This window comes from Spermophilus citellus (assembly GCF_964194105.1).
Source record: "Spermophilus citellus genome assembly, chromosome: X".
Taxonomy (NCBI): Eukaryota; Metazoa; Chordata; class Mammalia; order Rodentia; family Sciuridae; genus Spermophilus; species Spermophilus citellus.
This window is the reverse complement of record NC_138190.1, coordinates 147,341,766-147,463,661: the sequence shown is the minus strand read 5'-3', so window position 1 is coordinate 147,463,661 and position 121,896 is coordinate 147,341,766. Positions and strand designations below refer to the sequence as shown.

The following is a 121,896-nucleotide window of genomic DNA, read 5'->3' as shown; positions in this document are numbered from 1 at the left end:
CAGGACATCCTAACAGCTTTGGCTGCTGCTCGACAGCCTCTGAATTGTGGTGGGGAGATGAAGGCAAACAACAGAGGAAACTCTGGTGCAGCTGAAGTCACATATTACCCAGGAAACCGCAGGTAAGAAGGCAGCACATGGAATCTCAAACTGGGAATGGCAGTATATGAAACCAGGGCTACTGTGGTCTACAATTCAATGCACATTTTGTTCTCTTATGAGGGAAATACATTTAAGAAACTGTCACTTCTACAGTGATCCTCACCTATTTATGTGTAGGAAACTTAATATCAGATGGTTGCTATTTCTTTTCACTTAAAATTTATAATCCACTTCAATGATTCAAAAAGGAGCACATGTGTATATATACTCATTGTTTAAAAGGAAAGTAGTTAACTGGGATTTGTGAATTAGGAATGAAGAAAGGTGTTAGCTGGCTTTAAGGAGAGCAAAGGTCAAGAGTTTCAACAATGGTTTTAGAACAAGCCTAAATATAAGGTACAGAGGCCAGTCTTCTAAGACAGAATCAACAGCTATTTTAGTTCATCAACATGCATTTCACAGCCACAATGATGTGTCTGGCACTGATTCCAAATGTATCCAGCAGCTCGCTGGGTCTCCCGCTCCGAGGCACTCCCATCACTGCCAGCTGATGAACCAGGATGTCAGGCTCCATGGAGACAGCTGCAGAGACAGCTTCCCCAATGCCACCTGGGGAAGCAAGAGATATTAGGAACTTTTCTGGAGGTAGCTAGTGAGCCTTAAAGCTACAAAATATACAGACCTTTGAACTTGCTGGCTCCCATGGGGAAATATTTTTCCTAGTCACTGAATCACATAGTCTTCTCCAACTGGCCTAAGGAGTTCTCATCTTAAATTCCAAGACTCTAGTTTGCTCTCACCCCCACATATAACAGGGTCTACTCTCAACTTAGGCTCCATGGATGTGGGAGCAGATTCACAAAACTGTGAAGGATGTCAAAACCACTAAGATGAACCAATGAACTGTGCAGGTTCATTGTGCAGACAAGCAGGCCTGAGGCTATTAGCTGGCAAGATTGACCCTCAGCTGGTGCAAGCAGCTTGCACTGCTGGGATTTCTCTGCTGATAGCAGTGGTCCCTCTGTCTGGACTATTTGTAAGAACAACATGGACTAAGCAAGCACCCACTTTTCTGCCAGGAATTGGAAATTTGTTATGTGCCTGGCAGAGGGTGTCAATGTGAGCAGCCCTCAATAGAAATGCAGGGCTCTGAGTCTCTAAGAGGCATACCTGTGCAGATATAGCACACATGAGAAGTGTTTTTCTCTGTCTCATGGCAGAGAGTGAGGTAGACTTCTCCAGTCTTCAACCAAGGTTCCTATACTAGTGGAACCCACCACATGCCCTTCTCCTGTGATAAACCTCAACCAGGAGGGCAACTGGGTGCCACATGCAGGGAGTGCTTCCAGAGAATCATCCATCAGGATGTGGTCCTGGGAGCCATCATGAGAACATATGAAGCTCCTCATCAGATCACATCATGTGGGTTAACCTTCTCAAGTCCAAGTGTCACTCAGCCCTCTCTCCCTCCCTACCACATGCTCTTTCCCTGCATTTGCTTTATTCTTTGAAAGGTACTATTTTGGGAGATGGCAAGTAAACTACTAATCATTCAAAACTCAAAAGAAACTGTAAATAAAGCTTTCTGTGACTGCTCCCTGTTCAGTACTGAGTCAGCCACTCCTCTGTGTTGCCAACAACCCACCTTGGTGACTGGACAGTGTGCTGGGGACACACAAGTGCATTATGGGCTGGGTGAGAAGATCCCTACATTAATACACTTGCAAAGAACAATAATAAAGGTATGTTGTGAACTAGGGATATGGCTCAAAGATAGAATGCATGTCCAGTATGTGTGAGGCCTTGGGTTCAATCCCAAAACTATAAAAAAAAGTGTTATCTTTGGCTGAGTAGTAGATGGGTACTGATGCCCAAGAGCATGGGACATCTCCAATCAAGGAAACAAAAAACACTTATTGCCAAAATAAACTTTCAAACACATTCATGATGCCTGCACACACCTTCTGGGTAGTGATCCTCCACTGTGATAATCCGGCCGCCTGTGGCTCTTGCATTGGAAATGATGGTGGCAACATCCAGGGGTTTAATGGTAAACAGATCAATGACACGGATAAAAATATCTGAAGAAAGTAATACCAGCTTGATGTAAGAAGCAGACTTCGAATACAGAATATGCAGGCACAAAAATAAACCTGTTGGGGCACATGAGGTAGGCAAAGTCCTGCCTCTTCCAAGGATGAACTTCAATGTTCAGAAACAACCAACTGACCTTGTTTAGAGAGATCATCAGCAGCCACTAAGGCTTCATGCAGAGTAATTCCAGCTCCAATAACCGTGACTTTGTCATTGACACTTTGGCGGACAACCTGGTATAGCACCAACAAAACAAAGTACTGTGGTTACTACATCTAATTATGAATGCAATGCATTCCACTATTGTCATGTATGTAATAAATAAATAAATAAATAAATAATAAAGCACATCTCAAATCAGAGGGCACTTTGCTACACTGCTATTCCCCAATGCCAATAATTTCACTCCTTAATAATTCACTAGAAAAAAGGCTGAATCAGATGCATTTAAAATCCTGACATACTCTTTTTTTTTTGCAAATTTGTCTTCTCTTGACTTACAATACAAATTATTAAGTTCTTATATAATGCATAAATAAAATGATTCTTTGATGCCTAGCATGTACAGGCCCTGGGTTTGATCACCAGTACCCCTAGCCCAAACCACATATATACATATGTACATACACATCTATGTCCACTTTGTAAAACCCAACCATTTAATTACCCATGCCCATGCATGTTACCATATACATACATACTTTAAAGTTTCATCCTTCACCATTAGAAAATTTATTTCTTTTTCTCAGGACCAAGAAAATTTTAGGGAAAAAAAAAGACAAAAGAGATATAAGAAAGATCCTTCAGCTGGGTGCAGTGGTGTATGCCTATAATTCCAGTGGCTCAAGAGGCTGAGGCAGGAGGATCATGAGTTCAAAGCCAGCCTCAGCAATGGCAAGGCCCTAAGCAACTCAGTGAGACCATGTCTCTAAATAAAATGCAAAATAGGGCTGGGGATGTGGCTCAGTGGGTGACTGCCCGAGTCCAATCCCCAGTATCTCTAAATGGAAAAAAAGGAGAGAGAGCAATGGCATTTTAAATTGTGTATTCTACTAAAGTATGATCTCAATTGTGTAAAATATATACATATGCCTAGGAAGAAAGCAGGAAGGAAACATGCCAAAATGCCCATAATACTCTGTAGGTAGCAAGTAGAGTCACAAACTTTCTCCACAGTCTTTTCTAATTTTCCCCATATGCAGCTTGGACAGGTAGGTACAGCAGGAAGTGGACAATTTGGTGGAGAGGCCCAGAGAGGCTGAGCTCACGCTTGGGCCCGAATCCTGGTCTGGTGCTCAGGACCTGTGAAGCCTTGGGCAAGGTGCTTACTTTCTCTAATCCTCATCTACAATAAGGGCTGATAATCTGAGTTTCCCAAGGATTTTATGCAAAGTGCCCAGTAATGTCAAGCTTTAATCATGAGGCCTACAGATAAAGCTATATTCCATGCACAAAATAAACCACAGGGTCAAAGAATCTCCCCCAGCAAAATGGTTCATTTTTTTTTCAAACCTGGCTTTAGATCTATAAAATCTGAACCTAGCAGATATATATTACTCATTTGGACTGGTTTTTCTTGATTTTGTTTAATTTGAGGCTGTGATAAATTACAGTCAACAAACTCAAGTGCCTTTGAGTTGTTATAAGAGTTCAACAAAAAGACTACATTTGGAAAAGAGAAAAGTGCAGGTCAAACTAAACTGTCAGAAGGCTCCTTTCTAAGGAAAATCAGGCAAAGGTCACGAGTGACTTTTTTTTTTTTTAAAGACATATCAACTGATGAAGAGACACAATTTATTTATTTAGAGAGAGTGAGAGAGGAGAGAGAGAGAGAGAGAGAATTTTTAATATTTATTTTTTAGTTCTCGGCAGACACAACATCTTTGTTGGTATGTGGTGCTGAGGATCGAACCCGGACCGCACGCATGCCAGGCGAGCGCGCTACCGCTTGAGCCACATCCCCAGCCCCCACGAGTGACTTTTTAAAAAAAAAATTTTCAGTTGTAGTTGGACATAATACCTTCATTTTATTTATTTATTTTTATGTGGTGCTTAGGATCGAACGCAGGGCCTCACACATGCTAGGTGAGTGCTCTACCACTGAGTCACAACCCTAGCCCCGTCACAATTGACTTTTTAAAAACAAAAGAAAAAGAAAAAAATTGTTGTTTGTGAGGATGCCTAGGGCAAGGTTTATAACAGTTCTCTTTACATAAATACATAAATATGATACTGGATAACACTGCAGAACTTGAGCCTTACCTTAGCCTGTCCAATCTTAAAGGTTTCTTGAGGGGTATAAAGAACCGCAGTTTCTGGCCGGCTGGTTCGAATGAAACACATTCCCTATGGCATAATGCAATCCAGAAACATAATTTATAAAATCAAGCTATAAATTCCCATAAACCATCAGGAAGTGGGAAAGAGGAAGACTAAGTGTCTACTAACAATCAAACACATACATTTTGAAGCAAGGGACAAACATGTACAACCACCAGTGAACTGGATTGTTCTACTGGGCCAGGCAATAGCCCAAGTAGGACCCTGGCAGATGCCCTTAGTGACAAGCTTTCCAAACTGTCCCTTTTATTAACTTAGAAAAGATTTCCCAAATTCTCATTGACTTGTTCTGTCTCCACCGAACATAAACTCAGGACAGAGGCACTAATTCATGTTGACTAGAAAGCCCAGAATGCAATGTTAAAAATTAAGTTTTGCCACAATATAGCTTGTAATACTTCATTGTTAGAAAGACCTTAAACGTATGAATGTAAAATGACTCACCTTTTCCCAATAAAATGTGTAAATAGAGTTTTACTATCAACTTGCATACATAAACATTTAGGAGCATAATAAAACCTCAAATGTCTAGTTAAAGTATTTGCTAACTTACATTAATATATAAAGGATGCATTACAAACTAAAACATCAGCCAGGAAACATTGTGGGGAGCCACTCTGAATGACCCATGCCTTCCATTCTGAAGCAAGAGGCTCCAACCGATTACTACATTTTGTGATAACTTGGGCATTGTCCCAGCTCAGGAAGTCGAAGGCATGTCTACAGATGTAGGTGTCACCCCTTGGGTTGAATTACACTCACCTATCCCTTGTAACCCTGCCCCTTCTTGCCTTTTTTGGATAGAACTTTCTAAGACTAAGGGTCCCCCAATAAAAGCCCACTTCCGAACGTGCTTGCTCTCTCTCACCAGCCCCTGGTGACTTTCTCTTGCTCTCCCAGTTGGGGAACTTGAGGCCACGAGCGGAGAAGCTGTCCTGAAGCTTGTTTAAAGGTAAAGTGTGTGTCTGTGTTTTATTTGGTGTCCCTGGAAATTTACATGAGCGACTTTAAGTTCAGCTGCCCACACGGGTTGGGGAAAGCAAAACATTGCTTTTGTTGGGCTTGGGATGTGGCTCAAGTGGTAGCGCTCGTCTGGCATGCATGGAGGCACTGGGTTCAATCCTCAGCACCACATAAAAGAAAATAAAGATGTTGTGTCCACCTAAAACTAAAAAATAAATATTAAAAAAACATTGCTTTCGTTCATTCATGTTATAAAGCAGCTTTATTTTGTGTGTCTTGAGATATAACCTAGCTAGAGGAAAAATGCACAAATGCTAAGTGTAGCCCCCTTGAACCTTGGCAAAGGGCACACACCATGTAACTAGCACCCAGCATGTCCATCAGCTCAGAGTTCTTTCATGTCTCCTTCCAGTCATTCCCCTCATCCTGAGGGGCAACCTCTACTCTCATTTCCACCACAGCCTTGTTTTGCCTCTTGTGAACTTTCTAGAAATGGAATCAGATAACAAGTATGAAATCATAAAACAATCTCCAAGATACAGTAAATAGGGGCTGAGGATGTAGCTCAATGGTAGCACACTTGCCTAGCATGTGCAAGGCCCTGGATTCCATTCAACACCAAGAAAACCAAAAACCAAAAACAAACAAACAACAACAATAAAAAAAAACAATAAAAATTCCACAACCCAAAACAAGTAAAAAAGTAAGTCCAGAATAATATGTATGATGTGAGCCCACTTCAAAAAAATCATAGAAATGTCTATGCATATGTGTTGTGAATGTTCAGAAAGGAAATTCATGCACTCTGTCCTGAGTGTGCCAATGTTACCTGTGCAGAGGCATAGGTGAGGTACAGGGCCAGAGGTGCTGAGGGAGTCTGGTAAACATCATGGACAGGTTGGAAAAATACTTATATTCCCTAAGCTCCCTTACAGCTAGGGTCTAGACAGGAATTTAACTCTACCATCTAATGTTATTGTACAAGACCTCCCAAGGGGAGCATATGTGGCTTTCTGAGCTGTTTCCAACAGTGAGCCAGAGCTGGGCATCCTGGGGTTTGTCTGCACTAGTACCTATTGTCCACTCTCTAGTTTTCTAGATTTTAAGAGGGCAGTGGTGGCAGAAGCAGTGGCTTCTTTATCCCTGGCTGAGGCAACTGGGTGTGCCTTGTTTTTGTTGTTTTGAGTCAGGGTCTTGCCGTTTCCTAGGCTGGTCTCAAACTCAAGGGATCCTCCCACTCCAGGTCTTGAGTAGAACTATAATGGAACTACAGATGTGCACCACTGCACCCAGCTTGGGTATATCTAAGTCCCATAGGCCTAGCAGTGGCCTCAGAGTGGCAGCTACACTGGTGGGTGAATAATCCACAGTTTGGGATGCCACCTGGATTCCACTCCTATGATTTCATAAGCATGCTTTGTTAAACCTCTTACCCATTTAGAATACCCAAAGTGCTTCCCATTTCTTGCCCTTAGCCTTGACTCGGATAGGCAGACAAGCTCTGTTCGGCATCCTTTCATATAATTTTTTAAAGTTCTTTATTTATTTTTATGTGGTATTGAGGATCGAACCCAGTGCCTCACATATGCCAGACAAGTGCTCTACCACTAAGCCACAACCCCAGCCCCTTTCATATGGTTTGAATCTGTTATAATGCCAGTGTGTCTGTGCACATAATTACCTGTTGCTGTAAAGATCATTCTTTAAAAATAATACTATCACCACTGAGCTACATCCTCAGCCCCTATTTACTATATCTTGGAGATTGTTTTATGATTTCATACTTGTTATCTGATTCCATTTCTAGAAAGTTCACAAGAGGCAAAATAAGGCTGTGGTGGAAATGAGAGTAGAGGTTGCCCCTCAGAGACATGAAAAATGGGGAAAATTCCATCAATACCAAACTTGGAGCAGAGCTTTTTTTTTTCTGGTGCTGGGGATTGAACCCAGGGCCTGGTGCATGTGAGGCAAGCACTCTATCAAATAAGCTATATCCCCAGCCCCTTAGAGCATTTTCTGTCTTAACCAGTATCCCATTAAACATACCTTGGTATTGGCTGCTAAATAAATAGCATGTTCTGTGGAGACAGCATCACTTGGATAAAAAATAGTGCAGTTGGGAACTGCTCGGAACATGGCCAGATCTTCCAGGGCCATCTGGGAGGGGCCATCTTCACCTGAGAAAACCATAGCCCAACAAAAATATGAGCACAACACCTCTAATAAGCTACCCTCTTCCTGCTTACCTGCTCTTGAGAAGGAACAATTCTCATTGCCACAGGGTGCCCCAAACAATTGAAGAGCTCACCAAAATGGTCCAACTTTGATATCGCTGTAACTCATTATAATTTATACTGAGATTTCACATGTCTATCTCCCTTGAGATCTAGATGAATCAAGTTGGGTTAGGCTCCCAATTGACCTTTCAGAATGACTGATCTCTGTTACTTGATACTAATACTGTCTAAGTTGACATGATGCTCTCTTCCCTGAGTCTTGGTGGCCTGAATTGGCCTGAGTCTCTAATCATTCCTATTCTACTTAGGAAGGTCCCCTCACGTTTTGCCCCTCCTTCTCTGCTCTTCTACCTTCTCCCCCTTAAGACACTGGGTTTTGTGGATTGGAGTATCTGACTCATTTCTCTAGGCTTTCCAAGTAGTTGAACGTCACACACCTTTGGGGACACCTCGGGGTGCTATTACAACTTAGTGTGCCTTAGAATGTATTTGGAAACAGTTCCTGGTCAGAAATTCTGTTGAAAGAGAAACTGCAATGTATGAAGTTTCAGTCTAGCTCTTCCCAGCAAGGAAGATGACACCACTGTGCACATTGCCTTGCCTGGGACAATGGCCTACCCCCAGAAGTCCAGATCCTCTCTGGGTTGGACTTAAGAGCCACTTCTCCCTGTAGCTGACTTGATTTTCAAACTTACACATAACCCAAGCCTGGGAAAAGACTCTGGGACTCTATTCCAGGCCTCTAGCCCTGCCTACCTTTCAATGCTGCTGTGCCTCAGCAGCTTTGGTTCTCTGCTCCCTCCCTGGACAAGTATCTGCACCTGCAACCACCTGCCCAGCTGTGACTCCTAGCTCTATCCAGAGCCTTCTTAATCCAATCTAACTAACCTAGGGAGTTACTTAGATGGCTCCCCAGTGTGCTTCTTCAGCATTATAGCAGCAAATGTAAGCATTAAATCTGCCTAGATGACCTGTCCCACCAAGCAGGTCAGGTTAATTATCTTTCCATCATTTCCACCATTCATGAACATGACTCCCTGCCCTCTCCTAAGTGAGACTTGCTTTCAGATTTTCATACAGCTGCAGACCCTTCCATCTGTTGGGAACGTTTTCTTTTTTCTCCAGGCTCTCTCAGGTTCACCCTTGGTTTTCCACCCTACTGCTAACTCCCACCCTATTTCAACCCTCTTGTGGGCTTCCCTACTTCCTGTTGTGTCCTTCTGTTCCTCCATGGAAGGTTATTGCTCCAGAAATGATTTCCGTCAGTCTATTTCCCTGCCTTTTATTCCTTAAGGGCTCCCACTGCCCAAAGCACAAAGGTACTTTGGTGATCTCAGCCCCACTTCCATCTGAGTGGTATCCAGACAGAATCTTCTTCTCTTTCCTCTGCCCACATTTCTCATCCCAGTAAAGATGGTGACCAGGCAAAGTGCAGAAAAGAATTCTGGGACTCTGTGCTGTCCTTATTTATATGCAGTAAGACATCCAAGAGGCCTCAGGATACTTATTTCTCAATGACTGAGAATGAGCATTTTACAGTAACACCAAGAGATTCGCCTCAAAGTTTACCTAACTATTTGAAGCATTTAAAGCACAATAGAGCTTTTAAATTTTTTTTTTGAGAGAGAGAGAGAGAGAGAGAGAGAGAGAGAGAGAGAGAGAGAGAGAGAGAGAATTTTAATATTTATTTTTTTTAGTTTTCGGCGGACACAACATCTTTGTTTGTATGTGGTGCTGAGGATCGAACCCGGGCCGCACGCATGCCAGGTGGGCGCGCTACCGCTTGAGCCACATCCTCAGCCCCTTAAAATTTTTTTAGTTGAGGATGGACAGGATACCTTTATTTAATTTACTTATTTTTATGTGGTGCTGGGGATCGAATCCAGGGCTTCACACATGTGAGGCAAGCGCTCTACCACTGAGCCAAAACCCCAGCCTGCACAATAGAGTTTTTAAAAAAGAAGTCCTGAGTTGGGCCTGGTGGCAAATGCCTGTTATCCTAGAAACTCCGGAGGCTAAGGCAGAAGGATCACAAATTGGAGGCCAGCCTGAACAATGTAGTGAGACCTGTCTCAAAATAAAAAATAAAAAGGGCTAGGGATGTAGCTCAGCAGTAAAGTATTCCTGGGTTCAATCCTCAGCACCCAAACCCAAACCAAACCAAACAAATAACAAGTCCCGAAGAGTCAAACTTCAGGGAACCATAAAAGAATGCAAGATTTAAGCAATCATGTGCTAAGGTTTCTCTGAAAAGGAAGAAGAAAGCTATCAAAATAATGGCATTCAGAACTCATACCAACGGATACCCCACAGTGAGAACCAATAAGGTTGATGTTGATTTGAGCGATGGCTCCCATGCGGATCTGATCAAATGCTCGGGTCAAAAAGGCAGCAAAAGTGCTAGCAAAAGCAATGGTCCGACCACGGGTGGCACAGCCCAGTGCCACGCTCACCTGCAACACAGAGAACATGAATTAGAACATCCTTGGACCCTTTTTTCCCACCTAATTTAGATAGCAAAGTCCCTATGATAACTCCTATTCTGGATATTTAAGACTGCGCTGCAGTCCTAGCATGTTTCTTTTCTGTTCTCTTCTTTCTCAAACCTTTTGTATCCTCATTCCCTGCCTTTCATGCTCTTATGGGACTCTTATCTTGATACCTTCTGAGGAATGAGAAATGAAGAGATGAAGTGTTTCACATCTGCCCCATCCCTGCCCACCTGGCTCACCCAGTGTCATGGTCCTACCTCTCCTTGAGAAGGGCCTGCCTACTGGTTATCCTAGATCCCTTTCTTCTCTTGCATTCTCAAGTGTCTCCAAGTACACAACGATCCTCCCATGCCATTCAATCCGTTTTTCCTTTTCTCTTGTATCATCTTATTGCCAGTCAATACCCGCCAGTACCTTCCATTGCCACTCTCCTATTCTGCCTTATCCTCCCTCCAGAGACTGTCCCACATCTATGTACTTCACAGAAAACTTCATAGAAAGTCATCTATTTTTATTGTCCCCACCGTCTCATCTCCCATTTTCTCCATAGCCTACTTCATCTAGGTTGCCAGCCCCATAAGTGACCTTGAGGCTGCCAAATGTGAGTGGTCTCCTGACCTCAGCTGGCATCTCACTTGGCCTCTCAGAAGCATTTGGCTCAAGAAGTCACCCTTCTTTTCTCAAAGCATGTTCTGCTGGAGGTTTCCATGAGGTTGTAATGGGACCAGTCCTGCTGCTTCGTTGGACTGTGCACCTCTTGTTACTCTGATACGCACATTTTAATAACCCCTAATTTATTCCTTACTGTCTCTGCAACTCCAGGCTCATGTATCCCAGTAGACTTCAAATTGGAATACAAACATCTCCAGGAGTAAATAAGGACTTACCAAGGTGGGTGTCACTGGTTTCAAAGGCAGGCAAGCAAGATCTTTGACTGTGTAGCAACTGGGTTACATTCATCTGCTAGAGAAACAGCTGGTGGCTCCTTTTATACTGTCTCTCTAAAAATCACCTACCAACAACCTAACCCCCAAAAGGCATGTTCTCACCCACTTCAATCTTATAGAGAGCAACACTTGGAGTATTAAACCTCCAACTGAATTAAAGAGGATACTTGGAAATAATTATGCTGGCACTAATAAAGCAAAGAATGTAAATAATCAGATGACAAATCCTTTCACAAGTCAAGTGGTTTTCAATTCTTTTTAACAAAACAGAATGAGATTGCAATGGAACTATCAACTATACAAATAATTTTTACAAACAACTTTTTTGAGACAGGGTCTCCCTATCTTATCTAGATTAGCCTGGAACTGGACTGGTGACATTCCTGTCTCAGTTTTCCAAGTAGTTGGGATTACAGTTGTGTATCACTGGGCCTGGCTACAAACAACTTTAAATGAAAGATCATTATGTAATTTTTTTTGGTTTGTAATGGAGAAGGAACTGAATGACATTCCTAATCAAATTTGTTTATGTGAATAAGGGTTCTTAGCACTCACATGATTAAAATGAAAAAAAGTTAATAGAATTTCTTCTAAGTCTTATTCAATTATATTTATCCACTGGTATATTAACAAATAGTAACAACCATAACTCAATCCAGAAGAAAAAAATTCTAATGCTTAGAGGCCTATTCATAAAAGAAAAATTTTAAAAAGCTATCAATCTGTATTTTTGTTCCAGAGAACAAGACAATCAATAAAAGGCTTTTGGGCTGGGATTGTAGCTCAATGGTAGAGTGCCTGCCTCGCATGTGTGAGTGAGGCACTGGGTTCAATCCCCAGCACCACGTAAAAATAAATAAATAAATAAATAAATAAATAAATAAATAAATACAGATATTGTGTCCATCTACAACTAAAAAAATATTTTTAAAAATAAAAGGCTTTTAGGAATAAAGATATTGGGGGAAAGTAATGCAAATAAAAATTCAAGTAGAAAAAGTGATTTAATTTCTAAAGAAAAATATCTTGGAGTAACCTTTAACTGGATAACTTGACTACTGAAATATCACAAATTTTAATAAACAATTATATAATTTCCAACTATTTAATTTATGATTGAAAATTCAGATGTTAGGGCTGGGGTTGTGGCTTAGCAGAAGAACACTTGCCTAGCATGTACAAGGTTCTGGGTTGGAACCTCAGCACCAATAAATAAAATAAAGGTATTGTGTCCAACTACAACTAAAAAAATATTTTAAAAAACTCAGATGTTAGGCCAGACACAGTTGTGTTATGCCCGTAGACCCATCTGGTCGGGAGACGGTGGCAGGAGAATCACTTGAGCCCGGGGAATTCAAGGCTAGCCTGTGAACCTAGTGAAACCCCATCTCAAAAGAAAAAAAAATTCAGGTGGCTGGGGTTGTGGCTCAGTGGTAAGAGTGCTCACCTAGCATGCATGAGACACTGGGTTAAATCCTCAGCACCACATAAAAATAAAATAAAGGTATTGTGTCCACCTAAAACTAAAAAATAAATATTAAAAAAATTCAGGGTGGGCACACTTGTAATCCCAGTGACCTGGAAGGCTACGGCAGGAGGATCACAAGTTCAAAGCCACCCTCAGCAATTTATTGAGGCCCTATGTAAAATAGTGAGGCCCTGTATCAAAATAAAATATAAAAAGGCTGGGTATGTGATTCAGTGGTTAAGCATCCCTGGGACTGATTCCTGGTACCAAAAAAAAAATCAGATATTAACTTTAAAACTTGACAGAGGGATATGTAGCTTAGAAAAATGCATTCAGTGTATTGGCACCAAACCAGACTGATAGACCAGTGGTATAGAATAGAGGACAGAGACTAACCTACAAAATTAAAATCATCTTGTATTAGACAAAGGTGCCAAAAACATGCACTGGAGAAAAAATAGCCTCCTCAACAAATGGTGCTGGGAAAACTGGAAATCCGTATGCAACAAAATGAAATTAAATTCCTAGCTCTCACCATGCACAAAACTCAAAGTGGATCAAGGACCTAGGAATTAAACCAGAGACTCTGTGTCTAACAGAAGAAAAATTAGGCCCTAATCTCCATCATGTGGGACTAGGCCTCAACTTCCTTAATAAGACTCGTATAGCACAAGAATTAAAATCAAGAATCAATAAATGGGATGGATTCAAACTAAAAAGTTTCTTCTCAGCAAAAGAAACAATCTATGAGGTGAATAGAGAGCCTACATCTTGGGAGCAAATTTTTACCACACACACATCAGATAGAGCTCTAATCTCTAGAGTATATAAAGAACTCAAAAAGCTAAGCACCAAAATAACAAATAACCCCATCAATAAATGGACCAAAGACCTGAACAGACACTTCTCAGAAGATGATACACAATCAATCAGCAAATATATGAAAAAGTGTTCATCGTCTCTAGCAATTAGAGAAATGCAAATCAAAGCTACTTTAAGATATCATCTCACTCCTGTCAGAATGGCAGCTATTATGGAGACAAACAATAATAAGTATAGGCGAAGATGTGGAGAAAAAGGCACATTCACACACTGCTGGTGGGACTGCAAATCGGTGCAGCCAATCTGGAAAGCAGTATAAAAATTCCTTGGAAAAGTGGGAATGGAACTACCATTTGACACAATACCCAAAGGACTTAAAACAGCATACCACAGGGTCACAGCCACATCAACGTTTATAGCAGCATAATTCACAATAGCTAAACTGTGGAGCCAACCTAGAGGCCCTTCAGTAGATTAATGGATAAAGCAAATGTGCCATATGTATACAATAGAATATTACTCAGCAATAAAAGAGAATAAAATCATGGCATTTGCAGGTAAATGGATGGAGTTGGAGAAGATAATGCTAAGTGAAGTTAGCCAATCCAAAAAAAATGCTCAGTGTTTTCTCTGATATAAAGAGACTGACTCATAGTGGGGTAGGGAGGGGGAGCATAGGAGCAATAGATGAACTCTACATAGGGCAGAGGAGTGGGAGGGGAAGGGAGAGGGCATGGGATTATTAATGATGGTGGAATGTGATGATCATTATTATCCAAAGTACATGTATGAAGACACGAATTGGTGCAAACACACTTCATATACAACCAGAGGTACGAAAAACTGTGCTCTGTATGTGTAATATGAATTGTAATGCATTGCACTGTCATTTATTTAAAAAAAAAAACAATAAAAAAGAAAGTGCATTCAGTGACTACAGAGCAAACATGTCTGAAGATACCACTTTCTGCCCCCACCTCTAGGGCCCAAAGAGAGCTCCTATCCCCTCCTCACCCAGTCTTGTCCATCTCAAGAGGTGACACCACTCTCTCCTAGGAACTCCTGGCCTCTTGCATGCTGCTGATCTCTTGTCAGGGAAGGCTCATGAGTCCACTTCTCTCCCATGAGGACCACAGCTATTACACAGCCATGTTCCAGTTTCTTCCCCACCCTTAGCTCCAACAACCTCTCCATCACGTTGCACAGTCTTGAAAAACACACCCTGTCCCTTTTCTGCTTAAGCTTTCCTATGGCTTCCCAGAAAACTGCAAGAAAACCAGGGTTGCTGAAAGTGGCTGACAATACCCTATGATTTGGTCCTTGAAGACCAAATCTGAGACAATTTCCTTCTATGCTCCCAATGCCACTCTGGCCTTCCCTCCATTCCTTAAGCATTTCAGACTTTGGCCTGCCTCACATCTATCTAGCCAGACCCTCTGCTGGGAATGTTATCCCTTGCATCTGTACACAACTGATTCCCTGTCACCTGAGTTCCAGCTTGAATGTCACCTCTCTTGAGAGGCTGTCCCTGATCAACCCTCACTCTCAACATAACCACATCATGGTACTAAATACTACCTCTGGCCTCCTCTTTTCTGTTTTCTCCCAACTGTGAGTTTGTATCATTAGGCACAGAGCACAGTGATTAGCTGAAGGAATCAATGAGGCAGGGACAATCTTTTTGACAGGAGGTTTGACACAGAAAATTAAGGACAATATTTTTTTCATTCAAAATGAAAACAACTTGGGGCTGGGGATGTGGCTCAAGCGGTAGCGCGCTCGCCTGGCATGCGTGCGGCCCGGGTTCGATCCTCAGCACCACATACCAACAAAGATGTTGTGTCCGCCGAGAACTAAAAAAAATAAATATTAAAAAAAAATTCTCTCTCTCTCTCTCTCTCTCTCCTCTCTCACTCTCTCTTAAAAAAAATGAAAACAACTTAATGAGACCCATGAACAAATATACATATTCTTACAATTGTGATGACTTTATTTACTAAACAGAGATGCTTGAACTCTGGCACTGATAGGGCCAGGGAATGACTGTAAAGGAATGAGTAGGCCAAAAAAGCATGAGGACCATGAAAAGCTGATTGTGAATGCTAGGACTCCTGCTTGGCTCCAGCCAAATGGCATCAGGGAGGCACACCAGCCCATGGTGGCAGCTCTTTCCATTTGTGAAAAGACTCTAGTAAGTCTACATAAAAATATTCTGATTTTTAAATGCTGGAAACTCCTTTTTTTCTCCCCCCTGTACCGGGGAATGAACCCAGGGATGCTTAACTTTTAAGCCACAGCCACAGCCCTTTTTATATTTTATTTTGAGATTAGGATCTCACCAAATTTCTTTTTTAGGGCCTCTTTAAGTTGCTGAGGCTGGCTTTGAACTTGTGATGTTCCTGCCTCAGTCTCTTGAGCCATTGGGATTATAGGCCTGTGCCACCATGCCCAGCAGCAACTAATTCTTAAAGCATGATTTTATAAGGCCCTGGGCCTCAGTAGGAAGGGAGAAACCACATTCTTGTTGGCACTTCAATGTATTTGCCTCTGAGTAGCTAAAGGATTGCCTACTTATTGGGGCTAGCCTGGATAGAAAAAGATAATAGGAAGCTCAAGATGCTTTAGGCCAGGTGTGCTTGAACTGCTGCTGTCTACCTACCTGGACAGGATGTCCAGAGGGTGCTGGGCAATCTACCATGCCTCTCTTAGCAGTCCTGGAGGCCACCTCTTAACTATATCTGGCTACTTGCCTCCTATTTCTCGGGGGACTTTGTCTCTAGTCTGTAGCTTTTATAAATGGAAAGAAAAACAGTAATGCAGGGTGGATCTTCTGTGTCCAGTGGGCCACTGATGGTCAATGAGAAGCCCCAAGAGGGTGACACAGCACACTCACCATGTTTTGCTCAGCAATAAAACACTCGATGAATCGTTCAGGGTGTTCTTTCTTGAATATCTCAGAGAAGGTGGAGTTCTTGGTGTCACCATCCAGCACAATGACTCTGTTGTTTGCATGGCCCAGCTTAGCTAGAGCCAAACCACATGCTTTTCGAGTAGCCACCTAGAAGAAAGTCAAGTGGCATGATTTCTTGGAATGCACTTAGAAGGCAGGCACAATTTTGTAGAATGACAAATTGTTATCTTGATGAAGAAATTAAATAATCTCTTTTTATTTCACATACTCTTAAGCCCCACTTGCCGTATAGGAAAACACTCCACAACTCAACAGGAAGATTCTGACATTGTAGTTTTTTACTTCATTCTTCAATTAACTTTGCTACATTAATTAGTTTACTGTCTAAAAATTCACAGATGGCATTTTATTTGAAATATCTGAATTAACTACATTTATTGTCCCATTCAGATAGTTTATTAAAAATTTTAAATTCATTTTCTAAAATGTGGATGCCTCTGTTGCTTTTTAATTATAAAACTGATAATACTAATTGCAAATTAATTGCAAGCTATAAAATATCAACTTTAGAATCATGACACCAATAATAAAAAATTCCATTAGGATATAGTTTGAGATTGAACTGAATTTATAAATTAATTTAGGGGAGAACTAGCATCTTTACAATATGGACTTTTTATATTAAAAAATAAGGTAAAACAAAAACAAACAAAAAACCCCTGAACAAGGCTGGCAATATAGCTCTGTTGGTAGAGTACTTGGCCTTGCATGCACAAGGTCCTGGGATCAATCCCCAGCACCACAAAAAACAAAAAACCAAGCTGGGTGGTGCACGCCTGTAATCCCAGCGGCTAGGGAAGCTGAGGCAAGAGGATTGTGAGTTCAAAGCCAGCCTCAGCAAAAGCAAGGCACTAAGCAACTCAGTGAGACCCTGTCTCTAAATAAAATACAAAACAGGGCTGCGGATGTGGCTCAGTGGTCGAGTGTCCAAGTTTAACCCCCAGTACAAAACAAACAAACCCCCAAACAAAACAAAAACAAGGATCCAGGCACAGTAATGTATGCCCCTAATCCCAGGGACTCTAAAGGCTGAGGTAGGAGGATCACAAGTTTTAGGCCAGCCTCCAACTTAGCAAGGCCCTGTATCAAAATTTAAAATTAAAAAGGGCTGAAGGTGTAGCTCAAGGGAAAGCACCTAATCCTCAGTATGACCAAACCAAACCAAAAACCAAAACAAGGCTTGACAATCCCTGAAACTGTTTTTTTTTTTTTTTTTGCACCAGGGATTGAAACCAGAGGGACTTAACCACTGACCCACATGCCCAAAGCTTTCTATTTTTTGTTCTGAGACACAGTCTTGCTTAGTTGTGCAGAGCCAACTTTGAATTTGTGATGCTCCTGCTTCAGCTTCCCAAGTTGCTGGGATTACAAGTGTGCGCCACTGCACCTGGATCCTCAAACTGTTAAGTGCAGAATTACCATATGACTTAGCAATTCTACTCCTAGGTATATTCCCAAGATAAAATGTAAACCTATACAAAAACTTGGACACAAATGTCCAAAGAAACATTATTCCCAATACTCAAAAGTTAGAAACAACCAAATGTCTATCAATGGATGAATGAATAAACAACATGTGGTATACCTATAAATGGAATGTTATTCAGTCATAAAAAGAAACAAAGTACTGCAGCATGAATGAGCTTCAAAAACACTATGCTAAGTCAAAGAGACCAGACGCAGAAAATCATATATGGCTGGGGATGCTGCTCAGTGGATGAGTGCCCCTGAGTTCAAAAACTCCCCCTCAGAAAATGTGGTGCTATGGACGTAGGTCTAGCATGCATGAGACCCTGGGTTAGAGCCCCAGCACCACAAAAAAAGCAATGTGTACACACACTATCAAATTCAAAAGCTATAACAAGATATCAAATGAAGAGGCTATATTCCTTTTGTTCTTGTCCCTCAGCTACCTGGTTCCCCTTTCCAGATGTAAATGGCAATAAGGCTTTCATGAGGGCTGGGATGTGGCTCAAGTGGTAGCGTGCTTGCCTAGCATGCATAAGGCACTGGGTTCGATTGTCAGCACCACATAAAAATAAAATAAAAAAGATATTGTGTCCACCTAAAACTAAAAAATAAATTAAAAAAAAATAAGGCTTTCATGAGGCCTGTTTAAAGAAATGGTCTAAGCACAAATACCTGATGGGCATTTCTTACAAAGGCACATGATCTTCTTTTAGGCTTCTAGTTGCACAAGCATATTAATACAGATTTTGTATATCTAAATTTATTTTTGGCCATTTTACTATTATAAAGGGATCATCTTCTTACCATCATACCTAATAACCAGTTATAATTAAGGTAAAGTATCTTCACACCAATTTATGCCATTATACATGTACTCTTTTTTTGGCATTACAATTCTTAATGCACATATATACCACAATTTTTCATATCATCTCTGTTTGTACATAAGGTATGTTGGCACCAAATTCAAATCTTCATACATGTATTTTGTATAATGAACATATTTTATATACAGAGATACAAAAAATTGTGCTGTATATGTGTAATTAGGATTGTAATGCATTTTACTGTTGTCGTGTATTTAAAAAATAAATAAATTTTAAAAAATAATTAAGGTAAAAAGGAATTGATTCTTGTATGTTAGTTTTGCTACAAGCTCTCTCACTGGTCTTTGTTCTTAATTTTAACCATTTCTGGTTCTCTTGGGTTTTCCAGACATATAACTCTATCATCTGCAAATAATATGAAACTTACCTTCTCCTTGTTGGTACTGATTATTTTATTCTTTCATTTAACCACAGTGACTAACATTTCCAGAGTGGGGCTAAATCTCTTTGCAAGATTATTAAAAATGTTTTTACCATTAGGTACACAAAAGGGGCTCCAGGGCTAGGATTGTGGCTCAGTGTTAGATCACTTGCCTTGCATGTGAAAGGAACTGGGTTTGAAACTCAACATCACATAAAAATAAATAAGATATTGTGTCCACATACAACTAAAAAAATTTAAAAAATAAAAAGGGGCTCCAGATTTACAATATATTTATCTAGAACTGAACCTAGTCTTGCACTATACTGAAGAGCAACATCTCCAGCCCTAAGCAATTTTTCAAACAGGAATGAATGCTGAAATTTTACTTAATGTTTTACTTTCTTTAATACATATAAAACTCACGGATGTATTATTAGGTCAAACAGTCCCTGACTCTTTAATTGTTCAATTTTTTGGGCTTTACAATGGTTTTTGAAAGTTATTCACATTTTTTTTTTGAGAGAGAGAGAGAGAGAGAGAGAGAGAGAGAGAGAGAGAGAGAGAGAGAATTTTTTTAATATTTATTTTTTTAGTTTTCGGCAGACACAACATCTTTGTATGTGGTGCTGAGGATCAAACCCAGGCAGCACACATGCCAGGCGAGCGCGCTACCGCTTGAGCCACATCCCCAGCCCCAACATTTGTTATTAACTATACTTCAAATGTTCAGTTTTGATCTTTTCCCAAGCTAATTATATATTATATGATATCTTCTTGTGATGCTGGGTAGCAGTAGTGAACCACACAGCTCATAATCAGCCATGAAATCATGAGGTTGAACAACTGACACTTTGCATTGTATTGTTGAGCTGTGTTGTTTGCTAGTTTTGGTGTATTAAATGAATTTTCAACTCATGATATTTTCAACTTATAATGTGTTTATTTGGACATATTCCCATCCTAAGTCAATGAGCATTTGTATTAAGTTTCCCATATTGACAAATGATCTGAATAATTAATTTAAACTTCACTGATTCATGATTCTTTTTTCTTTTGAGATGGAATCTATGTTGCCCAGAATGGTCTTAATTCCTGATCTCAATGGTTTGAAAGTTATTCACCTTTGTTATAAAAATGGGGACCCTCCAATTTTAGACTCTCAAGTTCTGAGAGTATAGGTACATGCGATTGCATCAAACTTATATACTTGCCATTTAAAAAAATTTGAGTGTTGAGACAGTCTTGCTAAGTTGTGCAGGTTGTCATAAACTTCTTTTAATGTACTAATGCAGATGACCTTGGTTAATGTTTTACTTAGTTTTTTTTTTGCACTGATATTTATAATTGGTCTATAGTTATTTTTTTTAAAGAGAGAGGAGAGAGAGAATTTTTTTTTTTTTTTTTTAGTTCTCGGCGGACACAACATCTTTGTTGGTATGTGGTGCTGAGGATCGAACCCGGGCCGCACGCTTGCCAGGCGAGCGCGCTACCGCTTGAGCCACATCCCCAGCCCCTGGTCTATAGTTTTCTTTGGGCTATTTTTTGTTACATTTTGGCTTCATAAATGAATTGAGATGATACTTTGGTCTTCAAATTTGGAAAGGTTTGAAACAGCTAAAGAATTACCTATTCTTTGAAGGCTAAAAATAAGTCACCCTTGAAATTTGGTGAACCTGATGCTTCAGAGGTATTATCTTGAACAGTTTCCTCAAGACTTTTTCCTATGGCTATTGACAGATTTAAGCTTTTTCTATCTCTTTTAGTCAACTTTTGATATTTCATGCATTCCTAAAATATGGCCCCCATCCTTTTAAACATGTTTTCATACCAATTAGCATGGAGTTGTATAGATTTCTATTCATATATATAAATATATATGTATATTTTAGTTGTAGATGGACACAACACCAATTTGTTTGTTTGTTTGTTTATTTATGTATGTATGTATGTATGTGGTGCTGAGGATCAAACCCAGTGCCTTACACATGCTAGGAGAGTGTTCTACCACTGAGCCCCTCTCTTAATTCTTTTTTTTTTAATATTTATTTTTTAGTTACAGATGGATACATATCTTTATTTTATTTTTTTTATTTTTATGTGGTGCTGAGGATCGAACTCAGTGCCTCACGCATGCTAGGCGAGTGCTCTACCTCTGAGCCACAATCCCAGCCCCTCTCTTAATTCTTTATGTGTTCTCTGCATCTGTGTTTATTGCCTTTTCCCAAAGACTAAATTTTATTTTTTTAAAATTTATTTTGTAGTTTTAGGTGGACATAATATTTTTTTATTTTTATGTGGTGCTGAGGATTGAACCCAGGTCCTCATGCATGCTAGGTAAGCACTCTACCACTGAGCCACAACCGCAGTCCCAAGACTAAATTTAATATATTTATGGCTTTTATCTCATTAAGGAGGCTAGCTAATAGCTTGTTTGCTATATTGGTAATTCAAAGGGCAAGTTTTGACGGATTTCCATCGCACGAGGTTCGGCTGCGGGGGCTCGGACGCGGGCGATTTCTCTGCAGGAGGGTCGCGCCCCGCAGCTGGAGTCTGCGGCACGCGCTGGGAAGCGGCGAGGTGCCGGAGCGGGGGTGCAGCGATGCGGATTCTGGGGGCTCCTGCCAGTGGTGCAATGGCCATGCTTAGTGCTGAGTTCCGGCTTTGAGACAGAGGAGAGAAGCGGTCCAGTTCGGTTCTCGACACCGGTCGGACCACGGAGGAGGACAGCAGCCGCCATCTTGGAGAGCTGATGTAATCATCCCTGTTTTCTACTGATCTCAGCTCATTCAGCTACGGAACAGGTGATTTCAGGCTGGTATTTGCCTGCGACTTGCAGACAGATCGCTCACAGGCTCGGGGCTGGAGAACCAGTGGAGAATACTCCTAGGGGCTCGCTCCTGGCAAGGCGTGCGCCGGGCTCTGAGCAGCCGGATTCTGGTTCCAGGGGCTGCTTTGGCCCAGGGCTGGGGAACCTGTGGAGAATGCGTGTTGAGGCCAGCTCCAAGTGGAGCGTGAGCCAGGATCGGAGAGGCCGGGTTCTGGCTCCTGAAGCTGCTTTGGCTCAGGGTTGGGGAACCTGCGGTGACTGCTTCTCAGTCCGGGTCCTGCTGGGTGCTGTGGGGGCCAGGGGGGCAGAGTGGAGCTGCCGCCTGCGCCCAGAGTAGGCCAAGTGACCCGCCGGCATGGTATCACGACACCCCAACTGCAGCTGGGGCCGAAGAGAGTAGCCGCCCACGCCTAGAACAGGACCAGCGACCCGATGGCGTGGTAGCCAAGTCACCCCATTTGGAGTAGGGGCTGTACAGAGCTGCCGTCTGAGCCTGTAAGGTAGGCAGACCTGCGATCCACTGGCAGGACAGGTCTGGTAGCCTGCCAGCCTGGTGGACACGTACCACCGAGGCAGTCACGTCACACTGGTTGGAGTGGGGGTGGAGCAGAGCCGCTGCCCGTGTCCGGAAAAGGCCCAGCGACCTGTTGGAGAGGCAGTCAGGTACCCCCATTGGGAGTGGGGGCTGAGAAGAACTGCCGCGGAGCCCGCAAGGTAGACAGACCTGCGACCCACCGGCGGAACAGGCCTAGAGGCCTGCCAGTGTGGTAGATACGTCACACCAATTGGAGTAGGGGCTGAGCAGAGCCGCCGCCCACATCCGGATCAGGACCAAGGAACCGAGGGCGTGGTAGTTATGTCACCACAATTGGAGTGCGGGCAGAGCAGAGCCGCCACCCGCGCCCGCAGGGTGGGCAGACCTGCGACCGACCAGAGTGGTAGACAGATCACCCTAATTAGAGGAGGAGCACAGCCACTACCCGCCCTGCAAGGGAGATTTTCCAACTATACAAGAGCAATATAAATAAATAGGGGGAAAATTTCAAAAACACAACAGTTTCACCAAGCAGAAAGAAACGCAAGCAATATGAAAAGACAAGGAAAGAAAGGACCACAAGCAATGCAGGTCAACTCAACTTTAGAAGAGGTAATAGCTGCAACAGATGGAATGTCAGAAAAAGAGTTCAGGATATACATGCTTCAGATGATCTGGAGTCTCAAGGAAGACATGAGACAGCAAAATCAGACAATGAAAGATCACTTTGACAAGGAACTACATAAACAAATCCAGGAAGTAAAAGATCAATTACACAGGGAGATAGAGGTAATAAAAAACAAACAAATAGAAATCCTAGAAATGCAGGAAGCAATAAACCAACTTAAAAACTCAATTGAGAATACTACCAGCAGAGTAGATCACTTAGAAGATAGAACATCAGACAATGAAGACAAAGTATTTCAACTTGAAAAGAACATAGACAGCTCAGCAAGACTGCTAAGAAACCATGAGCAGAACATACAAGAAATATGGGACAACATTAAAAGACCAAACTTAAGAGTCATTGGGATACAGGAAGGCACAGAGCTCCAAACCAAAGGGATAAACAATCTATTCAATGAAATAATACGAGAAAACTTCCCAGACTTGAAGAATGAAACAGAATCCCATATCCTAGAAGCCTATAGGACGCCGAATGTGCAAAATCATAAGAGATCCACACCTACACATTATAATCAAGATGCCCAGCATACAGAATAAGGAGAGAATTTTAAAAGCTACAAGAGAAAGGAAGCAGATTACATTTAGGGGTAAACCAATCAGGATAACAGCTGATCTCTCAACACAGACTCTGAAAGCTAGAAGATCCTGGAATAACATATTTCAAACACTGAAAGAAAATGGGTTCCAACCAAGAATCGTGTATCCGGCGAAATTAAGCTTCAGGATGGAAGATGAAATTAAAACCTTCCACGATAAACAAAAGTTAAAAGAATTCGCAGCTAGAAAACCATCTCTTCAAAAAATCCTTGGCAAAACATTACAGGAAGAGGAAATGGAAAATAACAATGAAAACCAACAGTGGGAAGTAGGACAGTAAAGGGGGGAAAGTAATCAAAGAGGAAAACAAATCAGGTTTAGTAACATTAATAAACAAATATGGCTGGAAGAACAAACCATATCTCAATAATAACCCTAAATGTTAGTGGCTTAAACTCACCAATTAAGAGACACAGGCTAGTCGAATGGATCACAAAACAAGATCCAACAATATGTTGCCTACAGGAGACGCATTTGATAGGAAAAGATATACATAGACTGAAGGTGAAAGGTTGGGAAAAATCATACCACTCATATGGACTGCAGAAACAAGCAGGAGTGTCCATACTCATATCTAATAAAATAGATTTCAAGCCAAAGTTAATCAAAAGGGATAAAGAGGGACACTGCATACTGCTCAAGGGAACCACACACCAACAAGACATAACAATCATAAATATATATGCCCCAAACAATGGTGCAGCTATGTTTGTTAAGCAAACTCTTCTCAAGTTCAAGAGTCTAATAGACCACCATACAATAATCATGGGAGACTTCAACACACCTCTCTCACCACTGGACAGATCTTCCAAACAAAAGTTAAATAAGGAAACTATAGAACTCAATAACACAATTAATAACCTAGACTTAATTGACATATATAGAATATACCACCCAACATCAAGCAGTTACACTTTTTTCTCAGCAGCACATGGATCCTTCTCAAAAATAGATCATATATTATGTCACAGGGCAACTCTTAGACAATATAAAGGAGTAGAGATAATACCATGCATCCTATCTGATCATAATGGAATGAAACTGAAAATCAACGATAAAAGAAGGAAGGAAAAATCATGCATCACTTGGAGAATGAATAGGTTACTGAATGATCAATGGGTTTTAGAAGACATCAAGGAGGAAATTAAAAACTTCTTAGAGTTAAATGAAAACACAGACACAACATATCGGAATCTATAGGACACATTGAAAGCAGTTCTAAGAGGAAAATTCATTGCTTGGAGTTCATTCCTTAAAAAAAGAAAAAACCAACAAATAAATGATCTCATACTTCATCTCAAAATCCTAGAAAAAGAAGAGCAAAACAACAGCAAAAGAAGTAGAAGGCAAGAAATAATTAAAATCAGAGCTGAAATTAATGAAATTGAAACAAAAGAAACAATTGAAAAAATTGACAAAACTAAAAGTTGGTTCTTTGAAAAAATAAATAAAATCAACAGACCCTTAGCCATGCTAACGAAGAGAAGAAGAGAGAGAACTCAAATTACTAGCATACGGGATGAAAAAGGCAATATCACAACAGACACTTCAGAAATACAGAAGATAATCAGAAATTATTTTGAAGCCTTATATTCCAATAAAATAGAAGATAGTGAAGCCATAGATAAATTTCTTAAGTCATATAATCTGCCCAGATTGAGTCAGGAGGATATAGACAACCTAAACAGACCAATATCAATTGAGGAAATAGAAGAAACCATCAAAAGACTACCAACTAAGAAAAGCCCAGGACCAGATGGGTATACAGCAGAGTTTTACTAAACTTTTAAGGAGGAACTAATACCAATACTTTTCAAGCTATTTCAGGAAATAGAAAAAGAGGGAGAACTTCCAAATACATTCTACGAGGCCAACATCACCCTGATGCCTAAACCAGACAAAGACACTTCAAAGAAAGAAAACTACAGACCAATATCTCTAATGAACCTAGATGCAAAAATCCTCAATAAAATTCTGGCGAATCGGATTCAAAAACATATCAAAAAAATTATACACCATGATCAAGTAGGATTCATCCCTGGGATGCAAGGCTGGTTCAATATACGGAAATCAATAAATGTTATTCACCACATCAATAGACTTAAAAATAAGAACCATATGATCATCTCGATAGATGCAGAAAAAGCATTCGACAAAGTACAGCATCCCTTTATGTTCAAAACTCTAGAAAAATTAGGGATAACAGGATCATACCTCAACATTGTAAAAGCAATCTATGATAAGCCACAGGCCAGCATCATTCTGAATGGAGAAAAATTGAAGGCATTCCCTCTAAGATCTGGTACAAGACAGGGATACCCTCTCTCACCACTTCTGTTCAACATAGTCCTCGAAACACTGGCCAGAGCAAGATAGACAGACGAAAGAAATTAAAGGCATAAAAATAGGAAAAGAAGAACTTAAATTATCACTATTTGCAGGTGACATGATTCTATACCTAGCAGACCCAAAAGGGTCTACAAAGAAACTATTAGAGCTAATAAATGAATTCAGCAAAGTGGCAGGATATAAAATCAACACGCATAAATCAAATGCATTCCTGTATATCAGCAACAAATCCCCTGAAACGGAAATGAGGACAACTACTCCATTCACAATATCCCCCCAAAAAATAAAATACTTGGGAATCAACCTAACAAAAGAGGTGAAAGACTTATACAATGAAAACTACAGAACCCTAAAGAGAGATATAGAAGAAGACCTTAAAAGATAGAAAAATATAGCCTGTTCATGGATAGGCAGAACTAACATCATCAAAATGGCGATATTACCAAAAGTTCTCTATAGGTTCAATGCAATGCCAATCAAAATCCCAACAGCATTTCTTGTAGAAATAGATAAAACAATCATGAAATTCATATGGAATAATAAAAGACCCAGAATAGCAAAAACAGTGCTAAGCAGGAAGTGTGAATCAGGTGGTATAGCGATACCAGACTTCAAACTATACTACAGAGCAATAGTAATAAAAACAGCATGGTACTGGTACCAAAACAGGTGGGTGGACCAATGGTACAGAATAGAGGACACAGAGACCAATCCACAAAACTACAACTATCTTATATTTGATAAAGGGGCTAAAAGCATGCAATGGAGGAAGGATAGCATCTTCAACAAATGGTGCTGGGAAAACTGGAAATCTATTTGCATCAAAATGAAACTGAATCCCTTTCTCTCGCCATGCACAAAAGTTAACTCAAAATGGATCAAGGAGCTTGATATTAAATCAGAGACACGGCGTCTGATAGAAGAAAAAGTTGGCTACGATCTACATACTGTGGGGTCGGGCTCCAAATTCCTCAATAGGACACCCATAGCGCAAGAGTTAACAAATAGAATCAACAAATGGGACTTACTCAAACTAAAAAGTTTTTTCTCAGCAAAAGAAACAATAAGAGAGGTAAACAGGGAGCCTACATCCTGGGCACAAATCTTTACTCCACACACTTCAGATAGCGCCCTAATATCCAGAGTATACAAAGAACTCAAAAAAAATTAGACAATAAGATAACAAATAACCCAATCAACAAATGGGCCAAGGACCTGAACAGACACTTCTCAGAGGAGGACATACAATCAATTAATAAGTACATGAAAAAATGCTCACCATCGCTAGCAGTCAGAGAAATGCAAATCAAAACCACCTTAAGATACCATCTCACTCCAGTAAGATTGGCAGCAACAAGTGCTGGCGAGGATGCAGGGAAAAGGGTACACTTTTTCATTGTTGGTGGGACTGCAAATTGGTGCAGCCAATTTGGAAAGCAGTATGGAGATTTCTTGGAAAGCTGGGAATGGAACCACCATTTGACCCAGCTATTCCCCTTCTTGGTCTATTCCCTAAAGACCTAATAAGAGCATGCTACAGGGACACTGCTACATCGATGTTCATAGCAGCACAATTCACCATAGCAAGATTGTGGAACCAACCTAGATGCCCTTCAATAGATGAATGGATAAAAAAATGTGGCATTTATACACAATGGAGTATTACTCTGCATTAAAAAATGACAAAATCATAGAATTTGGAGGGAAATGGATGGCATTAGAGCAGATTATGCTAAGTGAAGCTAGCCAATCCTTAAAAAATAAATGCCAAATGACTGCTTTGATATAAGGGGAGTAACCAAGGACAGGGTAGGGACGAAGAGCTTGAGAAGAAGATTAACATTAAACAGGGATGAGAGGTGGGAGGGAAAGGGAGTGAGAAGGGAAATCGCATGGAAATGGAAGGTGATCCTCAGGGTTTTACAAAATTACATATAAGAGGAAATGAGGGGTAAGAGAAGAATAATACAAGTGGAAGAAATGATTAACAGTAGAGGGGGTAGAGAGAGAAATGGGGAGGGGAGGGGATAGTAGAGAATAGGATAGACAGCAGAATACATCAGACACTAGAATGGCAATATGTAAATCAATGGAAGTGTAACTGATGTGATACAGCAATCTGTATACAGGGTAAAAATGGGAGTTCATAACCCACTTGAATCAAACTGTGAAATATGATATATTAAGAACTATGTAATGTTTTGAACAACCAACAATAAAAAAAGAAAAAATAAATAAAAAAAACAAAGGGCAAGTTTTATAACTTCTTTTGTTTTTAATTTGATTTTTGGAGTTGTAGATGGACATAATGCTTTTATTTTATTTGTTTATTTCTATGTGGTGCTGAGGATTGAACCCAGTGCCTCACACATGCTAAGCAAGCACTCTGCCACTGAGCCACAGTCCCAGTCCCAAAGGACCAATTTTAGAATCACACATTAATGTGTCTTCTTTTTTAATTCACTGATTTTTGGGCAGGGGTACCGGGGATTGAACTCAGGGGCACTCAACCACTGAGCAACTTCCCCATCCTGTTTTGTATTTTATTTAGAGACAGGGTCTCACTGAGTTGCTTAATTAGCACCTCACCACTGCTGAGGCTAGCTTTGAACTTGAGATCCTCCTGCCTCAGCCTCCTGAGCCACTGGGATTATAGGCATGTGCCACTGCACCCAGCTAATTTGCTGATTTTTGACAAACTACTCAATTTTTTTCCTATTCATAAGTTCTTTTAAAAAATTAAAAGTTCCCATAATCCCTTCTTTCAAATAAACACTTAACAATTTGATGTCATTCCTCTAAATACACTTTTATGTCCTATAATAAATAATGTGCTAACTCCTTTTAAGATTTTCTACACAAAAATAAAATTATATGTTACTTTTCATTCAAAAACTTCTAGTAAGGGCTGGGGATGTGGCTCAAGTGGTAGTGCACTCGCCTGGCATGCATGCGGCCCGGGTTCGATCCTCAGCACCACATACCAACAAAGATGTTGTGTCCGCCGAGAACTAAAAAAATAAATATTAAAAATTCTTTCTCTCTCTCTCTCCTCTCTTTCTCTCTTAAAAAAAAAAGAATTCTCAAAAAAAAGTAAAAAAAAAAAACTTCTAGTAATAATTTAGGCAAGCTCAGCCTCTCTTGCTGGGTTGTTTCCAATTTTGGTATCAGAACCCACACTGCAATCAACATTCCTTCCAATAGACATATCTGCATGCTTACAGATATGTGTTTTTATAGGATAAATCCCTATAAGTTGCACAGCTAGTTTGAAGGGTATGAAGAGCTGAAGTATTAAGACACATTGCCAAAGTACCCTTCTGCTTTTTAATTTCTTTCCTAATTTCTCAAGTGGTTAATTCATCTGGTTTTAATCTATATTGTCAGGTTAAGAAAACAACCAAACGGGGCTGGGATTGTGGCTCAGCGGTAGAGTGCTCGCCTAGCATGGGCAGGGCCTGGGTTCGATCTACACCTAAAAAATAAATATTATAAAAAAGAAAATAACCAATACTCAAAATTTGTGCAAATAAACAGGGAAAATAAAAGAAGAGTCAAAAAATACTTCCTTCCAGGCTGAGATTGTATTTCAGTGGTGGAGTACTTGCTTATTAGGTGTGAGGTACTGGGTTTGATCCTCAGCACCACATAAACACAAATAAATGAAACAAAGGTATTGCATCCATCTACAACTAAAAAAAATATTTTTAAATGCCTTAAAAATATTTCCACCTAGGCCTGCTGCCTTATTTCTTCTGTCTTGAAGACCCAACCTTTTTTAGGTCTGCTATAGTATATCACAGGGCAGAATATAAAAATAACAAAAAACCACTGGGCATGGTGGTGTACAACTACAGTTCAGCTCTTCAGGCAGGATCACTCAAGCCCAGGAGTCTGAGGAGAACCTGGGCAGCATAGCAAGATCTTGTCTTAAATACACACACACACCCCAAAAACTTTTATATAAGGCTTTATGTTTAGGGTTTTACACATAACTTGATTCCTTTTTGAAGAATTGTTGTTTGATAAATTGGACTGCTTTCTTGTGTAATCCAGCAAAAAGTTCAAAAGATTGGCCCATCCTTCTCAGGCAGACACACAATCATGGTAGTTTTGTGCATAGTTGGACTGTCAGGGCACAAATTGAACTAAGGAAGCAAGACAAAGCCATAAGGCCCTGGATGGTAATAAATAGGAATTGATCAGTATGAAAATTCAGACCTAAGTAAGTATAAAAGCAAAGAATAAAAAAAGAGAATAAACCCATCTTTACTGATTATAACCATTAAGTAATTATCACACAATTGGTTTATCCATTGATATTAAGATAAATCAAGAATACTATGTATTTAGGAAGAAAGAGAACAAAGCATGTTGATATACATGATTTAGTCAATCATCCACATTTTGCTTACCACATCGCCAACTTCATAAGCAGGTGGACAGGTCATTTTTATATCCATGATATTGACTTGAGGTGAATCCTCAATAGGGGATTGTGGTAAAAGACTCCTGTTGGTCTGTATCTGGCTCTCAATTAATTTGATAATTGCATCTGCTCTTTCTTTTGGCATTGGTTTTCCATACCAACTTTCTGCATCTTCAACATCTGCAAGAAAAAAGCCATTCATTCCAAACTTTTAATGAGCATCTATTAGGTCATTTGAAAGGCTTTACGATTAAAAAAATGTTAAATCTTACTGCAGTCAGAGAGATCAGCCTGAACAAAGGCCATGTGACTTTAAAGGGGGCCATTGGCCCATATTCGGTAAATGGAGAGAAGAATGTGGGAGATTAAGTTGAAAAGACAGAAAGGGTAGACTGTGGAGTGGAGGGCTCATGGGTATAAAGAGTCTGAATTTTATCCAAAACAACCTGGGAAACCATTGAAGGGATTGGATTAGTAAATGATTAGTCATGTTGTATAAAGATCACTGTGTAGCAATGTGGAGACAGGCTTGGAAGGAAGCAAGCTGGAAGTGGACAGACCCCTCCAGATGTTGTTGCAGTTCATAAGAGATGATGGGGGCTTGGCAACAATTGTGGCAGTTGAGATGGGGAGGGGAAAACACATCTTATATACTCTAAGGGATCACATATATGGGGGTGAGAACATAGGGGAGAGGGAGAGTCAAGGACAGTGCCCAGGGTTCTGCCAAGGAACACTGGTAATGTTATTTATGGAACTGGGGGAACCACAGTAAGATTATATTTGGGGGGAAGAGTTGTAGACTGGTTTTATTCTAAAATATCTATATTATTGTTTAAAGAAACCAGAAATCTAGACTTGAACAATTTCAGACAGCCTTAAGTATGCAAGGACTTAGTCTTTTAAAACTCCTTCCTGGGCTGGGGCTATAGCTCAGTGGCAGAGCACTTACTTGATGCATGTGAGGCACTGGGTTCAATTCTTAGCACCACATAAAAATAAACAAATAACAAATAGCATAGCATGATGTCTATGTACAACTACAAAAAAAAATTTTTTTAAAAAACCAACCAACCAAACAAACAAACAAAAAAAAACCACCCACCTTGGGCTGGGGTTGTAGCTCAGTGGCAGAGAACTTGCCTAATGTGTGAGCACTGGGTTTGATTCTCAGCACCACATATAAATAACTAAAATAAAGGTCCATTAACAACTAAAAAATGTGTTTAAAAAAAACCCACCTTCCTTCCCCAATCCTAGTTCCACAGCTGCCATTTCAAGATGTGATAATTCACCAAGTCCCTGTGTTTTTCTAGATGGCCTGGGCCGAAGCAAGTGTACATGTATGCATACTCTTATTCATGGGGCTGCTCATACATGTAGCACAGTTTATCATTCTATGAATGGAACAGTGAAGATCATTTCACATTAGCCTTCCAATTAATGCACCACCACACATGGAAGAATGTTTTGATTGTTATAGTTATTGTAGATAAATGAACGCTTAATGAACTCTTCTCCTAGCCACTCCTTCACACAGGTTGACTGGCTTTCCCCTCCTACCCTAACCAGACAGAGTTATCTAGTGAGGGCAAGAGAGGAGTCTTGAGCACATGTTACAGGTGTTATCATTGTTCACTAAGGAAAAGGCATCTGCTTTGCCAGTTTAAGCATCCTTCTGTTGTGCACACAGACATTCTGAATACACACAAGTAGGAAAGAAACACTTACTTGGCATGCCCCGGCCCTTGAAGGTCTTGGCAACCACGGCAGTGGGCTTGCTTTTCACTTGAGCTGCTTGCCAGAACACCTGGCACAGTGCCTCCACATCACGACCATCCACCATGTAAGTGTTCCACCTGTCAACAAGGATACCAGGTTACAAGGAAGAAGGGAAGCAGGACAGAAAGAAGGTAAGGCAAGAAAAGGTATAGTTACCCAAAGGCTTCACAGCGCTTCTGATAGACTTCTATGCAGTGTTCAAGGGGCAAGGTGCCACCATGTCCCAGGCGGTTCACATCAAAGATCACCACAAGATTATCCAGACTGTAGTAGGAAGCGAAGGCCAATGCCTCCCAGACAGAGCCTTCAGACGACTCACCATCTCCCAGGAGGCAGAACACACGGTAGCTGGAGCAAGCCAAGAAAAGTTTAGGATCCTGCTGGGGGCTTACCTGGACCACTTAAACAAATGCATTTCAGGGACAGGGACAAAGGAACAGACTGGACAAGACTGGAGATGCCACTTCAGATCATCAGGTCCCTATGCCTATTTTCTCCTTACCAATTCTGAGCATACTCAGCAGCTGAAGAAAGGACATTCTAAATGCTTGGGCCTCATGAGATGGTCATCACCTTTGGTGAGCTTTCTCATTCCAGCTCTGAGGCTATTTTTAGCTGCTTCTGCTATTTCTCTCAATCAGAAAGCAAAAGGGCAAGAGGAGAATGGGAAGAAAGCAGTTCCCTGAAATTCCCAAACAACATGCACACATAAATTTTCTTGGCAAATTCCATTTTTAAGTACCACTATCTTCTATTTCTTTCTTTCTTTTTTTTTTTTTTTTTGGGTACTGGGGATTGAACTCAAGGGTGCATAACCATTGAGCCACATCTCCAGTCCTTTTAAATATTTTATATAGACAGGGTTTCACTAATTTGCTTAGGGCCTTCCTAAATTGCTGAGGCTGGCTTTGAACTCACAATCCTCCTACCTCAGCCTCCCAAGCTGCTGGGATTATAGGCATGCACCACCATGCCCAGTACCACTTCCTTCTATTTCTGATATTACAATTTATCTACAATAACTATAACAATCAAAACATTCTTCCATGTATGGTGGTGCATGCCTATAATTCCAGCAACTCAGGAAGCTGAGACAGGAGGTTCACAAGTTTGAGGCCAGCCTCAGCAACTTAGTGAGGCCTTAATAAATTTAGCAAGACTGTGTCTCAAAATTTGGAAAAAAAAAAGGCTGGGTATGTACCTCAGATCTCACTAAAATGCTCTAAGTTTAAAAAAAAAGTTAACTCCAGGATAAGAAAAAGAGAAACAGTCACCAATGAAAAATTTCATACCTATGGGAAATGGAGCAGGGTAGTTGCCTAAGGACTAGAGGAAGCACAATGAAATGCTTCCAGAGTCGCCATGGAGCCCATGGGAACTGATCATTTAGGGTTCTTCCCCATCTGAGGAGCTAGGTGGCTGTTTTCCCAAGGAGACAGAAGCTCCCCACCCTGGAGAAATTGAACCTGAGGGGCTCTGGACTCAGGCCTACTATACACATCAGAGGAAGTGGGTGCTCATGGAACTGGACCAGGTACATCACCACTGCTTTGCTCCCACATCAGCAACAGCAACCTCTCAAGAAAGAACTGATTTTCTTGTCTTTGAAAAGGGGGAACCAGGGCTAAAGATGTAGCTCAGTACTAGAAGAGCACTTGCCTAGCATGTGTGAGACACTGGGTTTGATCCTCAGCACCACATACAAATAATTAAAGGAATTGCATCCATCTACAACTAAAACAAAAGAAAAAGGGGGAATCAACCCAGAAAAACGTCCTTTATTATTAATATTCAGGGGCCCTATGCAAAGACAAACCCATTCATGAGTTCATTCTAGAGGGAAGATCACCAGAGATGGAAAACACAAAGTTGTTACTTACGGAAGATCTATGTGCTAATACAGTGGTACCTATACTGCAGCTACCACTTAGACCCCAACCAGGAATGGTAAGACAGTTTCCAGAAACCTGATTTCTTTACTGCTCCAATACTTGGTAACATGAGCTTTAAAAATCATTTGTCTTCCCAAACTATTGAACTGAAAAGTTTAAGTGAGAAGATGGGGCAGTGGAGTGAATATGGGTAAGTGCCTTACCTGGCCTGGTCAAAGTACTTGCCAGTATATGCCATCCCACACGCAGCCCCCAGTCCTTGCCCAAGCCATCCTGTTGCCACATCAACAAAGGACAGTCTCTGTAAGAGAAAAGGGACCCAATGAACCTAGGAGCAGCTGTAGGACAAGAATGTCAGGCAGATTTCCAGTGCTGAATGTAAGCCACTCCTGTTGACCATCCTGCCAGGCTAGATGAATTCCTCTTTGACACGCCCATATGCACCCTGAGTCTCAGATCAATGTCATAAGAGGACTATGGGTTGAGCCCCACCCAGTCTGGGCTGGAAACTGGAATGACAAAGATGCCATGCCTAGGACTGCAGTTGTGGCTCAGTGGTAGAGTGCTTGCCAAGCATGTATGAGGCACTGGGTTCAATTCTCAGCACCGCATAAAAATAAATGAATAACATAATGGTATTGTGTCAATCTACAACCCAAGAATTTTTTTTAATTCTTAAAAAAAAAAGATGCCAGCTGGGCATACGCTTGTAATCCCAGCTGCTCAGGAGGCTGAGACAGGAGGATTGAGAGTTCAAAGCCAGCCTCAGCAAAAATCGAGGCACTAAGCAACTCAGTGAGACCCTGTCTCTAAATAAAATACAAAACAGGGCTAGGATATGGCTCAGTGGTCTAGTGCCCCCAAGTTCAATCCCAGGGACCCTGCCCCCCAAAAAAGATGCCATGCCCAGGTAACCACAGAATTCAGCATGGGGAGGGTGACTAGAACTTTGGGAACACAGAGGAGGGAACTTAACTGCAAAGCAGAAAATGTAAGGCATCTTCCCAAGGCCTTTGTTCCAGCCATGCAAAAACCACATGTGCAATCTTTTAGAAAATATGGGTTCTTTGGGGCTGGGATTGTGGTAGAGCGCTTGCCTAGCACGTGCGAGGCCCTGGGTTCGATCCTCACACCACATAAAAATAAATAAAATAAAGACAACTACAACTAAAAAATAAATATATAAAAAAAGAAAATATGGGTTCTTAAATAGAAACTCCCAACACTAAAGTTTGTGAGTTTCCTGGTTTATAAAACTCAGGTGAACTGTTGGTCATCTAGAAGTGCCACTACTATAAGCAGATCACTTTCCACTACTACTTTGCCACACCTCTACTAACATCCAGTTTGCATGTACCAAAATCCCTGTGCCATGAAGAGAATGTGACCCATGTAAGAGGGTTGCTGCTCTGGCGGGATATGCCCCACCCCTGAGCTTCCAGATATACTGAATGTATTTAATAGCTTCTGCTGCTGCCATCTCAGCCTAATTACTGACATCCCTTGCCTGTCAATGCAGTGGCCTCCCTGCCTCCCCGACAGACATTCTCAACCCAGCCACCAGTAGGAGTCTATTAAAACTTAAGGTAGGGGCTGGGGTTGTGGCTCAGCGGTAGAGTGCTCGCCTAGCATGCACTAGGCACTGGGTTCGATCCTCAGCACCACATAAATGTAAAATAAAGATATTGTGTCTACCTAAAACTTAAAGGTAAATAAATATTAAAAAAAAAAACTTAAGGTAGGGGGGAGCAGTGGCTGGGGATGTGGCTCAACAGTAGAGGGCTCGCCTCGCACATGCGAGACCCTGGGTTCGATCCTTAGCACCACATACAAAAATAAACAAATGAAACAAAGTTGTTGTGTCCAACTACAACTAAAAAATAAATATTAAAAAAGAAGGCAAGTACTCCAGCATGTGTGAGGCACTGGGTTCTATTCTTAGCACCACATAAAAATAAATAAAATAAAGGTCCATTGATAATTAAAAAAACAAAAAACCTAAGCCAGGATGGTGGTAAACACCTGTAATCCCAGCAACTTCAGAGGCTGAGGCCCTAAGCAATTTAATGAGAACTGTCAAAATATAAAAATATAATATAAATATTTTCATAATAAATATTTTTGATATAAAGTATCAAAAATAAGTAGGGCTGGGGATCTGGCTCAGTGGTAAAGTTTCCCTGGGTTAAACCCCCAGAACCCAAATCAACAAAAACAAACAACAACAAAAACTTAAACCAGGTTAACAGATCTATGCTAACAGCCCAAGTTCTTACACCAGCTTGCCCACTTCAGCCCCCTTACCTCCTACTTGCCTTCTCACCACCCCCAGGCACCTTAGCTTTCTTGCTGTCCCTTAAGCACAATGGGCACATATCTGCCTCAGGGCCTTAGCACTTGTAGTTGCTGCTACCCAAGTGCTTGTGCTTAGATATGACCATAGTTCACTCTCTCACCTTATAAATTGCTGTTCAAACATCAGTATCATGGTCTCTGGATTATTCTCTTTCAACCAGTGCCCTCTACCCCCTCCCTCCACCTTACTTTGTTCCAGAATGCTTAGCCTCATCAGATTTGCTATCTATTTCCAGGTTTGTATCTCGTCTGTCTCCTCTGTCCAAATGCCAGCTTCATTCACAGACCAGTGCCATGTTCATCACTACCATGAATAAATGAATGGTACTTGTCATTCTCAGATCTCTTTCCTTTGTTTCCCATTCTCCACTGCTCTCTGGGACTTTCTGACCTTACCTGGAATTCTCCACATGCTTTGTGCCCTCAGATTCCCTTTCAATTTTGTATTTCTCACCTAGTGGAATTGTGCTGCTGAAGATTCTTCTGATCATGTCTCCAGGTTTGTCTTCCTCTCTATGGTTCCTGCCTCCTTTAACAAGCTCTGGTTCCTAGCTGCCTTGCATGCCCTTGCTGTTGATGACCTACAATGTCACGGACCAAGCCTGGGCTCAACACTCAGACCAATTCTGCTGCCTCCTGGCCATGAAGTGTGGGGCAAGTGAGCCCACTTCCTCAAGGCTTCACTTTTTAGGTTTGATGGAGACAAGAGCCCCCCTCAGGTGGCAGGATTTTATGATGTACACAAAGAACCAACATGATAAACAGGGCCCATTTTAGGCCTGTTGCCACATGGTGACTTAAAAACTGGTTAAGAAGCAAGCATCAGAACAGGCCCAGGGTTCCCCTGCCAACGTACCTTTGAGAGGATGAATCGGTCGTTGTCTGGGTTCTCTGGGTCTGACTGTTTATATCTCATCGTGTGGAAGAAAAGCACAGACATGATCTCGGCAGCACTGCTGCATGATGTAGGGTGGCTGAAAGGCAGACACAAAGCAAGTCAATTCTCAAAGGCATGTGACAGTGCATGAAGCTGCCTTTCAGCTTATGCTCTCCACAATCCAAGGGAGTCCATGGCCTCCCAACTCATGGCTGAAGACCGCTTCACAGCCCAGTAACCTCACAACTTCTCCTTGCGCACAGCGAGATGCTCTGAGGCTAGTTCCCGTCTATAGTGAGCACTTGCACTCACAGTAAGTTCACCTTCTGAGTCCAACTTGAGCATCATTTCACTCGTGTGATTTCATCCATAGTACTTTGACATGCTGAGGAAATTTCAGGAGCATCATTAATGAAAAATGTCATGCATAACTCTTTCTACTACCTAAAATGAACTTGTTATTAGAAGTGAATGGTGAAAGACTGGAAAATTTCTCAAGGGCAAGTAACTTAGGCCTTTCCTGAATGCTGAAATAACTAATGCTCTTAGAAAGTAGCTTACATGTAAATGTAGACAGTTTTAAATTTATTTGTTTAAACAGGGAATTGAGCACAGGAGCACTTTACCACTGATCTACATCCTCAGTCCTTTTTTTTAAAAAAAAAATTTTGAGACAGGGTATTGCTAAGTTGCTTAGGGCCTCATTAAATTGTTGCAGCTGACCTTGACTTACAATCCTTGTGTCTCAGCCTCCCGAGTCCTTAGATTACCCACATGCACCACCACTCCTGGTGCCAATTTTTAGTTTAAAGAGGAGAAGAAGCCAGCACAATGGTCCACACCTGTAATCCTGGTGGCTCAGAAGGCTGAGGCAGGAGGATTGTGAGTTCAAAACCAGCGTTAGAAACTTAGCAAGGCCCTAAGCAAGTTAGTTGTTTTAATAAAAATATTTTAAAAGTCATGATGTTGTGGCTCAGTTGTGAAGCATCCTGGGTTCAATCCCCAGTACCAAAATAAAATAAATAAATAAATAAATAAATAAATAAATAAATAATAAAACGGACAGGGAGACAGGACAAAGAACAAAAGCTTCTTCCTGAAAACATTTGCCAACTATTTATCTGACAGAGGGTTAATATACAGAAAATGTAAGGAACTGGGCTGGGGATGTGGCTCAAGAGGTAACGTGCTTGCCTGGCATGCACGGGGCGCTGGGTTCAATCCTCAGCACCACATAAAAATAAAAAAATAAAATATGTTGTGTCCATCGAAAACTAAAATATAAATATTAAAAAAATTCTCTCTCTCTAAAAAAAGAAAGAAAATGTAAGGAACTCAAAAATTTTGACAAAAAAGTCAATTTCAATTAAAAATGGGGAGATAATCTGAATAGATAACTTCTCAAAAGAAGAAATAGGAATGGTCGACAAATATATGAAAAAATGTTTAATATCATTAGGTTTCAGGAAAATGCAAATCAAAACTCCAATGAGGGCTTGGGATGTAACTTTGCAGTAGTGTGCTTACCTAGCCTGTATGAGGCCCTCAGTTTAATCCCTAAAACCACAAAAACAAACAAACTACAATGACATATCATCTCACCTCAATGGCTATTATAAAAAAATGCTGGTGAGTATACGGAGGATAAGGGAACTCATACACAAATGCTGGAATGTAAATTAGTACAGTCACTATGGAAGTTCTTAAAAAAATAAAATAGACTTACCTTATGATCTAGCTATCCCATTTCTGGATATACATCCAAAGGAAATAAAATCAACATACCAAAGACATACCTGCATCCCCATGTTTATCACAGCACTGTTTACAATAGCTAAGATATACAATCAGCCTAGGTGCCCATTAACAGATAAAAGGATAAAGAAGATGTGATATAGATAGAGAATGGAATATTATTCAACCATAAAGAATGAAATCTGGGCTGTATATACAGCTCAATGTTAAAGTGTTTGCCTCACATGAGAAGAGGCCCTGGGTTCGATTCCCAGTGCCTGTCAAAAAATAGAGAATGAAATCCCATCATTTGTATCAAAATGGATGGAACTGGAGAATATTATGTTAAGTGAAATAAGCCAGACACAGAAAGACAAGTACCACGTGTTCCCTCTCATGTAGAAGCTTTAAAAAGGTTGAGGGATGGTGATGTAGCTTAGAGATACAGCACTTGCCTATTTGCCTGGCATGTTCAAGGCCCCGGGTTCATGCCACAGCACCACACACAAAAACAGACTTGAATGTAAAATTACTGCTAACAGAGTTTGGGAAGTATATTTGTGGTAGGATAGATAAGGAGAGGCTGGATATGATCAGTGTGCTCTTTATGCATATGTGGAAATATCACAATGAACCCATATGTACAGTTAATTTGTGTTAATAAAAAGGAGGCAGGAGTGGGCTGGGGCTCAGTGGTAGCGCACGTGCCTGGCATGTATGAGGCATTGGGTTTGATTCAAAGGTCTACAAACAACTACAAAAAAAAAAAAAAAACACAAAAAACCTAATGTATTAAAAAAAAAAAAAGAGCCAGAAGGACCGGGGTTGTGGCTAAGTGAGGAACTGGGTTTGATCCCCAGCACCACATAAAATTAGATAAATAAAAAACAAATAAAATAAAGGTATTGTGTCCATCTACAACTAAAAAAATTTTTTTAAAAAAGAGAGTAGTGGTGTACATGCCTATAATCCCAGCCATGAGGGAGGCTTAGGAAGGAGGACTGGTAAGTCCAGGCCAGACTGGGCAACTTAGTGAGACCCTGTCTCAAACTAAAATTACAAAAAAGGCTGTAGCTCAGTGGTAGAATATTTGTCTAGCATGTGCAAGGCACTGGGTTTAATCCCCAGTCAAAAAAAAGACAAATACATAAATAAATAAATGGAAAACCTCTACTCCCTATAGCCCAGCTCCAACATAAGAAAAGCAAGATTTTAGGCCCAAGTCATTCATACCTTTGTTTAAAAGTTTCACAGTATAGGGCTGTGGCTCAATGGTAGAGTGTTTGTCTGGCATGTGAGGGGCACTGGGTTCAATTCTCAGCACTGCATATAAATAAATGAATAAAATAAAGGTTCATCAACATCTAAGACATTTCTAAAAAGTTTCACAATATAAAAAAAATGAGGACTTAAGCGTTCATGCCTTATAAATGTCTCCTAAGTAGATAGTTTATATTTATAAGCTATTAGAAATCCTTTGAGAAAATGCAATGCTGTTATTAGTTTTGAAAGTTTAAAAAAAAACTTGGGCTGGGGGTGTAGCTCAGTTGTATTTCTAGGTTTGATCTGCAGCAGCACTAACAAAAAAAACCAAACCAAACCAAAGCAACCTTGAAAATATGTGGATCTTAAAGGGAATCACGACCTTTTAAAAAAAACAGGGTCTCACTATGCTATGTTGTCCAAGGTGATGGTGATCTCCAGGGTTCAAGTGATCATTTCAGGTCCACATTGTCCTTTTAATGTCATAGCCTATGTTCCAGGGCCAGGTTTTTTAAAAAATATTAAATTAATTTATTTTTGGTACTGGAGATTGAACCCAGGGTCCTTGAACTACTGAGCCACATATCTAGCCCTTTTATTTTTTATTTAGAGACAGGGTCTTGCTGAGTAGCTTAAGGCCTCACTAAATTGCTAAGGCTGGCTTTGAACTTGAAATCCTCCTGTCTCAGCCTCCCAAGCTGCTGGGATTACAGGTGTGCACCATTGTTCCTGGCTTAGGGCCAGATTTTTTAAAAAATCAGTATATCATTTTATTGAGCCCAATGAGATGAAATTACAATTGAAATAAAAATTGAACAATACAGCAAATTAAACAACTCACCTTTACACAACCAAAAAGTCAAAAAGGGAATCACAAGGAAAATCAGAAAATGAAAACAAAAGCATAAAACCCATACTTATGAAGGAAAAAGTAGTGCCAAGAAGGAAATTTATAGTTGTAAACACATTCAAAAAAATTTCCCAATCAACCTAAGTCTATTAAAGAACTAAAAACAAAAACCAAAGCCAGCAGAAGGAAAAACAATGATTAGAATGAAATAAATAACATAGAGACCAAGAAAACATTAGAGAAAAATCAATAAAACAAAAAATTATTTTTTGTGGTTTTGGAAATCAAACTTAGAGCCTCTAGCATGCTAGGTAAGGGCTCTAGCACTGAGATATGCTCCCAACCTGAAAAGTTGGTCCTTTGAAAATAACAACAAAAGTTTAGGTAAATGATCTGTTAAAAAAAAAGAGAGAAAGTAAAAAGGAGAAAAGAGAATTAACTGAGATAGTGAAAGTGTAGCCATTACTGTCAATTACACAGAAAATTAGAATGATTAGAAGAGACTATTGAGAGCTACTGTATGCCAGCAAGTTGGTTAATTAAGTCAATATAATTTTTAGAAATAGAGAACAGAAGTGAATCACGAGTAGAAACAGTTTGAACAAATTATACAATCGGTAAGGACAGTGAATCAGCAATCTAAAAACTCCCCACAAGCCTAGTGCTGCGCACACCTGTAATTGCAGTTACTAGGAAGGCTGAGGCAGCAGGCTCGCTGGAGCCCAGGAGTTTCAGAGCAGTTTGGGCAACAAAGTGAGGCGAGGCGGTGGTCTGAATAAACATACAAAACAAAAATTTTCAACAAACAAAACTTTACTGATGAATAGTAGCAAACATTTAAAGAAAAATTAAAATCAATCTTCCTCACACTCTTAAAAAAAAAAAAAAAAAAGGAAGGCGGAACATTTTGGATGAGATCGGGTGCATTTGGGTGGTACAGCCATAAACGGAAGGTGGAACATTTCAAAAGCCATTCCATGAAGCGAGCAGTGACAGTGAAGTACTCGACAATAATTACAGACTCCTTCCTTAGCCCGTCACAGTGGCATGAGCCTGTGTCCTGGGTAATTTGGAGGGGCAAGGTGATTGATCGCTGGGGCCAGGAGTTTAATGCCAGACTTGGTGAAATAGCGAAATCTCATTTCCAATAGAGGGGGGGGGTGTCAAAGAAAAAATTTAAAAGAAAAAAAAAGTAATTAAATAAACATCGAACAGCAGGCGCAGTGGTGCACTCCTGTAATCCCAGCAGATTGGGAGGCTGAGGCAGGAGGATCACAAGTTCAAAGCCAGCCTCATCAATGGCGAGGTGCTAAGCAACTCAGTGAGACCCTGTCTCTAAATAAAATACAAAATAGGGCTGAGGATGTGGTTCAGGGGTGCAGTGCCCATGAGTTCAATCCCTGGTATCCCCCTCCTCCAAAAAATAGAAAGAAAGAAAACCAGAGTGAATAACTAGAAAATATTAGCAAACTCCAGTGAGCATCTTTGTTCCGTTTTTTTTTTTTTTTTTTTTTTTTGGTGCTGGGAATTGAACCCATGGCCTTGTGCATGCAAGGCAAGCAGTCTATTTTGCTCCGATTTTTAATTGCCAAGAACTTTCAGTTGGTTGGCAACACCAGGGATTGAACCAAGGGCCTCGTATATGTAGGTAAGCAGTTACGATAGAGCAACATTTGCAGCCATACCTCTTTTATCGCAACAATGGTTAGGGTCAGTAAACCAGCGCGACTGCCAACCCAAGAAGCCCAGCTACTGGGTAAAAATCAATCATAGCTGACCCGATTTCGTTCCAGGGACACCATGTGCGTATTGGGTTCCAGAGTCTTCTCTACTAACCGGTGAGGCCCTAGGGCTTCCAGAGTCCTGGCTGTGAGGCAGAGGCAGGGACCCAAGCCTTCGAGCCGGAGGGGAGCATAGTTTTATAAAGAGCCTACTAAGCAACCGACGGCTCCCTTTTCCTCAGAAACTCACTATCATAGTGGCCGACAAGCTACACGAGGCCGCGTTCGATGAGGGTGCCTTACCCGGAGCTCGAGGTGCAAGTGGCCCTGATGGAATGGATGCGCAGGCGGTTAGCCATATCCCGCAACACCTGCACTGTCTTCTCGTCGGGTCTGGCCTCCTCGGCCATCAAACTGCCAGCCTCAATATCAGACATAGCTACTATAGCGTCTGTGCTCCGCCAAACAAATGTGGCCGCTGTGCTCTCACGTCTTCACATAACCTATGCCCTGCCTCGTGCGCGGGCCGCTCCCTCCGCGGGCTTATCCTTCCGCCCCCGTGGCTCCTTCCGCACGCCCATGTGAATGAATATTAAATATTTGTCAGTACATATTCCATATTCTACAAAATAATTACATTTCTTTATATCTTTCCTTATGTTCTTAGTTCTAAAGGTGTTCCCCTTTGAGGATAGTATAGGATGGTCTTTTGGAGTGAATAAAAAGTTCTGGAACTAGATAGTGTTGGTGATTCTGCAGGTAGTGATTAGGATAAGCCGCATTACATGCTTTAAAATAGTTACAATGTTAAAGCCGGTATTAAGTACCGGGCTGGGGTTGTGGTTCAGTGGCAGAGCACTCGCCTGGCACGCATGAGGCCCTGGGTTTGATCCTCAGCACCACGTAGAAATAAATAAATAAAGGTATTGTGTCCACATACAACTAAAAAAAATTTTTTAAAAAACACTGATACTACAATTTCAAAGTTTGTGATTAACCAATCCTCACCCATAGCATCCCAGGCCCCAATATTTTGACTCAACCTCAATGTCCTGAGCTACCGCATCATTTCTGAGCCATTTTACTTTCTAGAACTTTCTCTGGCACAAGCCGCATTTGACTGCTGAGGTAGCTGTTAGCCCAGTGCTAGTCTGTAACTTGACTGAGTAGTCCGTCTTCAGTGAGCTCCTTTCACTCAGAATTTCACACTTTCTGTCTGACATACCACATCTCAGACTAAGCTTCAAGCTAAACACCACTACGTGAATATCGTATAGCTACTCCCTCCGACTTTCAGATGGTCTTCCCTAATTACCATGAATACACAACTTTGAATCCAGATACTGCAATTTAGGTAAAACATGCTAAATTCTTCCACAAAAGCTTCAAAGTGTCTAGACTCCCACATTCTTACTGTATTAAAGGGTATGTACATTAAAAAATTTAATAGATACTGCCTAAATTTGCAACAAAAAACTGACCCTATTTATCTGACTACATGCAATATATGACTACAGGTTTTCCCCATATCCTCATCAACAGTGGATGTTGTCACTGTTTTTGATTTTTGCAATTATAACTAATGACAAAGTAGTATTCTTCAATTTACAAATTATTGTTCAACTTTTTGTTGCACATTTTCAGAACAGAAATTGCCATTTATGATTTATCCTGTCTGAACTCTTCCTATTATCCTTTATTGTCTTTATATCTGATTGTTTTTTTTAAATAATTTTATTTTGTTTATTTATTTTTATGTGGTGCTGAGGATCGAACCCAGGGCCCTGCACATGCTAGGCAAGCACTCTACTGCTGACCCACAACCTCAGCCCCATATCTGATTGTTTTTTCATGGCTAATTTGTAATAATTCCTTAAATAGTATGTTGATTAACTCTTTTATCTATTCCACATATTCCAAGTCTTTTTTTCCTCAATAGATCCCTCTTTTTAACATTGAAGGACATATTTTATTTTATTTATTTACTGATTTGTACTACTAGGGATGGAACCCAGGACCTCATGCATGCTAAGCAAGGGCTCTACCACTCAGCTACATCCCCAGCCCTTTTTATTTTCTTATTATTTTTTAGATTTGAGAAAGGGTGTCCTTAAATTGCTCACACTGGCCTCAAACTTCTAATCCTGTGATTTCAGCTTCCCTAGTAGACGGTATAACAGCTGTGTGCTATCATGCACCTCAGATACCTTATTTTAAAGGCATACTCAAGTGTTTGAGCCAAAACCTAAATGTTCCTTCTTTTCAACTTTGGGTTTTTCTCCCTCTCTACACAGAAGGTTAGAAAATATTGTACATGATAAATATGTAAATCTTTTCCCATGGTATTTTGGGTTGAATCTTAGAAAGGTCATTTCCACTGAAACTATATAAAATACTTTGTTGTGTCTTTTTAATACTGTCAAAGTTTTTGAAATAAGTTTTTTATTCATAAGCCATTTATTTATTTATTTATTTAAAGAGAGAGTGAGAGAGGAGAGAGAGAGAGAGAGAGAGAGAGAGAGAGAGAGAGAATTTTTTAATATTTATTTTTTAGTTCTCGGCGGACACAACATCTTTGTTGGTATGTGGTGCTGAGGATCGAACCCGGGCCGCACGCATGCCAGGCGAGCGTGCTACCGCTTGAGCCACATCCCCAGCCCCATAAGCCATTTATTTATTGATTTATACCAGGAATTCAACCCTGGGGAGCTTAACATCTGCAGCCCATTTATATTTTATTTTGAGGCAGGGTCTCGCTAAGTTGCTTAGAGCCTCACTAAGTTGCTGAGGCTGGCTTTGAAATTGCAGTCCTCCTGCCTCAGCCTCCTGAGCTTCTGAAGTTACAGAACTTTGCCACTGCACCTGTTTACTTTCATAGTTTTAAAATGTTTGGTTCTTTATTCTGTATGGATCTTATTATTGTGAAGAAGTAGTCCATTTACCCAAGGCCTTATTTACTATTTTTTCAAAGATCACTTAGCTGCTCTTTTGCATTTTATCTTCCAAATAAAAATCAGCTATTTTGGAATCAGTTATTTTAAGATTCATAAGTCATTCTCGTTGAGTTTTTAAATTATGGTTTTATGGACTGTATAGGTTACATATAAGACTGGCTGCCTCATTTACCATATTGAGTCATCTCCTCAAGAACATGGTATACAGTTAAATCACATTTTATTGACATTCTATTTTATATTTACTCTGATATCTCTGATATCTTCTCTCCTCCTCCTCCTCCTCCTCCTCCTCCTCCTCTTCTTTTTGTACAGGGAATTGAACTCAGGGTCACTTAACCACTGAGCCACATCCCCAGCTCTATTTTGTATTTTATTTTGAGACAGGGTCTCACTGAGTTGCTTAGCACCTTGCTAAGTTGCTGAGACTGGCTTTGAATTTGTGATCCTCCTGCATCAGCCTCCTGAGACTCTGGTCTTATTTCTTTTTTTTTCTTTAGCTTTAATCAGTTATACATGACAGTACAAAACTCTTCAGTTCATTGTACACAAACAGAGCAGAATTTTTCACTTCTCTGGTTGTACGAGAAGTAGAGTGACATCATTCATGCAATCATGCATGTACCTAGGGTAATGATGTCCATCTCATTCCACCATCTTTCCTACCCCCTTACCCCCTGCCCCCTGCACTTTGCCCCATCCAAAGTTCCTCCACTCATCTCATGTCCCTCCCCCCACATTATGGATCACCATCCACCTATCACAGAAAACATTTGGCCCCTGTTATTTTGGATTGGCTTATTTTGCTTAATATGATGTTTTCCAACTCCACCCATCCACCTGCAAATGCCATCATTTTATTCTCTTTTAATGCTGAGTAATATTCCATTGTATATATATACCACAGTTTCTTTATCCATTTATCTATTGAAGGGCATCTAGGTTGCTTCAACAGTTTAGCTGTTGTGAATTGAGCTCCTATAAATATTGATGTGGCTGTGTCACTGTAGTATGCTGATTTTAAGTTGGCTATAGACCAAGGAGTGGATAGCTGATTCAAATGGTGGTTCCATTCCAAGTAGTCTAAGCAGTCTCCTTACTGCTATCCAGAGTGGTTGCACCAATTTGCAATCCCACCAGCAATGTATGAGTGTGCCTTTTCTCCCGCATCCTTCCAACACTTACTCTTGCTTGTATTCAAAGTGAAACTAAACCACTATCTCTCACCATGCACAAAACTCAACTCAAAGTGGATCAAGGACCTAAGAATTAGACCGGAGACCCTGCACCTAATAGAGGAAAAAGTAGGCCCAAATCTTTATCACGTCGGATTAGGCCCCAACTTCCTTAGCAAGACTCCTAGAGCATAAGAAATAAAATCAAGAATTAATAAATGGGATGGATTCAAACTAACAAGCTTATTCTCAGCAAAAGAAATAATCAATGAGGTGAAGAGAGAGCCTACATTTTGGTCTTATTTCTTTTTGTTACTTCTTTCCTACCTTTTTTTTTTTCCTGTTTGCTTAGTTTGTTGTTTTTGTTGATATGGTCTTGATATGTTGTCCATGTTGGCCCCAAACTCCTGGGCTCAAGCAATCCTTCTGCCACAGAGTCTCAAGTAGTTGGGACTACAGGTGTGAGTCACCATGCCTGCTTCCCTCCTCTTCTTTTCATTAAACAAATTCCATTTCCATTCCGCATGTTTGTTTGGATGTTTTGTATGTGGTTTCTGTTCTGTTGGTGTTTACCTTTAATTTTTTTCATTCAATATATTTTTTCTCTCAATTTCAACTTTTTTATTGTATCTATAAACTTACTCCCAGAACAAGTCATAAACAAATTTTTATTTTCCGTGATTGAAACTTGCTCTTTAAAAAATTATTTAGTTAACCGGGCTTTGTGGCACATGCCTATAATTCTGGAAACTCTAGAGGCTGAGACAGAAGGATTGCAAATTCAAAGCAATCCTAAGCAACTTAACAAGGCAAGTGAACAAGACCCTGTCCCTAAATAAAATATAAAAAAAGGCTGGGGATGTGGCTTGGTGGTTAAGCATTCCTGGGTTCAATTCCTGGTACCCTGCCCCAAATTTAGTTCTTATATTTGTCAATAGTGTACATGAACATAATTTAAACCCGGTTAAGCAAAATTTTTCTGTAAAGAGCCTGTGAGTATTTTAGGCCACATGGTCTCTGTAACTATTCAACTCTGCCCTTGTAGCAGCCATAGGCAATGAGGAAATGCAGGAGCATGGCTTGAATCTCATATAATTTTTACCTAGTTTGAGACATTCCAGGGCTGGGGTTGTGGTTCAGTGGAAGAGTGCTTGCCTAGCATGCGTGAGGCACTGGGTTCGATCCTCAGCACCACATATAAATAAAACAAAGGTATTGTGTCCACCTACAACTAAAAAATAAAAATAAATGTTAAAAAAAATAAAGGAAGAACTGAAATTTAGAAAAAAATTTTTTAGAGAGATTTTTTAATATTTATTTTTTTTAGTTCTCGGCGGACACAACATCTTTGTTGGTATGTGGTGCTGAGGATCGAACCCGGGTCGCACGCATTCCAGGCGAGCGCGCTACCGCTTGAGCCACATCCCCAGCCCCCAAAAATTTTGATTTAACTATTGAAAAAGATTAAAAATCACTCTTAGTTTATAAGCCATACAAATAAAGGCAGTGGGCCTTTGGAGCCTAGTTTGCTGACCCCAAGTTCACAGTTAGTTACTTCTATAAAATAGCAATCCAGGGGCTGAGATTGTTGCTCAGAGGTAGAGCGCTTTCCTAGCATGTGTGAGGCACATTAAAAAAAAAATAAAATAAAGGTATTGTGTTCATCTACAACGAAAAAAAAATGTATTTAAAAAATAGCAATTCATGTCTTCCAACCACTCAATGACCACTCCCAGAATCAACCACTTTGCACACTTTTAGCACTTTCTTTTGTCATTTACCTTCTCTAAATAGTAGTGCTATTGCTTTCTCTTTTTATGTTTTAGGAATTATTGATTGACTTGACCTGCCTCTCCATCCCCAACCAACACATACTTCCTGTTCCTCCATCCTTCCAGCATAGTGCATAATGATTTCATTTAGGTCATCTCTTCATGTTACATTACCAAGTCCATGGAAGCTCTACTCATAATTATGTAATTACTGTGATTTCTTTTCCTTTCCCAACGTTTTGTTTTTCTTGGAGTCAACATTTGTATCCCCATTTGTTTTTGCTTGTTTGTTCTTACTTATCAGTAATTCAGCACTTCTCCCAACTCTCTGAATTTCCTACCCATTTGTTTAAAGATGTCTGGCATTTTCATAGTTCCTTTCCTTGGAGCTTTCTTGGGTCTTTTTTTTTTTTTTGGTACTGGGGATTGAACCCAGCGGTGCTTAACTACTGAGCCACATCCTAGCCCTATTTTATATTTTATTAGACACAGGGTCTCCCTAAGTTGCTTAGGGCCTCACTACGTTGCTGAGCCTGGCTTTGAATGTGCAATCCTCCTGCCTCAGCCTCCCAAGTCACTGGGATTATAGGCATATGCCATTGCACCCAGCTTTTGGGGTATTTTTGACTTGCTCTCTGGGCCTTCTACTCAGTCATGAGCCTGGGGTCTCCTTCCATCATTCCAGAGATGGTGTTCACTTCTTTGTTGGCTTGAGTCCCCTGTTTCCTAGTTACCACCTTTACTTCCCTGATTTTGGTGCTGCACTGTTTCTACAAAAAGGCCTCTAAAAGAAGAATAGAGAAGAAGTAAATTATTTGAGTTCTTTCATGTCCAAAAATGTCATTAGTCTAAACTCACAGTCAGAGCTGGGGGTGTAGCTCAGTGGTAGAGCTCAAGCTTACCATGTGCGAAGCCCTGAGTTTCATCTCCAGCACTGAAAATTTGTTTTCTAAACTCACGGTTGACAGTTTGGGTATAAAATTATAGGTTGGACAATAACTTTCCCTTAAGAATATTGAAGGTATTCCTTCATTGTCTTCCAGTTTCCCATGCAATTGTGAATTATAAATTCTGATGCTTTGAATATGAACTAATTTTTTTCTTTCCAAATGTTTTTCTCTCAGCATATTGAAGATTGTCAACCATCTTCTGGGTTTCATTGATGCTATTAAGAAGTCACCTTGCAGTTTAAAAGTCATGGTTTTAAAGGTAATCAGCTTTATTTCTTTGCCTTTAATATCTTGTGTCTAGGTACAAATCTGTTTCTGTTTTTCCTGCTTGGGATTTGTTGGGATTCTTAAATTTGTCTTCCATTAGTTCAGGAAAGTTTTTAGGAAGTATGTTGTCACTGCTTTATTTTCTCTGACATAGTGATGAGATTTTTGTTAGACCTTCTCACACTCTTCCATGTTTCTATTCCCCCCCCCTTTTTTTTTGTACTGAGGATGGAATCCCGGGGCATTCAGCCACTGAGCCACATCCCCAACCCTTTTTATTTATTTTTTATTTCATTTTGAGAGTGAGTCTTACTGAATTCTTGAGGCCGGCTTTAAATTCCCAATCCTTATGGGTGTGCACTACTGCACCCAGCTTTTTTCCAATTTTTATATTTCTTCATGCCTCTTAGCTGCATTCTGGATACTTTGTTTTGCTCTGTTCAATCCTTGGCACCACATAAAAATAAAAAATAAAGGTATTGTGTCCAACTATGACTAAAAAAATCAACATATATTTTAAGAAATAAGGATAAAGTGAAAATATACTTAGCTACTACTCAGGCCAAGAAACCCAACCTCTGTGTGTTACCCCATTCACAGTCACCTTCTCCCATCCTAAGCAGAACCCCCATTCTGATGTTTATGTTATTCATACCCATTCCTTTGTTTTATAGTTTTGCCACCTACAATGTTACTTATTTTTGCTTGCTCTTCAAGTTTACATAAAAGAATAATATGTAGTATGAATTTTCTGCTTATTTTGTTCAACATTATGCTTGTGAGATTCATTCATGTTTCTCAAGACTGTAGTTCATTTCTTTTGTAATATAATAATATATTGGTGAATATGTAACAGTTTACCTATCCATTCTGCTCTCAATGGGCAGGTGGGTGGTTTGTAGTAGTTGGTTACTGAGAACATTAGTGGACACAGAAGATATTGTCTACAAATGCAGTTTCTGGACCATTCAGTGCATCCTGGACTATGCCTTCTACTTTACACTACTACCACATGCTTTTCCAAAGGAGTTGTACCAGTTTACTTTCCCAGCAATAGTGATTGAGAGATCCTGATGCCCCATGTGCTTGCCAACATGTATTATTGTTAGTATGAATTTTTGCCAGTCTTCTGGGCATGCAGTGGTATACATGATGTTTTAATTGAGATATAACTTACATGCAATAAGATACACAGACTTAAGATGTCTAGTACAATATAGTCATTTCCTATTTGCCACCAGGAGGGCATTTTCAGATGACAAACTGTTGTGAAGGCGCTCACAGTTTCAAAATAGAAACAGAACAGAAGCTCCACCTGATCCCTCTTTACCTCCCTCTGTCCTTACTGTCTCCACTATCCTGTACCACAGGGTTCCAGCAGTGATGCTCTTGCCATCTTGATTTTACAGGTGAGAAAGTGGTTTCTTAACTTGCTCAAGATCTCAAAGTGATAGAGGCAGGATTTGAACAGGGCTCTATTTGAAAGGCAAAGTGATCACTCACCATGTGAGAAACTCATTCTTTGGTGTAATGATACAATTTTCCACCCTGGACTGTAAGCTGTGTAAAAGCAAGAAACATGTCTGGCTTCTGTGCCACATCATGGGCACTCAGAGAATAATGTGTAGAATGAATGACTGCAGGCACAACTGAACCTGTTATGATGCAAATCTCTCTGCCTAGCTCTCTGGGAGTAGCAATCTGGCAAGCAATATGGGTTAATAGGAATGAGTTTATTCATACTTTCACAAGAACAGAGGGTTTTTTTTTTTTTTTTTTGGTGCTGATGTTTGAATCCAGGGGTGTTTTACCACTGAGCTATATCCACATTTCTTTTTATATTTTATTTGAGAGTGGATTTTATTAAGTTGTTAAGGGTCTGGCTAAATTGTTCAGGCTGGCCTCAAACTTGTGATCCTCTTGCCTTAGCCTCCTGAGTCACTGGAATTACATTCATGCACAACCATGACTGGCTACTAGAATAGTTCTTTATAAAAAAGACTCACAATTTGTAATTCTTGGAAGAGAAAGTAGAAGAGGTACAAGAACAAGATATAGAGGGGAGATTCTACTGATCTGAGGATCATAGTAAGGTACACCTATAAAGGAAGGAGTCAAGTGCTGAACAGAGGGGAGCAGGGCCCATAAATTGAACTTGACCTCCCAGTCTATGTTGAGCACATCTTGAGTGCACAAATTTTTCACATTAGTATTCATACATACATATAAGTATTTTTATGGAGTGAAGTCATAATGTGTCCAAGTCTCCATCTGTGGCTCACAGAGAACCTGATTTGTTATTTCCTGTTTCCCACTACAGGCAGAATACATCAAGAGCCCAAGTGCAACACTTCCCTCCAGTGTGCCTTCCTGCAGGTCTCTGTCATCCAGCGAGGATGATCCCAATGGGCATTCCAGCCTTTTAGAGGGAGAACTTTCCCGGAATTTACAGGAAAGTGTCAAGCACCGCATCCTCTACCTCTCAGAGCAGCTGAAAGTGGAGAAGGCTAGTCGGGATGAGAACACTGTGAGCTACCTCAAGCTAGTGTCCAAAGCTGACAGGCATCAGGCTCCACATATCCGGCAGGCCTTTGAGAAGGTGAATCAGCGCACTTCTGCCACCATTGCCCAGATAGAGCGAAGGCTCCGTCAGTGTCATCAGCAGCTCCAGGAACTGGAGGAAGACTGTAGGTCCAAGGGCTCAGTACTTAAGGTGGAAAGCAGTCTGGACAACTGTGAGCAGCCCAGTGCAAAGGCCACGGTTTCCAAGTCCCCCAAGCTGGGTGGGGAAGATGATCTATCCTCCAACTTGCCTGATGTCACCAGACCCTTCACTCTGGAGAGTCACTTCTCAGACTTGCAACAGGAGAATTTCTCAGAGACAAAGCACATGTCCCAGAAACGAAAACTACAATTGCAGAAGGTGAAGGAAGAGCTGACAGAAATTAATAAGTTCCACATTGACCTTCAAGTGTACTACCAGGACCTTAAGGAGAGGTATCTGATGGACCTGCAGATGTCACTGGAGTCCCTTCAGGAGGAAAAATGCAGGTGAGGTGAGCCCCTTCTTCCATCTTGGTTCTGGAGACCAGAAGCAAGTGAGGGACAATTGGGACCTGCCTGGTGGGGGTTGTCTGAGAAGGAGCCAGGGACAAGGGCTTGGAGAGTCAGGTGGGAAGAATTGATCTGCATTTCTCTTGGTGGCTAGGCCCTGCAGTGGAGTAGGCAGGGTCCTCTTTCTATTGCACCACACCTATTTGTCCTTTCCTGGCTAAATAGGCTCCATCTCAGAGGTCCCTGCCAGGTCTCTATGGAGCACTGGATTGGGTGGTCTTGACTACAATGGCAGGAGGCAGCCAGGTAACATTAGTGAGTAAGGCATCATCCCCTAGGCCCTATCTGCTGGAAGGGTTGGTTAGGAGTGGTATTGCCTTGCTAGCCCCAATCCCTTCACCTGTGTGCCTACATGATTGAGCTGGGGCACAAAGTCAAGCACTGGACATTCCATCTGAAAATGAATGTCTTCTTCCACATGCTTTCTCCACAATGTGCAGTGGCTCAATTTTATTTTGCTCTTAGACAAAACTAAAGCCCACCAATTAAAAAAAAGGGAGTGGTGACCTCAAAGGATCTAATCTACTCCTCTTGGGGCCCTTCTCTGGGTTCCCACTGGACCTCTGAGGCACCATGCTTCCTCCCCTGTCACTGTCTATTGCTAATTAACATGAATCCTTCTAACAGCCTGGAAAGGGAGGGAGAGATTCACTTAGGTGAGCCAAGATTCTCAGCAATTTCACAAAAATAAGAACTCTCAGTCCTTTTACTGCCTACACATATGTGGGAGAAGAAGCAAATGGGAATCATCATCTTTGGTTTTCCCAGGGAAATCTTACCAACATTTATATGGTCTAAGAATCCATGAAGGGAAATCAAAGTAAGATGACCAGTCAGAATTCCGGTTTTCTTTTGGAGATTATAGGACATAGCAACCAAATCTAAAATCTTGGGAATCTTAAAAATCTCTTCAATGAAATAACATCCTCAAGGTCAGATTTATATCAAGCAAAAATAGAGTTGGGTGGCACTTACAGACATCCTCATGTGTTTCTATATAACATGGGTCAGTGAGAATCATGCTTGGGTACACTCTTAACCTCTCATGCACTATATGTGACATATGTGTTCAGGTCCATTCAATGTCACCCAATGACGATGCCTGTGCGACCACCATCCAGGCCCCTGTGATAGGAAAATTTGTGGTGTGTCATGACCTGAGATTTCAACCCAAAAGTCCTGGGAAATTTATCACAGTTAAATCTGTTTCCAAGAGAGGTATCATAATTTTTACTGTTGTGATTTTTTTTCCTAATTTGATAGTGAGGAACTCTGTCGAGAATGGCCCTAAGCCGAGGCTGGGGATGTGGCTCAAGCGGTAGCGCGCTCGCCTGGCATGCGTGCGGCCTGGGTTCGATCCTCAGCACCACATACAAACAAAGATGTTGTGTCTGCTGAAAGCTAAAATATTTTCTTTCTCTCTCTCTCTCTCTCTCTCTCTCTCTCTCTCTCTTAAAAAAAAAAAAAGAATGGCCCTAAGCCAAAATAGCTATTCTTGAAGAGAGTGGGGAAAATTAAGTAAGGGTGTGAGTGTCAGAGGATGACAAAAAGATGTGAAACCAAAATGTAGGAAGTGGAAAAAATGTATTACTCATGGGTCCCTGAGAGGTTAAGTCTGGGGGTAACAGGAGCTCAACCATCAGGTACAAGGGGGAACTTGTGGGCCTGAGCCTCTCAAGTTTATGGGTGTCAGCCCTTAGGCTTTCCCATAGGGGCTACTTTAACAAAAATATGCATAGAGAGAAGCATATTTACATGATTCTGGCATTAACCATTGGGCTCTATCATGGTCAACAGCTGTGAGATGTGATTGAGTCAGTAAGATGAGAAATAAGTGAACTAATTTCAAACAACCACACAGGGAACATAAATTTTATTTAAGGCAAAGGTGGCAGTGTGCGACTGGGTTTCACATTACTTGCATTGGGCCTAATAGTGGATGCTGCCAAGGCAGCAACTATTTTAAACAAATTTATAGCAAAAGCGTACTTAAAAAAAAATTCACATGACATTAACCATATTGAAGTGTGCAGTTCAGTGGCATTGAATATTTCTACAGTGTTGTACAACCACTATGTCAATCTAGTTGTAGAACATTTTCATCATCTCCAAAGGAGAATTTGCTGGGTACATTGGTGCATGCCTGTAATCCCAGTGGCTCAGGAGGCTGAGGCAGGAGGAACACAAACTCAAGGCCAGCCTCAGCAACTTAGTGAGGCCCTAAGCAACTCAGTGAGACCTGTCTCAAAATAATAAATAAAACGGGCTGGGGATATGGCTCAGTGATTAAGAGCCCCTGGGTTCAATTCCTGGTACACACAAAAAAGGAGAATTTGTGCCCATTATGCAGTCAATCCCCATTCACCATCTTCAGTTCCATGTACTTACAAATCTGTTTTATGTCTCTATTGATTTGCCTCTTCTGGACATTTAATATAAATGAGATTATGCATTATGTGGCCTATTGTGTTTGGAATGATATTTTTTTTAAGGTTCGTTCATTTTGTGGTAGGCATCAGACCTTCATTTTTAATGGCTGAATAATATTCCAGTGTGTGGATAGACCACATTTTGTTTATCTGTCCATCAGTTCCTGGAGATTAGGGTTGTTTCTGCCTTCTGACTATAGTGAGAAGCTCTGCTTATGAACACTTGTATGCATGCATTTAATGAAACAGCAGTTTTCAATTCTTTGGGATCTATATCCAGGAATGGAATTGCTGGCTTCTATGGTGACTCTAGGTATAAAATTTAGAGGGACTGCTAGACTGGTTTCCTCAGCAGCTGCACCATTTTACCTTCCCACCCGCCATGCATAGGCTTCCAATTTCTTTACATCCTTGCAGTGCTTGTTTATTGTCGCTTTTTGTGTGTTTTTGTTTTGTTTTATTTTGTAGTGCTGGGAGGGAACACAGAACCTTACATGCCAGGAAAATACTCTTTAGATGAGTTACACCCCCAAATGAGTTTCCTTTTTTTTTTAATGAAAGTGGGTGTGAAGTGGTATCTCATTGTAAGGACTTCCCTTCTTTTTAAATTTTTCCTTAGTCTTTTCATGGGCAAAAGTTTTTTTTTCTCTTTTTATGCATTTTTGTTGTGGTAAAAAATCATATAACAAATTTAACATATAAACCATTAAAGACTTTCTCTTTGATTCTATAAAGTGCAAGGTCTCAATTACAGTGGCAGTAAGACTCAGGAAGTTCAGGGCTGGCCTAGTGGTCCTTGGGTCTCCTCCTTCAGGAGGCCTGAATTTGTGGGTCGTCTCAGGGGACATTCTTGGACCCTGTGACTGAAGGACCATGACTGCTTCTTCTGGAGCCGCTTGAGGTCCCTGAAACTCTACCCTCTGTGTGCTGAGGAAAAACCTAGCTTTGGACAAAGAATGGGGAAGGCATGTAGACTTTTTTAAAAATATTTTTTACTTGTAGTTGGACACAATACCTTTATTATTTATTTATTTATTCATTTATTTTATGTGGTGCTGAAGATCAAACCCAGTGCCTCGCACATGCTAGGTGAGCACTCTACTGATGAGCCACAGCCACAGTCCCCAATAGGTAGACTTTTAAGTATGGAATGGTATCCACATGGGTGCTGTGGACTTGAGGATTCTTCGTGGAAGGGTCTTGGCCAGGCTGCTGTTCTTGTGGAAACAAGGAAACACTTCAGATCTCCAGGAACACTGCCCAGTGAGCAGTCTCCTGGGGAACCAGAGGCCCTGCTCCTCAGTGTCTCTAAGGGTCAGGAAGGAAGATCTGAGGAATTCAGAAAATGTCCATTTACAGAAAAGGCAGAACCCAAGGAGGGAATGGGAAGTTTTCAAGTGAAGTTGTAACTGACCAGACCTCATCTGGGTGCCTCCCGTGGTAAATTACAGGAGATCCTGTAGAGCCTTTTAACAAGAGCCCCACTCTCTCTGTCCTGCAGGATGCCTGGCTGACTTCTGTTTCATGGTCAAAGGCAGTGGTCTCTGTTGCTGCTGAGGCAGCCAGGTGCCAGGCTGCTCCCTTAGACTGGACCTGGACAAAACCATCATCACTGCTGAGGACCATAACTAGGCCTTCCCTGCCCAGCTCCAGGGCATCTCTCACTTTGGGGTACTTGATTGTCCAATGTTGGCTTTCATACAGGCAAGACCTTCAACTTCCTACTTCACCTTTGTAGCCCCAGTGGATGGTTCAATGCCTGGAGCCCAGTGCTTGGTGGAACATCTCTCTCTCTCTCTCTCTCTCTCTCTCTCTCTCTCTCTCTCTCTCTCTCATTCTCTCCCTCCCTCCCTCCCTCTCTCTCTCTTTTTTTTTGAAAAAAAAAAAAGCCAAAAGAAGTTTTATTGCTTTGCTAGCAAAGGAAAAACACAGGGGCCTCCTGTCCCAGAGGCTGTGATTCCTTCAGCAGGAATAGAGACTGCTAGAACACCTTCATTGAAGGGATCCTAGGAGAAAATCTACCAGGAGAATGATGTTGTTTGGGGCCTGATTCCTATTTCCCTAAATTTAACCTCAGACTTGGTGGGCAGGTGATGCCATGACATCAGCTCACTCAAGACTCTGCTAGATGACAACAAACTGGTCTTGTCATCTTTATCTGACAGCTTTTGGCTCTTTTAACTTGCCATTGCCTGCCTGTCCTTTTGACACACTTCTCCAGCTCTTCACAGGGCAGTGTAATAGGTTGATCTGGTCCTGTCCCCTAAGGTCCCAGTATGCCCAGAAAGCACAGGCCAGCATAAGAGGAAGGGTGTGTTCCAAGACAGTCAATGTTACCCTCAATTCCACTTCACTGGGAGTCCAAGCACAGGATCAAGAGGCCCAATCCCTTTTAGGAGCTGCCCAGGGCGAGGCACTTTCTTTACAGTTCTCACTTACAATCCAAATCTCCACTGCCCATCTCCCTGCCCCCATAGTCCTCTTCACGTCCACAGGTGCCAGGGGGACACAAAATGCCTGTGTGGCCCGTGGGCTTAGCATCAAGCACATCAGAGTCCTCCAGATTCCTGGTTAGCCTGCTGCGTTATCTGTGCTGGACTTAGGGAAATGTGGTGCATAGGAAGGAGGGGTCAGAGTGCAGCGAGGCTCTGTCCCAGCCTGCCAGATTCACAGTGAGCACCGGTGCTGGCAGGTGTTAGAGAGAGCCCAGGGCATGGAGTTAGGCACCGTGGAGCAGAGATTCCCTGGCCACCACCAGCATGGTCACACATTGTGTCTTCCCTCTCTCAGTGTGTGTTTCCTTATCTGTGAAAGCCACAGATAACAACACCATGCACAGGGCTCCTGGGAAGATTTAAGGTTCTAGCATTTGGTTTACTTTGGGCAGTGTAATGAGTCAAATTTTGTCCCCCAAATTCATGTGTTGGAATCCTCACCCCCACTACCTCCAAGTGTGACCTTATTTGGAGATTGGGTTGTTGCAGATACAACTGGTTAAATTAACAGGCAGTCCTACTGGAGTTGTCTCTAATCCAACAAGGCTGGTGTCCTTACCAGAAGGGGAGATTTGCACACAGACACATGCAGAGGGAAGACGTCATGTGAAGACAGGTCGGGGTGGTGCAGCAGAAGCAAAGGAATGCCTAGGATTTGCTGCAAACCAGAAGCTGGGAGGGGCCCATGCCAGATTCTCCCACACAGCCCCCAGAGGGAACCCATCCTACCAGCACCTCAGCACCTTGATGTACACATCTTGGGAAGAGTTTATTTCTGGTGCTAAAACCACCCAATCTGGCTGGGCACAGTGGCGTACACCTGTGATCTCAGCGGCTTGGGAGGCTGAGCCAGGAGGATCGTGAATTTAAAGTCAGCCTCAGCAAAAGTGAGGTGCTAAGCGACTCAGTGAGACCCTGTCTTTAAATAAAATATAAAATAGGGCTGGGATGTGGCTCAGGGGTTGAGTGCCCCTGAATTCAATCCCCAGTACCCGCCCCCCCCAAAAAAACACCAAGTCTGTGGTACTTTTTAGAACAGCCCTGGGACAGTCACACCATCACTTCATCCCTAGGCTCTTCAGAGGGTCTTTCCAGACTTCCATGTTCCTTGGCCTCTCCATTTTTTTTTGTAGTTTTTGCATTGAGATAATTTTGGGGGAAGGTACCTGGGATTGTACTCAGGGGCATGTGACCACTAAGCCACATCCCCACCCCTGTTTTGTATTTAATTTAGAGACAGGTCTCACTGAGTTGCCTAGCACCTCACTTTGCTAAGGCTGGCTTTGAACTCTCAATCCTCCTGCCTAAGCCTCCTGAGCCACTCGGATTATAGGCATGTGCCACCAAGCCTGGCTAATTGAGGTAATTTTATAGTGAAATTGCATTTAAGTTTAGGTGTACATTAATGAGTTTTGACAAAGAAATTAAGATCCCAATAAAGAATTTTTCATCACCCCAAAAGCCTCCCTCATGCCTCCTTCCAGTCAATGCCCATCTCTGATAGGCAACCAATATCTTGTTTTTTGTCACCCTAGGTTAGTTTTGCCAATTCTTCAACTTCATATAACTGGAATCAAATAGTAAGTAGTCTTTTGCTTCTTTCACTCAGTATGATTATTGCAAGATTCATCCAACTGTGTGTCCCAATGCAGGTGAATTTCCTGACAGATTTCTGTTGCCTAAGCACACAGGAATTCTCAAGTGAGAGCAATAAGTCCTGCCTTTTGTGCTGATGTTCCCTGAGGCAGAGGTTTTGCCTCTATGATGGAGTCCAGAGTGATCACTGTATACCCAGCAAGAGGTATTCCATCTTCCCTGAAACTTGTTTTATTTGTGAAATACTCCAACTCAGGGTCCTTGAGGGGCTGGTCTTTCAGGTCAGGTATACTGGGGAACAGTTTATCTATGACCTCAGAGCTGTCTTGATGGGCAGCAGAGTTGCTGGGCTAAAAGTCTGGGCTTAAAGTCTTTAGGGTGGACATGTGGATTTTCACATAACATTCCCTGGTATCTGACCATCCTCACATTAGTCAGCCAATATTGTCCTTTGTACTTCCAACAGTGCCAGTACAGGGTTCCTGTCTGTTCCTGTCCCATAATCAACTTGTTAACCTCTGACACCAGAAGGGCCATGGCTGCAAGGGCCTACAGACAAGGTGGCCAGCCTTGAATCATGGAGTCTAGCTGTTTAGAAAGATAGGCCACTGGACAGTGCCATGTCCCCAGCATTTGCATTAGGACTCCTAAACAGCTATTCCAGATCATGCATGGACATATAGAGAGAAGGGCTTTGTGAAGTCAGGAAGCCCTAGTCCAGGTGCACTGGTGAGTGCTTGTTTAATGTCCTCAAAGGCCTTTTGCTGTGCTAGCCTGCACATCAGAGAATCCAGTTCTCCCCACTTTGTGGCTTCATAAAGGGGCTTGGCTATAACTGAAAAGTTAGGGATAGGGATCCATATCTGGCAGAATTTGTCAGCACACGAGAATTCTCAGATCTGGCAATGGGTAGAAGGGACCAGAATTGAGCAGACTTCCTCTTTCCTCTAGGGCCAAGTTGCTGTTATCTGTAAGTTAGATAAAAACCAAGGTACTTGACTTTTTCTTGTCAAATGTGGGCTTTCTTTATATATATATACTTATTTTTTAGTTTTTCGGCAGACACAACATCTTTGTTTGTATGTGGTGCTGAGGATCGAACCCGGGCCGCATGCATGCCAGGCGAGCACGCTACCACTTGAGCCACATCCCCAGCCCGCACATGTGGGCTTTCTTTTTTGAGACTTTGTAGCTAGTTTCACAAAGGAGGACAAGAAGCAGCTGTGTCCCCTTCATCCAGTCTTTTCAGGTTGCTCCAGCCAACAACGGATCATCTACATATGGGGTCAACGTGCATGTACATCAGAGGCCAGCATCCAAGTCATTTTGCAGGAAAGGCTCTCAAATCAGAAGCCAGCACCATCCAGCAGATGGTTGGTGAGTTTTTGAAGCCCTGTGGCAGCCTGGTTCAGGTCAATTGGCCTTTAGTTAGGGTCATTCTTTCTTCCAGTGGCCCTCTAGATGGCAGTAGGCACATCAGCTTAGTCTCAGTCTTGTCCCTGGATAAGGTGGTCCTTCCATTCAGACCTTCCTTTGGCCCTGCATCTGGCCCAATTTTGATACTTGTTTTGGCTTTGTTCTGGTGGGACCACCCTTTGAGTGACCTTTGGGTTTGCGGTGAGGGCAGCTGCAAGGAGTCCCATCTCCTTCTTCATCTTTTGGTGTGCCTCTCCTTGAGCCTCTTGGTCTCAGTTGATGGAAACTGTGGTGGCCACTTTAATCAGCTCACTGGCATTGTTTTCAGCAAAGTCCTCTGGTTTTTGGAGCTCTTGCAAATATGTCTCTGGGCTTGTTTACCTGCGGGTTATTTGGTGCCTCAGCATCAAAGGGAGGGAAGGGTTGGGACGCCTCGCCTAGTCATTCACAGAACTGGCTGGGGCTTTCCTCAGGCTCTTGGAGTACTTCTGATACCTTGCTCACGTTTAGGGCTCTCCTTCCCCCTTCTCTTAGGCTGCCTAGGGGGGGCCTCTTGATACCTCTTTAACTTTAGGAGGTCTCCCTCTTTGTGGGGGTCCCCCACGGGTCTGTGTTGGGGAACTGGGCCTGCGCACAGGCTTGGATGCTGCCTTGTGCATCCACAGCATGTTCTTCCAGCCACTTTAAAGCTGCTTGGGTCACTCGCCCATCAACCCAGGTGGGCTGGTCTGTCTGCATAATGGACTGCATCATATCAATCGTGGCCCTCCATGTAGCTTCTCCATGGAGGAGGGAGTATGATTTTTTTTCTAGTTTAAGAGATTAATGGTGGTGAAAGGCTACCACACAAATTGCGCTGTTCCCCTCAGACATTTCCCTCCTGGTCGACAGAGGCAGGTCTTTAGTTTCTTGTAAGGGCATCTGCAGAGCTCTCATCTCGGTTCTGCCTCTGTTCTTGGAACAATTTTCCCACCTTGGTCTCAGGGGATTAAGGAGTCATTGGCTCTGGGGAAGCCTTGGGCACTGAGGACAATAAGGAGAAAGGAGTAGCCAGTGTCAGGGGGTCACAGTCTGCTGCCTCTGGGGAGAGGAGGCTGAGAGGACAGCTGGTGGCCTCGATGGTCTTGGCAACGTCAGGTACAGTGGCATGTAAGGTGATGGATTCTCTTCTGGCTCAGGGGGAAAAGCTGGTTTCCTCTCTGTCTTTTCTTTGTCAGGTTTTTCTGTTCAGTTCCCTTTTGTTGGGTCTTAGAGGCCACTATAGTTTGAGATAACATCAGCTTGGACAGGCTCTCACTCAAGGGGGCTGTTTCTGTGCTATCTCTTGCCAGCAGTCAATATAAGGGAATTGGACTGGGTGTCCAGAGGTTTTGACAAGTATTAAAAGGACCTCACCAATGACACTTTTGTCTAAAGATCTTTCTGGTGGCCATTCCACATCAAAGGTTGGCCATTCTAATTTGCAGGACGTCCATAACTTTTGTGGATTGAGTTTCACCCCATAGTTGCCTTTAAAACCTTTCTTAAAGTTTTCTAACATACATTTCAAAGGACTCAGTTTACTTTGTGTGCCTCCCATTGTGCACTGTGCATTGGTGTCACACAATTAGGACAAGACTCGCTTCATCCATCTGTGGCCATCCCCTCCTCGAGGATTTAGTGTCCTCTCAGCCATGCAGGTGTGCACAAACCCCGACCTGGAGCTTTCACCTAGATGTTGATTGGTGGAAACCCGCCTCCTCCGACTATATGAGGAACCACAGAAGCACAGATCAGGACTTCAAACTCGATTCGGCCCTTGTCCATCTCATTCACACACCCAATTCCCAAAACTCCAAAGCCGAAGAACGAGTCCTGGTTTCCCTTCTTCTCTCTGACCCCAAACACTGACTACCCAGACAACTCCTCGGGTCCTTTTTGGCTCTACTTCCTTTGGAAGTTACTCAGGACCCTCAGGGTTGATCAAGCGTCTCTTCCACCTGATGAGGCCTCTATGGGGAGGCCAGGTGGGTGACCAGTAATGGATCTGGATCCTACCTGTTCCGTTGGGGTGCTCAAGTTCCCTAGTTCTGGTTCCTGCTCCTGTTGAGTTCCGTTGTGCTCAGGGTGGCAGCTCAGGATGCCGGATGAGTCACCTCACAGGCAAAGAGTTGCCTGTGGTGGACCAAGGAGACTGTTGTCTTCCCACATGCCTAGGAAGGCAGACGCAGAGACAAGCGAGGCAGAAAAGCTGTCTTGACCTCCACTGTCCCACACAGGTTGCCAAATCATGTAGGACAGAAGAGGATGGACACCTGAGGAATTTTCAGGAAGCGGGTTTATCAGGTACAGGGTTCAGAGGGGTTATCACCTAAAAAATTCTCTGGACCTTGAGTATGGATATTCTTGGACTTTATACCCAGTGGGAGGAGGGGCTTGAAGGTTTACAGGACAAGTGCTTTTTGTCCCATTTTTTTTTATATTAGTCAGAGGTTTTACAAGTTTGACCACAAAAGCAGAAGTAACATCATCAAGTCTGGGGCCGAACTTAGCTTTGGCAAGGCAGAGCAACTTAGTCCTCACCAAAAATAGGAAGTCCTATCCCTCATTGAGGTTTTTTGCAGAAATTTTTGCTGATATTCTGTTAATGAGAACAATTATGTAAATAAACAAAATAAAGGTATTATGTACAACTAAAAATAAAATTTAAAAAAGGGGACTGGGGTTGTGGCTCAGCGGTAGAGTGCTCACCTAGCACATTCAAGGCCCTGGGTTCGATCCTCAGCACCACATAAAAATAAACAAAATAAAGGTATTTTGTACAACGAAAAAATAATTTAAAAAGAACAATTATGGTGAGGGTCTCTGGAGAAGCTTAATTAAGATTCTTTGGTGGAAGAGGGGGTTCCATTACGCTACATTATGGGAACATCAGGGCAGGATCAAGAAGGAAGGCTTATTCTGGATTTAGGTCTGAGCCAGCCTCCTCTGTATCTTGTATTTACTGAATGGCTTGGACAAAGTGCTTGGAGTTTCCAATGCTCAGTTTACATATCTGTAAAATGAGGGTAATAATGATCCTTGGAACTGTTGTGAGAATTAGCTTAGTGTTTGTATTTAAGCCCCAAGTAGATGCTCATGAAACTAACTTAGCAACTCTTTTCTGCTTCATGTTTGCAAACTAAGTCCTTGAAATATTTAAAAGAAAAATCATTAACAGTTTTTGATGAAGTCATTATTGGAGCACACTGGGGTGAAGAGCTGAGGGATTCCATTAGGATCTTGATGCGACCTTGCCTTCCTCTTTTTTCCTTCAGGCAATGCCCCCTGGGTTCCTCATCCCTGCTGCCATCTCCTCTCCACCAGCATCACTGTGCCTCCATTGCCCCAATATCCTAGCTCTGAAAATTTCTAGTGAGTTCTCTAAGACCAATTCCACGTATCTGATGATCTTCTTCCTGCTCTTGTTTATAAATTGCTGGCAGTGATTCAGAGATAAGAAACTGATCATGTTAGAGAGCAGATTGGTGGTTGCCAGGGACTGGAAACATAAGGTAATGGGGAATGACTGCTTAATGGCTGCAAGGTTTTCTTTTGGGGGTGATGAAAATATCTTGAGACTAGGTGGTAATGGTGTTTGCACTGAATTTTTCACTTTAAAACTATTCATTTTATATGAATTCAATCTTAACAAAAAGTAAAATAGAGCAAGGAGTGGTGGCACACATCTGTAGTCCCAACTACTCAGAGGCTGTGGCAGTACGATGACTCGAGCACAGAAGCTTTTTTTCTTTTCTTTTCTTTTCTTTTCTTTCCTTTTCCTTTTCCTTTTCCTTCCTTCCTTCCTTCCTTCCTTCCTGCCTTCCTTCCTTCCTTTCTTTTTTTTGTACCAGGGATTGTACTCAGGAAAACTTGACCACTGAGCCCCATCCCCAGCCCTATTTTGTATTTTATTTAGAGACAGGGTCTCACTGAGTTGCTTAGTGCCTTGTTTTTGCTGAGGCTGGCTTTGAACTCATGATCCTCCTGCCTCAGCCTTCTGAGCTGCTGGGATTTCAGGCATGTGCCATCACTTCTGACTGAGCCTAAAAGTTTTGAGAACAGCTTGGACAATATAGTGAGGGTCTCTGAACTAAAAAAGTAAATAAAAAAGAAACTACTTGAGTACTGAATGGACAAGAATGTCATTTTGTTTTGCATTTCTAGGTGTATTCATACATGATGGCACTTACAATTTTTCTCATAGTCCATTATATTGAAAATGCCCTGAAGTGCATATGCCAGGTCTCTGTGCTTCTCTTTCCCTTCTGGATATCAGGTCTCTGGGGGCATCCAGATCCTAGGTCTTCTGTCCCAGGAATGTTCTGGTATGATTCACTTTGAGGCATTCTTCAGAGATAACAGACTATGGTTAGCAGAGGTTTCATGAAAGGTCTGAGAGTGCTCAGTCTAAGGAGTCCAGGCTTGGGCTGATTTTTCTCAAAGTATCTGTTTAAACCTCTCTTCTGGGCTTAGATTGTGTTGGTCAGAGCCATAAGAACTTTCACTTTTCTTAGACTTCACTTCTTTTGGGTGGGAGCTTCCTGCATCTTTGGATCTCTCAGAGGCCTCACCCAGGTCTGAGCAACTCTCGGAACTGGTTCCTCTCTTCCCATTGTGTTGAAGTAAAGTTCAGACACTTCATCAGTTGATATGTAAATATTTCCATGTGTGCCTGAAATATGGAGTTTTCTGTTAGAAATACATAGCCTAAATATCACACCTAATATTTGAAACAATTCTATAATACTAAATACCCAGCCAGAATGACCTTGTTGCCTTGTTATACATCTGTTTTATTTCTGAAGCCTATTTTTGCTAGGCATAGAATTCTAGGTTGGTAGTTATTTCTTTAAAATAATAAGCATTTTGAAAAAATCTGCTTCTGACTTCCATGGTTTCTTCTTTTGTTAAAAAAGGCTGCTGTCGTTCTAATTGTTCCTCCTTTAAAAATAATTAGTCTTATTTTCTTCTGACTTCTTTTAGGACACTTTCTTGCTCTTTGTGTGTGTTTAGTGGTGTATTTTGTTTTGTTTTGGTATCAGGGATTGAACCCAGTTATGCTTAACCACTGAGCAACATTTCCAGCTCTTTTTATATTTTATTTAGAGACAGGGTCTCATTGAGTTGCGTAGGGACTAACTAAGTTGCTGAGGCTGGCTTTGAACTCAAGATCCTCCTGCCTCAGGTTCCCTAGTCCCTGGGATGTTTACTGGCTTTGCTATGATGATATTGGGTATGATTTTGCTCAGGGTTTACATTGCTCCTTCAGTTTGTAACTTGATGTCTTTTATCAGTTTTGGAACTTCTTGGTTATTATCTTTTCATATATAATTTCTGCCCTATTCTCTTCTTCCTCCCCTTCTACATGCATGTTAGATCTTTTCACCATATTCCTGCCTATGTTTTTACATCTTTTATCACTGTTCTTCATTCTGAATATTTTCTTCTGAACTATTGGCCACTAAAACTCTACTTACCTGGATCTATTCTGTTCTTAAATGTACCCACTGTATTTTTCAACCATCCATTTGTTTCTTTTTAGGTTTCCCAGTTTTCTGCCAAATTAGTGTGTGCGAGTGTGTGTGTGTGTGTGTATGTGTGTATGTGTGTGTGTGTGTGTGTGTCCACATGTACATGTGCGTGCTGGAGGATTGAGGAATCAAATGCAGGGTCTTTGGTTTGATATTGAAATTCTCAGTGTCTATCCTGGAGAAAGAGAGAAAGTGGGGAGGGAGGGAGGGAGAAAGGAAGGGAAAATCCCTGGACCCTACATGTACCTCCAGCCACTACCTTCTACTCCCTACCCCATCCCTGGTCCCTGCGTTGTGGTTGAGGTCTTGGAAGACTGCCATGTTAGAAGGATACTGGACAATTTTCAGTAATGTTCTTATTTGACAGGCAGGATCTTTCTGCACAAAAATTCCTTCTTTTTACAAAAGCACTACTCTTCCTTAGCTTCTCTGATTCCACAATCCCCTGGCTTTATTCTCAGTTTCTGTTGGTTTCTTCTCCCCTATCTGATCTTTACAGGGGGACTTGCCTCAATCTGCCAGGTTTTTCCTTCTGATTCTGCCTCAAAATAACTCAACAGGTTTGGGGATTTTTGGTCTATGGGATTCCTGATCTCATAAGGGAAGTCTGTATGCATTGTCTGGTGATGAGATCCTCTGAAACTGTCATTAGGGAAGAGGGAAAACTCAGGATTTTGAATAGCTGAACTTGTCTGCTGCCAGGCCATATGGAACCTCTTTATGGGGTAAGTGGAGGCAGCATGATCTTGTTGAGAGATACTGTCTAGACCCAGGTTGTCCTAAAGGGACAAGTACCCCATCTAACACCTTGGATTCTCATATTCAATAGCCTTGACCTCCACTCCACTTTAGTCAACTGCTCTATAATTACAGCACAGAGTTTGCCAGCCTTCCATGGTGTTCCTTATCTCTGTCATCTTCAAGCCCACCCTCTTTTTTTCCAGCCAGGGTCCTTGTCTACCCCTCTGCTGTCTCTCCTGTCTTATCCGCCCTTCAGTCTTTATTAACCCATTTAGATCTTTGACCCTGCCACTTGATAAGCACAACAACAACAACAACAACCATTTAGTAAGCATTTCTGTTTGCCAGGTAGCCTACTAGTGCTTAATGTGTACTATCTCATTTATTTTACCTAACCCAAACCTAGGAAGTCAGTGGTATTCTTTATTATTGTTATTTTCAACCCCTATGAAGTGCAAATAGGTTCAACAGCTTGTTCACGCAAGTTCCAAAGAGGAGTATTAAACAGGGTGACATGACCTCAGAACCAGTCCTCTGAACCACTTTCTCTCAATTTACCAGTTTCCTCTTGGCCTCATGTTCTCTTCTGGACCCTGTGGATCTTTCCTTCAGTCTCTTTTTATTTTTATATATTTTGGTACCAGGGATTGAGTCCAGTGGGTTTAGCCACTAAATCACATCTCCAGCCTCTTTTATTATTATTGATGAGGCAGGGTCTCACTAAGTTGCTCAGGTCCTTGCTAAGTTGGTAACGCTGGCTTTGCACTTGCAATACCTTCAGTCTCTCTAGTTCATGGGTAAAATAGGGTTCAGCAGTTTTCCAGTGGCCTTCACTGTCTGCCCTCAGAATATTTCTGTCTCCTTAGGTCACAGCAGTGGTTCCCAGCCCAGCTCTGTGCTTTCCATCCCTGTCGGTCTCCTCCAGGACTTTGGGTGTCTAGTCTCTCTTTCATGTGTCTGCCGTCCCACATGCTTTATTAAATTATCTCCTTCAGCAAATAAACATGGTCCCCTCTTACGAGGTGAGACTTCTGAAGCATTGATCCCATCCCATCCACTGTCCATATTCCGTAGCCTCCTGCTTCCCCCTTGACCCACAGCATCTGGCCTCTGCCCTGCCAACCCACTGGAATGCCTTGCCCCACGTTTCTGAATGATCTCTGCAATAACACTGCCTTCCTTACCTTATTTCATCATATTTGATACTGTTCACCAATCTACCTTCTTTGGACACCTCATAACCTGGGCTCCCAGGGGATTTTACTGTTCTGGGGACTGAACCCAGGGGACTTAGCCACTGAGGCATATCCCCAGCTCTCCCCAGGCCCTCATTTTGCACATGTACTCAGGGTGATGTGATAACTATCTGTGCTACTCCATCCCTCCTGTATCCAGCTCTCCACCAAGACTTCACGATTAAGTTGCAGGCCATTAGGTTCTAGCTCACCTTGCCAAAAGCCAATTCTCAGAGATGATCAAAACTATACTCTTGAAGGAAACTATTTTTATTGGAGTGGGTAGTCTTAACAGCCTTGTAATATTTGAGGGGTGCTTTGGTTGTCTGGTCATCATTTTATCTTCCTAAGATCATTTTCCGGAGTGTTCCATTTGCCTTTGCGACAGTAGGAGCTGGACAGAGGGGAAGACACAGGGAGGAATCAGTGCATTAGGGCCAGGATACTGCTGCCAGAGGAGAAGGAGACTGGAGAGCAGAGAAGGGGAGACTGAGAGAATATCTTTATGAAAATATTGTTAATTATAATCTTATTCAGGAATCTGTTCATATATGTTTATAAATATATTGATGAAGAACCTATTCATTGACTTCATATTCATGAATATATCCATGAATATATGCTTGACCAGAGTTAACACTTTTAATGTTCTTCCAGCCAGATTATTCTTATAAATGGAAAGACAGTAGTGAGGAATGTGTTTTCAGAGTAGACACCCTGCTGACTCCCCCTTCTGTGAGCAGTGACCAACTGTTTTCAACAGGGACCTGGAGCAGGGACAAATAGAATAGTCCTTGGAATGCTGTTAGCAACGGGCTGTGTCAGTCAGCTTCCCATCGCTGTGACAAAATACCTATTATAAATCAACTCAAGGGAGGAAAGGTTTATTCTGGTTCATGGTTTCAAAGGCTTCAGTCTATGATTGGCTGAAATTTCAAAAAAGTTTTCCAGTTATAAAATATTTCAGGCCAGGAAAAATATAGAGAAAAGCATAATCAATGGCCCCCACTTTCTTTAACATTTGCCACATTTACTTTGAATCTTATTTTTTAATAAATAAAACTTAAAAATATTCAGTTAGAGCTCTCCCATTACCCCTTACCTCCATTCCCCTTCTATTGGCCTCACAACTCTCATTTGGGTGCCTATCTTTTCTGGCAAGTTTTCATACTTTTATTACTTGTATGTTTATATACATAACAATTTTACTAGTTGTTTGTTTACATAATACGTAATGGTCTTTTGCTTGTGTTTTTCTAATATCTATTGTGATATAGTTTGCAAATCACAAAAGGTGCCATTTTAACTACATCTCAGTGGTTTTATTAAGTTAACTGAGTTGTGTAACCATTAACACAATCCAATTTTTTTTGTTTAAACAACAGCTTTATTGAGATATAATTCACATCCCATAAATTTTACCCATTTAAAGTGTACAATTCATTGGTTTTTAGTATATTTACAGAGTTGTGTAACCATCACCATATACAATTATTCAACATTTTCATTGACCCCCCCAAAAAACTCTATACCATTATCAGTCACTCCCTGTCCTCCCCACCCCAAGTCTCTGGCAACCACTCATCTGTCTCTGTAGGTGGACCTATTCTGGACATTGCATATGAGTGGAATGATATACTATGTGTCTTTTATGATTATGTGAGCACTATAATAACGATGGCTTTAAGGAGTAACTACTGAATGCTAAACACTGGTCCTGGGATCTTTGTGGAATTTAGTATAATACACAGATAGTTTAGATTTTCATTTCTATAACTTGTAGTCTATGGCAGTTTTTGTAAAGCTGTTACTAGAGAGTAACTATATACAAGATATATCTGAATATCAGTGTACATGTGACTGATGTGCATTTGGGGCATTCCCAGGCAGACCTGGAGGAGTAGGTTGTCTTCAATTGGAGCCCAGGGTGAGGCAGAAGGAACCCAAGTCTAGTCTAGGTGCAGGGTGCTCCCTGCTGGCATGAGCATTGAGTGTGGTACTGAGGGAGTGTTACTTTTTCTCTTGTTCCCAAGACAAGCAGTGATTGAAGAACAGGTGAATGATCACTTTCAGGGGCATCTGGACGCAATTTACCACCTCAAGCAGAATCTGGCCTGCACTGAAGAGAAAATGTCCTATCTGTCCTATGAGAGAGCCAAGGAAATATGGGTGAGAACCTTGGCTGCTGGGGTGGGGGTGGCTTTTGAGAAAGGGCTAGTGAGAAGGATGTAGGGAAGAGTGAATCCATTCTGATGCCCCCAAACCAGGGCATGAGCTGGATCTTCCAGCTATCTCCTTCTTGAGTGTGCAGTGGCAACCCACACCTTTGCTTTAAAGCTAGTGACGTCCACCTTTCATGTTCACATGAGCTTCACTTCCCACCATCCATCCTAGCTGCTTTGGGAGCTTTGGCAATGTAGTTTTCACTCTAGGAGCAGTCGTTGGCCCTAACCTGGAGCCTGTGACTTGCAGATCCAGAGTGGGACTTGACAAGTTCCAGAAGATGCTGGTACATGGAGAGCTTCTGAGAACCCCTCCTTTGGACCTGGCTTCCCACCCCTTACTCTATTCCATACCCATAGCTCTTACTGCTGTCCTTGGTTGACCCTGTCCCAAGCAGGTCCTCAGCCTCAGGAGACAGTGGACAGGGGAGCATGATCAAGTCAGTATGGCCCTCCATAGCAGTTCTCTGTCTCTGTTGTACATGTCCTGGATATTCTCCAGGTCCTTCCCAAAAGATTCAACTCAACAATACATGTTGCACACCCCCAGCAACTCAATTAAATGACCACAGTTTCATTCTGATTTCTGGTGAGCGTGCATGTGTTTGTTGCCTGCAGGAGGTCATGGAGACTTTCAAGAGTCGAATTTCCAAGCTAGAAACTCTACAACAAGTCACCCAAGTGGAGATGATGGCAAACCTTAGAAGCCGTCCCCAGGAATTTTTGTTCAGATTCGTGAGCCTGCTCCTCACACTGGCCACAGCCCTCTTGGTCTTTGTCTCCACTCTGTGCTCCTGCCTCTTGCCTCTGATCCACTCACGCTTACGCACATTCACTGCACTCATGCTGCTCTTGCTTGGGGCCCTTGCCTGGCAGAAGTGGCACACCATCGCCACTGTAGACTGGCAGGCATGGGTCCCTTCAAAGTGGAGACTGGACTCTGAGAACTCCAAGTCTCCATTGGATAGACCTTAAGGGGCTGGGAGGACCACCACCTGAGTTTGCTAGTGTCCTCCCTGTTTGGGGGTGTTTGGGGTGTCCAGTAAGCCCTCCCTAGACAGCTACTTCACAGCTCTTGTTTTTTTAATTCCATAACCACCAACCTGGTGAGATGTATGCAGATGCCTACCTGCCTCACACTTCCATTTTGCTATGATACTTCCATGCCATCTGTAGACATGGGACTTGGAAAAGATTAAAGTCCATGATGTACTGCTGCTCTCTTCTTCATCTTCCTTGCACCCTCTCAAGACCCATTGCTCAGGTGGCCCCAAACTGCGGTAGCAGCCTCTGTGACTTTGTTGGTTTTGGCAAAGAGAAATTATATTTATTTCACAGGGATGGTGAAGAAGGGGAGACATGGCCAAAGCCACAGTGGGTGGGACAGGTAGGAAGCTGACTTCATGCAGGAGACACTGAAGAGACAGATGAAGCCTCTGTTCTGGAGGCGCTGGAGAGTTCAGAGGTATCATCAACCTTCTTTCCAAAAAGCTGCAAGATACAGTTTCTAAACTGGAAGGACAGAAAGCATTATTCAGCAAAGCAGAAAGGGCCAGTGTGCAGTTCTAAAGGGCATTCATTGTCATCTCAATGGTTTAACATCTTCCTGTTTCCCACTCAGAATCCTATCAGAGGGTTGGAGGAAGGCTTAGGTCATTCCTTGTACATGGGGGTTGTTTTAATCACTTGACCAAAATACCTGACAAGAACAACTTATAGGAGGAAAAATTTATTTTAGGTTGACAATTTTAGAGGTCCAGTCCATGGCCAGCTGAATTCATTAGTCTTAGCCTGAGGTGAGGCAGAACATCATGGCGGAAGGGCCTGGCAGAGAAGGCTGCTCAGCTCATGGCAGCCAGGAAGAAGAAACAAAAGGAGGAGCTGACTACAAAGACACAATCCCCAAGGGCATGCTCCCAGTGTTCCCATGTGCATACTGTTACCAGCCAGTAGTACATTTATATTATTGACACATAAATAGATTAATCCATTGATGAGGATACAGCTCTCATAATCTAATCATTTCACCTCTGAACGTTCCTGCACTGCCTAACACATGAGCTTGGCTGGAGAATCCCTCATAGCCAAGCCATAACATTTGATGGTAATCTGAGTTATCTAATTTAGCAGTTGATGGTGACTTGTGTGAGTTAAATTGCATTTCTCAAAGATATGTTCAGGTCCCAACACTGAAACCTGTGAATGTGTCCTTATTTGGAAACAGGGTCTCTGAACATGTAATTAAGATGTATGTGAAGATGGGGGTTATACTGGTTAGGGTGGACTAGCCTAATCCCATGGCTGATGTTCTTATAAGAAGGGGAAAGAAGGCCATATAAATGTGAAGGTAGATTGGAGTAATGCATCTTTGAGTTAAGAAACACCAAGGATTGCCAGAAAACACCACAAACTAGGAGAGAGGTACAGGGCTCATTCTCCCTCAGTGCCTTCAAAAGGAACCAACCCTACCAACACTTTGATTGCAGACTTCTGGCCTCCAGATCTGAGAGAGACTTAATTCTTATTGTTATAATCCATTAAGTTTGTGGTAGTTTGTTATGGCAGCCCCAAGATACTCATGCAGTGACCAAATACAATGCTAGTTAAGGAGACCATGCACACAATGACTGGTTTCTAAATGAACTGTCTTGTTGGCATGTCCATGCCCAGAGAATACAATTTGATCTCTGGTTCACTTCCTCTGTTTCAGGAGGATCTCTTTTTAGATCTGGTTTCAGTTCTCAGGAATCAATTACAGAAACAGTCCTACTTACTATTAAGAAGTTACCAGGAAGAATGGGTGCTTAATGAATGCCTGGCTTAATACAGTCAGGGACAAGCTGAAGGTGATGGAGTCATGGGGCAGCTGTTAAGATGGAAGAGCAGATCTGGGGGTGTAGCTCAGTGATGCAGCACTAGCCTAGTGATGCAGCACTTGCCTAGGCAACTTTAGTCCCCAGAACTGCAAAAGAAAAAGAGGACAAAAGATGAAAGTGGAAAGAACAGTGGATTGGAAGTCAGACATTGAGTCTGGTGAAATGGGAAGACCCTGCAGAATTTTCTGATTACTATCAAGTAACAGCTGCACCTTAAGAAATGTACATGATGGATTCAAGGAAGAGTAAGGTGAGCTGCACTTAGAAGATGATGAGGTTACCTGTAACCTACCAAGAGGATCTAGGAGTCATGTGCAACTTGCTACCAAAGCCATATACGAATGGTTTCCATTAGGCAAGACCATGTGCAAGACCAAAGTGTGTTTCCCCCAAAGTAACCCATGAACACTCTTAAATTATTGGTCAGTACATCAAAGAAGAACTTGTTTTTGTTCTTATAGGAAGACAAATTCAAGAAGTTACAGTTTCAAAGTGTAAAAATAAAGAGAAGAATGGAGTCTGTAAAACCAAGAATGGTATTCTTAGGGTCAATGTAGAGGAGTTCACTGAATCCTAGAGCATTTGAATTCCAGAAGAGCCCCTGAAGCTTGATGACCCTAGTAATAATACCTATAAGAGGGAAGAGCTTACAGCACACAAGCACGTTGGGAAGTATCTCCCTCTGGCTGAGATGAGAAATGGATTCCAGAGTATGTGCCTAAGACTTTTGCTAATGGCCAGATGAATGACTGGCTGTAGTTGGGTCACATGTTTAGCCTTTCCCTGCTCCTAGAGGGTCATTATCAGGCTTCTCAAATCCTCTGTGGGCTTTTTGTTGAAGACATGATTCCAGGCAGGAACCCTCACTGGGTTCTTGTGGGGTATGTTCTTGTGGAGTTTGGTGTGCTTATGGCATTTCTTACCTGCCTATTCATAAAGACGTAGATAACAGGATTGTAGATAGTGGCACTTTTGGCAAAGTAGGCTGGTACGGCGGCCACCAGAGGGTGGAAGGCATAGCCAGGGTTGGCAGTAGCAAAGCATGCAAAGGAGGCGTAGGGCCCCCAGCAGAGGCAGTATGCAAGGACCATCACCACCACCATGCGCGTCACTTCCTTCTCAGCCTTCTGGGTGGACTCGGATTCTTTCTGTTGCTTCGCCACCTTGGGGAGAGAGGAACAATGAGTGGGGGAGTCACCTGGGGTTCTGTATTTGTTATTGCTTGGGCAATAGTCAGGGAGGCAGCAAGAGGAGGGTGACCTTGGGCTAGGGAGATGAAGGTAGGAAGAGATGGTCACCTGCTATCTGAACCCTGCTGGAGGTGGCCAGCTTTCACCTGAGTCCTGCCTGGGGCAGACACCAAGGCTTGGGCTTTGAGATAGTAAGCAGCTGTCCTGGCCAAGGATGACTCTTTGAAGGTCTTTGGATTTATCCTGGCAGGAGCTTTGGAAAGGAGAATTAGAGGCTAATCTCCTTAGCCTCATCTAATCCCTTATCAGAAGTCCCCTCCTGTGCTCAGGTCTGAGTGGGGGCCTAAACAGATCACCAGAGGGTCAGGAATGAAGGAGTGAGGGCTGAGGATGTAACTCAGTAGGCGAGCACTTGTCTAGCACGTGTGAGGCCCTGGGTTTAATCCCCAGCACTAAAGAATGAAAGGGCTGACATGGTAGGAAATGGCGGGGGAGGCAAAAGCAGCCAAGGTTGCTCTAGCTAAGCTAGAGGTTGGCAGGGTGCCCAATGGTAATACCAGAGTCACACATGCAATTCTCTCAGGCTTTCTAGAACAGGATTGGCCAGACTGCAGACAAAGGTTGTGCAGCCACCACCTCTACTTCCAGAACATTTTCACCACCCCAAAAGACAATTGCCCTGGATTCCTTGTCTTCACCCATACCTGATGGCAGGTAGCTAACTGAGTTGGGATGAAAGAAAACCTGTGAGGGCTGGGATTGTGAGGTCTGGGACAGCAGGGCTGGGCCCCTCAGACCCAGAGCTAATACTGCCCAAGCCATGGTTGGATACCTGTAGGAGCCAACTAAGTTGGTTCTGATATGTGAGCACCAACCCAGGGGACCAAATTGCAGCCTCCAGCCCAAGGCATTGAGGTGATGGAGCTTATCACAAGTCCATGGCTTCCTCTAGGCAGAGCTTGTAAGCATCTGTTGATCCGATTGTGGACATAAGCAGCTTCACAAAGGAAAGGCACCACCCTGGAGGGCTTTCTGCTACCTGTGTCAGGCAGGGTCCCCTCAGTTAACAGATGATACGTGGAGATGGAGCTAATTATAGGGGAGTTGGTAGACAAAGGGACAACTTTATGGTGTGGGTAAGACCACAAGGGGAACACAGAGCTCTCAGTACCCCAGGACCCAATCTTAATCTTCTCCTTTGTTCTTATTTCCTGAAGGGGCTCCCTAGTGATAATCCAGCTGGCGTGGGGGTAACATTGGGGGTGGTGGCTATGTATGGGATCAGCTTTCCAGGGTAGAGGGCCAGCACAGGAAGGTGGAGAGTAGGTCTAGGGGACAAATGACACTTTCAAGTGTACTCCTTGGATAAGGATGCTCTGGTGGCTTCACTCCATGAGAGAACTGTCCTGGGTCAAAGGAAAGACTCAGCTCTGCTCCCTAATTGGAAGCAGGAGGGCAGGGCAGTCTCTTCCCATCCTGCATGGATGAAGACAAGGGATCCAGGGCCAAAATGGAACCCTGGGTGTGCACCCAAAGGAACTGCCTGATTCACATCACCGGGTCTTAACATTTTCTTATAGGGGTGGAATCCACTTATCTGAGGATTTAAAAACAATAGTTTAAGATTCTCAGTGGACTGGTTTGAGAGCAGAGCAGCTTGGAGGCAGGAGAGTATACCAGGTAAGCCTCTGTCTTCTCCCAGACACCCTGCCAGCCAGGGGTGAGGTCAGGAGGGTGGGGGACTTACTGCTCGGATGGCCAGCCACACTTGGAGGTAGCAGAGAATGATGATGCTGAGTGGGATGATGCAGCAGGTGACCATGAGGACCATCATGTAAGACTGCACCCCAGGGTATGAGTTGCCACTGAACACGTCTGGGCCACAGGATGTCTTCAGGCCATAGGGCCAGTACCTGAAGAGAAGGGCCAGTGGCCCATCCTGATGCAGGCTGGGGCAACCTGGGACCCACAGCCCAGGTACACTCCTGACTTGCAGTTTTTAATTGAGGTGAAATTCACATTACAGGAAATGAACCATTTTGAAGAGAACAATTCAGTGGCATTTAATATTCACAAGGTTGTGCAGCCACCAACTCTACTTCCAGAACATTTTCACCACCCCAAAAGACAAGCCTTGGGTAGGATTTTGAAACTTTTGCTTATTCCAAGGACTTACACCTTCTCTCTTTTTATCTGGTTCCAGAAGATTTTCATCACCCCATCACACCTCTTTTTTTCAAAGGGAAGGCAAGAGTTCCTCTTATTCTGATTTAAGAACTGCTGTGACTACCTGAATTTTTATTTCTCAGGTCAACTAGGCCATGACTGTAAAAAGGGATTGCTCACCAGCTGGCTATGCCCCAGAATGATGGAAGCTTCCCAAAGAAAGAGGCTTCCCTCTCTAAACATGACAAGATTTTATTCTTAAGATTGTCATGTAAGGTAGCAAATGTGCCACCTGTGTCCTGTCCCTCCTGATCAAATATCTGAGTCATTTACTCATAAATTAGGGTCTTCTTCCAAAGAATCAGCCTGGCCAGGATACAGATGACCTACAGGCCCAGGTGTACCTACATCCTAAGGAGCCTCTGAATGTGGGAAAGAGGCAGAATGTATGAGAAAGGTCTAGCACAGAGCTAGAAAGAGGGCCCTGGAATCCAAAGTTGCCTGGCATCAGGGACCATTTCTATATTGCAGCCAAACAAATTCATGTGTATTGCACACTTGAAGGAGTCTGGGGAGAATCTTGTGCTTCCCTTCACTTTATGCACAGGAAATGATTTGCCCCCAAGGTTACAAAGTCTGATCCTTCCCACTTGGCCCTAAAGGAGCCAGCCACATTCCTGGCTCCCTTGTACCCTTACCTGCTCCAACCAAAGATGGGTGGGGCTGTCCACACAGCAGACCAGATCCAGGAAAAGGCAATGCCCACAATAGCCAGCTTGGCATCAAATCTCACATTGCCAAAGGGCTTGCAGACCACCAGCCACCTCTCCCAGGAAATGATGGCCAGGGACCAGAGGCCTGTGATCCCTACATGGGAGAGCAGACAGAGGGGGACTTTGAGACAAAGCAAAGGACAAACAGCCTCCAGCATCACTGTTTCCTTGTCAGAGTAGCAGACAGCTTACAAAATCAAGCATTTCCCCTCCAAACTGCCAACCTAATTCTCCAAGAAAGTGTTTTCAGGTCCTGAGTGAAAAGGGCTTCTTCCGCCACCTTGCCTCCTTACCAGCTCTAGCAGCTTAATTCCACCCCTGCTCCACCTTCTTACTCTCCTCTCCTCTCCCTTTTCTTTTTTTCTCTTTCCTTCCTTTCTTCCATCCTTTCTTCCTTCCTTCCTTTCCTTTCCTTTTAATGTCAACTGCTTTTCCTCTGCAGCAGGCGCTCAGAGCTCTCAGTTTGGCTACTAAGTTTCATGCCAGCCAGTCATGCGATCCTGAGGCTGGGAGCTTAGAACTTCTGGAGCTCACTCAACCTCCGCATCCCATCACCAAAGAGGAGACAAGAAAGAACCTTAGCAGCTGATAGGCCTGTGCTTTTTCACCCTTGGGGGCCCTGTTGGTACTTCTTGTCCTCTTTGTCACTAGTCCTTCCTTCCTCTGACACCATCAGTGGAACCTCTGATGGCCATATCCATACCAGCATGACTCTGAGATGCTGTTGTTCCCACTAAGAGCAAGGAAGTGGGCTGTGTCTAGTAACCTGTGCCCCTCCTGCCAATTCCAGTTCCTTTAGGCATTTGGGAACTGCTGAGATCCCCCGCAACCAACCAGAGTTGGGCAGGTGAGACAGCCTTCCGTCTCCTGCCTTTGTCCCAGAGGTTGGCACACAGAATTCCGGGCTCCATGACCTGAGGTGGAAAAGCAGCATCTTTCATTCCACTAATAGACACTTGACATTTCCTTCTATTGTGAATGTGGCAGTATTAGTAATACCCAGAGAAGTCATAGTTGTTTTCCTATTACTCTACAGAGGTGGTGGACTTTTTCAAAACATCACCCACATTCTTTACTACACTGGAATTTTAGTGGTTGTCAGGGCAGATTCTGTTATTTGATACTTTAGTACAGAACAGTGTCACTAATGCTTTCTTTCTTTCTTTCTTTCTTTTTTTTTTTTTTTTTGGTAGTGCTGGGGATCAAACCTAGGGGCCTCATGCATGCTAGGCAAGCACTCTACCACTGAGCCACATCCCCAGTCCTCACTAAGACTTTTAATAAATACTTTTAATACTTGTATTTTAGTGAAAGACTGTCACTAATTAATATTTAATACTTTGAAAATTATTTTTCAATATAATGAGCTGATTTTATAGTGCTATAGATATCATTTCATGCATTTAAAGTCTTCCCAGAGGGCTAAGGGTGTCCTCGGCACTAAAACTTGTGCCAAAGTGCACCCATATGACCTAAGAACATGCTGTGAGGAGCCAGGTGTGGTGGCATGTGCCTGTAGTCCTAGATATTCAGGAGGCTGAGGTGTGAGGATCACTCGACCCCAGGAGTTTGAGACCAGCCTTTTGGCAACATAGAAAGGAGACCTCATTTCAAACAAAACAATACAACAACAACAGAAACACCATGAGAAAGGCAAGTAGGAAGACCTGGCACAAGCAGAGATAGATGATGCAAAGGGCACCTTGGGAAGGGAAATGTAGCCAACAAAGCACACACCTGCCACAGAAAGCAATGGACTCAAGGGATGGAGTTTCTCTCTGTGACTTTATTCAGTCACTTCACTTCTATACCATTGGGAGAGTGCTGGCATGTGGGTCAGCACCTCCTTGGGTCTGAGCCATCATTTGCCAGTGTGAGGCAAGAGGCAGAGAGTAGGCCAGGAAGAATGGCCAGGAGGCAAGAGCAGGAGCAGCTTCTGGTGGATGTTGGGTGCCTGGTTAGGCAACTGGGGTTTTAGTGAGGCCCATTGGTGGGTCCCCCATCTCCAGGCTCCTCATCCTGAAATAAAGTGTCTACTCCTGAGTATAACATTCATGGATTCCAAGACTTCGACCTGCCCACTTCATGTCTGCTCAAAAGAACCACAATGCTGTTACTCTGCTCCCTGGACTATCAACCTTCCATGCCCACTCCTTACCATTTTCTCCTCTGAGAAGACTAAGAGGATACCATGTGCTCACTATGTTGGAACAGTCCCCCTCCCCAGCAAAGAGCCTGGCATGCTGGTACTTCTTGGCCACTGTTTATGAACCTGAGCCATTTGTGGCCCACAAGGATATTAGTGATGGGAATGAAGAAAAGGGTCTGTGATCTAGTCTTGATATCCCCAAAGCTGTAATGAGAATCTTGTCTTTCCTTAGGGGAAGCATACACTGTGTAGGCAACCAAGAGGCAAAAGAGTCTGGCTTGAGAGATGGGATGAAAGGGCACACATCTCTGATTCAGGTGGTACTTCTGTCCAGGGTGTCAAGAACCCTCCCCTCCTATACTGTTCTGAGATTATCTGGCCAGCCACACAGCCCCAAAGTGGTTGTCCCCCAGCAGAGGCTGTCTCAAGAGTAGGAACTCATGGTGTCTTGGACTCAAGCAAAGAGTTTGAAGTGGGTGCTCAAATGGCAGCCTCCACAACCCTGGAAGCCTGTCTTCCCACTCCTGTGATGGCCTTGACCCAGCTTCCCTTGTGGGTCTGCCTTCCTTCATATTTGCACCACACACTCACACACACTATGGATGCACCTCAAGGTTTGCCATGTGGGGGTTTTCTTTACACACACCAGGTGGGGTCTCTCTGGCTTACCACACACGGAGACAGTGTAGCCCTCCACAACACACAGAGGGTGGCCCAGCACAAAGTAGCCGAAGAACTGGTTCACAACACTGATGGTGCTAGCAATGACGGTTTCTGCTAGGTCAGCGATTGCCAAGTTCACCAGGATCCAGTTCAGAGGGTGGCGCAGCTTCTTGAACTTCATGGTGGCCACCAGCACAAGCCCATTAGTGAAGACGGATGCGACAACCACAATGATCATCCAGATGCTGGTAATGTGGTACACCCATCTGGGAGCAATGTGGTAATTGGGGCCTTCAAAGGGGCCTGGAGGCAGGAGGTAGAATAGAGAGAGGAGTTGGGCAGCAGCACCGCCCACCTGCACTAGTGCCCCAATTCCACCTTTTCCTCCCCTGTCAGAGCCTCTCCCACTGAGCCCCCACCCACTTCCTGCCCATTATCCTCGCCTTTGCTTGTTCTCAAACTAGCTCCCCTTCTTCCTATTTCTCAAGTTAGAGGCCATTGCATGATGGTTACCTGCACTGGCAACCTGAAACAAAGAACAGAACTTTTCATGGTCTCTGCCAGTTGCTAATCCCCAGCTCCCAGTAGTTGAGTCACCACTTGGAGTGACAGTTGCATACCATTGCTTCTCTGCTTCCCTATCCCTTCTCCCCATCCCACCTCTTATGCTGCTTCCAGTGCATGCTCCATGTCCTTTGGTTTTTATACCTTTGCTCCCAGAGTCCTCTGTAAACCCAGCTCAGATGCATTTGCCTTCCAGAAGCTTTTCCAGATTCCCCAGCTAACGTCACTTCAAAGGCCCACTTGGGAAGCCAACCAACCACTCCCTGTATCATGTTCTAGCACATATTAGGGGTGAACAGTTGTCATCATCTGAATTGTGTGTTACCACAAATTCATGCTTAGATCTTAACCCCCAGGGTAATATTAGGAGGAGAGGCCTTTGGGAGATAATTAGGTCATATAATGAGGACACAGCAAGAAGGCAGCAGTTTGTAACTGGAAAGAGGGCCCTCACCATAACCCAACCAGGCTGGTTCCTTGATTTATAGCCTCTATAACTGTGAGGAATAAGTTTTTGTTGTTTAAAAGTCACACAGTCTTTGGTAATTTCTTATAGCAGCCCATACTAAGACACCAGTGTACAAGTCTTATCTTCCTCACCAAAGACTGTGACTCAATCATCTTACATATAGTGTCCAACATAACATAGGTTCTCAGAGAATGAATAAGTGAATGTGTTATGAATTGAATTGTTTCCCCCTCAAATTCATGTGTTGGAGTTCTAACTTCCATCACCTTAGAATGTGACCTTATTTGGAGATGGAGTCTTTGTAGAAGTGATCATGTTGAAATGAGGTCCTAATCCAATAGGACTGGTGATCTTATATAAAGGGGAAAATTTGGACGCACAGAGAGAAGGCCATGTGAAGATGCAGACAGAGATTCCATAAGCCAAGGAATGCCACAGATTGCTAGCAACCACCAGAAACTAGGGGAGAGACATGCCTTGATTTCAGATTTCTGGTCTCCAAAACTGAGAGACAATACATTTCTGTTATTTAAGCCACTCAGATGGCAGCACTCTGTCATAGCAGCCCTAACAAACTCAGAATAAAAAGGAGAGTAGTTCACTTTATTATACTACAGAGGCTCTATACTTTTTTATTTAAATAAACTTTTTTGCTACCATGACTTTGGGCAGAATACTTTGAGGGATTTCAAGCCTCAGTCTCTGCTGCCATATAATAAAGCCTCACGGCATCTAGGAAAACATCCATGGAGAGCCACCTGTACTTATCAGGATGCTTTAGTTGTGTGTTGCAAAAACCCAACCCAAAATAGTTTAAGAAAAACAGAGCTCTCCTAGCTATGGCTAGGAGAGACAGGGAAATCTCACCCCCAGCACAACTGGGCCCCATGATGCCACTGTTTCCCTCTGTGCAAGCATTCCATTGGTTTCTCATACAAGGACCTCCTAGAAACCTTGCACAGGAATTCCCAAAATCCCCTATACAAACTGTGCAGAAAGACCATTGACAACAGAAGAACCCCATGGTCTCAGTCTCTATACAAAAGGAGCAAAGCAAAGCAATGAGCCTTCCAATAGACCCAAGAACAGAAAACCCCAAAATAGCCAACAGATCTTACCCAGAAAGTAGAGCAGATTAATTGGAGAAAAGCAGATGAAACTGGAAAATGTTTTGAAAACTCCAGTGTGTAGACAAGTGAAAGGACTGGAACAGTCTAGGTGCTAAAGTCTCTCAAAACAAGGCAGCCAGGGACCTTCCCAAATAACTGATAGAGTCCAAACTGAACAGAGCAGGTACAAGAGGGGCAAAGGAGGACCAGGTCTGAGCATCAGTGGGGAAAGGGGAGGGAACAGGAACTTCTAGCTTTGCTACCAGAGTGAGTGTCTTGGTCTGCTCCTCTCTTCTGAAAGTTCTGGAACTGGTTTCATGAAGAACTGAGCAATAGAAGAATATCAAAAGTCAACTTCCAAGCAAATTAATTCTAAGAAATGTAGGAAGGCCTAGGGATATGGCTCAGTGGCTAGTGCTTGCAGAGCATTCCCTGGGTTCTATCCTCAGTGCTGCAAAACAAAAAAACAAAAACAAACAAAAAAAAAACAAAGAAAAGAAAGAGAAATAAAGACATACAAGGAGGAGAGAATCTGGTGTGGATGGGACAGGGAAGATGGATCTCTTCAAATCCACCTTGTATTCTAGATTTTTCTTTGTAAACTTATAACTACTTTATTACATAATATAAAACAAAATTAAAATTAAAAAGCAACCCCTGATTATCAAAAACAAAATAAATGAAACTAATGAAATAAATGAAACTGCCTATCCAGTCAGTAATATAATCCCATAGAGAAGGACTGTTCTAACAAGACAGAAATCACATCAGTGTGACTACATGACCCTAGTAGCAAATACCCTAAGGATCAAAAGACCTGTACAAATGCTAGGTTTTTGGTAATCATGTTATTGGTAGTAACGTTAGTATCCTTATTTTGAGATGTGTGTGTGTGTGTGTGTGTGTGTGTGTGTGTGTGTGAGAGAGAGAGAGTGTTATGAAATAGAGCAAATGAGTAATCACATGATTCTCTACTCCAATTCCTGAACAACTGGATTCTTAGTGGGAGATAAAGGGTTCACAGATGTAAAACACACTGGCCTCTGCTGGTGAGCCGAATCATTATTTTGGGAATGGAGAAATAAAAGGAAAGAATCCAGTATTTATCCTCTCTGTTATATTCCCTGTGCCCCTAAGGAGCCCAAGAGTAGAAATAGGGTCTTTATCAATGCAGTCCAGCTAGTCAGTGAAGATTAGGAATCAGTATGTTTGACATCTCCAATGCTTTGCTGGGTCTGAGAACTGAGTTCCAGCAACCACTCACACCCTCAGAACAAGTGGCCCTCCTAATAAAGTCAGCTTGCCAAAACACATCAACACACCAACCTGCCTCTATCCAGACCTTCAGATCAGCTACCAAGGCACAGGAAAATGATAATGAGTTCAGTGGGATATTGCTGACTCAAGACAGAGGTGAGATTTTGAGGATGGACCTGGGGATGGGTGCCAGGGGATAATGGTGTCACTAGCCTCCTTAGTGCTTTGAAGGGCCCACATACAAAGCTTTTTGCCTGGGCAACTTCCAGGGACAGAGCTTGGGCTGCCCTGATGAGACTTTTCACCTTTTGATTGGGCTTTGCCTCTGTGTACTAGGACTGTTCAAAATGGAAAGCCTGCCCCAGGCACCAGCCACTTCTCCCCAGAAGTGAGCACTCAAAGGCTGTGTGCCCTACACACAGAATTGGACAAGATGGCTGCGAGAGTCTCTTTTAACCTTAAGGTTTTCAAAGTTACTCGCTTTATGCAGTTGCCTCCCCCAGCTTCCCCATGGGTTGGTGGGTTGGTGTATTGCTCCAGGCCAGTCCTCCAGCCTCCTTGAAGCTTCAGGAGGTGTAAAACCAGTTCCTTCCCCAGGTAGGGGCAGCCGCCAGAGTTTTATGTAATGAAAGCCCACCAGCAGTATAGACAATGACTAGAGACCATAAAGAAAGAGTTTCTGAATCCTTCAGTGGACATGGATTCTTATCAGCTTAGGGAAGCCTATGTGGTGTTTGAAAATGCATCTTTCATAGTATGGTGTCATTTTATATCGGGAAAACACCCCCCAATTCATGTCATCATGAAAGCTAAGGGAGATGGTGGGATGTATAGAAGAGAGATTCCCTGGAGTCAGGAGGGTGGCTGGAGGCCCCCAGTGCAGCCACCCTTGCCTGACGGTCAAGCCTGCATAGCACCTCTCGCTCACCTCTGGTGGCGTTGCTGTTGGTATAGGTGAAGATGCTCGACTGGGTGCTGTCCTCATGGCTGTCTTGCGGCTGCCCACCTGCAAGCCTTTGGGGGTCCCACCGCTGGGCCATGGCTGTGGAAAGCCCTGTCACTGATGCCTGCCAGCCCTGCATACTGCCTGGGGGTCATGGCGCTTTATACCAGCCTATGGGATCAGCCCAGGCCTCCTCACCTTAAAAGCTCCCAAACTCTTCACCATCTGATCTCTTAATTGGGCGAGGACTTAGACCTCCTCCTCCCACCCCTCTTCCCTGCTCCTAAGGCCAGCCTGCAAGGGCAGCTCAGAGGGATTTGTTGGCAACTAAACTCAGACCCCCCACCCCCGTGGGCTTGCAGAGGTGCCTATGGGGCCCTTGATCACATTTATGTGTCTTCTCTTCTCTTGTATTGTGCAGTACCAACTGTTAGGTCAGGTGGACCGAAGGGTAGGATTTTCAAATTAGGATGTGGATAAGGAAGTAGTCCAAAGCCCAGATCTTCCTTTCTCATCTGACTCTCCCTGAGAGACCTTTCAGAACTGGGGTCTGGAACTGAATCTCCTTGAAGGACAGGCCATCTCAGTGGGCCCAATGGGTACAATGTGTCCAGTGGGGCTCCTCCCCCAGGTTGGGGCCCAGTTTCTAACTTTGTGGCCCTGGGGGACAGCTCCGCTGTGCATTGCTTTAACTTCTGCCCTTGCCCTTACTCCCCATGAGCTGCAGCCCTTTTGGTCACCAAGGTGCCTGTGCAGGCCCTCCTCCATGCACCAGCCTTGATGCAGCACCTCAGGGTTCCCACAGGGTGCTCTGTTTTTGCCAGTTCTAGTTTACAATCTTTCCTTGGGTTGCCCTTGGTCACAGCCTCCTTCTTGACAGAGTGTTTCAGACAGACTACCTCTGCCATCCCTCTTCACCCACAGCAGTCTGATTGATGCTGGCTCCACACTTGGCAGGGGCCACTTGTTGCCCAATTCTGTAGCTTTATCTCGGTTGCCAGCTATAGACCCCTGTTTCCCCTCCACAGTTCCCAATTAGGGAGCATATCCTTTCTCATGGCTTCCACCAGCTCTCCTCAACTCAGTCCTGAAATTCAGCTGTCTTAAGTCACCTCCTTTAAGTTGGCCCCTTAAACTCAGTAAGCCACATTGGCTGGTGGCCTCCATGTCTCCATTCTTAGTGCTATGATTCTTCAGCACTCTTGGCTCCATGCTTATGGCTCCTGGCAAAACAGCTTCTCCTGCTGGCACAGGGGAGGCCCTGGTTAAACAGTAGAGCCAGGTGGAGCCTCAGCTTGGCTGTGTATATCAAGAATGGCTCTTAGAGTTACTCAGTGTCTGCCACATGCCAGGTGCTAGGCTAGAGGTTCTATGTGGAATAGAAGTAAAGTGTCCTGGCCATAGCCTTGTGAGGGCTCATCTGCAGCCTGGAAAATATATGTCCTCACAATAACTTGTATACTAATATTCATAGCAGCACTATTCACAAGAGGCCAAAAGGTAGAAACAACCTCAGAAGCCATCAATAAATGAATGAATAATCACAGTGTGATTTATCTATGCAAAGGAATATTATTCAGCTGTAACAAGGAGTGAAGTACTAACGTGTGCTACAATGCAGGTGACTCTTGAAACATTGCACTAAATGAAAGAAGCCAAACACAAAAGGCCATGTATTGAATTATTATGTCATACAAGACACCCAGAACAAGCAAATCAATTGAGGCAGAGGGCAAATTAGTCACTGTCAGGACACTGGAAGAGAGGAATTGGGGAATGAATCCTTAATAGGTGCAGGGATCCTTTAATGATAAAAATATTCTAAAATTAGATTGTGATGATCAGCTACTGTGGAAAAGTTTGTCAGCTCCTCAAAAAATTAAACCTGGAATTACAATGTGATCCACAAAGAAATACAGTCATGTTCACAGTAGCATTAGTTACCACAGCCAAGATAGGGGCATAATGCAAGTGTCCATTGAGGGATGGATACAGAAGCAAAATGAGGTTTATTCATATGATGAAATATTATCCAGTCTTAAAAAGGAAGGCAATTCTGACATATGCTACAACATGGATGTCCCTTGAGGACATGACACTCAGTGAAAGAAGCCAGGTACAAAAGGACAATACTGTATGATCCTGCTTCTAGGAAATCCCAAGAGTAAACAAATTGATAACAAGGAAAATGATGATTGCCAGAGGCTGGGAGCAGTTAGTGTTTAACGGGTGCAGAGTTTCAGTTTTGCAAGATGTACAAGTTCTGGAAGTGGATGATGGGGATGGTTCCACAACAACGTGAATGTGCTCAATGGCATTGGAGTGTGCCCTTGGAAATGGTTATGTATTTTATCACAATTTTGCAAATGTCAAAGGCAAATGGCCAAAAGGTTCCTTATCCTATAGCTGTTAATGACAAAGCTCCTAGCCTGCTGGACAGGGCTAGAGCTGAATGAAGGTGACAAGCAGCCCCCAGAACTCCTAATAAGCTCTCTCTCAAGGAGTCACTAAGGAGTATTCGATTAAAAACTAATGGTGGTGATGACAGTGCAACTCAGGGAATAAAGTAAATAACATCAAATGTTTTTTTTCATTTGATCTTTCAACTATGTGGTCTTTCAGGCACAGTCACATTCCCCCCACAGGAAGACCTTCCTGAAAATCCCGACCTCACAGCCCCTGCTCTGCAGCTGCCTCTCTGGACCATGGTTTTGTAGACTTTGGCTGTGCTGTATCTGGGATCTCTCAGATTGACTTTCCATTCTAACCATGAACATCCGGGACTTCCATGTTCTTTGGAAATGCTTTGTGAAGATGAAGTGCCACCTGACTAGGAGTCTAGCACAGGAGGTGTGGGGTAGCTGGGGAAAGCCTCTAGCCCCACTTGAGCCCTAGAGCTGGCCTTCCACTTGCCCTGCCTGCCCTTGTCCTGTATTATGCTAATGAATGAGCTCAGCACAGTCCCGCTGATGGACTTGGGCAGATATGCATCTGCCTCAAGACCTGGGGAGGTGAGCAGAGATGGGCAGAAGCAGTGAGTTCTGGACCTTCCCTGGCCCTGCACAGTGGGGTGCTAATCGATGATTAGGGCTAACAGAAGATCAAATCCTGATTTAGCCTAAAGCAGATTATTGTCCTAAAATGTCCCCTGGCATCTGTGAGGGCATGTGCACACTCCAGCCCCTGTGAAAGCTCACTGGGTGTCCTATGCTCTTGCAAAAGTGTGGATAAATGAAGAGAGGGCACTGGAGAGGGAGATGAAGAGCAAAGGGTGGGCGAAGCCGAGCAAGACAGCATTGTCAGCTTGGCTCCAGTCCAGCAGCTCCCGCTCTTGCTGCCAGCTGGGGCCCTGGCTGGGCTGGAAGATTAGATGATAGACTCGTCTCTAATCTGACTACTCCCAAATGACTCTATGAGAGAGAGCTGATTACGAGTTTTGGGGGCTTCCTGTCACCTTCATTCAGCTCTCAGCTCCATCCAGTAGGTCATGGGCTTTATCATTAACAGCCAGTGACTGATAGAGCTAGAGGACAAGGAATCAGTGATAAAAAATAAAATTTACTGTTTCTGCCATTTCTAAGCATACAGTTCATGTTGTCATGCAACCATCACCACCATCTACTCTAGAACTGTTTCATCATGAAAAACTGAACTCTGCCTGAATTCATTCCTTCTCACCTCAGCACCTGGCAACCACCACTCTACTTGGTATGAATTTGGTTACTCTAAGGAACTTCTATAAGTGGAATCCTGCAGCATTTGTCCTTTGGTGCCTGGTTTCTTTTACTGAGTACCATGTCTTTGAGGGTCATTCATTGCCTTTGTGCATTTGGAATAGGCTTGCATCCATTGAGTTTTAATTTTATGTGGTTAAGTATGACTATGTTTCCCATTTGTTTTCTGGCTTATCTACTTTGTTGGAAAAGCTCTGTCTGCCCTAAGTTCCTTAGAGATCTGTAAACATGCACCATGAGTAAATTCAAAAGGCCAGGTTCAGGGCTGGGGATGTGGCTCAGGCGGTAGCGTGCTCGCCTGGCATGCGTGCGGCCCGGGTTCGATCCTCAGCACCACATACCAACAAAGATGTTGTGTCCACCAAGAACTAAGAAATAAATATTAAAAATTCTCTCTCTCTCTCTCTCACACTCTAAAAAAAAAAAAAAAAGAAAAAAAAGGCCAGGTTCAAACTCTTTTACCATTTCTGTGAATGTCTCATTGTGTCCTGAATTGCTCACCTCAGAAACTGACAGCAGTTGGATTACCCTTACCACTACAGCTGTTGGGTTCCCCAAACTTGCTGATGTTCCCTCCTCGCATAACAGTGATAATTCTATTCCACTTCTGACTATACCAAAGTTTAAATTGATTTAGAGCTGGGTGTATCATTGTTGTATCATCTTCTCCAGTTCTCAGACCCTTTGGGCTCATTCACAGAGGTACTTTTTCCCACATGAATGAATAAGCAGTAGCTAGGAAGTTTGGGTGCAAATCACCAAAATGTGAATTGGTGAAAATTCTTCTTGCTGTGGCAGCCACATTATCACCATGGAGAAGACACACAAAATATTATTAGTTTACAATATTATTTTGTTGTTTTGTCTTTCTTGTTTCTTTTTCCTTGTATTTTTAAGCTGATTTCTTTTGAGATGAGGTCTTGTTATGCTTCCCAGGCTTCCCTCAGCATCCCAAGTAGCTGGGATGACAGGTGTGTGCTACTGCACTGGGTTTTTCCCCCCTATGGTACTGGGGATTGAACCCTGGGGTACTCTAGCACTGAACTACGTCCCCAGCCTTATTTATTTATTTTCTGAGAAAGAGTCTTGCTAAGTTGCCCAGACTGGCCTTGAACTTGCAATCCTCCCAGGAAAAGGAAGCATCCAGCTTTTAAATTGATCTTTCTTTTTTCACTTGAAAAAAAATTTTTATTCCAAATATGATCCATATTTTACAACCTAATTCCAAGTCAAACCTTAGATTGTACAGAATTTTCATTGTTTTTGAGCTAGTTAAGTGTTTAATTTACAAAGAGCCTTCAAAAAGATATATTTTCCAAAGCAAATCATAAAAGGACAAATACTGTAGGATTCCATTTAATATGAGGCCCCTAGAATAGTCAAATTCATAGAGACACAAAGAAGGGTGGATGCCAGAGGCTGGAGGGGGGGAGGAGAAAATAATATGGAGTAGTATTTCATGGGTACAGAGTTTCAATTTGATATGATGAAGATGTTCTGGAGATGGATGATGATAATAGTTTGCACAAAAATGTGAATATATATTGTGTGTATTTTAAATTTTTTTGTAGTTGTCAATGAACAGCATGCCTTCCTTTATTTTTTTATTTTTACATGGTGCTGAGGATTAAACCCAGTCACTCACACATGCTACGCAAGTACTCTACTGCTGAGCTACAACCCCAGCCCTGTTGTGTGTATTTTGTGCCACAATTAAGTGTTTAAGATGTATTCTCAGTTCCACTGTCTATTGCATCTCCGCCCATGGTTAATGTGTACTCCTGTACAGTAAAATTAAAATGAAAAAACTGCTTTGGGAAACGGTCAAGCAGGAAAGGCTCTGTCAATCCCCACATCTGAAAGAACCTAAGGAATAAGAATTTTTCACATTGTTGGCACCACCGTGTCTGATGGGGGAAACTATGGGCTTATAACAGTGGCACTGCCACTTTCCAAGACCAGCTATACTCGTCACCGTTGGATGAATGTAAAGTCAAAAAGTGTGGGCTATGTTTTTGCAAACTCCAAACAGCCCCACCACATACTGTATTTGGCTTTGAACTTGAAGTTTGGTTGGGCCTGGACCAATCACATCTTCTGAACTATCTGGAGTTGGGAGCACCTTCTCCTAGGCGACCCAGATAGGGTCTTAGCTGAGAGCAGGTAGGTGGGTTGACTTAACCTGTACCTCCAACTCTGAGCCTACTGTTTTGGTCTGTGCTGCCACATCTGTGATCTATCTTTTCTTCTTTTCTTTATTTCTCCTACTCCCCCATCCCATGATACTGGGGATTGAACCAAGAGACTCTCTACCAGTCAGTTACATCCCTAGCCCATTTTATATTTTATTTTGGGACAGGGCACTAAGTTGCCTCAAATCGGTGTCAGCCTCTGGAGCACTACCTGGTCTATTTATCCCAGGTTTCTCTTTTCACGATGTTGTTACATTGAAACTGGGTTTTTATTGTAGGACAAAGAAAAATATGAAGTTAGCTTTATAGTCCCTGATCTCCAGTGTAAGAAGAAGGAACTGTAATAGGTCATGTTGATTGGAAAGTTCAATACACACTTTTTTAAATATGCTTTTAGGGGGCTGGGGCTATTGCTCAGCAGTAGAGTGCTGTCTGGCATTTGAGGGGCGCTGGGTTCGATCCTCAGCACCACATAAAAGCACCATATAAAATGAATAAATAAAATAAAGGTATTGCGTCCAAGTACAATTAAAAATATTTTAAAAAATAAAATATGCTTTTATAGATTGCTTTATTAGATGCATATTTCCTAGAACGGTCTGTCAAAAGAAGTACAAGGTGTGTAGTGAGCCAGAAACTGGTGGGCAAATGGCCAAAGGACAATGGAATCAACGTGAAGGGATTCTCACTGGCCAACCTGGTGACAAACAGAACATCAAAAAGAATTCACGACCGGAATGGATTCAAACACACAGTCTTTGAAAATGTCTCACTCAAAACCTTGTAAAACATTTAAAACCATTCCTGGTGAGCTTCTGCTGCTGCTGACACCTGTTGTTTTGCGTGTGTCTAATTTCTTTGTACAAATGCAGCACTTGACTTTTGTTTGCTTTTGTTTTTACTGTTTGAATGCATTTGGTTTCTTAGCTGCCAGCCATTAGTACCGGAACCTTTGGGGTTCCGGGAAGGGAGCGGGTTGTTTGCCGCTTCTTCGGCTCTTGGGCACCCTCTTCTGGCGATGCGGCGCGGCTCTCGCATCCAGAACCCTTTGCGCAGCAGCCCCAGCCGCTTTCGCTTTTTGCGCCTTTTCTCTCCCTGCCGGATCGCCGCCGGTTGCAGTGCTGGTCTTGCTGGGATCTGCCCTCAGATATTCCTACGCAGGGTCAGGCAGTGTCCTGTGGGGCTAGATCTTGTCGGATGCGTTCTGGGTACTGCTGGGATCCTTAGTACTTTCCCCGCTGCCTTCCCACACCCTGGTGGCTTGCGATCATAGTCTTCTCCTTTCCTGTCTGCCCCTCACCCCCTGGCTTTGAGTTTGTCAGTTGTCTGTGGTCCCTTGTTTCGTGAAGGTTGTAGATTTGGGAGGGTGTTATTCGTTCTTGTATTTTTTTCATGTCTTTAAGTGAACTGAGGGAACTCGGGTTTTTGTTACCTTCCTTTCCTGTCTGAATCCGAAAAACCTTTTTTTTTTTTTTTAAAGAGAGAGAGAGAGAATTTTTTTTTTTTTTAATATTTATTTTTTAGTTATCGGCGGACACAACATCTTTGTTGGTATGTGGTGCTGAGGATCGAACCCGGGCCACACGCATGCCAGGCGAGCGCGCTACCGCTTGAGCCACATCCCCAGCCCCCGAAAAACCTTTTTTAAAAAATATTTTTTAGTTGTCAATGAACTTTATTTATTTATATGCGGTTCTGAGAATCGAACCCAGTGTCTCACACATGCTAGGCAAGGGCTCTACCACTGAGCCACAACCCCAGCCCCGAAAATTCTTTTTTACATCTTAAAAAAAGTTGTAAAATATGCATAACATAAAATATGGCATCTTGGGGCTGGGGTTGTGGTTCAGTGGTAGAGTGCTCGCCTAGCGCGTGCAAGGCCCTGGGTTCGATTTCTCAGGACCACATTAAAAAAAAAAAGGTATTGACAATTACAACTAAAAAATAAATATTAAAAAATTCAAATTATTAAATATGGCATCTTAACTGTTTTCAAGATACAATTCACTTGCAGTAGTACATTCACATTATCTTTGTTATCAAGTTTTTGTGGTTGTTTGTTTGCTTTTGTTTTTTGAGATGGGGTCTTGTTATATTGCCAAGGTTGGCCCTGAACTCCTGGGCTCAGGTAGTCCTCAGCCTCAAATAGAAGTGACTACAGGAACGGGACACCAGCCCAGTCTCATCATTTTTGTATTAAGATCATCAATTCAATTTGTGGGCCAATTAATTTTTAAAAATGTTTAGCTTTCACAGACAGTGAAGATCAAGCAAAAGCTTGATTTATGCCATATATGCAATTAAAATTATCAACAAGACTTATAAATACAATACATTATTCCCTTTAACTGTTTTTCACTGTTCGAAATTCTTAGCAGAAACCAAGGCAGACTTATCTGAACCATAGCAATTTCCAGTAGTTCTGACATCAGAGTGTTTTTGTTGTATTTCCTGTATCTATTATTGTGTATATTTCCTTATCTGTTATTTTATTTCCTATATCTGTCACACCTTTTGTACATAGTGCAACAAGAGATTTCTTTGTTATTTGCATTGTTTTGGAAATGTTTTTACTGATTTTGGTTCTGGGAGACAGACACCTCCCTCAAGTTTAGTGCTTTCTCTGTAAGTCTGGGTGTCTCAAACCTGATCATTTCAGCTGTACATGAATGGCCTTTCTAGTGACATTATAATCACACAATTTGATATATCCAATTGTAGTTTGGGGAGGCGTGAGGATGGGCTGCGATTGACTGATGGAAATAACTCCTTTGCTGCAAAGCCAAGCGGCACACACTTGGCCATGAGCTGAGCCAACTGCCATTGGCCAAGTTCCCCACAGACTTGTACTAAAACTCCACCTGACGTTACTAATCAATGTAGTAGAATTTGAATGAATAAAAGTCAAGATTAATATGTTGTCAGTTTAAATTCCTCTACTAAAAGACAACTGCAAGACTAGGATTCTAGCTCAGTGGTAGAGTGCTCGTGTGAGGCATTGGGTTCCATCCTCAGCACCACATAAAAATAAGTAAATAAAGAATAAAAGTATTGTGTTCATCTAAAATTAAAAACTTTTTTTTTAAAAAAAAAGATAACTGCAGTTTTCAGAAGCTGGACCTGTTCATTCTACAAGTGCCTTCAGATTTTCTTGAGCATTTTCTATATAATGGTAGAAGCACCCCTTGACATGTGGCATCTTGGAAATCTGATATGGTCTTAGATGTCAGTGAGCTGTCTCATCCAGTCTGCACACTTCTAACCTGTTAAATAGAAAAGCAAAGATCAAGGAGAGGTTTTTACTGTGCGACTATTAGAAATAGAACATTTAGAACAATGCCAAAAATATTCCAGGACAGGTAATAACAGATGACTTACCCTCATCAGTTTCACTTGTTCCCTGGAAGTCCTCTGTAATTATGTCTTATTCCACTGGTGTTGGGCCAGCATTCAACTTCAGGAATCCTCCACTTCTGGAAAAATTTTGTCATAGGAATCTGAGCTTTAGGTCCTCCACAAGTTGAGTCTGCAAGGTTTTGAAAGCCCTTCTCAGGACTTTACCATATACTCTCAGGATCTCAAGTGGTAGTGCTGCATAAAAAGTCACCTGCTGCCAAACCTTTTTGGTTGTGCTGGGGATTGAACCCAGGTACTTGTGTGTGCAGGGCAAGCACTCTACAAACTGAGCTATATCCCCAGCCCTACCCCCCAAACCTAATGGCTTAAAATAACAATTTATTTTTCTCATAGGTTAATGTGTTGACTGGACTTTGATAGGTTGTCTTTTGTTCTACATGATATTGGTTGTAGTCACTCAAGTGACTTATTCAGCTGGGAGTTTCCCAAGTCTGGGACACTCACCATGGCTCCATTTTCATGTCCAGCAGTGGTGCTAGCTGTTAGGTGGTCTGTATTTTCTTCCATGTGATGTCTCATCCTCCATAGCTTCCTGCTCCATGTGGTCTCTCAAGCTTTCTATGGCATGATCCTGAAAGTCACTCACTACCACTTTTGCCACATTCTGTTACTCAAAACAAGTCACAGGGCCAGCTTGATTCAAGACCATAGGAACTAGATTCTACCTACTGGGAAGAGCACCAAGTCATATTGCAAAAGGACATGCAGAATGGGAGCGATTGTGGGAGCCATCTTTGGAGACAGTCTACCCATGTCTAAGAGAAAACTCACAGCACAGAAAAAAATTGTCACACAGTTGGCATTGGGGTCTCACTTTTTTTTTTTTAGAGAGAGTGAGAGAGGAGAGAGAGAGAGAATTTTAATATTTATTTTTTAGTTATCGGCGGACACAACATCTTTGTTGGTATGTGGTGCTGAGGCTTGAACCCGGGCCGCAAGCATGCCAGGCGAGCGCGCTACTGCTTGAGCCACATCCCCAGCCCGGCACTGGGGTCTCTGTGTTACTAAAGCCATTAGCAGACAAGGAGATTTAAATCTTGATATACTTCAGAAGATAAAAAAGTCATTGTGCTGAGAGTGCTTGTGCTGGCTCTTCCATAAAGATATAAGCATGTAAAAATTCATCCCCAAAAGTCATGCATTACTGAAACATATTGTCAATGTTTTTAATGACATGAAATTCACATGACATAAAATTAGCCATCTTAAAGTATACAATTCTGTGGCATTTAGTATATTTATAATATTGTGAAACCAACAGCACAGTTTAGTTCCAGAATATTTTCATTATCTCAAAATAGTGGCTCCCCATTCCCACTCCCCCCAGGCCTGGAAAGCCCTACTCTGCTTCCTGTATCTATGAATTTACCCTTTTTGGATACTTCATAGGAAAGAAATCATACAATATTGATTTTTTGTGTCCGGGCTCTTTCACATATAGTATAATGTTTTTGACATTTATCCAAATTCTAGTATATATCAGTACTTTGTTCCTTTTATCAAAATATATCTGTATTAAGGATATTTTAATAAATGTACAGGCTAGTTTTTGGCTCCCTGAGTCATTAAAATCTATGGAGCATTCTGACTATTGTTCCTGACATCCCCCTTTTATTCATGTGCACCATCCAGTGAGTTGCCCAAGCCAGGTGAATGAAGGAGAAGACATTGGTGCTCCCAAGCAGCTGTTCACCAAAGATGGTGGAATGAACACTTTTGTCAGCATTGTTATTCATTTGAAGACCAATCTCGGAGAAAGCCACTATCAAAGAGAGTTGCCAAAAAAGGCTGGCCAGTTGCACAGGTGCCAGGTTTTCTAGAGCAAGAAACATACATGGCTTTGACAATGTAATCAGAGTCACAATATTTAATAACAACACACAGCAGAAAGTAACCAGGAGGAATTTTAGCACATCCACAAAGAAACTTTGCTCTGTTTTGTTCGATTGCTCATTGTCTTGTTACTGGCCACAGCTGTGAAATAACCAGCCTGGGAACAGCATGAGAAAGCACCTCCATTAACAAAATTGGGGAATATGAGTTCCTGGTAGGGTGAGGAAAAAAAACATCTGGCTCTGTGCTGAATGCCTGGTGTTGAAAAGATATTAGTAGCCAGGCATGGTGGTTCACGAACTGTCATCCCAGCAGCTTGAGAGGCTGAGGCAAGAGGATGGAAAGTTCAAAGGGTGCCTCAGCAACATAGCAAGGCCCTGTCTCAAAATAAAATATAAAAAATGGCTGGGGATGTGGCTCAGTGGGTAAGCACCCCAGGGTTCAACCCAGATACAAAAAAGATATTGGTGGACTTAAAGCCCCTTATTGGCACCCAGGCCTCTTTATATCAAAATTTTAAAAACATTTATTGAGGACTGGGGCTGTAGCTCAGTGGTAGAGTGCTTGCCTAGCACATGGGAGGCACTGGGTTTGATCCTCAGTACCACACAAAAATAAAAGTATTTATTGTGTCCAGCTACAACTAAAATATTTTAAAAAATTTATTGACTTAATACAACTTTATGTGTATTGATGTAAATATATACTTACATATAGTCACATTAAAAGATGTTTGGATGGTGTTATTATTTAATTCTTTAAGACTTTATATTTAAAGTAAATTTTAAAAATCAGGCACAGCACAATGTTTATGCTACAGTGATTTTCTGGACTTTAAAAAAATTTTTTTAGTTGTATATGGACACAATACCTTTGTTTTAATGATTTGTTTTTATGTGGTGTTGAGGATCGAACCCAGTGTCTCACACATGCAAGGCAAGCGCTCTACCACTGAGCTACAGCCCCAGAACAGATTTTCTGGATTTAAAAAACAATTTATTTGTTCTATTTTAGTTATATGTGACAGTAGAGTGTATTTTGACATATTATACATACATGGAGTATAACTTCCCATTCTTGTGGTTGTACGTGATGTGGAGTTACACTGGTCATGTACTCAGATATGAGCATAGGAAAGTTATGTCCAATTCATTCTATGCTGACTCACAATAGGTGAGGGTGGGGTTGGGGGTTCACCAGAGGACAGTAGGATTTTCTGGATTTCAAATGAGGGTTATAAGGATCCATTGTGTGTATGCATTGATAAGAATACATAAGGGAAAAGAAGTAAGTATATTTCACATATTCTGGCTCTAAGGATTTTCATTCTTTTAGAGATTAACCAGGTAAATAGTTCTCACTAATTACCTCAATTTATTATTCAAATTATAGTAGGTTGACAGTGAAGAACAATTGGATCACAGTTGATGGATCAAGATTTGACAGAGAAATATGATACTCTAAAATTTTCCTCGCTTAACAAAGGGGAGTAACTTTGTAGGGCTACAGAAATCACTGCTATTGTTGGAAGTTGAAGAGGTTGGACTTCTCAAATAAAGACATTAATTATTATAACTCGATCTAGTTCAACTCATGACCTTAACTATTTAGTATAAGAAATGATAATATACATGAACCATAAGTATCCTGTTTAGGATGTTCCATTTAAAAAAAAAAGTTTCTTGTAAGAAATTAATAATGTATCTCAAATCTTGCAAAAACCAAAATGTATTCTTTGCATTATATGTAGTAGTGTGATTTATAATTAGGGAGAAGTCACAGAATTATCTTTTACATGAGAAGTAACAAAACAGAGGGCCTGGGGTTGTGGCTCAGTGATAGATCACTTACTTGCCTGGCATGCACAGGTCCTGGGTTCTATTGCCAGCATCACACCCAAAATACTAATGAAGGAACTTGGAGTTTTAGATTATTTTCTTGGCTTTATTTTACCAAGTGAAGTACAACCAGTGCTGCAACTTGATAATTGGGGCCCAAAAATTTGGATCACAAAAAGTAAGGGATGTGTCATTCAAACATGAACACAGTGAGCAACCCAAAGCCGCCCATTTCACAGCTTAACGTGACTCATGGGATATCATGGAATCTCCCCAACGGTTCACATCCACCTATTGGCCCAGTGAGGTGGAAGGGGCTGGATGATGCTAGGGGATTTCCTCCTTGCTTTCCCATTCCCATCAGGGTTTGCATGCCACTTCCACATTTGTCTCTGTTCTGTTGTTAAAACCCTTTAAATATTTGTAAGCAGTTTGTCACAGTAGCGATTACTGAAGCTTCTTTATAACTGTTCAATTTTGACCTGATAACAACATGTGTTTTCTTATCCTGTGACTTAGCAAGCAGGACATTTTTGGCAATGGAAGAAAAAAATCCAATGTTTCCATTTGTTTAGAGAAAGGATATATTTAGAAAAAAAACGAACTCCATTTAGACTTTTATTAATAGCCTAGTTGGCTTTAGATAGTGGTTTATAAATATTTTACTTTTATTTATTAGATTGTGATACCCAAAATTCTGATTTGATTGAATTTTTTATTTTCCCTTTTAAGCATTTAGATACTTTTGTGTACTGAAAAAGACAAGATAGTTTCAAAGCAACACCCCTGATGAACATTGATGCAAAAATTCTCAGTAAAATACTAGCAAAAATGCATAAAAACATATCAAAAAGATAGTACACCATGATCAAGTGGGATTAATCCCAGGGATGCAAGTTTGGTTCAACATATGGAAATCAATAAACATAATACATCACATCAAAAGGCTTAAAGACAAGAATCACACAATTATTTCAATAGATGAAGAAAAAGCACTTGACAAAATTCAGCATCCACTCATGCTCAAAACACTAGAAAAACTAAGGATAGTAGGAACATACCTCAACATTGTAAAAGTTATTTATGCTAAGCCCAAGGCCAACATCATTTTATTTATTTATTTTTTTGTATTCCATAATACTTCCTTGATTTTATAATGAAAAAAATTGCAAGGTAACTTTGAGGATTAATTTATACCCACCAACATCATTTTAAATGGAGAAAAATTAAAAGCATTCCCTCTAAAAAGTGGAACAAGAGAGAGATGCCCTCTTTCACAACTTCTATTCAACATAGTCCTTGAAACTCTAGTCAGAGCAATTAGACAAAAGAAAGAAATTAAGGGATAGAAAAGAACTCAAACTATCACTATTTGCTGATAACACGATTCTATATTTAGAAGGCCCCAAAACTCTACTTGAAAGCTTCTAGAACTCATAAACAAATTCAGGAAAGTAGCAGAGTATAAAATCAACACCAATAAATCAATTGCATTTCTATATACCAATGATGTATCAGCTAAAAGAGAAATCAGGAAAACTATTCCCTTTACAATAGTCTCAAAAAAAATAAAATATTTAGGAATCAATCTAACAAAAGAGATGAAAGACCTCTATAATGAAAAATGCAGAACACTAAAGAAAGAAATTGGAGAAGACCTTAGAAGATAGAAAGATCTCCCATGCTCTTGGATAGACAGAACTAATATTGTCAAAATGGCCATACTACCCAAAGCACTACATGGACTTAATGCAGTTCCTATTAAGATTCCAATTATGTTTTCCATAGAAACAGAAAAAGCAATCATGAAATTCATTTGGAATAGACGCCCAGAATAGGCAAAGCAATCCTTAGTGAGAAGAGTGGAGCAGGTGACATCACAATATCAGACCTTAAATTATACTACAGAACTATAGTAACAAAAACAGCATGGTATTGGCACCAAAACAGGCATGAAGACGAATGGAACTGAATAGAAGTCACAGAAACAAACCCACATAAGTACAGTTATCTCATACTAGACAAAGGTACCATAAACATTGGAGAAAAGAGCCTCTTCAACAAATGGTGCTGGGAAAACTGGAAATCTATATGTAGCAGAATGAAATTGAAGCCCTGTCTCTCACACTGCACAAAACTCAACTCAGAGTGCATCAAATACTTAGGCATCAGAGACCCTGCACCTATAGAAGAAAAAGTAGACCAACTGTTCATCAGTCAGCTTAGGACCTGACTTCCTCAATAAGACTCCTTAAAATCAAGAATCAATAAATGGGCAAAGGAACTGAACAGGCACTTCACAGAAGAAGAAAAATGAATGGTCAACAAATATATGAAAAAATGTTCAACATCTTTATCAATTAGAGAAATGCAAATTAAAACTACACTGCGATTCCGTCTCACTCCAGTCAGAATGGCAATTATGAAGAACACATGTAACAATAAATGTTGGTGAGGATATGGGGAGAAAGGTACTCTTATACATTGTTGGTGGGACTGCAGATTGGTGCAACCAATCTGGAAAGTAGTATGGTTGATTCCTTAGAAAACTTGGAATGCAACCACCTTTGACCCAGATATCCCACTCCTCTTATACCCAAAGGACTTAAAAACAGCATACTACAGGGACACAGCCACATCAATGTTTATAGCAGCACAATTCACAATAGCTAAACTGTGGAACAAACCCAGATACCCTTCAACAGATGAATGGATAAAGAAACTGTGGTGTATATACACAATGGAATATTACTCAGCATTAAAAGAGAATAAAATTATGGCATTTGCAGGAAAATGGATGGAACTGGAGAATATCATGTTGAGCGAAATAAGCCAATTCCCCAAACCCAAGGACTAAATGTTCTTTTTATTATATGGATGCTAAGCTAAAAAAAAAAGAGAAGGTAGGAAGAGAAGAATAGAATCCATTGGATTAGACAATGGGTAATGAAGGGAGGTGAGGGGAGAGGGGAATAGGGAGGACAATAGAATTAATTGGACATAACTTTCCTAGACTTGTATTTGAATACATGACCAGAGTAACTCTGCATCATGTACAACCACAAGAATAGCATGCTAAATAGGATATTATACTGTATGTCTGTATAATTGGCCAAAATACATTCCACTGTCATGTATAACTAAAAAGAACAAATAAAAAGTTTAAACAAAGAAAAAACATACTGGTTTTGTGCCCACAAAATCAATTTCTTAAGCTTCTTTAAAATATTTAAGTAGGCTACCATAAGGGCAGATTGACATTGTATGGGGATCAGTCTACACAGTTAGGGGTCAATCTTTAAGAAAAAAAGTACAAAATTAGTTACAACTTTTTTATTCCCTGAGAAAAAGAAAAGAAATAACAAATTGCAAGTGTTAAAAAAAATCAACAAATGGCGCAAAAATAACAAAAAAACAACAAAATACTATGATTGTTATTATTATTCTCTTTTCTACTTGACCTACATGTACTGTCTTTTTCACTATACTTTGGCTGTGTACTCTTAGATCACATATTCCTATGACAATGATTTGTAACATAATTCTCTCTGGAGAGAATAGAAAGATAAGGAAAACTTTTTCCATCCTGGTTGATTGAAATTTTTATTGTTGGTGGTTTAACACAATCTCCTTCCCATTTCATGAGTCTTGTCAGTAAAGCTGCCTCAGGAACTTCCTCTGCAGTTTCTCACTCACAGAGCTCCTGCCACAGGACCAGGTCTTTGGGTGTGACTGATCCATTTGCCCAGTACTCTGCCTGAATCCCTCTGGGAGCTGCTGGCACACTGTCCATGCAGCATCTGGCATGCCCTAGGCAGGCCCTTGCTGACCCTGGTTCTGTCTATCCTAGGCCCTCCTAATGACATCAAATGACCTGCTTGCAGCCTCCCCTGTCCCACCACCTACAACCATCTCGTGTGATTCCCATTCCTAGAGGTCAAGGAGGAATCAGCCTACTTGATGAAGTCCACCAGCCCTGGGATGATCACCCACCAGAGTGTGCAGGTGACCTGGGCCTCTGGTGCCTGGCTGGGATAGCCACCTGCTGCCAATACAGAAGTGAGAGCTTCACTGGGGAAACCTGCCTGGGCTTCCTACCCAACTGTGACTTCTTTTTCCTAAAGTTGAGAATGTCTCATTAGGAGCCAGTACTTTTATAGCATCAAAGGTTTGGGCTTACATTTTGAAATGTTTTCTTCCTGGAAACCAATCAAAGTAGGAGTTCAGTTGGCTCTGAGAGCTGTGGTTTCCTCATTTGATCGTTTCCCCAGAAGTGGGCAACAGTATCTACTCTAACATTGTTAGTCTCACACCAACATGTGTGCCAAGAAAAAAAGCCTCACCCTCCCCGGAAGAAGACTTTTACCAAATGCTTTGGCTTGGTGGAAGTTGTCGAGATGGCTTCCCCTGAGGACATAAATCTCTTCCCTGTGACTGTACCAGACTGACGGTCCTCAATGGGTGTTCATTGGTGGGATTTGATCAGTATTGGAACTCCTGGGTGGGGACCGACAGGTGGAGGGATGCTCCCCAGTGTGTGTGGTACTACCCTGCATCCACAGCTTTTCCTGCCTTCCTGAGGGCTTAGTCCAATTTGTGTATTTCCCTGGGATTCCCCCTTCTTCCAAGGGGAGAAGGAAAGATAAAGTAGTTAGGACCAGGGCTCCTGGACACTCTAAATAGGCTGAGCTGGCCATGACTCACCTGCTTCTCTCCTAGGACAGGACTCATTCCCTACAGCTATTCTCCAAATGTAGCAGGTGCCCCCAGACTCCCCCAGGAGCCCAACTGTTCTCCAGGAGTTTGTTCTCTGGGGTTGGTTCTCTTGTGATCCTATTCTATTTCCCCCAAATAATTGCATACATCTTTCCTATAGGACACAGACATCAACAAAATCCTGTGCCCTGTGTGTCTCCATAACATGCATAGCAGAGCTAGTTCTCCAGCTGCAGCCAAGAGGTCCACAGGGAAGGACTACTCAGCAGGCCAGGCAGAAGGCTCTGGCCTGTGGGTATAGTTACTCTGGCCTCAGGCTGGCAGCACAGAGAAGAAAAGCAGTAGTGTCACAATCAGATTTTCTAAGACTTCAATCTGGGAGACAGGGCACCTTTAGCAGTCTTCCTGTTTTTGAAGTGGAAGAAAATGTCCTAAGGAATCTTGTCAGTTTTGCATATTGGAATACAGCCATGATTCCCAGAAATAGGACTTTCAATCTCTGACCTTGAAAGACAAGAGGAACTAACCCAAACAAAGCAAAGAACCAGAAACCATGTGACTGCCAGACTCTGACAGATGAGAACTAAGAGACCAGCTGTATAGCTGTGACAATGTCCAACTTCTTCCATTAGTAGCAGCCTTTCTGGGAAGGAAGGTGGAGGACTTGACCCTTAGAGCACTTTTGGGACTTCCCAGACCAGCGCTCCCTCTGACAGCAACCAGCCAGAAGCCAGTGACCTTGGGGGAAACCACTAACGTGTAAAAGTTGGAGTCTCAGTCAAGGAGATGATGAGCACATGCCCAAAGACAGCGAGGCAGCCAACGAAGGACAACACTGCCTGAAGGTGAAGTTTTCAGGGACAGGTTTTAAATTTTTTTTAATATTTTATTTTTTTAGTTTTCTGAGGACACAACATCTTTGTTTTTACATGGTACTGAGGATCGAACTCAGGCCACACGCATACCACACGAGCGCGCTACTGCTTGAGCCACATCCCCAGCCCCAGGGACAGGTTTTAAAGAAAGGAGAGTAAGTAGACTTTTTTCTCTATTTATTTATTTATTTTGATACTGGAGATTGAACTCAGGGGATCTTTACCACTGAGCTACATCCCCAGTCCTTTTTAGGCTCTTTTTTGCGGAATGGTTTGCTAAGTTTCTGAGGCTGGCCTCAAAATTGTGATCCTCCTGCTTCAGTCTCCTGAGTCACTGTGTCCAGTTTGTAGATGATTTCTTTAATAGGTATAAAGCACATTAGTTTCCCAAGGGCTAAAAGTTTACTGTGTCTTTGAGCTGAGTGGGTTAAACCTAGGTCATGTTGACCCAGATAGAAAAGGAAACACCAGATATGGGAATCTTTTTTAAATTTTTTTTTAATATTTATTTTTTTTTAGTTTTCAGCGGACACAACATCTTTGTTTGTATGTGGTGCTGAGGATCGAACCCGGGCCACACGCATGCCAGGCGGGCGCTACTGCTTGAGCCACATCCCCAGCCCCAGATATGGGAATCTTAATTAGAAATAATGAGCAACGTGGTTGTGAGCTTCAATAAGAATCACAGTTCAAGAAAGTCCAATCTTTTTCTCATGACAAAGCTCTGCTTACAATAAAAGGGAATGAATGTGCTTTTTTTTTTCAGTTTGGAATGAAGTTTGCCCATTTGTGGACAGGATCTTTGTGTCATTCTTACTTCAAACTATACTGTTTCCAGAAAGATGGTGAGATGATTGATGAGAAAAGGAAAAACTTCATGCAGATGGCTGAAGCAGGGGACAAAGCCATGCTTCTGGTCAAACTAAGGAGTTTTCCTGGAAAGACTAATGACATTTACAAGCTTCATCAAGCAAAATGAGAAAAGGCGCAGGTAAACCATAGTATGAATGGAAAATGCACTGAATCACAGAGGCTGAGAAGATTTTTAAAATAATGGATATTGTGAATAACTGTATGTCAATACATTTAAAAATGCACTGGAAATGAACAAATTCCTAGAAAAAGAAATCACCTGTATTGACTCAAGAAAAAGCAGAGACCCTAAATAGTCATAAAATCATAAAATATTTATTATCAGTAATCAGATAAGTTCCCCCAAAGCAAACTCCATACCTAGATGACTTCATCAGCAAGATCTACCAAATCTTCAAAAATAAATACTTCCAATTTTATGCACACTCTTGTTTTTTTTTAAGAGAGAGTGATAGAGGGAGAGAGAGAGAGAGAGAGAGAGAGAGAGAGAGAGAGAATTTTAATATTTATTTTTTAGTTCTCGGCGGACACAACATCTTTGTTTGTATGTGGTGCTGAGGATCGAACCCGGGCCGCACGCATGCCAGGCGAGCGCGCTACCGCTTGAGCCACATCCCCAGCCCTAACCATTGCCTTTTTTGGTAAGGGATGAGGGTATAGCTCAGTGGTAGAGCCCTTGCTTAGCATGTAAAAGGACTTGGGTTCAATCTATATTACCACATGCACACACAAAAAGAATACACTTTTTTTTTTTAAAGAGAGTGAGGAGAGAGAGAGAGAGAGAGAGAGAGAGAATTTTTAATATTTATTTTTTAGTTCTCAGCGGACACAACATCATTGTTGGTATGTGGTGCTGAGGATCGAACCCGGGCCGCACGCATTCGAGGCGAGCGCGCTACCGCTTGAGCCACATCCCCAGCCAAGAATACACTTTTAACATTTTCTTTATTTTGTTTATTTATTTTTATGTGGTGCTGAGGATTGCCTCACATGTGCAAGACAAGCACTCTGCCACTGAGTCACAGCCCCATCCCCACAAAAGGATACACTCTCCATAGAAGGCAAATGTAACCTGCAATTAACACCTATCAAGGACATCATGAGAAAGAAAATTAGAGGCCAAGCTTACTCCTGAATATAGACGCAGAAATTCCAAGCACAATATTAACAATATATAAAAATGATAATATATATTATATGGTGATAAAACTATATATAAAAATATATATAACATATATATGTGTGTAAAATTGGTTTAACAATAGAAAATCATTTATTGTAATTAACCACATTAATAGATTAAAGAAGAAAAAATATATGACCACCATAAGAGGTGCACAAAAATCATCGGCTACAATTCATGATCGTGAAAAGATTGACCACTATCATTGCCTCTTTTACTCAACATCGTGCTGTTGGTCTTGGCTAGTGCTGTTGGGGGGCGGGGGGAGAAAGAAATTTTTAAAAAGGAAAGAAAAAAAATAAAAGCAATTTTTAAAGGAAAAAAAAGAAAAAAACCCTGTCTTTATTCACAGGTGATTCGATATGTATTATAAAATACCAAAGAAACTAAACACAAATTACTACAATTACCAGGAGAGTTTAGCAAAGTTGCTGGATATAAAATCAGTGTGCATCACAATGGAATATTACTCAGCAATAAAAGAGAATAAAATTATGGCATTTGCAGATAAATGGATGAAGTTGGATAATATCATGCTAAGCGAAATAAGCCAATCTCCAAAAAACAGACGCTAAATATTTTCCCTGATATGTGAGTACTAATTCACAATGGGGGTTAATAATAATCTACTTAGATTAAGTAGAGCGCAATGAAGAGAGGGGAGGGGCGGGAACATGGGGATAGGAAGGACAGTAGAATGAAACAGACATTATTGCCTTATGTAAATATATGACTGCATGATCAATGTGATTCTACAACATGTACAATCAGAAAAATGAGAAATTATACTCCATCTATCTATTACATATTAAAGTGCATAAATGCATTCTTCTGACATGCATAACTAATTAAAATAAATTTAACCAAAAAAATTGATATGCAGTCCGGGGTTGTGCCTTAGTGGTGGAGTGCTTGCCTAGCATGTGTGAGACACTGGGTTCAATCCTCAGTACCACATGGAAATAAATTGAATAAAACTCCATCAACACTAAAAAAATTTTTTTGAAAAATCAGTGTGCAAAAATAATTTCTATTCCTATTAACAACAAACAGTCCAAAATGAAATTTTAGAAATTAACATACAATTTACAGGGATGAGGATGTGGCTCAGTGGTTAAGCACCCCTGGGTTCAATCCCTAGTGCCCAAAAACCCAAAAACATATAATTTGCAATAGCATTTTTTTTTTACCAAGGATTGAACTCCGGGGTTCTTACCTACTGAGTCACATCCCCAACCCTTATTTAAATATATTTTTAGTTGTAGTTGGACACACAATATCTTTATTAATTAATTTTTAAGCTTTTTTAACACATTCTTTTTTAATACCTTTATTTTATTTTTTATGTGGTGCTGAAGCTTGAACCCAGTGCTTCACACATGCAAGGTAAGCACTCTACCACTGAGCTAAAGCCCCAGCCTCCCCAATACTTTTTTAAAAATTTGAGACAGGGTCTTGCTAAGTTGCTGAGGCTGGCTTAGAACTTACTTTTTATTTTTTAAACTTTCAGACAGGGTCTTGTAACTTAGTGTAGAGTCTCACTAAATTGCTGAGGTTGGCCTCAAACTTTTGTTCATCCTGCCTCAGCCTGTTGAGCCAGGATTAGAGGTGTGCACTACCACACCTATCTACAATAGCAGTTTGAGTTTTTGTTGTTGTTGTTGTTGTTGTTGCTGTTTGGTACTGGGAATTGAACCTAGGGGTGCTTAACGAGTCTTACTAAGTTGCTGAGGCTGTCTTTGAACTTGTGATCTTCCTGTCTCAGCCTCCCAAGCTGCTGGGATTATGGACATGTGCCGCTGTGCCTGGTTTCTATAATAGCAATTTTAAAAGCACAAAGTACCTAAGAATATGTTTACGAAAAGATCTGTAAGTGATTTAGGAAGGAAAAGTTATAAAACTGAAATCTTTCTTCTTTTTTTTTTTTTTTCCATTTTTTTGGTGCTGGGGGATTGAACACAAAACACTGGACCTCACACATGCTAAGTACAAGCTTTATTACCAAGCCCCCACACCCCAGAAAATGTTTCTCAAGGAAGACCTAAATAAATGAAATATACACATATCCATAGATTTTAAAACTCAATATTGTAAACATGTCAATTTTTCAAATTCATTTACATATTCAATGAAATACCTATCAAAATCATAATGTATAAGCCGATTCTAAGATTTATATGAAAATACATAATTCCAAGAATCCCCCAGGTGTGGAGTTGCCTTAGTACAGTGTGGTTTGGGAGCACATATGAACAAACAGACCAATGTGACTGCATTAAGAACCCAGAAATAGCCCCTTGCTTATGTAGACACTTGATATATGATAGAGAGGTGGTGGCACTTAAAGAAATATGAAAAGGCTGAAACTTTTAATAAATTGTACCAATCTATGTATATGTCATAGATAGATGGAGTATAATTTCTCATTTTTCTGATTGTACATGTTGTAGAATCACATTGGTCATGCAGTCATATATTTACATAAGGCAATAATGTCTGTTTCATTCTAGTATCCTTCCTATCCCCATGTTCCCTCCCCACCCCTCCCTTCACTCCCCTCTACTTAATCTAAGGTAACTCTATCTTCCCTAGTGCCCCCCCTATCGTGAATTAACATCCGTATATCAGGGAAAATATTTGGCGTCTGTTTTTTTGGGATTGGCTTATTTCTGAGATAAAAATGCAACTGTTATGGTGGGCACAACAGTGCACGCCTGTAATCCTAGAGGCTTGAGAAGCTGAGGCAGGAGGATCACGAGTTCAAAGCCAGCCTCAGCAACTTAGAGAGGCCCAAGCAAGACTGTGTTTGTTATAGTTTAGATGTGAAGTGTCCCCCAAAAGCTCACATATGAGACAGTGCAGGAAGGTTCAGAGAAGAAATGATCAGGTTGTGAGAGTTTTAACTCAATCAATGAATTAATCCCCTGATAGGGATTAACTGAGTGGTAACTGAAGGTCAGTAGGGTGTGGCTAGAGGAGGTGGGCATCAGGGGTGTGTGGCTATGGGGTAAATATTTTACATCTGGAAATTGGAGACTCTCTCTATTTCATGATCATCATGTGAGCTGCTTCCCTCTGCCACACTCTTCCACCTGGAGTCCCAAAGAAAGGAGCTGGTTGTCTATGAACTGAGACTTCTGAAACCATGAGTCCCCAAATAATTTTTTTAAAAAATATTTATTTATTTATTAGTTATTGGCGGACACAACATCTTTGTTTGTATGTGGTGCTGAGGATCGAACCCGGGCCGCACGCATTCCAGGCGGGCGCGCTACCACTTGAGCCACATCCCCAGCCCCCCCAAATAATTTTTTCCTCCCCTAAAATTGTTCTGGTCAGATCTTTTAGTCACAGCAGTGAAAAATCTGACTAAAACACTGTTTCTAAATAAAAAATAAAAAAGACTGCGGATGTGGCTCAGTGGTTGAATATCCCTGGGTTCAAACCTCAGTACCAAAAAAAAAAAAAAAAAGAGCAATTGTTATAAAAAAGAAAGAAACAATACCTATATCTCATACCATACCATATGCAAGAATTAATTTCACATAGATTAGAAATCTAACAATGAAGGACAAATCTATAAATGTTTTACAAAACATCTGAGAGTATCTCCATTACTAAGAGTAAGCAAGCAGCTACATGGATGCTTGCTTTAGAACTGTGCTTTAACAGACCCCAATCTCTAGACCACCCTGGATCTACTTTCTATCACCATAGATTAGTTTACATTTTATAGACTTCCACATAAACGGAATTATACAGTAGACACTTGTTTTCTATCTGGCCTATGTGACTGTTGCCTTTCCTTCTGCTGCTGAGTAGTATTCCTTTGCCTGGATGTGCCATGCTTTATCATTCACCCTTGGAAGGACATTTGGGTTTCCAGATGGAGGTACTACAGAAAAAGCTACCATGGATTAAAAATTCACAAAGAGGTTAACCCCAGGTTGAGATGGCACATTGAACATCTGCAACTAATTCCACACCTCAGCAAAGCAAGTTTGGGGAGAAAAAAGACATGAGAGGAAGGCAAGGGATGAGACAATGGCAGTAATGTTTTGGGAGGTGAGTAATTGCCTTCCAGAAAGTCAGATAGCAAGCTGGCAGAGGGGGAGCTGAGGGCCCAGAAGTGGAACTGGGTGAAGGGCACTAAGATATAGAGAACTGAGTGAAACCTGGCCAATAAGCTCTCAGAGTTCTGGGTGATAGGGTAACTTACACTCCCAGCCACTAGGAGCACTGCCAGTTTCATGTCCTCTGAAACCCCTTAGTCCTAGACAAATCTCCATGTCTCTGTGTGTCTAGGTGAGTCACCTTTTTCATCCTGGAAGAAATCAGGAAATTTATTCTCTGGAGAAGGCAAAACAAGGTGCCAGTGTATTGTGTGGCACCAGATCCAATTGAAGGGTGTGAAATTCTACCTGGAACAGGGCAATGCTAGGAACATGTGCAGAACAGGGATCCCTGTCTCTGCTCAGCCCTGAGGACATTGCAGCCACCCCTACCCTTCAGGTGGATGTGAGAAGTGTTCAAATAGAATTGACACTGTGGATTCCCCAAGCATGAAGCCTGACCAAGTCTCTCTCAGTCCTGCTATTTTCCCAGACTGAGAGACAGGAGTTGCCAGGTTAAAAAGGTCCACCATAGCCAGAAGTGGTGGCATGGGCCTATAATCCCAGTTACTCAAGAGACTGAGGCAGAAGGATCCCAAATTGCAGGCCAGCCTGGGCAATTTAGCAAGACCCTGTCTCAAAAGCTAAAAGATTTGGTGGTATAGCTCAGTGGTAGAACACCCCTGGGTGGACTGGGGTATCCCTAGGTGGTAAAGCATTTGCCTAGTATATGTGAGGTCCTGGTCTTGAGACCCAGAACTACAGCAACATTCAAAAGCCCACCCCACACTCCATACATAAGAAAGGCAGACCTTCTCCAACATACGTTATCATGACCTTTAGCACCCTGAGGACAAAAGGAAGATTCAACAAACTTTCAGAGAACACAGGCTAGTCCACACTCGGTCCAGCATTTCTTTATGAGATGTTCAGTCAGGTGTGGCACAAGATGAGGAACAGGAGAGATTTGGTAGGGAGTAAAGTTCAATATCTTCCCAGGTCCTAGAGACAAGAGTTATGACACAGCAGGGCCATGTTGGATAGCAGCAGGGTGGTCAGGAGACAGAAGATAGGAACAAGAGAAAGGTCCTGCATTTCCTGGGATTTTCACAGGAAAGGCAGGGCAGGGCAGGAAAAGGGTTTAGGATTGGCTAGTTTGGATGATGTTAGGTAGTTTATGATTATAGTGTTGATTCCTAGTTGCCTGGCACCTGGCCTTGGCATGCTTAAGTCAGAAGGATATTGTGTCCTGGGGTGCACAGACCAGAAAGAGGATGTAAGGCCTGGACTATTTGATTGCATGTAAAAGGTCAGCTCTATGAGTCTCTCAGCAGCTCTAGGAATTTACTACCCCAGCCAGAAAGGTTTGCTTTTACTTTCAAGTTTTCTTTTCATTTTAAAAATATTTTTTTAGTTGTAGATGGAAACAATATCTTAATTTTATTGATTTATTTTTATGTGGTGCTGAGAATCAAACCCAATGCCTCACGCATGCTAGGCAAGCGTGCTACCACTTGAGCCACATCCCCAGCCCCCAACAAATTTTTAATATATATTTTTTAGTTGTAGTTGGACACAATACCTTTATTTTTTAAATTTATTTTATGTGGTCCTGAGGATGGAACCCAGGGTCTCGCATGCATTAGGTGAACACTCTACCACTGAGCCACAACCCCAGCCCACACATTAACAATTTTAAAAGAATAGGTTCATACAGTGTCTTCTCTCAGATCACAAAGGAATTAGACTAGAAATCAATAACACAAAGATAACTGGAAAATGCCAAAATACATGGAGATTGAACAACATTCTTCTGAATAACACGTGGACCACAAAGGAAAGCTTGAGATAAGTTTAAAATATTTTGACTCAATGAAAATACAATTTACTAAAACTTGCAGGATGCAGTGAAAGGAATGCTTAGAGGGCAATTTATAGCATTGGGAAAAAAAGACCTAAAAATTAATAAGCTTCCACCATAGAAAACTAGAAAAACAAAAGCAAATTAAATCCAAAGTAAACAGGTGAAAAGAAATAATAAAAATTGGAGGAAAAAAATCAATGTAGGGCTTGGGGTTGTGGCTCAGTAGTAGAGTGCCCGCCTAGTATGTATGAGGCACTGAGTTTGATCCTCAGCACCACATAAAAAATAAATAAATAAAAAATATATCGTGTTCACCTAAAACTAAAAAATAAATATTAAAAAAATTTAAAAATCAATGTAATTGAAAGTAGGAAATCAACAAAAAATAAGTGAATGAAAAGCTGACTGTTTAGAAAGATGAACAAAGGGCTGGGGATGTGGCTCAAGCGGTAGCGCGCTCGCCTGGCATGCGTGCGGCCCAGGTTCGATCCTCAGCACCACATACAAACAAAGATGTTGTGTCCGCCAATAACTAAAAAATAAATATGAAAATTCTCCCTCTCTCTCTCTCTCTCTCTCTCTCCTCTCTCTTTAAAAAAAAAAAAAAGAAAAAGAAAGATGAACAAAACTGATAAGCCTCTAGGTAACTAAGGAAAAAAGAGAGGACACAAATTACTAACATCCAGAAATAAGAGGACATCACAATAGTTCTTGTACATATTAAAAGGATAATTGTATGAACAACTGAATGCCCACAAATTTGATAACTTAGATGAAATGGATTCATTCCCTGAGAAACACAATATGCCAAAAATTATACAAGAAGAAATAAACAACCTGGATGGCCCTATATCTATTAAGAAGTTGAAACAATAATTAATAACTTCTAAAAGGGAAAGTACCAGTTCCATTGGTAGTTCTACCCAGCATTTAAGGAAGAAATTATACTAATTCTCAATAGTTTCTTTTAGAAGATAGAAACAGGAGAAATACTTCCTAACTCATTCTATGAGGTCTGCATCACCTTCAAGTAAAAAACAGATAAGGATACTACAGGAAAAGAAAAATAGAGACCAGTATCTCTCATGATGTAGAAGCAAAAATCCTCAACAAAGGGGCTGGGGATGTGGCTCAAGCAGTAGTGCGCTCCCCTGGCATGCGTGCAGCTCAGGTTCGATCCTCAGCACCACATACAAAGATGTTGTGTCCGCTGAAAGTTAAAAAATAAATAAATAAATATTAAAATTCTCTCTCTAAAAAAAAAAATCCTCAACAAAATATTAGCAAATCTAGGGGCTGGGATGTAGCTTAGTACCAAAGTGTCTGCCTCGCATTCGCAAAGCCCTGAGTTTGACCCCGGTTTAAAAAAAATTTTAAAATAAATAGCAAATCAAATCCAATAACATACAAAAATAATTATACAGTGTGACCAAGTAGAGTTTATGACTCAACACTTGAAAATTAATTGAGGTAACTGATCAAACCAATAGTCCAAATAGAATAATCACAGTATCTATATATGCAGAAAATGCATTTACCAAAATTCAACACCCATTCATGATTTTAAAAACTCAATAAATGACAAATAGAGTGGAACTTCCTCAATTAATAAAGGGTATCTACGAAACCCTACAACTAACATCATACTTAATGGTAGAAATTTAGAAGGTTTTCTAAGATCAGGAACAATGGCAAGGAAGTCCTCTCTTATGGCTCACTTTCAACATTTTACTCGAACTTCTAGCTAATGAAATAAAACAAGAAAATGAAATAAAAAAATTACTGACAGAAGAAATAAATAATCTGTCTTTGTTCACAGAAGACAAGATCATTTATATTGAAAATTGAAAAGAATTAACAAAAAATAGCAATGTTGCAGAAAACAAGGTTATTATAAAAAAGCAATCACTTTTTCATGTATTAGCAATGAAAAAGTGAAATTTAAAACTAAGAAATATAGGGCTGGGGATGTGGCTCAAGCGGTAACATGCTCGCCTGGCATGCGTGGGGTGCTGGGTTCTATCCTCAGCACCACATAAAAAATAAAGATGTTGTGTCCACCGAAAACTGAAAAATAAATACTAAAATTTTTTTTTAAAACTAAGAAATATAATACCATTTACATTGGCATCCCCCCAAAATGAAATATACTTATTTAGGTATAAATCTAACAAAATATATTCAAAATCTATATGAGGAAAACTACAAAACTTTAATAAAATAAATCAAAGAAGAACCAAAGAAATGAAGAGAGCTTCCATGTTCATGGATAGGAATACTCAATATTGCTAAGATGTCAGTTTTTTCCCAACTTAATCTATAGATTCAGTGCAATCCCAACCAAAATTGCAGCAAGTTATTTTGTTGACAGATTCTGAAGTTTACATGGAAAGGCAAAAGATCTGGAATTGCCAGCACTATATTGAAAGATAATGAAAAAGTTGGAGAATGCACTACCCAATTTCAATAATTACCGTAAAGCTACAGTAACTAAGATGGTGTGGTACTGGCAAAAGAAAATCAAAATAGATCATGGAGCACAATTGCTTGGAAATAGACCCACATAAATAGTTCACTGCTCTTTGACAAAGGAGCAAAGGCAATATAATAGAGAAAAATAGTCTTTTCAACAAATGGACATTTGCATGCAGAAAAATGAATCTAGACACAGACCTTAACTCAAAAGAGTTTACAGACCTAAGTGTTAAATATATAAGTATAAAATTCTAAAAGTTAATGTAGGAGAAAATCTAGATGACCTTGTGTTTGGCAATACTTGCATCTAACACCAAAAAATGATCCATGAAAGAAAGAATTGAATTTCACTAAAATAAAAATGTCTGCTCTGTGTAGATGCAGTCAAGAGAGTGTAAAGAGAAGCCACAGACTGGGAGAAATATTTGCAAAAGAAGCCATATCTGATAAAAGACTTATCCAGGATATACTAAGAACACTCAAAATAATAAGAAAACAAACAACCCAATTACAAAGTGGGACAAAGATCTGAACAGAAATCTAACCAAAGAAGATATAAAGGTGGCAAATACTTATATGAAGAGATGCTCCATATAATATCTCATCTGGAAATGTAAATTAAAACAATATGATACACTATGCACATCATAGAATGACCCAAATCCAGAGCACTGATGACACTAAATGTAATGAGGACATGATAAGAATGCAAAATGGTACAGCTACTCTGAAAGACAGTTTGTTGATTTTTTTACAAAATGAAACATGTTCTTATACACCTAACAATCACACTCCTTGGCATTTACCCAAAGGAGTTGAAAACTTACATCCACACAGAAACATGCACACTGATGTTCATAGTAGCTCTATCCATAATTGCCAAAACATAAAGCAATCAAGAGTATGGATAAACTGTAGTACATCTAGTTGATGGAATTTTCCTCAGCACTAAAAAGAAATGAGCTGTCAAGCCATGAAATGATATGGAGGAAACCTGAATGCATATCACTAAGTGAATAAACCAATCCAAAAATACTAAAACCTGTGTGATTCCAAACTTTATGACATTCTGCAAAAGGCAAAACTATGGTGACAATATAAAGTTAAATGGTTTTCAGGGACTAGAAGGGAGTGAGGGATGAATGCACAGAGCATAGAGGACTTTTAGGACAGTAAAACTATTCTGTATGCACTGTAATGGTAGTTCCATATTATACATTTGCTTAAACCCATAGAATGTCTACTAAGAGTGATCCCTAATGTAAACTATGGACTTTGGGTGATAATAGTGTGTCAATGTAAGTTCATCAAGTATATCAAATGCACCATTCTGGTAGAGAATACTGATAATGGGGGAGGCAATGTACATGGGAGGAAGCACCAGGTATATGGTTGTTCTCTTTACCTTCCTTTCAATTTTGCTGTGAACCTAATGCAGCTCAAAAATAAAGACTTAAGAATCTTAAAAATAAAGTCTTACAAAATCCATTTCTCACCTCTCCTTTACCCAGAAGGGTAGTCTAACTGAAGACCATTTGAAGCCCATACTAAGGAGCTGACCATGCTTAGAGCATCATGGAAGAGGGAACAGAGGAAGACCCACTGACCAAACTGACCAATTTTTTATTGTATCTGGGATTGAACTAAGGGGTACTTTGCCTCCTGAGTGACATCTCCATCCCTTCTTTGGTTTTTATTTAGAGACAGGGTCTCACTAAGTTGTTCAGAGCCTGCTTTGAACTTGCAATCCTCCTGCTTCAGCCTCTCAATCCATGGTAATTATGGAAGTATGCCATCACACTGGGCTCCATTGTCCAAATATTAAGCCAGAAAAGATTACAAAAAAATTTAAAAAGATAAAAAAAGAAATAATACCGAACATATTTTTGGAAAAGAAAATTTATGACAAAATGGAAAACAAGCAAAAGTCTAACTTTGTAATTTAAAACTCATTTTTAAAAAATTCCAGCCAAAAAGTTGCAAAATATCTAGAAAATAGTAATGATAAGTACAAGGAAAATACCAAGTCAGCATACAAAGAAAACAATAAATCAATTCCAAAATTAGTTCTTTGATACTAAAAGATAAAACAGTAGTAAACTCAAACAAAGGAAAAGAAAACAAAATTAAAAACACAAATTGGGATATACAGATATTGAGGGAGTCTCTATAATCACCCTAGACCTCACAGAAGTGCCCAGAAGCTCTTTGGATCACAATCAACTGGTGAACAAGGAAACACCTGGGGGTTTTGTTAAGAACAGAAAAATTTTACATTAACAACAGAAAAATTTTCATAAAGACTCTTGATGGCTGAACAGAGCTACTGCCACCATTCAATGTCACCTTCAGACCTAACCCTGTCCAGGAAGAGCAAATATTTGTACTTTCCCAGAAGCCCCCAGTGGAACTATGTCATAAGCCACCCAATTCACACTGGGATTCTCTGAATCTCATAGGGAAATGAGTGGGAGCTGGAATATAATAACCACACTCCCCAACAAGGCAGGAAGGAGAACTGTCCCCAATGCATTTGGTTTTCTTTTAGGCTCCATTAGCTTTCATCAATCATTTGTCTGTTTTGGCACCAAAGTTGCACTCTTTTCATCATAGCCATTTTATAGTGTTTTGCGATATCTAGTTAAAGCAAAGGTTGTCCTTGTCTACCTGTCTTGGCTGATCTTGTATGTGTGCTTATGAATCTTAGAATCATATTGTCAAGTTTCATCATACTTAGGTAGGAGAAAAATGGATAGCATATTTGGGGATCTTTCAAGCCCCATTATGCCTTTGTTCTCCTTTATTCTACTCTCCTACATCTCCCTTGGTAATGACCTTTTCATCTTTATCAGAATGGGAAGTAAATGTCAATCCTGACAATATAAAATTAAAGTGTAACTGATACAAAATGATCAAAGATAACATTAGTACTGAAAGTTAGCACCTGTGTTCTCAGCTACATGGGAGGCTGAGGCAGGAGGATCATAAGCTGGAGGCCAGCCTGGGGCATTTAGCAAGACCCTGTTTCAAAATAAAAACCAAAAAGGGGCTTGGTATACAGTTGAATGGCAGGTGCTTACCCAGCATGTGTGTGCCTCTAGATTCAATCCCCATCACCACGAAAAAAAGAAAAGGGAAAAAAAGAAAGTTAGTGCCACAAGGTGTTTAAGTGCACTGTTTAAACCATAATAACTAAAGATAACAGCATAAATACCACATATGGTATGTCAAGGATTCCCAAGGCCACAGTCCAGAACACCCAGGACTGCTCAGTTAACTCCATCTGCAATATAAACCTACTGCTCTGTTTTCTGCATAGGTTGACTCTAATGGTTAAAAAGCAAAAACAAAACTTCTCCTTATGATGTCTACATAAATAGTTTTCAATGTCAGGTCAAGAGAAGGAATGCTAAGATTATACTTCCTTCTTATAAGTCTAATATAATGACCCAGAACTTTCCTACCATCAAGGTCCCCATGAATTCCCATTTTTTACCCACCATCAATTGGTGATATTATGATATATTTTACATTATTTCTTTTTTTAAAAAATTTAGTTGTTGGGCTGGGGATGTGGCTCAAGCGGTAGCGCGCTCACCTGGCATGCGTGCGGCCCGGGTTCAATCCTCAGCACCACATACCAACAAAGATGTTGTGTCCGCCGAGAACTAAAAAATAATAAATATTAAAAAAATTCTCTCTCTCTCTCTCTCTCTCTCTCTCCTCTCTCACTCTCTCTTAAAAAAATTAGTTGTTGATAGATCTTTATTTTATTTATTTATATGCGGTGCTGAGAATCAAACCCAGTGTGTCACACATGCCAGGCAAGTGCGCTACCACTGAACCACAACCACAGCCCCTACATTGCTTCTTTTTTTTTTTTTTAGAATTTTTTTTTAGTTGTTAATGAACCTTTATTTTATCATTTACTTATTTTTATGTGCTGCTGAGGATTGAACCCATGTGCCTCACACATGCTGGGTAAATGCTCTACCACTAAGCAATAAGCCCAGCCCGCCGTTGCTTCTTATTTTAATGGTGAACTTTCTTGTACAGTTCTTTCCCCTGATTTTTCGAATTGTTTTCCCTTATTTTCTTGTACTGTTTACCATCATCATATCCAGCTTCTTCAAACTCCCAAACACACCCATCTAACATGTAGAGTCCACATACACTTTTTTTGTTTCTAACACTTGGACTCCTCTCTCTCTCTCATTCTCCTCCTCCAACCAGGACTGATTGCCAACCAGGCCTTCTGCCCAATTGGCGTCCCTGGTGTTTCCTGTCACTGTCCTCCTGGCTTAGATCCATTGTCTTGTGGATCTCACAGCTTCCTTCTTCTTGGCTTACACCCTTGTTTTGCTGCAGAACATCCTTAAGTAGCTTGCTAAAAAAGTATATTTGAATGGTAAATTTTCTTAGCTCTTACATATCTTAAAACTATTTTTATTCTATTGTCACACTTGATGGGTATTTTGGCTGGTGTAGGATTCTATATTGCAAATCATTTCTATTGGAATTTAGAAAGCATTATCCTATTTGTTTCTTATTGCCCTATTATTTCTCATCATCCAGTGTTGTTATGAAATCCGGTGCTATTCTAATGCCTGTTCCTTTTATTCCTCTGCTTTATTTATTTATTTATGATCTTTATTTTTTTCAGTTTTAGGGAATGAACCCACTGGCACTTGATCACTGAGCTACACCCACAGAACTTCTGATTCTTAAAAAATTTTGTGACAGGACTCACTAAATTGCTGCAACTGACCTGGAACCTGGGATCCTTCTGCCTCAGCCTCCAGAATAGCTGATATTACAGATGTGCACCACTGAGCCTGGATTTTGGTTTTATTTTTCATGAACACTTGTTAATTGCTTACTAGACTTCCTAGATCATTCCTCAAACTATATTTTCTCTCAGATTTTTTGTTTTTTGCTGTTTTTCTCTATTTTTCTGGGAGACTTCTTCAGTTTTGTTTTTCAAAATTCCTATTGAAATCTGAACTTCAGTAATCAATTTTTTTCCAATATTGGAGGATCCAACCTGGGGCTTTGCACATGTTAGGCAAGCAATATACCACTGAACCCCTGACAGTAATCATATTTTAATTTCCAAGAATTCTTCTTGTTCTCCAGTTGCTAATTTTATATAGTAGTGGTTTTGTTTTATGGATACAACTTGTTATCCGCCCACTGGCAACTTGCCTGTCCCCATGTTACATTAGGAGGTCCTTATCTGAAAGGCCCAGGGAGTTCTAGCCGCCCACTGGCAATTTGCCCACCACCATGTTTGAAAGGCCTGGGGAGTTCTCAAGGAAACTCCCAACACCTTCTAATTCTGACTTTCTGGTGTAACATCTGGCAAAACGGCCTGTACCTCCTTTGTAGTTCCTTTGTCAAATATTTTTAGGTGGATTTTTCAAGCCTACTTTATTCATTGACTAATTTCCATTTGCATTCTAAAAATCTGTTGAAATCTGTCCATGGATGACAACCTCACATCCTCAACAAATTCTGTTCGCTCTAATGGGTTTATTTCTTTCTGTTCCTTGATACTTTTCTTTTAGTGAGCTTCTAAGAGTAAAGAAATAAAACTCTGTATGTGTGCTTGCACTCATGAGTTTAAGTGTGATATATCAGAATCAATCCATGGCTTATCTTTTTTCTATTGTAAATGTACTTAAACTTTTAATTGTCTAGAAGACCACTTTGGCCACATTTCCTAGGTTTTGATCTGTAGGACTCTTATTGTTGGTTATTTCTGAAGAAAATCATTTTAGTTTTTATTTCCTCTTTAACCAGAGTTATTTTGAAACCTATTTTAAAATTTCCAAGTGGAAATTGGGTTTTTATTTTGTTTTACTTTTGCCCATCCTTTCGTTTCTAATTTTTAATTTTATTCCATTTTTACAGAGACTGTGATCTACATGATTTCTATATTTTGGAAATCACTGAGATTGGTTTTTGGTGAGACTAATGCACACACAACTTTAGAGATGTTCCAGAGTGTTTGATTTTTTTTTTTTTTTAAGATGGGGTCCTGCTATGTTGACCAGGCTGACCTTGAACTGTAATCTTCCTGCCACAGCCTTCTAAGAAGCTGGGATTACATTCATGCAACACCACACTTGAGTCCATAAGTGGTTGAAGCAAATTTTCATTTCTATTATTTGTGGCATCATCTGGGATGTTCCAAAATTTTGGGTTGTCTTACCCTTTTCGTTTTCCTTTATCATTTTAGGTTTGTTCTAAAATATTTGTTCCAACAGTTTAAGGGATCTTTAGATAAATGGAGTAGATGTTTGTGCTCTATCTGCCATATTGATAAAATTCTTTTCTTGTTGTTGTTGTTTTGTTGTCATCTACACTATATTACTCTCAGTTTTTACCTCCAATAGAATTATTTTAAGTATATCAATTTTAAAATGGTATAATCCCATGTTTAAAATGGCCTATTTTTTAATTCTACAAGTAAATAATTTGGATAATTGTGTATTTTCTAATTTTAAATGTTAAGCATGAAACTGCATTAAGTCCCTTCTATTCAATCTAAGGAATTGAATAATTCCTTCATTGCTTTTCAAAAATTTCTTGGCTTTTAGGGATTGGGTTGAGGCTCAGTGGCAGAGTGCTTGCCAAACATGTGCAGGACACTGGGTTCAATCCTCAGCACCATATAAAAATAAATAAATAAAATTAAAATAAAGGTATTGTGGGGCTGGGGATGTGGCTCAAGCGGTAGCGCGCTCGACTGGCATGCGTGCGGCCCGGGTTCGATCCTCAGCACCACATACAAACGAAGATGTTGTGTCTGCCAATAACTAAAAAATAAATATTTAAAAAAAAAGGTATTGTGTCCAGCTACAACTAAAAAATAAATACAAAAATAAATAAGTAAAGGTATCATGTCCATCTAAAAATAATTTTTAAAAAAATTTCTTGGCTTCTAGTTTGGTATATAACTCTTTCCAAACTAGAATTAACTTGTTATAATCCACAAAACTCTTGGATTTTAATCAGGGAAAATAACTTCCAGATTAATTTATGAATGACATTTTCATTTTTTTAATTTAAAAAAGTTTTGTTTTTCTTGTCTTTCTAGAATTGACATGTTTATTATGTTGACTCTTCCCTTCTAGGAATGAGATAGTTTGTATTTTTTCAGGTCTTCTATGTATTTCAGTAAAGTCTAATATTTATATAGGTTTTGGCATTTGGCATGTGTGTGTATGTGTGTGTGTGTGTGTGTGTGTGTGTGTGTGTTACTGGGGATTGAACCCAGGGGCAGTATGCCACTGAGCTCCATCCCCAGCCCTTTTTTTATTTTTTATTTAGAGACAGGGTCACACTAAGTTGATTAGGGTTTTGCTAAGTTGCTGAGGCTAGTCTCAAGCTTGCAATCTCCTGCCTCAGCCTCCTGAGTCACTGGGATTTCAGGCATACACTACCATGTCCAGCTTGATTTTCCAATCCTTGCATTCTTAGAATAAAACCTGCTTTCATTATGATATATTATCATATCCTGCTGGATTCAATTTATTTATCTAGAATTTTCACATTTATTTCCATTTCCTGTGTCATACTTTCCTTGGTTCTTTTATAGTAGTTACATTATTTTAAAAAATAAATGTGGAAAAAATTTTCTTTTCCAA

General features: G+C 41.4%; 3 protein-coding genes across 3 annotated transcripts; 1 reads left to right on the top strand and 2 right to left on the bottom strand.

Moving 5' to 3' along the window:
• Positions 1-538: 538 nt before the first annotated feature.
• TKTL1 (transketolase like 1) lies at positions 539-43,492 on the bottom strand (the record flags this gene model as incomplete). The annotated part of the gene is made up of 13 exons (XM_081278166.1): positions 539-711; positions 2,064-2,183; positions 2,333-2,429; positions 4,459-4,542; positions 7,546-7,676; positions 10,033-10,189; positions 16,359-16,523; positions 30,568-30,761; positions 32,313-32,440; positions 32,520-32,711; positions 34,459-34,556; positions 37,467-37,584; positions 43,359-43,492. 13 exons carry the CDS (start codon positions 43,490-43,492, stop codon positions 539-541), a joined length of 1,791 nt encoding a protein of 596 aa, XP_081134292.1.
• A 6,583-nt stretch (positions 43,493-50,075) lies between these two features.
• Positions 50,076-71,948, top strand: TEX28 (testis expressed 28; the record flags this gene model as incomplete). The annotated part of the gene is made up of 4 exons (XM_081277773.1): positions 50,076-50,165; positions 52,494-53,224; positions 70,785-70,920; positions 71,592-71,948. Coding segments are annotated over 4 exons (1,314 nt in total), but the record flags the coding sequence as incomplete, so codon positions are not given.
• Positions 71,949-72,374: 426 nt separating this feature from the next.
• On the bottom strand, positions 72,375-85,229 carry LOC308639661 (medium-wave-sensitive opsin 1; the record flags this gene model as incomplete). Its single annotated transcript, XM_081277932.1, has 6 exons — positions 72,375-72,485; positions 74,773-75,012; positions 76,787-76,952; positions 77,904-78,072; positions 80,797-81,093; positions 85,118-85,229. 6 exons carry the CDS (start codon positions 85,227-85,229, stop codon positions 72,375-72,377), a joined length of 1,095 nt encoding a protein of 364 aa, XP_081134058.1.
• Between the last annotated feature and the right edge of the window lie 36,667 nt (positions 85,230-121,896).